Genomic DNA, 110623 nt, shown 5'->3' with positions numbered 1-110623 from the left:
CAAAGAAAAACACATCAACTGTCTTAAAAACAGAAAAAAAAAAAAAAGCTGATCATTCTGAGCAAACCTCATGCTGATTGGAAAGGCATGGAATATTCATTTTCTATCACTAGTGCACAAACACAGATAACACAGCTGGTCACACAGCAACTGATAATCTCATCCTTTTTATAACTGTACTCAATGAAACATGTTAAGACAACAGAAAATGCCCCCCAAAACAAACAAAAAACAAACATTAAGCAGATTTTGAGATTTATTAAAATAAAGTATTAGCAAACGATATGCAAAAACAAAGTTCTTAAGAGTTATGCTTTGAAAAGCACAATATAGTAAAACCTAATACATTTTCATAAGTATCAAAAAGATAACAGAATTGAAGCATGTTGCTAGAATTTCATGTCTACAACATAAACAGAAGCGGAACAAGTATAAGTAAGAAGCGGACCTACAGTGCAGCCATTGGTTTGGTCTTTATCATCTGCATGTGACATAGCTTTTTACAAGAACATGGGCAGTTACATACAAATACCCAGTTTTCATGATTATAATTTTACCCAATTTTAACAAAATGCAACTTTAACCAACCAGGTTAAGAAGAAACCAACCATTTTCTTCAAGAGTCCCTACAATTAAAATACTCTATGAATAAATCAAAGCAACATCATCTCCAATAGTACTAGGAAGGGAATATCAGACTCTAAAAGATGTATTCTTTACTTGGGATTGTCTGGCCTCATTGGGCTTTTGTTATAGCTAAGAAGGCACTATCTATCAATGGGGTAAAACAAGAGCTGCCTCTACATAAAATTTTGAACTTTTTAAAAGCAATCTCTTCAAATAAATCCTTAAAGGACAATGGTTTATGATGATTTTAAGAATTTTAAGAAGTGAATTATCTGAAAGAGAACCACACATACCATTTTCTCTCTGTCATAAACAGTAGAAGTAGCCTGTTCCGAGACTCCATCTTTTCAATAAAACAACTCATCACTTGTTTTACAGCAATTGCTACCAGCAAATATTACAGAATATGCTCCTATTTTTTAAAAACAGTTGATAGGTAAAATCCATTTTACTGGTTTTTGTAAATCATCCAATTTTAGGGTAACATTTCAATTATAATAACTGCATTATAGAAGATGAGTTTCTACTATGAAAAATCCAGTCTTACAAAGGCTTGACAAATACCATTACCTCTTGTAATTAGGACAGGCTAAACCGCAAACCAGTGAATTACAACGAACTGTCCAAGTTTCTGTTCAGCAGGTATGATTCTTTAGAAGAAATGCCTCAAATTCTCTCTCCATGCATGCATCTTCTATAAGAAGAAAACCTCCCCAGATTTCCACCTGTATTAATCAAGAAAATGTTCCTGCTTCGGGGGAAACAGGCATCAAACCTGAGATTACGACCCCAAAAGCCGTGCTACTGAGTACCTGAAGAGATGCCCATAAACTTCTGCCAAGGAGAATCACCAAACCCTTCTAAAATCACCAGGCTATCTACAACCTTAAAGAATTCTTGCTTATGGAGTTGACGGGTATAATGAGGACACAGACTTAGATTCCTACCTGAGAGATTAGGTGAGGATGTAACTAAGAGCACAAAGAAGAGCCCTGAGCCTCCTCAAAGTTAATAGGTCCAAGATCTCAATCGTCACTGGAAGCGGAATTTAAGATTTATCTAAAGACTCTTCCTCTGAGAGTATAAAAAGCCACTTACATATTTTAGTGGGACATGATAATGATCCAAAGTATTGTTTAGCAGGCAACTAGGAAACGTGTAAAGAGATGGCTCTAAACTGGTGTACTAGATGCTCTCTGTAACAGAAGGACAGCACTGACACGGGCACCGCCAAACTTTAGAGTTTCTCTGCTACAGGCCTGATTTCATTTTTGTATAAACTTTCTCTTTCAAAAGAACTCTATTACAGGGGAACCATCTCCCACAGGTACTGGAAGGTCATACCGAAGGTTTTATAATGTGAGCCCCAGTCCTTATCTTGACAATAGATTTCAGATCTGAATTCCTGCTGATCATTTACATCCTAGAAGAATGTCTTATTCTCAAATGCTATGAAAAGTATAAAACAGCTACACCCTCTTTCTGTACTATTAGGCTTAGCTTGTTGAACTACCTAGTAATATTACTGTGGATTTCACCTCAGAAACCCAGCCAACTCTATTATTATGGTTTCTTTATATAACAAGAAAACGTAAAAAAGGATTTATACTGATGTATATATGTGTCATTTAGACTGATACCTTACTTAAATTTTCTCTATAAAGAAAAAGAGTTCAGTTCAGCAGATGAATAACATGTCTACTAGTTTCTATTCCATAACCTAAGACAGGTAATTAGGAAGAGATGTTAGTCAAATGCACCTTTTAAATCTCTTTCCAGTCAATATCTTTTTGTTGCTTTAATGAATTACTGAGATTAATTTTGATACTATTTCTCTTTTTGCATTTATCAAACTAGTTATAATTTTATTATTCCCAGACTCTCTTTTCAGCTGGCATATATTTATTTATATATTGTACATGCTATAAAATGTGATTTTTCTGGTAGTGTTGATGTTTTCATAAATTCGACTATAAACCATCCTGAGGATTAAATAAAAACTTGAACTGTAACTTTCTGAAATGGTTTCTCTCAGGCACCTTTTTCACTGGTAGAATTTTACTTAGTTTTTTAAATCTCACTGGCAATTTTTATTTCCCATCCATTCCTGCGTTGAGAAACCACAGGAATTATAGAATCAGCTGGACTGAAGGAAAAGAGCTGTTTTGGAAATAAAACAGCCTTATAGTTCTCACGAAACTCTTCACAGTTAAAAACTTCAGTACTATCATTCATAAGCCACACCTCCGTAGAGAAAATACAGAAAAAGCCAATCACATAAAATCCCATTAACTCTAAAGGCTGTTACATGAATAAAAAATGATTTTTAATTGACTCCAAAGAAAGTATCAATAAAACAATTCAACAGTTTCCACCAGCTCAAGCCCATTGAAGTTGATTACATGTATCTGCCATTCAACCTGGGTGGTTTTTCTACAAACGTGTTCCAAAGATTGTGCCATGAGCCTGGTAAGTAAAAGAATGATGGAAATAGCTAAGTTCTATCACTAAGCAAATAATCCTCTTTTGTGTGGCTGACACATTTCTGGAAGACTGAGTATGCATATCATGCAAAACTTAGGTTTAAGGCTCAGGTGACTGTCAGAAAGTTTCCTTTTACTTAAGCAAAGGACTGTGAGCATGAAACACATATGGCACTTCATCTGAGAGAAATGAAACCATCCCCTGGCTGCACTTTATAAAAGCAATAAACAATGTTATGGAAAACAAAAGGAATCACATTCTCCTTTCCTCAAAAAAAAAAAAAAAAAAAATGCATTTTTCCCCCCCGCATAAAAGCAGAAAAAGTAGAAAGTCAAACCAAACTAAGAGTTTAAACAGAAGACAGACATGGCTCCACATACTTTCAAAAGGCACCAGAAAATAAGCTTCTTCTCTTAGGTAAATTAGGTTATTTTTCCCCCCAAAATAATGTCTTTCGTTCTTCATGCCACAACTAAGGGTCCATTTGGCTGCTCCACAGAAAAAGAGGTTAAGAGTCCTTTACTCAAAGGCCTTAAGTACAAGTGATTAAATGGATATTTTAGAGTTTTTCACATCTTTCCTCTGAGGACTGCAGAGAGTAGCATCCACATAGGTGCTGGGGAAAAAAAACAAAAAAACAAAAAAACAACAAGGAAAAAGAGCACACATGGTAACTGTTTCCAAATCAGTTAGCTCAATGATCACTGCTGATTCCTTTAAGCATCAGACCAGTGGCCTCATCCTTGGGGCCAAACTGAAGCGGAGAGATGGCTATAGGACACAGGTCCTTGCATGGGGAGACTGGTGCATGTTAAGAACAACGGGATTATATACACAATTTTTAACATTAATACCATCCATAAAACTGCAGGGAATTAAAAAGGCACCTTCAACTGGAGCTACCGAATAACAGTCTTATAATCTAGGCTGAAAATACAACAAAAGCTAGAAAAGAATAACTTCCTACAACTGTAACCTATAAACTGCAGTGTTTAATACAAAAGGGGGTACCGAGGAAGTCAGGATGGGCATCTAAGTCCAACTCACTTGAGTGTGTTTCACAAAAGGTTACACTAAAAACTGTCACCCATCAAAGTGCAAAATAAAAGATTAATGCATGTCAAAACTAGAGTTCTTGCAACATTGGCCAAAAGCAGCAAACACAGCTGAATAAAGCCAGGCATGCACTGTCACTAGCTATAAAGTAGTACTTAAGACAGATTCTGAGTAAATGACATATACTGGAGAGCTGTTGTTTGCAGTAATTTTTTTTTTTTTAAAAGGAAATGTTTTAGAAAAGATATACTGAGTGAAGTCACAACACACTGACAAACATTTAGCTGTATTAAATGTAAATTTTACGATGTCATTTAGAAAACTATCACTTAGCTTTTATTGAACACTACTTGTTAGTAGAGCAGTGCATAGTGTTCCTTCAAATAAAATATATTTTTATAGTTTCTTTTAAGGCCCTACCATATGATTTTATAAAACAGTGAATTACACTTTTTAAAAAAGTTGGTAGGACAAAGAAACTGAAAAAAAAAAAAAAGTACAGCTTCTGGAAAATCAAGACTAGAAGGGAAGACTTTCACTGAACACCATCTTCTACTGTTACTCTTTTCCATCGTGTGACGTGTTACTTTTCCAAAAAAACTGTTGGGAAATAAGGCAACAAGTACATTCCAGTTTAAGATCAACGCCAAACTTTTGAAAAGGGGCACAATACTTACTCTGCATCTTTCACAACACTTTTGAGAGTTAATCACGTGAACATTAATACAAACAAATGTAGATTCTTCACAAAATACAAATGTATTGGTCACAATTATGTAGAAAAAAAATAAGCTGTGATATCTGTTTTCCATGTAAGCTCACAGTATCTGTACTGAAAGTTTCCCTAAAATTAAAACAAGTCCACTAATAATATAATTGAAAAAGAATACTTCTACACTATGAAACAGAAGAAATGGGATTCAGAGGGGAGCCCATCTGAGTGAGGACTTTATCCAGCCACTGAAGAGGCCCATGAAGATGAATCTCAATCCAACACGGGGTGCTGGTAACATCCTGCCGGTGATATTCTGCTCCCCAGCCCTACAAAAATCAACAGACATCACAGCAAACCACTATTTAAACTGTCAACCAGTCTAAACCAATTTAAACATACTAACCAAAAAAATACTTTAACAGTAGAGATGAATAGAATGTTTGAAAGGAAAAAACCATCATAAAACCAATCTTTTTTTTTTTGTCTTTTGTCTTTTTTGTTGTTGTTGTTGCTATTTCTTGGGCCGCTCCCACGGCATATGGAGGTTCCCAGGCTAGGGGTTGAATCGGAGCTGTAGCCACCGGCCTACGCCAGAGCCACAGCAACGTGGGATCCGAGCCGCGTCTGCAACCTACACCACAGCTCACGGCAACGCCGGATCCTTAACCCACTGAGCAAGGGCAGGGACCGAACCCGCAACCTCATGGTTCCCAGTCGGATTCGTGAACCACTGCGGCACGACGGGAACTCCCATAAAACCAATCTTAACATTCACCATAGAATTAAAAGCAACACAATAGCTGCATCCATAATCCCTTAATGGAGCAAGATAGGTCTCAAAATTCTTGTGTTATTATTTTTTTTTTTTACTTTTAGAAAGGTAATACTGATGCAATATCTCATAATTAAACCATTAATATTTCTGCAGTGAGCAATATTCTCTCTTAATGGGATAAACAAAACCCGGATACAGCCTCATGTAAGTTCACATCAGATTTTGTTAAGTTTTTGATTTTCAGGGGTTTTTTTTTGGGGGGGGTATCAGATAAGGCACTGTAAATCTTATCAGTGGATATAAGTGTAATTAAAGTGGCAATCACATATCCTTTTTTTTTTTTCTGGTCTTATTTTTTTTGGGGGGGCTGCACCCACAGCATATGGAGGTTCCAAGGCTAGGAGTCAAATCGGAGCTGTAGCTGCCAGCCTGCACCACAGTCACAGCAACACGGGATCTGAGCTGCGTCTGTAACCTACACCACAGCTCAAGGCAATGCTGGATCCTTAACCCACTGAGCAAGGCCAGGGAGCAAACCTTCGTCCTCATGGATACTAGGCAGATTCGTTTCTGCTGAGCCACAGTGGGAACTCCTATCATTATCATTTTAAGACGGTAAATCACTGGGATGAACTGAGCTGGAACACTTTAGCCTAAAACCCCAAAGAGTGAAACAGAATTTTTTCACTTTTATTTACCAGATTTTTCAAGTTCTCTGCTTCACTGTTTACGGCAGTCCTGGCCCAAGAAAACTGGGCAGCTGTCGTTGGGCTGCAATAGGGGAGTACAAGTCATGTTTCTATAGAAGGGAAGGGAAATGCCTTCGGGGCTACTGACAAACTGCTGCCCAAACTGACCTATAACAAAGCAGCAAGGAAGAACTCGCTGGGCTGTGAGACTGTGGGCCAAAAAGAAAGAACCTATACACAGTGAGTACTAGACAACTGCTCCTCTTTGGCTAAATCCAATTAAGGACCAAGTGGATACAGCATAGGTTGCTTAAATCTATCACTAAAGTTCTAAATTGTGCCCATGAACCATCATTTGGAATGCCAATAAAATCAGGCCAAGAGCAAATAATAAATTTGATAAGTTCTTTGAACTTTTGCAAGTCCTTAATAACAGAGCATAAAACAAGGACAATGATTTTAGTATTGTCAAGAATTCTTTAAGTCAATCTAATGGGATCTAATAATCACTGAAACTGCTAACGCCAAAAGGAACTTAAAAAGCAATTTTAACATTAAATGTTTTCTAGCAATTTAATCTTTAACCGAAATTCTTTATCAACTCAGCCCCTGTTCAGTGTCAAAATCATTATCAACTATTTTATAATGTCTGGATTATAAAATAAAATCTCAGACCAATCACATGGTTTAAATTATAAATTGAAGGATTTCATTTAAAAACCTGTTAAATCAGGTCAAAAGTAATTACTACCTTTCAAAGACTTTTAAGAAATCATAATCTGCAGACATATACTATCATATTTACAGTGACTCGAAGCTACAGATCACAACCTGCTTACCTTGACAAAACTCATTCGAATGGTACACATTTTGGTGAGCTCATACACCGCCTCGAATCCATGATTGACAGACTGGGCCAGAAGCTGAGCAAACTCCTGATTGTTAAAAATTTTGAGGCTGCAGCTGCTGGGAATCTTGCAGACAGTGGTAGGATGGAAGCCGTGATGAAAGTTGCAGTTCCTACTCTGTACAAATATGCTGCTGTCACTGAGGCACTCGGCGTACACCTCTCCACCGACATAGTACAGATGAACACCTTAAAAAGACAGGCATGACAGAAGTCAACTTAAGGAAGCAGTACAATGAAACCAAAGAGACTGTAATAGGTGCAACCAAGAATAACCACTGAACATAACCAGTTTTCAGACAGATGCTACCACTAGGTGGCCTTATATCGCTGAAGATAATCAAGATGTTGATGCCTGCCCACATTTAAAAGGACTCAAATAATTAAGACTTCGGCCTCCGGTCGGTAGCACACTAGGTTACCAGTTCTCAGGGGTTTTTTCCCTTTTCCAACAATCATTTACTGTTTCTATGAGGGGAAACGATGGCAAAAAGATCTCCCTGAAAAACACCTTCTGATGAATCCTTTCAAAGGAATATTGGTGCTATCAACAATCGTAAATAGTTGTTTGGCAAAGAGCTTTGCACTCTTTCTGCTAATGCAAAGGTCAGCTGCAGCTGCATTAAAAAAAGAAAGCTCAGAGTTCCCACCGTGGCGCAGTGGTTAATGAATCCGACTAGGAACCATGAGGTTGCGGGTTCAGTCCCTGCCCTTACTCAGTGGGTTGACGACCCGGCGTTGCCGTGAGCTGTGGTGTAGGTTGCAAACGCGGCTCGGATCATGCGTTGCTGTGGCTCTTGTGTAGGCTGGTGGCTACGGCTCCCATTACACCCCTAGCCTGGGAATCTCCATATGCCGTGAAAGCGGCCCAAGAAATAGCAAAAAAAAAAAAAAAAAAGAAAGCTCTAAGTCACAGACATAATTTCAGACCATAGAAGAGGCTTTAAATGGCGGGTTTATTTTACTTTCCTTTAAAAAGATGTTTTTGACACTTAAATTATATATAAATAATACATGAACATAGCTTTAATATGTAAAAATTAAAATTATATAGCTAAAGCTGAAGTTGTTTCCAACTTTTCACTACTGCAAATAGTACTAAAAAGACCATCACTGTACGCACATACCTCTGCACACATGTGAGTCACAGACTAGCATCGGCTCTGATGCTAAAAACTATGCTTTGCTTCTGAGCAAATAAAAATGACCTGTGGAACAAAGGATCTAGAACTGCATACCAGGGAAAAAGGGAAAAATGATTCTAGAATTGGTGAATTCGCCAAGCAGATTTACTGTATTAAGAAAAATCAATGCATAGAAGAAAGGCATTCTTACCTAAAAAATAATGGCTAGGTGATAATTAAGTCAAAAAACAATGGAAACTTTCTTTCCAACTTATTTTTGGACACAGCATTTTTCTGAATTTCTATAAGAAATTACATCACAATTACAGTTATTCAACTTTTGTCCCTAATTTGGACTAAGACTTTCTCAAGCCAAAAAAACAAAAAGTAGCAAGTAGTAAAAACAAAAGACAGGCAAATGGCTCTACCTGGGATGGGTTCCTTGTGAAAAGTTCCTTGTTTGTTGTGGCAACTGTCTTGTAGCATGAATTATATAAAAAACCTTATTACTGAATTTAAAAGGTGGGAGCAGTGGCAATGAAGGCATTGAAGACTTAAGTCTTTCAAACTGGAGTTTCTACTAGAAACCCTGCTCCTCCAACACAGCAGAAATTCTTATAAGTTGTATCAAGGACTATTCAGCTTTAGCTATATAATTTTAATTTTTAAATATTGAAGCTATATTCATATATTTATATATAATTTAATTGTCAGATATCATAATTTAAAATTTTTAATCTTTCACTGACATTCATATATTCAACAAATATTTTTTATGTATGTACTATGAGTCAGACATCATTCTATGCTACTGAAGATAATGTTGTGAACAAGGCAGATTTCTGTAAAGCTTATATTTCAGTTAAAAAGACAATCAAAAAATAAATATAGAAGTAGTATGATTTCAGATCCTAAGTGTTATGAACAAAAAAATAGCCAGGATAAAGAAAAGAAGTCTGATTGTGTCTTCATTTATTTTCAACATCTGCAACTTGAGGGCAGGACGTTGTGCCTAAAATTTCTCCATATGCCCCAGCACCTTACACTACAAAATGACTCAATTCAACTGAATGCAGGGAAATGTCGAAATCACCTTTTCCAATATGTCGCCTAGTGTTTTCAATTGTCGAATTACGATTAACATTTGACAACAACCCCAAGCAGAATCTACTTTTGTTATTTGAAGGGTCTGTGAATCCATCTACTAACACACTAGTAGAAGACGCATGGAAAGCTTCCCCAACACGATTATTTAATTCATAGTAGACAATTGAACACCAATGTTTGGGCTCTTCATAGGCAACAGGCTGAACATCTGTGAACAAACCAGACAGAAAAAATGTTTAATGATTATGAGATCATAAACTCCAGTTTCTGTGTTTCTCTTTAATCCAACCCAAGCGCTATATGAAAAAGAAAGATTTGGGGCTATTTCACTTAAGTCTCACTGTCTTTCCTGGACCTCAGTCTATATCATAAAAAAAAAAAAAAAAAACCATCAGAAATGCCCTGAATATAACATTTTCTTAAGTCATACATATACAAGGATGGGCAACATCACATTTTATACTGTTTTTCTAGCAGAATCTAATCTGGGTTTAAATTTGAGATGACAAACTTCTGTTTCAACAAACTGAAAGATCCAATTATACCAGTATCTGTTAAATTATTTTAAACAAAAATTTGAACTAAAAAACTAAGTAAGACCCTCAGCAAAATAGGAATAGAATGGAACTTCTTCAACTTGATATAAAAAATGTATAAAAAAATTTATAAAAAATCTAGGGAGTGCCCATCATGGCACAGTGGAAACAAATCTGACTAGGAACCATGAGGTTGAGGGTTCAATCCCTGGCCTCACTCTGTGGGTTAAGGATCTGGCGTTGTCGTGAGTTGTGGTATAGGTCGCAGACTCGGTTCAGATCCTTTGTGGCTGTGGCTGTGGTGTAGGCCGGCAGCTGTAGCTCTGATCTGACACCTAGCCTGGGAACCTCCATATGCTGCAGGTGTGGCCCTAAAAAACAAAAAATAAAAAAATGTAAAAAAATAAAAAACTTACAGTTAACATCATACTTGATGGTGAAAAACTAGAAACTTTCCTGCTAAGATCAGTAACAAGGCAAGGATGTTCTCACCAGTCCTTTTCAATAATATACTGGAAGTCTTAGCTAATGCAATAAGATAAGAAAAGGAAATAAAACACACAGATTGAGAAGGAAGAAATAAACTGTCTTTGTTCACAAATGACATGACTGTCTCTGCAGAAAATCTGAAAGGACTGACAAAAAAACTCCTGGAACTGATAAGCTATTATAGCAAGGTTGTAGAAGGTAATAAGGTTAATATACAAAAGTCAGTCACTTTCCCATACCAGCAATGAACAAGAGGATTTTAAAATTAAAATCTCATTGCCATTTACGTTGGCACTCAAAAAATGAAACACCTAGGTAAAAACCAAACAAAATAGGTATAAGATCTATATGAGGAAACTATAAAACATTAAAGAAAGAAATCAAGGAAGAACTAAGTAAATGAAGATATATGCCATGTTCATGTACAGGAAGCCTCTATAGTCTCAAGATTTCAGTTCTTCCCAGCATGACCTACAGAGTCAAAATCCCAGCAAATCATCTTGTGGATATCAATAAACTGATCCTGAAGTTTATATGGGGAGGCAAAAGACCCAGAATAGCTAACACATTAAAGAACAAAACTGGAAGACTAACGCTATCTAACTGGGGACTCGTTATCAAGCTACAGTAATCAAGCCAGTGTGGTTTGGCTAAAGAGCTGACGAAAAGATCAAAGGAACAGAAATAGAAGCACATAAACATAGTTAACTGATCTTTGACAAAGCATCTCCATTATTTTCAAAAAACAGAGAAAACACAGTCTTTCCAACAAATGGAATAAGAACAACTGACATTCACATGCCAAAAAAAAAAAATCTATTATCATACACCCCTCATGAAAATTACCTCAAAATGGATCACAGACCTATGATACAAAACCATAAAACTCTAGAAGACAACACAGAAGAAAATCTAGATGACTTTGAATATAGTGATGGCTTTAAGATAACACCAAGCACAATTCATGAAAGAAATAATTGATAAGCTAGCCCTCATTAAAATTAAAAACTTCTACTCTGCTAAAGAAACTGTCAAGAGAATAAGTCAAGCCACAGAATGGGAGAATATATTTGCAAAATCCTGATAAAGGACTGTTACGCAGGAGTTCCCACTGTGGCTCAGGAGACCAGTATCCATGAGGATGCAGGTTCAATCCCAGCATGTTAAGAATCCGACGTTGCCATAATCTGTGGTATAGGTGACAGACAGGCTCAGATCTGGCATTGCCATGGCTGTGCATAGGTAGGCAGCTCCAACTCTGATTCCACCCCTACCCTGGGAACTTCCATATGCAATAGATGCAGCCCTAAAAAGAAAAAGAAAAACAACAACAACAAAAGACTGTAACATAAGTATACAAAGAACTCTTAAAACCTAATATCCCAATTAGAAAAACTGGTCAAAGGTGTGAGGAGACATATCACTGAAGAAGCTATAAACATGGCAAATAACCACATATAAAGATGCTCCACATCTTATGTCATCAGGGAAATGCAAATTAAAACAGCAAGGAGATACTACTACACACCCACTAAAATGACCAAAATCCAAAACACTGACAACACCAAATGCTGCTAAGCATGCAGAGCAATAGCAGCTCTCATTCACTGCTGGTAAGAATATAAAATAGTATAGCCACTTTAGGTCAATGTATAAATAAACTACAGTACACCAGATAACAGAATGTTATTTAGCACTAAAAAGAAATGAGTCGTCCAGCCATGAAAAGGTAATGGCAGAGGTGGGGGTAGGGAGACTTAGATGCATATCACTAAGTGAAGAAGCCAATCTGAAAAGGCTACATACTTTAAGACTGCAATTATATGACCGTCTAGAAAAGGCAAAACTATGGAGACAATAAAAAGGTCAGTGGTTGTCAGGGGTTGGGAGATGAACAGGCAGAGCACAGAGGATTTTTAGGGCAGTGAAACTATCCTTTATGATACTATAATGATGGCTACATGTCATTCATTTGTTACAAGCCAAAGAATGTATAACACCAAGAAGCCTAATGTAAACCATGGATTGGGGGTGATAATGCAGTGTCAATGTAGGTTCACTGACTGTAATAAATGTACCGCTCTGATGAGGACTCTGAGAAGTTAGGGAGGCTATACATGTGTGTGCGGAGGGGGCATATACTTTCCACTCAAATTTGCTGTGAACCTAAAGCTGATCTAAAAAAATTAGTGTGAAGAAAGAAAGGAAGGAGGGGGAGAGAAAAAATTATAACTAAGTAACCATTTACACCTTTGGATAAAAGGTGGTATACATTTTAAATGGTAAGTGCTAGAACAGCCCATTGAAATAGGTTAGTACATAATATAAAATACTGGCCAAATTCTTATTAAGGTAAAAATCAACAATTCATAATGGACACAATGGATGAACATGGAAGCTCTTCATGAAGAGCTAGCAGGGTATCTTCCTTGGAGTTGAAACAAGGTAGAGAAGCCATGGACCCTCTTTTTTTTTTTTTTTTTTGTTTTTTCTTCAAGAAAAGCAGAAACAAAAAATGTCCAAGAAAAACACAGGAGTTGTCACAATGCCTACGTAGGCACTGCAAAAGACCTAACTTTTAAAATTCAATTCTGATTATTCAATTGCAAAGAATTCAGATGAGGAGGAACAAAGAAAAACACACCAATGCAGACCTACCTATAGTGAGAAGTCCTAAGAGCTCAGATTTTAAAGAAGTTTATATAAAAGATAGAACAAAGAGGGGCACATAACCAAAGACACACATATAGATGAATAGCAAGAAGTTATAAAAAAAATGCTAAGCCAAAAAAAAGACAATTTTAGTTGGAATAAAAAGAAGAAACAGAGAAGTTTTGTCTCTGCTCAAAGCAAAGGACATATCGTTAACCAGTGAGTCAGGGTATTACAGTTTAACTCTTTTCCTTTTGTTACTCTCTGTCAAAGAAAAAAAAAAAAAAACTCAGAATGTGACTGAAATGAGAAGAAACTTTAGTGAAAAAAGACATCTACAAGGGTAAGAAGATTTGGGTGCCAGGTTCTTCTAAAGGGACTCTGTTTTGGCCAAGACAAATTATATTCCAAGGAATATCTAATATACAATACCACTGAAATTGCACTCTCTGATCACTGGACAATCAGGAGAAAGAACAGGTAAATGATAGATGTGATAAATGTAGTTCATATTTTCAGAAGAAGGATGATAATACCATTTATTGGGTACTACCTATGCTGTATGCCAAGATCATTACAAACTGTCTCATTCAATCAACATACTAACAATTCCTGTGTAATATTATCTCTATTATACAAGTGGAAAAACTTCGGCTTGGCTATTTTTTTAAAGCTACTCTAAGTTGCAAAGCAAATTAAGTAGAGATTTGGGAATTCAAATCCAGAAATTCATGTTCTGAGTTTGCTCTAAATGAAGATCGATTCTATGAATAGTAATCAAATTAGTATGGGAAAATTCCTAGATAAATTCTAGATTTTGAAAAAGCAAAAATATTACTCAAACATTAACAATATTAGTAGCGGGGCCTAAAATTTAACCACTTTTAGGAATGTGCAGCTCCTGGGCAAATAGAGTGGGACATACAGTCATTCCATATTATCACAAACATACACAAAACACACAAAGACCTCATTCTTCTAAGAAATATATACAATGACAGCACCTTGCGTCCTCTAAACTTGTGACAAACTAAGAAGATTAAGGTCTCAAAGTGACTTTAAAACCACAAAGCAGGAAACCATAAAAAAAAAAAAAACACAACCTACAGAATGGGAGAAAATAGTTTCAAATGATGCAACTGACAAGGGCTTAATCTCAAAAATATACAAACAACTTATACAACTCAATAGCAAAAAACCCAACAACCCAATTGAAAATTGGGCAAAAGACCTGAACAGACATTTCTCCCAAGAAGATACATTAGATGGCCAACAGGCACAAGAAAAAAATAATCAACATCACTGATTATGAAAGAAATGCAAATCAAAACTACTATGAGGTACCACCTCACACCAGTCAGAATGGCCATCATTAATAAATCCACAAATAACAAATGCTGGAGAGGGTGTGGAGAAGAGGGAACCCTCTACACTGTTGGTGGGAATGTAAACTGGTACAGCCACTATGGATAACAGTAACTAAATACAGAAATACCATTTGATCCAGCAATCCCAAGCTTGGGCATATACTCGGACAAAACTTTCCTTGAAAAAGACACATGCACCCACATGTTCATTGCAGCACTATTCACAATAACCAAGACATGGAAACAACCTAAATGTCCATTGACATATGAATGGATTAAGAAAATGTGGTATATATACACAATGGAATACTACTCAGCCATAAAAAAGAACAGAATCATGCCATGTGCAGCAACATGCATGGAACGAGAGGCTCTCATATGGAGTGAAGTAAGTCAGAAAGAGAAAGACAAATACCATGTGATATCGCTAATATCTGGAATCTAATATATGGCACAAAGGAACCTTTCCACAGAAAAGAAACTCATGGACCTGGCGAACAGACTTGTGGTTGTTGGGGGGGGAGAAGCGAGTGGAATTGAATGAGAATCTGGGGTTAAAAGATGCAAACAATTGTATTTGGAAAGGATAAACAATGAGATCCTCTCTATAGCTCTGGGAACGATAGTCACTTATGATGGAGCATGATGGAAGATAATGTGAGAAAAAGAATGTATATATGCATGTGTGACTGGGTCACTTTACTGCACAGTAGAAAACTGACAAAATACTGTAAATCAACTATAATGGAAAAAAATAAAAACCATTAAAAAATTTTTTTTTAAATTTAATAGTAAAGTGAGAAAGGCTACAGAAAAAAAAAATAGCGAGATACCACTTCACACCCATTAGGATACTATTCTTTAAGGGGGGAAAAAAAAAGAAATAAAATAACAAGTGTTGGCAAAAATACGGAGAAATTGGAACCCTACTGCACTCCTGGTGAAAAAGTAATGGTGCAACCACCGTGGAAAACAGTTTGGTAGTTCCTCAAAATGCTAAACATAAAATCCAGAAATTCTATTTCCAGGCATGTAATACCAAATGAATTAAAAAACAGAGATTTGGAGTTCCCATCATGGTGCAGTGGAAACAAATCCGGCTAGGAACCATGAGGTTGCAGGTTTGATCCTTGGCCTCGCTCAGCAGGTCAAAGATTCAGCATTGCCATGAGCTATGGTGTAGGTAGAAGATGCGGCTCGGATCTGGCATTGCTGTGGCTGTGGCGTAGGCCGGCGGCTACAGCTCAATTAGACCCCTAGCCTGGGAACCTCCATATGCCATGGGTGCAGCCCTAAAAAGACAAAAAGACACACACAAACACAGACACACACAAACAGAGATTCAAACAGATACCTATACACTGATGTTCACAAGCAGCACTGTTCAGGATTGTCAAAAGCTGTAAACAACCCAAATGTCCATTAAGTGATAAATGGATAAAGCAAATATGTTATAGCCATACAACAGAGTATTTTCAGCCTTAAAAAGGAATGAAATTCTAATACATGCTATGACCTGGATAAATCCTGAAAACATTATGCTAAGTGAAATAAGCCAGACACCAAAGAACAAAAATAAGGTTCCACTTAGACAGAGTAATTAGAATAGTCAAGCTCACAGAGATAGTAAGCAGAATGGTAGTTACCAAGGGGGTAAGGTGAGGGGGAATAGGAAGTTATTATTCAACAAGTAGAGTTCTGTTTGAGATGATGAAAAGTTCTGAAAACAGTGATGACTGCATGATACTGTGGATGTACTTAGTGCTACTGAATTGCACATTTGAACAGCAGAGACCCCAAAACTAACAGAAGTGAAAGTAGAAATAAATGATTCAGTAGCAATAGCTGGGGACTTCAACCTCCCTCTCTCAATAATTGACAGAACTAAAAAGGAAATAAACAAGGATACAGAAGAACTGAACAATACCATTGACCAACTTTCATCTAACTGAAATCCACAGACCCTATGACACCTTACAACATCAAAATACATGGTTTTTTCAAAGGCACATGGAATATTCTCTAAAAGAGTCTACATGTTTTTCCAGGTGTTAGCAAACCTTTTCTGCCCACGAGGTCTACCAACATATAAAAAGGATTATATAGCATGACCAAGTGGGATGCAAATACTTTAGGTTTTATCTCTGTCATATATTCTTTAACAATCCTTTAATAAGCTCAAAACCATTCTTAGGTCACAGGCTATACAACACAGGCATAAAACAAGTTTCAAAATTTAAAAGAACCGAAATCATGCAAAATATGTTCACTGCTCATAATAGAACTAAGTTAGGAATCAATAACAGAAGGAAATTTAGGAAATCTTGAAATATCTGGATATTGATTAACATGCTACTAAATAATCCATGGGCCAAAGAAGAAGCCACAAGGGCAATTTAAAAATATTTTGAACTGGATAAAAATGAAAACAAATACATCAAAACTTATGCGGATTGCGCCTATGTTCAAGAGCATCACTGAAATAAGATTAAGATCTCGCTCTCGCTCTCTTTTTTTGTCAAGGATTTTGGAAGCTCTGCTTTGTATTATGTGATGATAGTAATAAATAAATAATTCCTCTGGTATTAAAAAAAAAAACTTATGCGATGCAATTAAAGGCTTGGTTAGAAGGAAATGAGTAGTTTTGAACACCTATGCTAAAAAAGAAGCAACTGGAATTCCCTCTAAGGCACAGCAGGTTAAGGATCCAGAATTGTCTCCGAAGCAGCTCAAGCTGCTGCTGAGGTGTGGGTTCAATCCCCAGCTTGGTGCAGAGGGTTAAGGATCCGGGGTTACCACAACCATGGCTTGGATTCAATTGGTGGCATGGAAACTTCAGTATGTTGCAAGTGTGGCTAAATAAGCAAGTAAGTAAGTAAATAAATAAATAAATAAAAGAATCAAACAGCTTGAATTAATAACTTAAGTGTCCAGGGAGTTCCTGTTGTAGCTCAGTGGGTTAAGAACCCAACCAGTATCCATGAGGATGTGGGTTTCATAGCTGGCCTCAATCAGTAAGTTAAGGATCTGTTGTTGCCATAAGCTGTGGGGTATGTCATAGACAAGGCTTGGATCCCATGTTGCTGTGGCTGTGGTGTAGGCTGGCAGCTGCAGTTCCAATTCAACCCCTACCCTGGGAAGAAAAGCAAACCGAACCCAAGCAAGAAGAATAAAGGAGATAAAGATTAAAATAGACTTCAATGAAAAAGAGAAAAGCTGTTTCTTTCAAAAGATCAACAAAATTGATAACGTCTTATAGAAACTAAGCGAGAAAAAAAGAATAATAAAAAAAAGAATAATAGCAAAGGAAACCAAAAAGAAAACAAAAAGACAACTTTCAGAATGGGAGAAAATAGTTTCAAATGATGCAACCGACAAGGGCTTAATCTCTAGAATATACAAACAACTTATATAACCCAACAGCAAAAAAGCCAATCAAGCAATGGAAAAATGGGCAAAAGACCTGAATAGACTGTTCTCCAAAGAAGATATATAGATGGCCAGCAAATACATGAAAAAATGCTCAACATCGCTGATTATAAGAGAAATGCAAATCAAAACTACCATGAGATACCACCTCACACCAGTCAGAATGGCCATCATTAATAAATCCACAAATAACAAGTGCTGGAGGGGCTGTGGAGAAAAGGGAACCCTCCTTCACTGCTGGTGGGAATGTAAACTGGTATAGCCACTATGGAGAACAGTTTGGAGATACCTTAGAAATCTATACATAGAACTTCCATATGGGCATATATCCGGACAAAACTCTACTTAAAAGAGACACATGCACCCGCAATGTTCATTGCAGCACTATTCACAATAGCCAGGACGTGGAAACAACCCAAATGGCCATCAACAGATGACTGGATTCGGAAGATGTGGTATATATACACAATGGAATACTACTCAGCCATAAAAAAGAAGGACATAATGCCATTTGCAGCAACATGGATGGAATTAGAGAATCTCATACTGAGTGAAATGAGCCAGAAAGACAAAGACAAATACCATATGATATCACTTATAACTGGAATCTAATATTCAGCACAAATGAACATCTCCACAGAAAAGAAAACCATAGACTTGGAGAAGAGACTTGTGGCTGCCTGATGGGAGGGGGAGAGAGTGGGAGGGATCAGGAGCTTGGGCTTATCAGACACAACTTAGAATAGATTTACAAGGAGATCCTGCTGAATAGCATTGAGAACTTTGTCCAGATACTCATGCTGCAACAGAACAAAGGGTGGGGAAAAAAATGTAATTGTAATGTATACATGTAAGGATAACTTGATCCCCTTGCTGTACAGCGGGAAAATAAAAAAAAATAAAAAATAAAAATAAATAAATAAATAAATTCAGGAGCAAAAAAAAAAAATAATAATAATAAATGAACTACCCAAATTAGGAATCAGTACCTACTCCTACAGTAGAAAGATTTTAAAAAAACAAACCCTTTATATTAACAAATTAGACAATTTAAATGAGATGGACAACCCCCTAGAAAGATATAAATTACCAAAACTGACACAAGAAAAAACAAACTCTGAATAGACCAATATAACAACTAAAGAAACTTGAATTGATAATTTAAAGTCCTCCCACAAATAAAAATCCAGGCCCAAATGATTTCACTGATAAATTCTATCACATATTTAAAAAGGAAATAACACTGACACCTCACAATATCTTCCAAAAATAGGAGGGAACTATTCCCAACTCATTCCATGAGGTTGTAATTACCCGAGAGCAATATCAACAAGGGACATCACAAAAAAAATTACAGATCATTGTTCCTCAAAAATATATAAGCAAAAATACTCAACAAAATATATTCAACTAAACCTAACCTAGCAATCTATAAAAAAGGATTAGGAGTTCCCGTCGTGGTGCAGTGGTTAACGAATCCGACTAGGAACCATGAGGTGGTGGGTTCGATCCCTCGCCTTGCTCAGTGGGTTAAGGATCCGGTGTTGCCGTGAGCTGTGGTGTAAGGTTGCAGATGCAGCTCGGATCCCACGTGGCTGTGGCTCTGGCGTAGGCCGGCGGCTACAGCTCCGATTGGACCCCTATCCTGGGAACCTCCATGTGCCGTGAGAGCGGCCCTATAAAAAGACAAAAAAAAAAGGATTATACACCATGACCCCATGGGATTTCTTTTTTTGCCACACTTGCAACATATAGAAATTCCCAGGCTGGAGATTGAATCCAAGCCATAGTTGTGGCAAAAAAAAAAAAAAAGTAATCCAGTCTTTTACCACTAATTATGATGACAGCTGTTGGTTTTCCACATACGCCCCTTAATAAGAAGAAGAAAGAGAAGTTAAAGACATCCAGGTTGGAGAGGTAAAAATAATACTATTCTTTATTCATCGATGACATGCTTCTATATTCAGAAGACCCTCAGGAATCCATATTTGCACACACACAAAAAAAACCTACTATTAGAACCAACATGTGACTTCGTCAAGGTTGCAGGTTATAAGATTAATATACAAAAATCAATTGTATTTTTTAATTAAAAATGTTTCATCTTTTTTCAGTTTTATTGATATAGGTGACATACAGAACTGTATAAGTTTAAAGTGTAGAGCATAATGATTGATTTTACACACATCATGAAACATTTACCACAATTAAGTTTAATGAACATCCATCATCTCATACAGACACAAAATTAGAGAAACAGAAAAAAATTTTTTCCTTGTGATGAGAAAACCCTTCAGATTTACTCTTAACAACTTCATACATAACATATAGCAGTGTTAATTACAGTTATCATGTTGTATATTATATCCCTAGTACTGGAAATCTGTGTCTTAGGGCTGTCTTCATTCAATCAATTGTATTTCTATCTACTAATGAAGAATAAAAGCATGAAATTAAAAAAAAAATTCCACTCATTTGGCAATAAATTTAAAAAGAACAAAAGTAAAAGACTTACATACTGAAACTGAAGATCTAAAGTAAATGGAGAGGGAGTTCCCATTGTGGCTCAGCCGAAATGAACCCGACTAGAAACCATGAGGATACAGGTTCGACCCCTGGCCTTGCTCAGTGGTTAAGGATCCTGTGTTGCCGTGAGCAGCAGTGTAGATCACAGAAGAGGCCTGGATCTGGCATTGCCGTGGCTGTGGCGCAGGCTGGCAGCTATAGCTCCAATTTGACCCTCAGGGAACTTCCACGTGCCACACCTGAGCCCCTAAAAAGAATAAAATAAATGGAGAGACATTCCATGCCTGTGTACTAGAAGATGATGGCAAATCTCCCCCAAGCCGACTTAAAGCCTCAAGAGGGAGGGGAGGGAGGGGAGACTGGGAGTTTGGGGTTGGTAGCTGCAAACTATTACATTTGGAGTGGATAGGCAATGAAGTCCTGCTGTGTGGCACAGGAAACAAGTGAAGGAACTAGTGACAGAAATCCAGTCACTAGTGATGGAACATGATAGAAGATAATGTAAGAAAAATTATGTATGTATATGCATAACTAGGTCACTGTGCTGTACAGCAGAAAATGAGAGAACACTATAAATCAACTATAATTAAAAAAAAAGAAACCATGGCAAAAAAAAAAAAAGATTCAATGTGGCCTCTATCAAAATCCAAGGAGGGGTTTTTTTTGGGGGGACAGACAAACTGATACTAAAATGATATGGAAATACAAAGAATGCAAAATTACCAAACAATTTTCAAAAAGTACAAAGTTGGAGGACTAACATCTGTCATTTTCAAAGCTCCCTATAAAATTTTAGTAATCAAAACTATGAGGCAAGACAAAAAAAAAAGGGGGAGTTCCTGTTGTGGCTCAGTGGTAATGAATCTGACTAATAGCCATGAGGACACAGGTTCAATCCCTGGCCTCACTTAGTGGGTTAAGGATCCAGTGTTGCCAGGAACTGTGGTGTAGCCTGGCAGCTACAGCTGTGATTTGACCCCTAGCCTGGAAACTTCCACATGCTGCGGGTGTGACCCTAAAAAAAAAAACAAAACCAAAACCAAAAACAAAAATGTGAGGCATAGCTACACGGGTCAATGAATAAAACTGAGAGTCCCCAAAAAAATTCTCCCATTTATAGTAAACTGATTTTTCACAGAGATGCCAAGGCAATTTAATGGAGAAATGGTACTCTTTCAACAGCTAAGCTGATAGAACCCGCTGGATAAAGACTTGCACAAAGATGAGTTTAGACCTTTACTATACAAAAAGCTTAACTCAAAATGAATCTTAGACTTATGAATAAGAGCTAAAGACCTAGGAGAAAACACAGGAGAATAATTTTTATGACCCTGGGGTAGACGAAGATTTCTTAGATGCAACACCAAAGCATGATCCAAAAAAGAAAAGAAAAAAAAACTGTTAAACTGAACTTCATCCAAATTAAAACGTTTGTGTTTCAAAAGACACCATTAAGAAAATGAAAAGACAACACACAGACTCAAAGAAAAAATTTGCAAATCATATTGTGATAAAGGACTGCTATCCAACATACATAAAGAACCCTTACACCTCAATAAGAAAAACACCCAATTTAAAAACTAAGCAAAAGATTATTAAATAAAAATTTCACCAAAAAGATACATGGATGGCTAATAAGTACCAAAAAAAAATGTTCAAAATCATTACTCGTTAGGGAAAATGCAAATTAAAACAAATGAGATATCACTTCACACCCACTAGGATAAATGTATCAAAAGATAAACAGTGTTAGGAGGATGTAAAGAAACTGGAATTCTCATATGGTAGTGGTAAGAATGCAAAATGGTACTGCCACTTTATGGTGATTTGGCAGTCTTTCTTAGTATTTAAATTTTCCCTGTGACTCAGAAAAATAAAAACAAGGTCTACACAAAGACTTATCTGCAAATGTTTATAGGACGAAATCTAGAAAAAATGCAAATGTCCATCAACTGATAAATGGGTAAACGAAATGTGGTCCAGTGAAATACGGTTCCGAAACAAAAAAGGATGAACTACTGACAGATACTGCAACACGGAGGAATCTTAAAGACACTATGCTAAGTGAAAGAAGCCAGGTGCAAAAAGACTACACATTGTTCAGAAAAGGCAAATCTACAGGAAGAGAAAACTGACTAGGTTTCTGGAGCTGAGGGGTAGGAGGAGAAAGACAACAAGCAGGCACAAGGGCTATTCCTAAAGGGTTATGGAAATGTTCTCAAACTAGATCATGGCAATGGTGTAAAACTTTACACATTTACTAAGAATCACCACATCATACACTTAAAATGATAAATTTCATGGTATATAAATTCTACCACAATAAAGTTGTTTTTTAAAAGTGGTTGAGAAGTTAAAAAAACAACAACAAAGTAAATATTGTATTTCTCTTACCTCTGCTAGATATGCTGGGCATAATCTGAGGAATCATATTATTGCTTGTATCCATGGGCTGGGAATTGTCTTGACCCATCTGATCATCTGGTGGCATATAGGCAGGAGGAGGAGTATCAGCTATGAGGAAGAAAACGAGACAAGTCCCACAAGAACAGTTAAAATACTCATCCTGCTCAGAGTTAATCTAAAAGCATCAGAAAATTCTTAAGATTACCAACAGGATTCATTACTGAACATCACAGACACATAAAAATGTAGGACGTTATCTCATGGCAAGGGAAAAGAAGAAACATACCCATTAGCTACCAAAAACCTACTGCAAGTCTACATGTATTTGGTCCAACCCAGGATAGCAAGGTGACTGTTAAAATTCACTAAAACAGAACTCAAGGTCAAGAATTTTGCCTTTATTTGCTTAGAATCACATGCTCAGAGAAACTGCAACTACCGGAAATCCATCTGAAAGCCACATATTATCCTCATTTAGATACCTACATATACATTTTTAAATTATCAAGATCATGACATACTGTCCATTGTTACTTAAACCTGGAAAATAAAACTATGCTCTTTCAAAATTTACCAGCAACATGAACAGCAGCTAATTCTTTTGCAACATCCTAAGCTGGTTGTATTGTCCTATTAAATGGCTAAGTAACTCTCTTAGGAAATTGAATGTTAACTAGAAAATCTTCTGAGTTCCAACATTTGTGGCTGAAAATCTTTACAAGAGCTACAGCTATACTCCTTTGTCTCAGTTAACTATAAATACTGACTATAACTTGTCTTTTCACCTTGGGTTTGTACAAGATGTTTTCTGAGACAAAGCACAGCACTAAATCTAGAACAAAGTATGAAAACTGGTTTTTAGAGCAAGTTAAACAGTTGAAACAACTCCTCTTCAAAAAAGCAAAAATAAAACTTCAACCAATATTTCACTGCATTAGAGAAACCACAAAGTATATATTTACATATGACTCTGCCTACAATAGTAGCCATTCCAATATTTCTTCACAGACCTAAGGATGTATCCACACAGGCATGCCACTGACAAAACTTATCAACTTTAAAAATCTACTTATGATCTTTCTTTAGGCATATCAGTTCGTCAGTTATCTAATTAAATATAACTGGGGGTTTATTTTAACCTAACGACATTTAAAATGATTTAACAAGCAATGCAGCAAAGATAAAAGAGCATAGACTTTAGAATCAGAGAAACCTGGGCCTGAACCCCCACTTATTAATTGTGTGGCCTAAAGCAAGGCCAAACTCTTGGGGGTAATACCAGTTTCATTTTCTATCTGTAAAATTAAAATATCTATCTCAAATGGTTGTTTTCACGATTAAATTTAATGCAGTACTTTTTTTTATCTTGAACTTTTTAAAAGTAATTTTTATTTTTTCCATTATAGTTGGTTTATGGTGTTCTGTCAGTTTGCTACTGTAAAGTGACCCAGTCACACATACATATATACATTCTTTTCCTCACATTATCCTCCATCATGCTCCATCATAAGTGACTAGATACAATTTCCAGTGCTATACAGCAGGATCTCATTGCTTATCCATTCCAAATACAGTAGTTTGCATCTTTTAACCCAGATTCCCTTCAATCCCACTGCCTCCCCCTCCTCCCTGGCAACCACAAGGCTATTTTCCAAGTCCATGAGTTTCTTTTCTGTGGAAAGGTTCCTTTGTGCCATATATTAGATTCCAGATATTAGCGATATCACATGGTATTTCTTTCTGACTGACTTCACTCCGTATGAGAGCCTCTCGTTCCATGCATGTTGCTGCAAATGGCATGATTCTGTTCTTTTGTATGGCTGAGTAGTATTCCATTGTGTATATATAGCACATCTTCTTAATCTATTCATCTCTCGATGCAGAATCTTTTCATTGCAGTATCAGTTATATAAAATGCACTTAATAAATGGTACGTGGTATTATAAGTTATGTGAAAACAGATATGTTAAATACAGCTAATTTCTTTGCTGTTGTTGTTTTGGTCAAATTTAATTTTAATGCCTCAATATATGCATGGATTTAGTCATCTAAATGGTCCAATAAATGGTCAAGTGATACCAAAACCACTTTTCCAGTTTATCTACTTTACTCCATATTCATCAAACAGATAGTTTTCTGTCTTAATGTTTTTGATAAGCTTTTACTACACTCTGCCTTTAAAGTTACCTAAGATTCCTTTCTGTGAAACTGCTCAAGTTAAATAACACGATTTGGCTTCAATCTCTCAAGGTGTAACTTGATGTAGGGGTATATCTATAGTTAGCAGTAAATGTATTTATGTGTTGCCATAATCTTATCCACTCATTTAGCAAATATTTATTGAGGATCTTCTGTATACCAGACACTGATATAGGTATGGGGATGTGCCAATAAAAAAAGATGCTATAAAAATCTGTTTGCATGGAGTTTATCGTCAAGATAGAGAGGTAAAAGACACACCAAGTAAATAAAGACAATATTTGCTATTTGGATTGTAATAAATGCTATAGAGAAAAACCAAGCAATGAGAAAAGGTGGGTTGGGAGGAGGGAGTACAATTATTTTACTTTATTGTCATTTTTAATGACACCCCAAACACCCCAAAAGTGTTTGCTTTTATAAAAAATTCAATTTACTTAAACAAAAAAATAAAAATAGTCCACCCATTTCCCCCACTCCCACCTCTGCCAACCACCAATCTGTTCTCTGTATCTACAAGCTTATTTATTTGTTTATTTATTTTAGATTACATATATGAGAGAGATCATATGGTATTTGTCTTGCTTGGTTGTTTTTTTTTTTTGGTCTTTTTTTGCTATTTCTTGGGCCGCTCCCGCGGCATATAGAGGTTCCCAGGCTAGGGGTCCAATCGGAGCTGTAGCCACCATCCTACACCAGAGCCACAGCAACTCGGGATCCGAGCCGCATCTGCAACCTACACCACAGCTCACGGCAACGCCGGATCCTTTAACCCACTGAGCAAGGGAAGGGACCGAACCCGCAACCTCATGGTTCCTAGTCGGATTCGTTAACCACTGCGCCACGACGGGAACTCCTGTCTTGCTTGGTTTTATTTCACACAGCATAATGCCCTCAAGGTCTATCCGTGTTGTCGCAAATGGCAAGATTTCATTCTTTTTTATGGGTGGATAATATTCCTGTGTGTGCACATATCTTCTTTATACATTCATCTACTGAAGGGCACTTAGGTTGCTTCCAAATTATAGCTACTGTAAATAAGAATGCAGTGAATATGAGGGTGCAGATACCCTTTCGGGTTAGTGTTTTTGTTTTCTTTGGATAAATATCCAGCAATAGACTTGCAGCACATGGTTATTCTATTTTTTTTTTTTTTTTGGTCTTTTGTCTTTTTAGGGCCACACTGGAGGCATATGGAAGTTCCCAGGCTAGGGGTTTAAATGGAGCTGTTGCTGCTGGCCTACACCAAAGCCACAGCAATGCCAGATCTGAGCTGTGTCTGCAACCTACACCACAGCTCATGGCAACACTGGATCCTTAATCCACTGAGCAAGGCAAGGGATCGAATCTGCAACCTCATGGTTCCGGGTTGGATTCATTTCCGCTGCGCCACGACGGGAACTCCTATTTTCAATTTTTTGAGGAAACTTCATACCATTTTCAAAAGTGGCTGTAACGAATCTCCATCCCCATCAATAATGCCTAAGAGTTCTTTTTTCTATACCCTTCTCAATACTTGTTATCTCCATCTTTTTAATGACAGCCATTCTAAGAGGTGCTAAGTGGTATCTCACTGTGGTTTTGACCTGCATGTCCTTGATAAATGATGTACAGCATCTTTTCATGTACCTGTTGGCTAATTGTATGTCTTCTTTGGAAAAGAGTCTATTCAGATATTCCACCCATTTTTAAATAGAACTGTTTTCTTTCTATGCCACTGAGTTGTATGAGTTCATCATCTATTTTGCATATTAGCCCCTTATCAGACACATCATTCACAAATTTTTTTTTCCATTCAGTAGACTGCTTTTTCATTTTGTTGATGATTTACCTTGCCAGCAGAAACTTTTTCTTTTTGGCCGCACCTGCAGCATGTGGAAGTTCCTGGGCCAGGGATCAAACCTACACCAACAGCAGTGACCTGAGCAACAGCAGTGACAACACCAGATCCTTAATCCACGGTCACACAAGAAAACTCCCAAAACTTTTTAGTTTGATGTAGTCTCAGCTGTGTATTTTTGCTCTTGTTGCTTTTGCTTTTAGTGTCAGATTCAAAAAATCATCACCAAGACTCATGTTAAGGAGTTTACCACCTACGTTTTCGTCTAGGAGTTTTACGATTTCAAGTCTTACATTCAATCTTTAACGCGTTTTGAGTTAATTTCTGAGTATGGTGTGAGAGAGTGGTCCAATCTCATCCTTTTGCATGTAGCTGTCCAGTTTTCCCAACACTATTTGTTGAAGAGACTATCGTTTCCTCAATGTGTATTCTTGGCTCCTTTGCTGTAAATCAACTGGCCGTTCTTGCATGAGTTTGGACTCTCTTTTCTGCTCCATTGACCTACGTATCTTGTTTTTATGTCAACGTTATACTCTTTTGATTACTATAGCTTTGTAATACAGTTTGAAATCAGGGAGTATGACGCCTTCAGTTTCATCCTTCTTTCTCAAAACTTGGGCTATTCAGGGTCTTTCATGGTTCCATACAAATTTTAGGACTGTTTAGTTACATTTTGTGAAAAACTATGTCTATGTACATTTTTTTAAACATATGGTACTTGACAAAATAAATAAATCCAAAACTCTTCCGGAAATCAAAAAATTACCAAAGAATAAATAGTCTAATAAAACAGTTAACTATTGGCATAGTAACGATTCACCCAGAGGATAAGCTGTAAAAGAACAATTCTCAGGAATTTTTTTTTTTTTTTTGGTATCAATAAAATAAATTCTTACCTGGGAGCTGAAATGGACTTCCTGGTCCAGAACTTGCTGGGGAGTTGGGATACGTGCTGCTAGCAGGAGAAGGAGGGTAGGGACTATTCGGAGATAAGGGAAAAGGAGTGTTGTTGGGCTGATGGAAAGAATCTGGAAACGTTGCATTTTGTGGCATGTGTGGTTCATTGTGGCTTAAGTTTCTAAACTGAACCAGAAGGCTGTGTTGTGGATTGAATTCATTATGACGAGGCACTAATACTGGAGGTAAGACTGAAAGACAAAAATCAAAAGTCATTTGTCGGCAATGACTAACAAACATCTCATACACCTGAAGGGAAAGATAGAAAGGATTCAGGGAAGATTATAAACCTATTAAAACAATTTACTTTTAGGAAGGGCTGTTTTGTAGAACACTGAATCTGTATTTACATAATAACTAAAACAAAAATTCTTTAAGCATTCAGCCTATACGAAATACTCTGAAAGACACAGCACCCAGAGCAGAGAAGACACCACTCCTGGAGTTCTATAGCAGATCAAGCACATTTAAAAACAACCATAATTACAATATAGGGAAAATAGACAATATTTATAAAAACCATAAATAGGTTCGATCTCTGGCCTGGGAACCTCCACATGCCACAAGTGTGGCCAAAACAAAACTATAAATAGAGTATAACTTTTAAGAATTTTAAATTCCCATGTTGTACACCTGAAACATATAATATTGAACATCAACTATACCTTAAAAAAAAAAGATTAATTATGTCATCATCTCTTTAGATGTTGCTGCTGGTGATCTTGCTTTTTATCTACATGCAACAGGGAATATATTCCAAACCACATGCACAAAAGTATCATCCATCCTTTAGCTGCAAACAGGGCAGCTATTTTCATGACATTACTGCTTCTTTACATATTTGCTCTTTACCATTCAAGGCTGTGCAAGCTTTTAACGAAATAAGATATTCACATGATTTGAAATAAAATAGTGGATTTTTTAATTAATTTATTTATTTTTGCTTTATAGGGCTGCACCTGTGGCACATGGAGTTTCCCAGGCTAGGGGTCAAATGGGAGCTGTAGCTGCCAGCCTACACCACAGCCACAGCCACAGCCACAGCCACACGGGATTGGAGCTGCACCTGTGACCTACACCACAGCTCACGACAATGCCAAATTCTTAACCCACTGAGAGAGGCCAGGGATCGAACCAGAAACCTCATGGTTCCTAGTCGGATTCGTTTCCACTTCGCCACAACGGGAACTCCAAAATAGTGGATTTTTTTAGTTAAAGAAAATAGATAAATAGAGAAATCAAACAAAATACTGTGAAAAAGAGAGTATATGACTGGGCATCAAAGACCTGGGAGGGTTTCACACAGAGGTGCTGGGGTGGAGAGAGTGAAGGAAGGAGATAACAAAGGACATCAGGAGGCCTAAGCTCTGAATGGAAGGGTGTACGTCGGGGGCGGGGGCGGGGGGGGGGGAATATATAAAACTAGAGTAGAGGTGAGGTCAGCTATGCACATGCCCTGAAAGCTTCTGTGTTTCCAACTTTGAACATTTCATTGTTGTTTGCAAGCTCCTTGCATTTTTACCTTCTTCAGTAACATTTTCCCTAATGAAAACAGCAACATTTCCTAGGTAGACGTTTTCCATTCAAAATATTTTTATAAAAACATAACCGTAATGAAAACATATAAAGAAAGCCTAAACATTTTCAGAAGATACTTTTTATTTTTTTTTAAAGAACATACTTTTTAAAAGATTCACTTTGAATAAATGTTTGAATAACATTCATTTTCTGTAAGGACTCGAGTGATCAGGAGTTCCCACTGTGGCCTAGGTGGCTAAATACCCAACTAGTTAGAATCCATGAGGATGCGGGTTTGATCCCTGGCCTTGCTCAGTGGGTTAAGGATCCAGCATTGCTGCAAGTTGTGGCTTGGATCTGGCATTGCTGTGGCTGTAGTGTAGGACGGCAACTGCAGCTCCAATTCAGCCCCTAGCTGGGAACTGCCATAAGCCACGGGTGTAGCCCTAAAAAGACAGATAGACAGACACTCAGACAGACAGACAGACAGACAGGCTGTAGTGTAGGACGGCAACTGCAGCTCCGATTCAGCCCCTAGCTAGGAACTGCCATAAGCCACGGGTGTAGCCCTAAAAAGAGAGACAGACAGACACTCAGACAGGAAGAAAGAATAAAGACTCAAGCCATCAATCACACACCTTTCCCTATAGGAAACTGAAACAAAATTGCTTTCTCTCACCTCTTTCTGTACCAATTCATTTCTTGTACAACATTCCTGGATCTGACAGCGTAATTTCATGTCTGAAAATGTCACTTTGACTCTGACACTAGTCAGCATCAACAAAATCAATCTGTGTTTAAGTTAATGAGGAATACTTCTGCTCCCTGAAGTAGGGATGAACCTGAGAATCAGGCTCTGTGAGTGAGTATTTGCACTGTTTTTGTCTCTTTTCATTTTACAGAACTAGTGCTGAAATTATGCAGTTAACATCTGATTACAAAACTGCTTTGTTCTACTGTGTAGTACTAACTGCTGGCCCCTTAGAGAACGATGGGACAGCTGCCACTGGATAGTACATCATGAGACAGTAAGAATTTCTATGTTTAGCCGGCTAGCAATCTGAAAGCCTTAGTGAAATAACTACTCAGGAATTCAATCCGGTAGGGATTTTACTCTGTGTGAGGCAAAACTAAAATCACTGATTTCTCTCTTACTTGTATATTATTTATATACATCATTTAAAAAGATTATTTTCATTCAAAAATAAGTAATTTTAAAAGATAGACACTATAAGAGGTTATAAATGAAAAGAATAATCTGTAAGCCTCCTCCCTCCCATACTGCTTCCACAGACAACAAATTTAAACTTACTCATTTCTTCTAAAATTCACTTTGTGTACAACTACATAGTAACTTTATATTGCTGTTACTGGTTTCTCAAGACATTATTTGTAGACTTGCTGTTATGACGAATAAAGTATTTTATTAAATCATTCTATCCCACTGCCCTTTCCCATAATAAAATTACATAAAACATTTTGTTTAAAATATTCAATGTTTATATTTTATATATACTATACATACATACAATTCACTACTGAGCCAGGTATACACTATTTTTTCTCAAAAAGTGTTTTTATTAAAGTTAATTATTGCCTTATTCTTCATCTGCTTAATCTCAAGTAGGTATCATTGATTTCCAAAAGTCCAACAGATGTGTCAAATTCCTATCAGTTCAATTTTCCAGATGACACAAATAAACAAATATCTGTTCACTCCATTTTCTCCCCTGGACCCTCAATCCTTTTGCTACAGTCTAGACAGGCTACTTCTTAGGTCTCCTAGAAATCTGAGGTCTCTGGACCACCCTTCTCTTCTCTCCTGTTGGATCCTGTTTCCTGGACTTTATTCTCTACTAGCTTCCTTAGGAAGGATGTAAAGAAGTTAAATTTTGAGTCCTTACCTATATGAAAATATCTTGTCCTATGTCTGTCTGCAGACAGATTCCCAAATAGATACCTTTTTCTCTTTGAATGGGGGGGGGGGGAGTATTGCTTCACTTTCTTCTAGAATCCATAACTACATTGAAAAATCGTATTCTCCTTGCCACTCTTTTGTAGGTGCCCTGTCTTTTCTCTCTGGGAGCTTTCAAAACCTTCTTTTTATCCATGATATACTAAAATGTCATGTGTGAGTCTTTTTCTATCCCTGTTCTGGTTACTCAGTCACTAGGCCCTTTTGATTTTCAGTTCTTGGAATTGTTCTGGTAGTATTTCTTCGATAATTTTCTCTCTGCCATTTTCTCTAATGCTTGACCTGTTTGATAAGACTGGTATATAATTTGAAATATTCTGAGTCAGTTAATGCATAAATTCATCTAATCCTCATGACTAACCTGAGGTAGGTATTATCATCCCCTCTTGACAGATGAGGGAACAAAGCCACCGAAAATTTAAGTAACTTGTCTGTGGTCACACCGATATGACTGGTAAAATCAGGATTCAAATCCAGAAAGTCTGATTCCAGAACATAGTCTTAACCAACAGACAATAGTGCCTATTAGAGTAAACAGTAGACCACCTGGGTTGGCCGTCTATTTTTCTTTTACCATTTTCCAACTATGTTCCTTTTTTAAACCATTTTGTAATAATTTATGGCTCCACTACATACTAGCTACGTAATTGTGCGTAAGGTACCTCCCTCTCAAGTTTGGATTTCCTTATCTGTAAATTTACCGTTAAACATAAAAGAACATTGTAAAATGTTAGTAGTATTTTCTAACCCTGTGAAGCAATAACCTCAAAGGATTAGGCAAGTGTCTGGCCCTTAAATGCTCAATAAATATTCACAGAATCGAAAGTAACAGTACCCATTACTGTTACTATGACTTTATTAATACTGGTACTCTGAAGTGACCCATCCTGTGCCACAGCTGCTTAACTTGCTTAAGCATACCAGACCTAAGTCCCCGGCTTTTGTATAGAATGAATCACAGCTGAGAAAAATAGATGGCAAAAATAAGACATTTCTACTGACTCATTATCAGACAGACCCTGGCTATGGGGGAATTCACTAAATTCCTAGACTTCCTTTCCAACAACCCCTATTAAATATTAAGACTGGGAATTTTTCAGAGTATAGCTTCTCTGTTAAATCCTCACATCTTTCTTTCCCCATCAATTCCTACAGCTACAGCTCTCCTTGGAATCTCTTAAGTAGTTGAGAGTCACCTCAAATACCACCTAGCAGCTCCAGAGCCCTTAAAATGAACTCTCCCTGACAGCACCACAAGTGCTATTATTTTGGGCTTGATCCATATCCAACATTATTTTTATAGAGTTTTTTACCATCCTGGGCTTAAACTATCTTCATATGAAGCCCAGCATGGTCAGCAGACTAAGGTGACTACCATGGCCATTCACCCTAGAGTAATCCCCTCCCTCTGAGTATATTATCTGCAACTTGCTTCTAACTAACAGGACATGGCAAAAGCGACAGGATGTACGTGATAACATTCCATAAGAACATAATGTCCCTTCTCACAAGAAGACCCTTTCTCTCGTACTGGCTTTGAGGAAGTAAGCTGCCATAACAGTAAAGCTGCCTACGGAGAAGGTCATGTGGCAAGCAAATAAGGGCCGGCTCCGGTCAGGAACCCGCCAGAATCAACAGCCTGCAAGGAACTGCATCTCTGAATAGTCACATGAGCTGAGAAGCAGAGGCCTTCTCAGTTCAGACCCAAGCCCTGACCAATACCTAGACTATAGCCTTACAGTAGGACCCAGTAAAGCCATGTCTAGACTCCCGACCTACAGAAACTGTGAGATCGTTAACGTGTGTTAAGCCACTCAGCTTGTGGTACTGTTCCACGGCAAAAAAAAATCTAATGTACCCAGTCAGTATCTCAGCTTATACAATTTCTTCATTACAAAAAAAAAAATGTTTACTGAGCACTCCCTGCTGAGTTCCAGGTCACAGTACTCTTCTAGGCACTGGGGATGCAGTACAGCGTAAGACAGCGGATGGTTCTTCTTACCTCAGTCAAAAAACAAAATAAATACCTGAGGCAAGTAGTGATAAGAGCTTCTGAGCAAGGATGGAATGAAGAGATAAAATGTAACATGAAAAGAGCCCAGGGGTTTCTTCTAAGTAGAAGAAACAGGACAAAAACAAACAAACAAACAAAAACAACTCCTAGATGCAGGAGTATGGCAAGTGTAAGGAGTGGAGGATGTCTGAGGATAGGTCGCGGAGGACCTTGTAGAAATCTGTTCTAAGGGTGACAGAAAGGCTTTAAAGTGTTTTGGGCAGGGACTGACATGACTTGATACATATTTTCTAAAGACCACTCTGCCTGCCAGAACAGAAAACAGAATGGGTGGGGGGGAAAGGAAACAGCAGCAACCAACCAGGAGACTACTTAAGGTGAAAGATGAGGACGGTCTGTACTAGAGTTGCAGTGTTAGAGACGGTGAGAGGCGCTATCATCAAGATATATTCTGAAGGAACGGCAAACAGCATTTGCTCATAGCTCAAAAACCAGAGAGAAAAAGTAACTTCTAGGGAGCAGTTACACGAATGCTAGTGCCATTTACTTCAATAGGGAAAAACTGGAGGAAAAAAGTGACGTGGTGGGAAAAAAAAAAATCCTATTTAGGCATATTAAACATGATATGTTTGTTAGGCATTTGGGGGAAGATGTTAAGTAGGCAACTGGATACAGAAGACTGAAACTCAAAGGAGAAGCTGACTCTGGAGTTCAAAATATAAGCAAGAGCTTATAGACGGTTTTAAGATATGTGGCAGCATGAGAGTACACAGAGGGAAAACAGAGGTCCAGGGACTGAATCTTGTGAAAACAAGAAAATAAGCCAACAAAGAGACTAAGCAAAACAGCCAGCAAGGTAGAACCCGCAGAGTGCAGTGTTTCAGAAGCCAAAATAAAAGTTTTGAGTGGGAGAGAAGGAGAGCAACTCTATCAAATGATGTTGAGAGGGAAAGTATGATGAGGACGGAAATGAATGAGCTTTCCATCTGTAAGAACGTAGTTATTAATGAATCTGACAAGTCAAATGGTACGGAAGAAAGACTAAGTGCAGGGGTGTCAAGAAAGAACTGGCAGAAAGTGATGCGAGGTAATAGAGATGCAGACTCCTACAAAAGGACTAGAGGAAACGGCACAGTAGACCAGAGGGGGGCTATGCGAATGAGGTCGAGACAAAAATTCTTTAACTTTTATTTGAAGTTGGGCAGTATCATGACATGCTCGTATGCTCTCAGAAAAAGTCTAACAGAGAGAGAAAGTACAATGCTGGGCAGAGAGGCAATAATTATAGAAACAAAGTTTGTGAACCTACAAAAAGGAATGGGACATAGTACACACGTGCACCCTGAGCCTTAGGTAAAATAGACAAATGGCAGAGTGTACGTATGACTGACTGCTTACAGTCAACAGTGAATTAGAACAAGCCTCTTGGGAGCCACATATATTAAGCTAAATTCAAAATCCAGTATTCCTCTCAAGATTAAAATCTTTTTTTTTTTTTTTTTTTTTAACGGCTGTACCTGTGGCATATCAAAGTTCCCAGGCAAGGGGTCTAACTGGAGCTGTAGCTGCTGGCCTACACCACAGCCACAGCAACGTCAGATCCGGGACGTGTCTGCAACCTACCCCACAGCTCATGGCAACGCCGGATCCTTAACCCGTGCAGGAAATGAACCTGCATCATGGATATTAGTCAGATTCATTTCTGCTGAGCCATGGTGGGAACGCCTCAAGATTAAAACTTTAAGAAGGAAACATGAGGCTAAAATTACCTTTCAATTACTGAATTCAGTCAAGTGCAAATTATGAGAGAGGTTTTTATGATTCTTCCCAGGGGAGTAAAAACCTACCTGGACTCTCCACTCTCTTATAGTGGTATGGGTTGATACAAACTTCTTTTTGCTTAGATCCAAAAGGAAATTCACAAATATCCAATGGCTTTAGCTCATGATGACTCTGCAAATCAGGCCAGCGCCAAACACGACAATATATAACATGGGGTAAGCCTTTTCTGTGAGAAACCTGCAGGCGTCCGTCTAAAGATCTGGGAATAGTGACACATTTGCTCGGCTGTCCTGGGCTGCTCAAGGCTTTTTCCAGTTCCTCCATGGCACCCTTTTTCTTTTTTAGCTTTTTCACCAAAGCATCGACTGCCTTTTCTGCCCATTTCTCTTCTTCATCACCTTGCTTCCAGCCCAACAACCGCTTTACTGCTGGACTAGTAAAAGAAAACAAGCTGGCCATTGACGTCATTTGATAAAAATCTTCAGAGATCGTCCTGCAACTCAAAGTCAGTGGCTACTGAAGCAACAGATCACCGGTGAAAAGGCATGTACAGGTCCTAAGCAAAAGCGCCAATTAAAAGGGAGGAGTGACATGTATCTTCCTCAGGGCCATAAGCTTCTTTCATTGGTTCAAGTCCTGAAAGAGAAAGGGGGAAAGGATAATATCCTTAATTTAAATGAATTCAATTAACATACATTTAAATCAACATAATTGGAAAAACATGTTATTTTTTTAAATAAGAGCAGAAAAAGATTACAAAGCTAAACAAACAAACAAAAAAAAAAACACCTAAACCTAGAAGGACAATTTTCTCTAAGTCCTGTGACCACTCATTTCCTTCTTCATCACATGAACAAATGATGCAATGTCAACGCCAAATGTAACCAAAAGCAAAACAGGGTGCTCTACTTTCTATGTATTGTCTCCACAAAACTCATTTCCTTCAATCAGAAGCCCCCAAATCTAAAGTTTAACTCTGAAGTACTTTATTGAAATCCATGTTTATGTGCTATGCCAGTTTTGAACATGATATTGTCCTGATTTCAACAAAAGTCTTAAGAGAAATCTAGCTAGGGTCATTATTTTCTTTAAAACACATCGCAGAGTTATAAGGTTTGGGCAGAAGTCATGGTACTATTCAAGCCACATTATCAGATGTAAATTTTATTAAAAGTTTTCATAAGATGCACAAAACCCTCAAATAAATCCTAACACACTTAAATGGGAAGTATCTACTTTTAAAATAAAGAATGATAGATTTAAAGAGAATGAATTCAAAAGTTTAACCCCCAAAAGGATAGTTAATAATTTCATAAACCTATTGCCTTCTCTGATATTTTAAGTACGAAAAGTTAATGAATCTGACCCCCACCTTACACCCTGAAGAAGCTCTTGGCGATGGTGACAAGAGGAAGGCGATACGCACTGGCACTCCACCAGTAAGAGTGAGCTGTCCTGCAACTCAAAGTCAGTGGCTACCACTATTGTCACTACATAGCCAGCTACAAACAATAAGGAGCCAGTGACCTAGGAGGAGTAATGTCTGGAAAAAGGATGTCAGTAACAAAAGATGTCCCAGAAAATCCCTTTTGCCCGGTGAAGTATTCTGGTAAACCATCTCTCAAAAACAAATGACAGGAGTTCCGTCTTGGCTCAGCAGTTAACAAACCTGACTAGGATCCAAGTGGATGTGGGTTCAATCCCTGGCCTCACTCAGTGGGTTAAGGATCCAGCATTGATGTGAGCTGTGCTGTAGGTTGCAGACACAACTCAGATCTAGCATTGCTGTGGCTGTGGCGGAGGCCGGCCGCTATAGCTCCGAGTGGACCCCTAGCCTGTGGACCTCCACATGCTGTGGGTGCAGCCCTAAAAAGCAAAAAAAAAAAAAAAAGACACAACCAAATCCTGATGATAGTGCCTGCCAACTTCCCTGATGTAAATACTCCCATCTGGCTGATTCCAAGACACTAGCATGGCACAGCTCAGTGTAGCCTTGGGAGGAGAGATGCAGATTGGGATCCTGTGAGCTGGCACCTCCAGGACATTACTCACTGTGCCCCCTGGCAGAATACCCTTCTTCTCACCCTCATTTAATCACTGATCTACTATCTGTCCCTTTGGTTTTTGCCTTTCCCCCAAATCACGTAAATAGAATCCTATGTACATTCTAGTTATTCTTCTTGAACATCTATCTCTGCCTTCTCGACGCAGAGACGCCACGGTGCTCTGAACGAGTGTCCCCTTTCCTGCTGCACTGAAAAAAGTGTCGTCTTCTCCTTCTTCTTCTTCTTCTTTTTTTTTTTTTTGTCTTTTTGCCTTTTCTAGGGCCGCTTCCCGCAGAATATGGAGGTTCCCAGGCTAGGGGTCTAATAGGAGCTGTAGCCGCCGGCCTGCGCCAGAGCCACAGCAACGTGGGAGCCGAGCTGCATCTGTGACCTACACCACAGTTCATGGCAATGCTGGATCCTTAACCCACTGAGCGAGGCCAGGGATCAAACCTTCAACCTCATACTTACTAGTCAGATTCGTGTCCACTGTGCCACAACGGGAACTCCAGAGCTGCAAGGATTTATTCACACTGCACGTCAGACCCAAAAAAACCTGTATCATAACCTCTCAGCACCTGTCACTAGTCATGACACAATCTTCAATTAGACTGACTTCTCCTTACCTGCAAGGGCAGACCACACAGCCTGCAAAGAAGAACCTATGTCTATTTCAACTCAATTCAAATTCCCAGCACCCTGCTGCCACTAGAAAGTCAGAGACATGCTCAGAGGCTCAGTAGTGGCTACCCAGACTGTGATGGTGGACCCGTGGGAGGAAGGGAGTGGGAAAGTAAAGATACACTCTTTATGTCCGGATGGATACACCCAACTCTACGCAGGATGTCTTCCCCAACCCCACACGGGATAATTTTCACCGGGTAAACAAAACTGCTGACATTAAACCAAAGAAATATAACAAGAGAATTAAAGCACAATTGTCAGCAACAGGTCATAAAATGTAAAGTGTTATGAGTTAACACATTGTAAGAAAGGGTCACTTCAGATGTAGCTACATTAAAGGTACAGGATAAGAGCCATCTGGGGAGAGGAAGTAAAGGCATGGTTTGGTTGTCTGAGACAAGTGAAATTTCAAAGGAAAAGGGACACAAACGAAAAACTACACGGGTAGACATGAAGAGAGAATTTCCTAGGATAGAGAGGAGATAGGCCTGGCTGACCAGATGTATTCGGAATGTAACAGAGGCTTGACAGAGCAGTGCATGTGTACGAGGGAGAGAGAGAGAGAGAGAGAGAGAGAGAGAGAGAGAGAGAGAGAGAGAGAGAGAGAGAGAGAGAGAGAGAGAGAGAGTAGGAGCAATGGTGTGCTGAAGAAGGGAGAGCCAAAAGGGGAGGAGCTTGAAGACCAGATACCAGATTAGCAGTTAACCACCAGAAAGTGCATCATAAATGTTAACTACTAAGCTAGTATCACTATTATTATTATTAAATACTAACTATAGTATGCAGAAACAAGAGAAACGAGAAAAGATCTTTGTGTATATAACTCCAGAACAAGGGCTAAAAGACCGCATCCTATTCTTTGCAGTTACTCTGGGGAGAGGCAAGGAATGGAAGACAGGCAGCAGAAGGGGTCCTGCACGATCTGTTCTACATGCTTCTGTACTGTTTTAACCTTTTAACAAAGGCCTAACGCTAAGACAAAAATAATGATTATGTAAAACAAATGACAGTGAATAGAATGGAGTGAAGAGTGCTAGGACAAAAAGCAGGTGACACTAACGCAGGCTATTAGGAGTCAGACTGTGGTTACCCTTTGAAGGGAAGGGTCGGCGGACTGACTAGAAGGGAACCTGAGGGTTTCTGCCATCCTGAAGTTCTTAATCTTGTTCTGGGTAATTTTATGAGAGAATCAGCTTGTGAAATTTTGGCCGGGTGAATATTTAAGATGTATACACACAGGTGTTATGATTTCAAAATATTTTCCTGCCATATAAAAAATAGAGTGATCAGCTCCCTTCATCTTCTTCTCCCCATCTTCAGCACCCGTTCTCACAGATAACCCCTCTTGTATTTGTCATTCATGACTTCGCAGAAAAAATACAAATATATATATATATCATTTATACTTATAATCTATATAGAAATATATGTAAGATGTATAATCAATCTTTTTAACATAAATAGTGAAGAAAACCAAGGTATAGAAAAAGGTATAAACAACATATCTTCAAGATTTTTCCCTATCTCTCTAGAAAGAGCTTCCACAGTCTTATTCCAGTGTAAAAGTAATCTTAAAAGTACATCAACTGTGTCACTTCTCTGATCAAAAGTCATACAGCAGCTTCCCATTACACTCGGTATCTAAATTTTTTCACATTACTTTATAGGACCTACATGATACAGCCTTTTGGCTTTTCCTCTAAACTCATTTCTTAGCATTCTCCTAGCTAACTTTTCACTTAACCACACCTGAAGTCTTTCCATTTCTCAAATGCTCCAGTCATTTTTACCTCAAGGCCATTACACCTGATATTCATTCCCTCCTGTGGAAATCTCCTCTCCTTTTACTCTCTCAGTTCACTCAGCTGCTCAAATGTCACTTCCTGAAAAAAGATGGCCCTGACCACTTTAACTAAAATAGCATACATCCTACATCATTCTCTATCCCCTGATTCTGCTCAATTTTCTTTCATGACATTTATAATAATCTGATGTTATACCCATTTTATTTATTAACTACATGTCTCTTCCCCACAGAAATTTATTAGTAGGCAGGTACTAGCCTTGTCTTCCTTAGCCATCATATTCCCCTGAACCTAGAACAGGGCCTATTTATTAAATGAATTTTTTTAAAGGCAATTTATAAAAACATACATACCTTTATAAAAGCAACTGCATACAATTTTAAACAAAAAAAAATGTTATGTATGGATATGCAGAGATACAGTATACAGTAAGAGAATAAAAGTATGCAAGAAAATGATGCATGACAACCTCAGGGTACTGACTACTGATTACCTCTGGTGAAAAAAGGAAAGAAGGTAGAAGAAATAATGGAAAAGTCTTAGCTGTGTTCCGTTTAAAACTACATTGGAAGAAAATTTGAAAAATCATGAGATATACTATTTTCTCTACTTTTCTATGTGTTTCAGAACTCAAAACATTCACTATTTTTCATTTTTCACGTATTATAATGAAAACAGAAGAGAATCCGATTCTGTCCTTTACTAGGTATGTGACCAGGTATCATTCTTCCTTCTATAAAACAGAGATGATGGTTCCTACATCATTAAAACGTTGAAGTAATAAATAATGTGTGTCTAAAGACTGAAAACATAATACAGTTTTATAAACTGAAATGTGCCATTCACACATGAATTTCTAGCACTGGTAAAGGGGAAGGCACAAACTTTGCACTCACTGCTTTAAATAAAGAATGATTAAAAACTTCAAACATGTTTAATGACATTCCTTCTAAAAATGTTTTATGACTTTCCAAACTGCATAAATGGTATGTGCAAGTAATCCAAGTACTTGTTATCTAAGTTCCAACTCATAAAGTTAAAAAAGGGAGCAAAAGTGATCGTAAAAATTCACTAGGAAGTAAAAGACCTGATCAGGCACTTCACAAAAGATATCAAAATAGCCATGAGATGGTAAAATGGGCTTGACATCATTAGTTATCAAAGAAATTTTTAAAAACAGTGAAATATTATTACAATCTCCCAGGATAGCCAGACTTTAAAGAGAGAGAGAGAGAGAACAGATGTTTGTGACAATCACAACTGGTACTCTTACGTACTCTTGCGAGCAAGAATATAAATTAACCCAGTCACCGTGGAAAATTGTTGGACAACATCTACTAATGCTAAACATAGACCCCTATATGACCAGGCCATTTCATTCCTAGGTGTATATCCAAGAGAACAAGAGAAACAAGTACTCCGTCAACCAAAAGGCAAGCACATGTTCACAGCAACTTTATTTGTAACAGTCAGTCCCAAACTGGAAATAACCCAAATATCCATCAATAATAGAGTAAATAAATCACAGTAATAAATTCATACAACGGAACACTTTACAGCAATGAAACAGAACAAACACTTGTAAAACATGAATGAATCTCATTGATATAATAGTGAAGAAGTCAGATACAAAAGATTACAAATAATATCATTCCATCTATAGGATATACAAAAATAGGCAAAATTAACCTCTGGCACCAGAGGCAAGGATCCTACTAAGAGGGGACAAGACAAAGCCTTCTAAAGAGCTAGGAAACTTCTATATCTCCATCTGGGTGATGGTGGCATACATGTATTCATATGTAAAAGTTCACTGAGCTATCCACATTAGATTTGTCCACTTTAGGATATACTTCAATTTTTAAAATCTTTTAAAAACTGATGATTGTAGGGATCACTTACAATTAGTTCTTGTTCACTAGCCTCTCCCTCACTACAAGAGCTTCTAAACTATGAGTGAAACGTACAATTTGCAAAAACTGTACCATTTCATAAAGTTTACGAAAATGACAGCTAATGATGCAAGGTCTGAATTTAATTTTACCCTTCCACCCATAAACAAATAAGTTAGTCTGGTACTGCCTCATGGATACTGACAAAGAACATGAGACTCCTGGGTCAGAGACAAAGGACTTTATTAATCATGGCACAGTAAGTGACATAAGCATCAGATGTACAGTTCCCTTTGCCTGTGAGACCCACAGGAATAATGCATTAGGGACTAGATAGATGGTATTCCTGTAGTGGGTCTGCATTGATGATGAACACTGAGTATGGGAATTAACCACTTTTATAGTAATCAGTAAGCAAGCCTATTCTCTGTAGAGAAATAGTAACTTGACTATCAAAGGATTAACAGAGGTCCTTGGGAAAATCAATATGTACATTTTTATGAATATTTTCACACAAAAAATCCTCTTCATACTAGCAGTACAAATGTCAAATATGAAGGATGTCATATCATGCTACTAAGTTATTTTGTGAGAAAAATTAAGCCTACCAACTACACTCAATTCAGTCTTTGCTCACTGTAAGATTTAATGCATATTCACAAGTATAACCCGATGTTTTTCCAAAATTTTAATTTTTCAAGATGAAGTCCCAATCAGACATTTTATTCACAATTTGGTATGAAATACTGGTCTGCATTTTAAGTGGTTTCATTTTAAATGGGCTTTTTCCTGAACCAATTATCACTGGTTCACAAAAAACTAAACACAGCATGAGTTTTTCTTAATGACTTATTATTATGAACCTCTGTATTGTGTCTGCTAGAAATCCTCTACAGCAAGTGTAGATAATGGGCTGCATTGCTACTGACAGAAAAAAAACTGAAGTGAATGAGTGAGCTTAAAAAAGTTACCTATAAAAGGAGGCTTTTGGACATTTAACTTTCTTGAAAGTATATTGCTATTTCAAGAATTTGAACAGCTTTCTTTTTGCAAAAACAATTGCTAAAGAGGATGATAATATTCCCACAAGAATAATACCACTAACATTTATTGAACATTCACTATGGTAAGCACTATCAAGAATCTATAAACCCAAAATCATTAAAATCTCAAAACATTTGTCACATAAGGCAAATTCCGTAATTGTCATTCAGCAGATAAGAAAATAAGTGAAAGGAAATTAGATGTAACTTTTTTATTTATATAAACAGGAAGAAATAAAGCTGGGAATGGAAGGCTGGCAGCCCAGCTCCAAAACCCACCCTCCTAGCCACTGCACACACTACCTCCTAAAAATAAAGCCTCCTGGGAAGGAGTTTTCTTCCCTTAAAGATCTTCCCTCTTATCTTCCATACCTCTCTGACTTCTCCAATATATTCAAACCACTATATGCTATCAAAAAAGAACACACTGCTTCAGAGACCAAGGGTAATCCAGTCAATGTGTTCATTTTTAAACTGATTTTTATACCACTTAACACATCTCATCAACTTCTGTATCTAACTCACTCTTCTCTCAGTTAAGTTCAGTCAGTCCGTAGGTCTGACAGCAGTAGTATTTGCTACTATTGCATAAAATTTACATTTATTATGGAAGCCTTACTTCAAAGACTTTTAAATTATCCTTACGACGTTTTTGCCACACTCATCACAACAACACAATTATCTCAGAAATGATGAAACAATGCACCAGTTTTTAAAAAACATTTTTTCTAAATATGAAATTTCTAATTATAAAATACTCTTACCCATAACTACTTCATTAATATTTGGACTATTAATTCCTAATATTTTTTTCTCTACATATATATAGTCTCCCCAACCTCTGGCCATGATTGAGGGCATAACACAACACTACGTGGTATTCTGCACTTTCCATTTAACACCAGAAGAATACGCCCAACGGGGGAACTCCCGTTGTGGCTCAGCAGATTCAGGTTCGATTCCTGGTTCTGCTCAGAGCGTTAAGGATCCAGCATTGCCATGAGCTGCAGGGTAGGTTGCAGACGCAGCTCGGCTTCTGGTATTGCTGTGGCTGTGGCAAAGGCTAGCAGGTGAAGCTCCAATTCAACCCCTAGCGTGGGAACTTCTGTATGCCACAGGTGAGGCCCTAAAAAGCAAAAAAAAAGAAAGAAAGAAAGAGAATATTCCCAAAGGTATTTCACACATCCACTTTCTTAATATTTAACATGTAGATTTCTCAATGAGACTGTTATACTAAGACTGAAACCATTTTATGGTACCCATGTGTAGATCAATTTTCTCCTGTTCTCTTTTCTGTATAATGTATCATACTTAGAGTAACACACTGTCCACAAATTGAAGTAAAAGTATCAGAGTGCCTGGGATAGATAGAGCAATAGATTTATTTTAGTATCCTCACATAAGTCCTTTTACTATCCTCACATAAATCCTCCATTATGAAAGAGTTTTTCATCATGTATACAAAAAAAGAGCAAATAACTTTATGATTTGCTTATATTAGCATATGCAATACGAGCCCCAAGTGAACTTGAAATACTTTGAAAATTAGAATGTGATTAGGTTTTCTAGCAACCAAAAGGATTCATTTTAAACCTGTTATTGAAAAGCTGGATCGATCTTGCACATGCACTTCACCTTTTCACTAAAGAACATTAACTTAGAAACACTAGGAACAGCCCTGCTCAATTCAGTCAGCTGATGATGTCCACCATCATCTACTATACTCTCTATATTATCCCTAAACTTACCCTAGGAATCGAGAAAAGTCCAAAAAGGCGCTATTCAGTAACTTCAGTCTCTAGAGGTTACAGACTGCTGGCAGTTAGATTTGGTCCTCTGTACTCCCTTTCTATGATGCTTTCAGGATCTACAAGGCACAAATATACACAACTAGTGCTAAACTTAATCTCAGACTTACACTCTTATTTATACAACACATATTTACCAAGAGAACCTAAAAAGGCTCACTAAACTAGATTCTAAAGGGTTAAAAGATAAATCAAATCCATGCCTTAACTTTAAAGAATTACAAACTAATAAATAACTAAGATGTGCCCATTCCCATCTGTAGTACACCATGAAGAATGGCAAATGCCCTATAGTGGACAGGATGCTAAAAGAAATTCAGGGAACGGCCCTTTGGGGAAGGGAGCGGAGGGAAACAAACAACATGAAGTAGCTGTATCTTAGGCATAAAAGCTCTTCTGAGCAAAGACACAAAATCAGAGTTTTTAACTACCAGAATGGGGAAATACAACAGTTCAGCTTGCTAGAACACAGGTGGTAGAACAAGAAACCTGGCTAGAAATAGACAATAAGGCTAATCTACACAGGATATTAATATTTGTATCATAACACACAAAATCACCAGATGTTAGTCTAATGACTAGAGTTCAAATTCTGGGTCTGGGTCTAACACTTATACCTAAATCTCCACTTTTCCTGTTTTGTATAATCAGTTCTGAGAATTAAATGAGATAAACACTTAAGTCAATGCCTTACACAGTACATACATAGTTTGTAAAGGGAAACTAAAATTAATATTGTAATAATCATGAAATTTTTTTATATCAGGCTGAGGATTTTAAATATATAGCTGGGCTACTTTATTTCATCAAATACATAAAACCATGTACTTTCGAAGTACTATTATTTTATGAACCTTGAAGGAAGAAATAACTGCAAATTAAACTATCACACCATGCTTTCTCATCACTTAGATTTTTTTCTTCATAATATCATCCTTCTGCCATCAAGACTATAGGTCTGAAGAATGTTCCAGTACAACTCCAGAATTTTGTTCAAGCTACTGACACCCATCCTGCCAAATTTTGAAACTAGTGCTTGATCTTCCCATAGAGTGTAAATCAAAGAGTTGACAGTAACAAAAAACAGCACAGGCAGAGTTTGTGCACATGCAAATGACAACAACATCAAAACTGCCACCTGGCCAAAACCAATATTCAGATGCCATCAGCTTTAGGACACATCCAATTTCAGAGATGTTATGAAGTGTGTGTGGGGGGGAGCACATCTTAGAAGAAATAAGGCGGCTTTTTCTTTCCTCCTCTCCCAAAGTCCTTTCTGATGTTCTCTATCACATCCCACCAGCATCTACTATTCTTCTCTCTTGTTCTCATTCCTTCAACTCTTCTCCTTTCTTGCCTCCCCTTTCTCCATTCCTTACAGCTTCTCCCACATTCCTCACTGCTGATTTTGGAGAAGCCTGGCTACTACCTAGTGATGTATAAATCACCGAATGAACTTTTCTTCTAGCTCCCAAAGTATGTATTTGTATCTTTGGTATTTTCTTGTGCTCTAGGGCTTGCTTATCTCTGAATTTTCTTCTGAGTAGAGGAGAGGATGCCATTTGACAGCCCAGATATGTGAGACAATGTCCTACATGAAAATCTGGCTTCTATGCAAATTCTATTTGTGTCTCTGTCATCCTCCTCCTGGACCACCTAACACATTAAAGTTATCCTAAAGCATACCATTGGGAATAAGACATTTATCATTCTTTAAAGATTATATGTTTAGTTCCTAAGAAAACCAAAATATCAGTAGACTTCAAGGAACTTAAATCATGGAGTTATTTTCTTTTACAATAATTCTCCACAAGAAGTTCCTTTAAAACAGTTATTATTTATAAATGTTAGAGCCATATTTCAAGAGCATAATAACGGATAGAGGACAAATTGTTTTTCTTTTTTGCTCTTAATGAAGTCAAACTAAACCAACCATTTTGAATGCTAAATATCAAACTGAGCCTTTTCCTGTAAACCCAAGTCTTACAACGATGCATAGTGGGCTAACAAAGTCATTAATACTATAACAACAAAACCCACAAACTAAACTGAACAATGTCCAAGATATCTTTCAGGGAATGTCTATCTCTAGCCTAAAAAAACCTAGAGAATCCCACAAAACTAACGTCCCATCAGGAACTACACAGGATAATCTAAGGTAAGTCAATCCTCATCAATACCTCAGTCTGAGTGAATATGATGAAATCAAGTGATCACTTTCAAACTTCTATCTATTTAGGGGAACTATAAACAGAACAGAAAGGAAGAGGAGTTATGACACTATAACTGGAAGACAGGGGAGGAAAAAGGAAAAAAGATTACATGCTTGTGAATAAGATTGCTGAGAAAGATTCAGCTGTACTGCAAACAACTAGTGAAGACAAAAAGTGGAGGGCTTATAACTTGGAGTTCCCGTCGTAGCTCAGCAGTAATGAACCTGACTAGTATCCATAACGAATCGGGTTCAATCCCTGGCCTCGCTTAGTAGATAAAGGATCCAGCGCTGCCATGAGCTGTGGTATAGGTCACAGACACAGCTCGGATCCTGCGTTGCTTGTGGCTGTGGTGTAGGCCAGCAGCTGCAGCTCCCATTCAATTCCTAGCCTGGGACCCTCCAAATGGTTTTTCGCCTTTTTTAATTATTTTTATTTTTTTCATTAAAGCACAGTTGATTTACAAGTTGTGCCAATTTCTGTTTGACAGCAAAGTGATTCAGTCACACACAAATATACATTATTTTTTATATTCTTTTCCATCATGGTCTATCCCAGGAGACTGGATACAATTCCCTAAGCTATAGAGTAGGACCTTACTGCTTATCCATTCAAAATGTAATAGTTTGCATCTACTAACCACAAACTCCCAGTCCATCCCTTTCCCTCCCCCATCCCCCTTGGCAACCACAACTCTGTCCTCTCTGTGAGTTTGTTTCTGTTTTATAGATAGGTTCAAGAGTTGAATTTGATTTCGTCAAATTTATTGGGTACCTAATAAGCCAAGAATATTCTGTGCTGGGAACTGAGGCTTAAAAGACACCTGTAATCTCAAAGATCTTAAAAGGTAATGGCGAAAAAAAAACAAAGAGAAGTTGCTATGAAGAGCTTCCCATGCTGTTTATTTAACACATCACTAAGTTTTACTCTAGATATCCGTATGCCAGCAAACAGAAATGCGGTGGTAACATAGAGTGAAAAATACATACAGCAAGCACAGAAGGCCAGTAACTGAGCAGAAGGAATGCATGCTACTTCTTACATCACAACTTGGAGGAACTTAAGAAAATAACTACAAACACATTATCTGCTATTAAGCTTGTTTTTTTACAGTTTACCTCTGGCTTATGAAGACCTAACTAGATGACTCTTTCATTGATGAGTTTTGTCATTTCAGACAGCTAGAAAGAAAACAGGGATTTAATCTTACTGCATCACATACCTCTATTTTGCAACACTTAACATACCTATGTTTTTACCTTTACCTGTCCAACCTGGCAAGAATATAAATGAGAGGAGCCCTATCTGTTTTCGCTCACCACTATAAACCCAGTGATACATGTGCTCAACAAATATTTGTCTAATGAATGAAACAGAACATGAATACAAAGCTTTTGAAAGGACGTTAGCCACTGGGGTGGGGTGGGGCTCAGGGCACTTTTTATTTTCTGCTTCATACAATTCTGTACTTCTTAAAATAAACATGGATTTCCAGAGTCCCCTGGTGGTGCAGCAGGTTAAGGACCCAGCCTTGTCATTGCTGTGGCTTGGGTTGCTGCTGTGGCATGAGTTCAAAGCCTGACGCAGGAACTTCTGCATGCCACGGGTACAGCCAAAAACAAACAAAAAATCACATGGATTTCTTATATGCTTAGAGAAAAAAAGATTTTAAAATCAAAGTGCAGAGGTACCTCAACTATACTAAAATTCTTACTAAAGAGAGGATTTATAAGAGTCATTCTTGTTTCAAAATTCTCTTGAATATATTTAGGGTAATGCAAATTTAAGAAAAAGCAACTGAAAACTAGGGGCAAATACTTTCTGCCAACAAATACTATTAAAAATTCATTTTTCAAAAGCATTTATCTTCCTGTACTGGAATACCTTTTGTACCTTCCTGTACATGAATATCACTCACGGCCTCACCACTTTCCTCAAACTCCACCACTGATTTTCAGCTCTCTCATCACTGAAGGCTTCAGCTTTAGCTAGCATCCCAGAGAACTTCCCTGATCACCCCAGAACTCTGTATAAAGAAGGCTTTTCCCAAACTCCAATCCAATACTACATTCATTTCCTTCCCTGTACTATCAAGGAGTTGGGACTATAAAAGTGAATAAAGGGAACCAAAATCCTGATCCTCATGTATCTTTCCAGTGCAGAGAGACGGACAAAATACAGTAAACAACTGACACGGTATAGTCAGCCAGGAGAAAAATGCTATGGAGAAAAAAAGCAGAGGATGGTGGATAGGAGGGCTGTAACTTGAAAGAGAGTGGCTGGGCTGACCCTCCAAGCAAAGGCACCAACTGAATCAATACTTTAAGGAACTAAGAGTGAGCCAGGCAGACATCTAGGGGGAAACCATTCAGGCAAAGGCAACGGGCAATGTGAAGATCCCGAGGTGGAAGCATGTCTGGAGCACTCGAGGAAGTGCCAGACCATAAAGCCTGAGAATAAGTGAACAAGAAGGGCAAAACAAGGAATGAGGTCAAACAGGCAAGAGAGCCAGACTGGGCACGGTCGGTGGATATGATAAGGGCTCTGTTTATGGAAGTGAAATGTGGAGCCATCTGAGAGCTCTGAGTGGAGACATGACATTTTCAGACGTACATTATTAAAAAAATATATCTCTTACTGATGTGTTGAGAATAACGGGGGTTGGGGGACAGGGGGCAAGGGTAAAAAGCAAGGAGACCGTTTCAGAGTTGCAGTAATTTAGGTAAGGGATGATGATGGCTTAGACCACAGTGACAGCAGTGGGATGGTGTGAAATAGACAGTTTCATATGTTTTGGAAGACAACAAGTTTCTAATGGAAGAGATATGGGGAGTGTGCCTGGGCTACTGGAAGAATGGGATTTGTCATCAAGGCTGAAGCTGAAGGCTAAAGTAAGGGATAATCAGAAGTTACATTTTGTACACATTAACTAGAAATAAAAAGTTAAACTTCACCAGGCTTTCATTCAAATGAATTTATATTACTGTCAAGAAACCAAAAGTCTTGTTCTTACTTCAAGCTACTTGAGTAGGACCTCCTGGCCAATTCTCAAATACACACACACACACACACACACACACACACACACACACACACACCTCCCTCAACAGTCTTTCCCCCAACAGACCTACACTAAATAATACACTGCTCATGCTCAGGCTTCTGAGGTAAATTCTTAGAAATAGCTCCTTCACTTTCTGCTCAAATATCTCTCTAATCACTTCAATGCAAAATAAAAGGGAAAAAAAAATCCAAAAATTTCACCCAAACTTGTTAGCCAAAAGGAAATCTGAGCATATCAACCTAGGCAAATAAGTGTGCATATGGGTCACAACTCACAATCATCAACCAAACCTACACAAAAGAATTCCAGATGGGGACTTTAAAGAAACAAATTCCTCATAACCATCCCACAAAATTCAGATTCATTAGGCTTCAGAGTAGGGACCTACCTCATACACTTTCAGTAAGAGTCCTGGATCAGGTTTGAGAACCAAGACCCTTGGAATCATCTCCAATGGAAGAAAGTCATTTGCCTATATACATCCAAGGATAACTTTTTTTTTCTTTTTTTTGCGATTGGTGGGGGTAAAGCTTTTTCTTTTTTTGGGGGGGGGTGGTAAAGCTTTAAGAATGTCTTACCCCTGTGGTTCTAACATCAATAGCCACCAAGAATCCACAAAAATAGACAGCAGACCTACCACTACTGTCAAACCAATCCTAGATCTAGGTGTACAATTTCTATAAACCAAGCAGAGAAGAGAAAGAAACCAAGACCAAGTTTGCCACAAAGCTCTCCTAGATTCACAAATCCTACTCTTTACGGCAACATCTACAAAGAAGAGGAAGTACAATCACATGGGCACCAAAATTATTTTCCTAGAGAAATACTTAAAACACCACCTTTCCCAATGGTGGCTCCCAGTTTCCAAAGACATCCAAAGTTCTCACAGTGGATTTCAAAGACATTCAGGAGCTGAACTCATGATCCCTGACCCTTCTCACAGCAGAATACTCTTGTCTAGTTTCTGTGCCCACACAAGTCTCTACTTTTTTATCTCCCACATCCAGACTTTTGTTTCCCAGTTTTTTAATCACTCTTTAAATTTCACCTGCTCCTCTAAGTCCTCTAATTAAGCAGAGGCTGATCTAGATGTATCACTCACCCCCACAGAGCCTGCAAGATTTCCGACACTGCTACCAGATGTGTCTGCGTACACTTGTACAGGCGTGTAGATACAGGAATAGACACAGAGCTGGCCAATCTTTATAGTGCTTTCCTTTAAATTATAAAATCGTCAAGGGCAGATACCAAATCATTACTTTACAAAACGTGTCTCTGAAGCACAATATGCTAACTCGTGTACACAGTATATATTCCAAGGTGTTATGGAGGTGTTCTCCAGATACCTTATGTGCACCCAGAGGTCAAGTCACCTGCCTAGAAGGAAAGGGAACATACATGCTCTGGTACCTTTTCAGCTCTAGTCATCATTTATTTAATTTACACTTGCAACTCCAAAGAGTGGAAATGGCCAGTGAGTTAAGTGGCTACTCATGGAAGTGGGCAGAAAGATGTGATTAAAAGGAAAGAAAAATTTCTGCAGGGGCCCCCTTCTCCTAGGAACACAGAAACCAGAATAACTAGATTTCAAGTTATACAGGCTACCAGATAGGATGCTAAGCAGATCCTAACACATCTTGAAAACAGAAGTGAACAAAACAAAACTTGCCTTGAAACTACCAGACATATTCTGAGATCATAGTTAAATTTGAAAAGTGTAAGACTGTTCGCAGGACTCAGCTACTATGCTCAGAGAAAGGTGGAAAGGTGACACTAATTTTTCTTTTTTTATTATTACTTCCAGTAATAACAAAACAACATACACGAAAACCAAAAAGAAAAATCCAGTTAAAATCTCATAACAGATAAAGCCATTTCCAAATTTCCAGAGTATACCAGTCTATAAATTATACATATAATTTACGAAGACTATTGTACCAAAGAGTTCAAGAACAAACTCTGTTTACAAAATGCACTTCTGGCTTCCCAAAGTGAATTACAATAATAGTATTATTGCACACACAAAACTACTAAATTCTTTCTTCTAAAATATTGTCATAGCCAAGTTAGGAATACTGTAAAAGCAAGAAGAAAAGTCACTGAAACCATCTCTCTACCAGAAAGGAGCTAAAAATCTCCACGTCTAGCTACACAAAACAAACGAACAAATCAAAACTGCACAGCCCAGAACTAGTTGATTATTTATGAAAAACCAAGTAACTCTGTAATTCCCCCATCTTTTCAAAACTGTGGAACAATAAAAGCTGTCAGAAGATGAGACTGAAAAACCAGCTGCTCCTAACAACAACCTAGATTTTAATCATTCCTCAAAAAGAATTTTATATCTTAACCTTTGAACTAGTAAACATACTTCTCAGATTCAGACTGCTGGGTAATGGCAATGAACTAAATAACCCAGCCCTAAGAATTTCAATTACCTTTATTTGATTAACTATGGCAGTAGAAAAACAAGGTATGAAAAGACATGGAAAGGCTTTGTAGGGTCATTCATCATCTTCTGCGGTGGGGAAAGCTCCTATCTCTGTGCAGCCTTCTTCAGTCCAATCCTCCCAAATAATCTTTTCTCCAAAATATTCAGACTAGTAGAGCTTTCATCCCTCAGGCTACTTGTAAGAGTTCCTTTTGTAAGACCTTCCCTTACAAAACTAAATCTCCAATGTCTTTGACTTTATTAGCATACTGGCAAACCCTTAAGATATAAAACACCCAAAATGTCTGAAGAAACAAAACTATTTTGGCTTCTTCTTTTTCTTTTTTTATGGCCTCACCTGCACCGTAAGGAAGTTTCTGGCGAGGGGTCGAATCGGAGCTGCAGCTGGGGCCTAAGCCACAGCCATGGCAATGCCAGATCCTTAACCCACTGAGCAAGGCCAGGAATGGTACCCGCATCCTCACAGAGATAATGCCGGGTCCTTAACAATGGGAACTCCTATTTGGCTTCTTTGTGGTTAATATGAAGCATGAAAAAGAGAAAGAAGGAACACTGACCCTCTGGAAGTAAAGAGAACAGGGAAGACTGATAAACCAGAGCAATAAAGGCAGCTGTATCCTAAAGTGTACTCAAGTCAGCCATGAAACTCACCCAAATGTGTGGCCCACTGCCTAAACCAACATATACATCTGGTAATAATAAACACTGATAAGTCATAAACAAAAAGGGCTTTCTTAATTCAAAGACCCTACAAACTACTGGTAATAATAAAATTTACATACAACAACAATCAGTATGTACAAAATCGATTATTTAAGACAGTATCTCAACTTAAGTTACTAAGAAATTAAAAATGATTTGGTATTATTTTACTGCCTAGTCTTCAAAACACTAAGACCCCAATATCTTTGATTTGACCAAGTTACAAATCTGTTTTCAGAACTGAGAGAAAACATACTGCCTCTGTTTAACACAAAGGACAAAAAAGATCATCACTGCAAATCATAATGTTTGGGTTCATGATGAAAACAGGAAACAGACAGGCTGCCCAGGTATAATTATGGTTATAGCCTAATGTGCCTTCAGGTTCAGCCAAGAATTAAAACCCAGGGAAGAGGGTAAGCAGAATTGACTTGCCTCTACCTTGCTACAGAAGGCAACTTTTAATAATACTTCCAGCAACATGTTACATAACCAGTAAACAACAATCTGATTCAGACCTCATTAGTAACAACATTCTGCCACTGCCTCTCACTGAAATTAATAACTCACTTTGCCAGAGGGGAAAGAAATGCAACACGTATCAATCTACCCATTTTTGTGGCGCCTACCACAATGAACCAGACAAGCAGATAACCACATCTGCACAGAACCTACAAAAATATTCTTTTCTTTTCCAGATCCCTGTTCTTTTCTTCATTTTAAATAGACATCATATGGATGCATTTAAAATCTAAGAGGAAAGTCAGTTGGGAAGGTTCATCTAACTTTTATTGCCTATTTCAGCTGTGATCTCAAAGGAATGGAAGCATAAATGACGAATGGATTTTATTAACAAAAATAACTGGCTGAAGTTTATGCGATAAAAGCAGCTATGTGCAAAGCAAAGGCATACTGACTGAGAAAGCAGCAGTGCAGAGAAGGAAGAAGGGAGGACGCTACGGAGACAATCATTTAAAAAAAAAAATCTAAAGGTAATATATACATACAACCTTTATGAAGGTTACACTTTGTTAACTTGTTTCTTAAGAATTGTTCTGTATTCTTGTAATCTCAGATTCACCTTAAAGGGAAAAAACTTAACCAAAATAGCAGTAAAAGAAGGGACATAAAATGTGTTCAGATCTATAAATAATTCCTTATTTACTTAACCTGGAACACAATGATTTCATTAAAATATATGGATCAAAAAATGTGAAACTGTCACACTATGTAGAGAGATCCTCTCCCCCACAACACTGGCATGTAGGAGCCATGTGAAACTGCTTGGAAGGTTACTAACCTCTGGGGATGAAGTTTTTTAACCTTTCAGCTTGCATATTGGAAACTAATTCACTCTGGGCAAGTTGGGTACTCTAATTGAAGGATATTTAACTACTCCAGTTTAAAAAAAAAAAAAAAAAGAATAGAAAAAAGAGTTTAAAAAACAGCAACTCAAGAACCCCTTCCTCTCAACTTCTATGAGGCCAAGGCTCCTACGACAACCTCCTACCTATCCAGTCTTTGTTGCTGGAAAAGAACACTTCTGGTGGTGCTAGGCAACAGGCATGATGTGACAAACCTAAGGAGACTTCAAAACTTTTTCCACAGAAAGATAAGGTAAACAAGATACACTTAGTACCACACCCACAAAAACGCACAGGCAGCCAGGAATGCTCCCCCCAACTCCCCCCACCCCACCCTCCGACCTCCAGCTGGTCAGGAAACAATGTCTCTACAATCAAGATAGAGATCTGGCCCAGGGTGTTCAGGCATTCCTCACCTCTAGGCTGGCCTACAGCTCCACTCTCCAATGCCATCCAAACCAGAACTGGAACATTTTGTTAGGAAGCGGGCAATCGTCCAAAATACCCGACTATCCTCGCCCCAGTTCTTTTTGCAACCAAAATCTGTTTGGGCTACTGAGCATGCTCCGACTTAAGACAGGCGCCACATGGGAGTTTTCAAAGCTTAGGCTCCAAACTCCACGTAATAACAGCAGCTGAAAGGGGAAGAGAGCAAAGAGGGGGAGGGAGGGGGAGGGGAGCCGACCCGACCGTGAATCTGAGTCCTGACACTCGACTGGAGGACCCCGGCAGGGGTGGAAGAGGCTGTAGGCAAACAGTCACTGTCTGTCGCTTGCCTTGCAGCAGCTGATAGGAAGTAGAAGAAATCTCTGCCAGGATGAAAACTGGCATGGCAAGTGGCTCAAACCAGGTCGAAGCACCAGCTGGGTGCAGCGGCAGGTCACAAATAACCAGGGTGTAATTCCCACCGATAAGCGTGGATCCTTAAGATAAGGGCTGAAACACAAAGCGACGGCGGCAAGGATTGATTCATCGAGCCGCCGGGCTGCTTGGCAGGGTGGCCGACCCGGCTACTCGGCCGAACTCGGCCATCCTCCCAGGGGTGTGTTTGAGGGTGGCGCTTAGAAGAGGGAGAACAAACCGCTCCTCCGGACCGAGGCGAGGCCGGGGAGCGCCGCGAAGCGTCCCGAACGCCTCCCGCCTCAGTTCGGGCGGTAACGGCGGCGTCGGGACAAGGGCCAGCCTCTGCCCCGCCTCGGGACGGCCCCGGCCGCAGGCCAGGCCTCCGCAGCCGGCCGAGCCGCACCATGGGCGCCCGCCTGGACCCGGGCAGGCCGGGGCTCGGCCTACCTCCCGCCCCGCAGGCCCAGCTGGTTTCCGCTCCGCCCGCGGCCGCACGCCCCCGCCTCGGCCCGAGTCCGGCCGCTAGGGCAGAGCCGCGTCCCCGCACAGCCTGCAGCCCCCGGTCCCGCTCGCCCGCCCGTCCCAGGGCCCCACATTCACTCACGGGCCGGCGGCGCGCGCTCTCCCGGCGCCGTCGCCGCGCTTTCCCTCAGCGCAACTTTATTAGCAGCTCGGCCGCGGGACACGCGCACGGCGCCCGCTCGCCCAGGACCCGGATGAAGGAGGGAAGGAGCCGGGGAGGACGCCGCGGGCTCGGCGCATGCGCGCAAGCGGCCGGGTGACCGCTGCGGGACAGAGGGAAGGGCTGTCTCGCTCCGGCGGCTGAGGAAGCCTCCGCGCTTGGCTCGGCGCCCGCGATCTCCGGCTTCCGATCTGCGGCTCTGGTGGAGGCTTCCCGTGTCCACGGCCAGGCCCAGGAGTGGCAGTCGGCTAGTTCCCACCACCGCTAGTAGTCTCCATTAACCAAGTCAGCCCACGTTGTAATAAAATAAAATAATTGTCCTTGACATGGGCGGTTGAAGATTTTCTCAGTCACATATAAAGTGTAAATAAAAACATCTTCAGATGCTCCTTAGCTCCGCTTAATGATTTGCAATACAAATATAAATCTGAGGGCAGAGAGTCCTCTTTCTGCGGAGAGAGTAAGTTCAAAACAAGCTGCTTGGATACAGCTTCTTACTGGATGCGGCCTGAAAACCCCTCCCACGTGGAAATCTTGGCGCCTCTACCATCCTCCACCCCTTTTGCAGTGCCAGACCTTGGAGTTCCCCGAACTAGGGCTGTCCACGTACTGACACCCCAGCAGTGCAAGAGAGGCCGTCCTGGACAGCTGGGAACACCGAGGGGCGCAGAGGGCGTCCACAGACTGATAGAGCTCCACTCCATCTCCCCAAACAAGAGCCTAATTCTCTTTTCTTAGATACTGAGGCTCTTCTCAAAGCTCCCTCCCTCCCCCATCCTCCAAAGGGTCAGCATGTCCCAGAAAACGAGAGTGGTACCTTCTAAGGCACCCACTTTGGAGACGACGAAAGAAGAAAACTTTTCAGCAATTTTGTTTTTATTTGAAAACTTCCATACGGGTTTTCCATATTCCGCTATGGGTTAACTCAAATCAATCTAAGTCAAAATCAAAATTGGAGTCATTTTCAAATCCTCCCTCTCATTCCCTAAACCAAACCGTCGCGAAATCTTATTAATACTACCTTCCAAATATATCCCAAATCGGACCATTTCCTGTAGCCTCTTTGGCCACCACTGTGGCCTGCCCCAAGGTCATCTCACCTGAAACAAGTGGGAAGCAGCTGTCTTGCTCCAGGCTTCAGTGGTTGGTTTCAACAGTGAAGAGATATAGTCAATGGAAAAGTCCCTACATTCAAGGCAGTCATCTCAGACGTGGACAGAGGCCTCTAAGGGAGTGGGAAACCAGAGAGGCTCTGCTCTGTTCAAAGGGGGCAGCTGCTATTTCACCCCAGCTAACAATCACCATGGGGAAATGTGAGAATAAGAACCCAGGGTTGGCAGATCTTCTGATTTTTCAAAAACAGCTGGAAATCTGGACTTTAATGCAAAAAAATCTCAGTTTTATATGTTTAGCAACTTTTTTCATTCTTTCTCTCTTTGTCTCTCTCTGTCTTAGACATTCAGGAGGCCAACACTGTACAAGCCAAGTAAAACAAATCCATGGTCCCAATTTAGCCTGCTGGCCATTAGTTTGCAATCTCAGGTCCACGTCTTAAAACTCTTTACTACATCATAAACTTTGTGAAAGTAAAATCTGTGTACCTTAACTCTTTGTCACACTCACTGATTATTTGTTGTTAATTCAGAACTTCCCAGCCCTTGGAAGGCACATATTTCTGGAGCCTGCCAGGGTTTACAGCTCCCAGAAGTGCCCACAACCCTGCCTTGGAGGATGCATTTTTTTTTCCCCCCGAAACTGCTGTTTGCAGAGAGCTGTGCAGAGAACATTATAAGACATACTTTGGTTTAAATATTTTCTATGCTACAGCTATTCCTCACTTCCAACAGCCAGCAAAGTCCTTCCCAAAGCAAACTGTCTGCTGTCTCGCAGTCACTACACATGTATAACAATTTGTGATTACAGGATTCCTTTTGACAATCCCATGTTAATCTCAAAGCCAATAGTTTTGTTTCCAGAACTACTGATCAGATCAACTAGAGACTCCAGTGTCTCCAAGTTGCTGTGTGGGCTCAGCTTAGGTCTTAAATTGGAAGAGATGATAGCATAGAAGACAGGAAGGGAAACTCCTCCCAAAGGACCAAGATGTTACCCAGACCTCAAAGGGTATAAAAAAATCAGACAGATCATTAAAGATCTATAGAGTCAAACAGATTATCTAACAGCAAATGACTATGCCTGTCAGAGCCATAAGAATGGAATAAGGAAGTCTCTGCTTGGGGCAATCAGATGGGATCTAAAAACAAATGTAGAACAGGACAATCTGAACATGTAGATATAGTCAGTAGGGCATCCAAATAAACTGCTTTTTCAGTTGAACATTTATGGACCAGAAAGACCAAACAGAAGCAGCATTAAAAGTCAAACATATTACTTCTAGAGAATACTGTTTCTGGACAATTTAGGCCAGTGATTCTCAAACAGAGGTCACCGTGGGCTCCAGGAAACATTTGACAATCTTTGAAAACAATCTTGGTTGTCAAATCTAGGAGGGTGGTGCTCCTGACATCTGCTGGGTCAAAGCCAAGGATGCTGCTAAACATTCTATGATACACAGGAGAGCCTCCTTCTACCAAGGATTATCTGGTCCAAAATACCAACAGTGATGGGGTTCAGAAACCCTGATTTGCGCTCCAAACAGTTCCCCTATAGCCAAGTGAATGTTTAAGGGTAAAATGAGCCCTGTCTTTAAATTTTTCCAACAACTCTGTTAATTATTCATTTGAAGTAAAGACCCAGCCTAAGTATTTGGTCAATGACCTACTTCCACCTTGAATTTTGCAGATTCAGTAAGGAGGTAATTTTCAGGAAATGTGGGAGCGTCTATGGAACAAAAAGACCTGGAAAGACTAACTCAGTCTTTCCCTATTTTTTTAACTTTTTACTTTTTTTTTTTTGTCTTTTTAGCTATTTCTTGGGCCGCTCCCTCAGCATATGGAGGTTCCCAGGCTAGGGGTCCAATCGGAGCTGCAGCCACCGGCCTACGCCAGAGCCACAGCAACGCAGGATCCAAGCCGCGTCTGCAACCTACACCACAGCTCACGGCAACGCCGGATCGTTAACCCACTGAGCAAGGGCAGGGACCGAACCCGCAACCTCATGGTTCCTAGTGGGATTCATTAACCACTGCGCCACGATGGGAACTCCCAACTTTTTACTTTTAAATATAGGGTAATTGAGGCAAATTGGGTTTGGTTCCTACATATTTAATATGTATCTCAATTCTACCCTTTGCTGTAGAGGAATTGACAGCAGAGTCTTCTTCTGTATTCTGCTGTGGAAGAATCTTCTGTATCAGAAGAGTCTCCCTAAATGACTGGTGCACACCCAGCAGACCTGGAAGAGTGGGGTGATGTTCAGAGGAGTCACTGAGCATAGAAGGATCAATGGATGACATCATGGAGATCCAGAAAGGGTCCTAGTAGATCTCTCACCCCAGAGATCTCTCACTTCTGCACACGCTCATGGCAAGTGGATATCAGAGAAAGATGTGTCTGAGTTTGCGTGACTCCTCCAGATAGTGTCCAGGAAGCAATACACCTGCCCTTCCAGATTCTGAAAAGTCTACATCCTTCAGTTGACAAACTAGCCCCACCTCCAATCTTTAATACTGGAGACAGTGCAGGATGCAGAGAAAAGTTCTCAGAAGAGTGAAGTCCCAGAGAAATGGTGTGCAAAGACATCCGCCACAATCCCACAGAGAGGAAAAAAAATCACCATGCTAACAATTTCCAAAAGAAATTTCACATTAGTTTTTAACAGCATGAATCCAGGTTCTATCCCAACTGGAGAATACACTGAAGTGACTTTGAAATTTGAAAGGATTTTTTTTTCCAGTAAAATGTGAGTGTTTGGGTGTGAAGTGATCCCTTAATAATACAGAGACTTTTCTTTTCACAGAACTTAAGCATCTTGAAGTATTGAAAAAAAGGAAAAGTAAAATATAAGAATAACAGCAGCCTCCACTGGAAGCACAAGAATCTCGCTGCCAGACACTCCTTGAAGCTTAGGGATGCATATCAGAGACTCCATGAGTCCCGTGGAATAAATATGCACATTTCAGTATATATACCTCTGTACAAATTTTCTGCAGAAAATCTGTAGCTTTCATCAGAGTCTCAAAAGGTTTCCCAACCTCCAAACGTTTGCAGATGCCTAAAGCAGTGGTTACTTTACATGTGATATAAATTTAATGTGTCTATTTTAAGTTATCTATTTTTTCTCTTCTCTTTTCTGAGCAACATAATTGGGAGATTCCTCTCTGGGGAAGGCTGCTTGTTGTCGAGAGGAGGAACCCAGCGTGCCAGTCTCCAGCCATCTGCTACATTAAAGGAGGCCTCCTATGGCTGGAATCCAAAACACAAAATTAAAAGGGTTGCGTGCACCCAGAGTCATAAAACAAAGAGGCTTTCTAAAGCGAGTCTTGGAGGGAACGGTCATTTCTTCCTGACTAAAACAGCATCTGTTCCTCCTGATGGCAAACACCCTCCGAGTTAACTCAACTGACCTCCCTGGTTCTACATTCTCAGTTTTCATCCTCAGACCCAGAGTCTCAGATGAGCCAAACCACGTGTGTGCACCGCTGCAAATCCGGAGCAGCAGGTGAAAATCTGGAAGTGTTATGGAACTGGGGAAAGGGGAAAGAGACAGAAACTTCTTGTTCTCCAAGGTGTCCTTTAACTGGATAAAATCTTGGTCCTGAGAACGCCGAAGCTAGATTTCCTGGTGTGAACAGAGACTGTCTTGCTTATGACATGTGTGACCTTTGCACGACTTCTCAGCCAGTCTGTGTCTTGGTCTTCTCATCTGTAAAATATGGATAACAGTCGTTTCAACTTAATTATTGATTTGGAGTCAATGAATAGATGCTTGTGAGGCACTTAGAACATTGCCTGGCACGTAGTTAAGTGATATTGATTTGTTTTAAAAATACACATTTTCTCCAGCAACCTGTAAAATATTCTTAGCAGATTTGCTTGTTTTTTAAAATATGTGTTCATTTACCAGACTCTCTTCTCTTCTTGCTTTAATAGGTCATCTCACTCACTTTCAGCCCTCTGATACTATCTATATTAACAATTCCCAATTTTTTGTTTCCATCTTGGACTTGGCTAATGAACTCCAGGCCCTTAATCTACCCTCTTAACATCTCCGCTGGACTGCAGTAGTTGTGGATTTTATCTGCCGGCCCTACTCTCCAATCTCCTTTCTCCTGCTTCCTTTGTGGTACCATTTTCTTTCTGTTTCAACTGCAGGACCAGATGCCTGACCTCAGAGATGGGGTTATTGTAGTTTCCCACCAGCCAGGCCGCTGTGATTGGTTCACAGATGGGCATATGACTCAGCAAAGTAACACCTATCACCTCTCACGTTGATGTATGGATGTTGAGAGAGAAAAGCCTTCCTTCTTACTGCCATCCTTGCTAAGCTAAGGATGACTCAGGGGCTACCAAGGGCTATCTTGCCACCATGTAGAGGGAATCTACTTCATTTTCATGAAGCCAAAAGAGAGAAGCAGAGCTGCGGTAGAGAGGAGAAGACAAAGCCCTGGCAATATCCCTTGATCTGGCCGTGCCTGAAGTTCTAAAGACATTCTTTAGATTTTCCAATCACATTAGCCTATACATTCTGCTTTGGTTTAAGCTGGTTCTATGTCTACCGCTTGTAACATCTGCCCTTGGCAGTCTGACTGGATTTAGCAGGTGCACATGTGAACTCCTGATGTTGGTCATTCTTCCTCCCCAACCTGGTCCTTCTCCAATCTTCACCATATCAATGAATAGCAGCTCCATCCACAGAGATGCTCGTACTTGGCAGTCATCTGTGATAGACTAGATAATTGTTCTAAATCTTCACCCCCTCCCTGTGGAAGGAGTACGCACTGTACACCCTTGGCCATGTGACTTTGTGGTAACCACTCCCAGAAAAAGTGGAGTATACTTCTTTGCCCCTTGGATGTCATCTTTGGCCATGTTGACTTTGGCAAGTAGACAGGATGTGAACATAAATCCGTAGATGTGCTTGGTGATTTGGTTTGGTCTTTTATGCTTTTGCCATCTGCCATTAGAAGAATAGACAACCCCTCCTCCCAGGTAGCCACCGGCCTGAGGAGGATGAAAATATACATAGAGCAGAGCAGACCCCAACCTATAGCTTGGAGCCTAGCTTGACAGACCTACAGCCAGAGCTCAGTTACCCAAGCTGATTCTCAGACTCATAAGTGGGAAAAATAATATTTGCTGTGGTAGGCAATTGAGATTCTGGGGTTGTTTGATATCCTTCAACAGTCAACTAAAACACTTTGCCCATTCCTATTTCTCACTCTCATTTATTTATTCATGTGCTAACTCCCTCTGTCAATAATGTGACAGATATTTACTGAATGACTATTATGTACCAAGCATAGTTTGGAGCCCCAGGGAAAAGATATTAAATAAGATGGACAGAAATTCCAGCTCCTGTGGAATTAATTTGATCACTTTTAAAAATATGGAAAGGGGAGTTCCCATCGTGGCACAGTGGTTAACGAATCCGACTAGGAACCATGAGGTTGTGGGTTCGGTCCCTGCCCTTGCTCAGTGGGTTAACGATCCGGCGTTGCCATGAGCTGTGGTGTAGGTTGCAGACGTGGCTCGGATCCTGCATTGCTGTGGCTCTGGCGTAGGCCGGCAGCTACAGCTCCGATTCGACCCCTAGCCTGGGAACCTCCATATGCCGCAGGAGCGGCCCAAGAAATAGCAAAAAAAAAAAGACAAAAAAAATATGGAAAGGAAAATTTAGTATATCATGTGATCATGAGCACTTGGTAGGAAAAAAAAAAAAAAACCCTGGATGGGAATTGGGGGAGAGGGTCAAGGGATGAGGAGAAGCAATGGCTGCTGTTTGGATGCAGAGTCAGGGTGAAATCAGGTTGTCCTTCCACTTCCCATCCCCCATCAAGTCTGATCAGTTCTACCTTCAAGCCCATACCTTAAATCTATCTACTTCTCTCCACATCTACTGGCCCCAGCTGTCAGATCCACGGCCTGGTCACTATCATCTGCTTCCACCCAGCCTTGCTCCAATCTCTGATCACGCAACAGATAGAATATGTTGCAAATCTAAGTGAGGTTACAGTAACTCTTCAAGCAAAGCTCAGCAACGTCCTTCCATTGCAATTTGGATAAAACCCAGGCCCCCCACCATGCTCCACCCTGAGTGATACGGTCCCTGCCACTGCCAATGCTCCCGCATGTCCCTTGCCCACAGTGGCCTCCTTTCTGTTCTCCATATGCCACAAGCCGTTTCCCACCTTAGGGCTGTGTTCCTGTGGTTCCCTCTGCTTGTTCCCACCCTCCACCTTGGTCACCTCCAAAATGCCTTGCCCATCACTTCACACTTGTCTCACTCCTCCTCATCAACCTGAGTCTCAGCTTAAAGGTCGCTTCCTTACAAAAGCTTCCTCTGCCACGCTCCTCCACTGGCCTCGCCACCCCGCACACACTGCATTTCCAAAGCATCCAGCTCCTTCCCCCATGAGACGCTCTTCTTACATGTCAGGACTTGATCAAAGTTGATGTTCCCCCATGGAATTAAGCTCCTCTTCACAACTGAATCCTTAACATTTAGATCAGGGCCTGGAGGGCTGCAGGCCCTCTATAAAGAGTCGTTGGGATTTTCTGCTTTAGTTTTTGGTTGGGTTTGCTCTTCATTTTACACCTAACTTTAAAAAATTTCCTAACCAAATTTTAATATGTAATAGGACCTCACTCCCTTATCTCCCAAGCAAAAAAATCAGCCCTTCCACTTAGCATTCATTCGTTCCCTTATTCAATCAATTTAAATATTTACATAGTACCTACTATGTCCCAGGCACAGGGCCAAGTACTGGGAATACAAAGGGGAGTGGTATTTTCTCTGCTCTGGTGAATCTCACAGTCTCCAGGGGGGATATTTTGTTGTCTTCTATTTTCAAGATCCTTGAACGCTTGATGGAAAAATCAGAAACCAGAAAATCAAAATCCATCCTTTCAAAGCTGAAAGGCCAAATATTTACAGTGGAGGAAATGTTTCCTACCTTTGAGGATCTCTTGTTTTGTTTTAAAAAAACAAAAACAAAAACAAAAAAAAAAAACAAGCTCCTGCAAATCATAGCCCATTCAATCAGGAAACGGTAAGACAAAGATCTTTTTCTGAAATGAAGTTTTTAGCACTAAAGGGTTAAACTATTCAGTTTGATCATTTGAAAGACTATTAGAGGCATAGTTGCATTCCTCTAAACTACATCTCCTGAAATGTTTTATTGCTAAGTATGGATTTTTTTTTTTTTTTTTGGCTGCCCCATAGCATATGGAGTTCCCAGGTGAGGGATAAGAGTCTAGCTGTAGTTGTGACCTAAGCCACAGTTGTAGCAATGCTGGATGCTTAAGCCACTATGCAGGGCCTGGGATCAAATCTGTGTCCCAGTGTTCCCGAGACCCTGCCAATCCTGTGGTGCTACAGCAGGATCTCTAGTACAGTTTTTTTTTTTTAAATAGCTTTCTAGATTTTACTAAAATATTGCATGCTTATTAGAAAATGTTAAATTACAGAGGAAAGGTAAAAAAAAAAAGTAAAAGTTACTTGAAATCACACAAACAGAAACAATCAAAGTTAATAGGTTGATGGAGCATTTCTTCATGTGAATAGTAATAGCTAATGTTGATCAAACACCTACTTTATGCTAAATACAGAGTGATATAATTTATAAATTTCATTAAAAATGAAATATACCAGAGTTGCCATCGTGCCTCAATGGTTAACAAATCTGACAAGCATCCGTGAGTTTGCGGGTTCAATCCCTGGCCTTCCTCAGTGGGTTGAGGATCCGGTGTTGCCATGAGCCGTGGTGTAGATCACAGATGTAGCTCAGATTCCACGTTGCTGTGGCTGTGGCGTAGGCTGGCAGCTGTATCTCCAATCTGAGCCCTAGCCTTGGAATCTCCTTGTGCCATGCGTGTGGCCATAAAAAAGCAAAAAAATATAGATATGTATATATATATGTATGTATGTGTATATATATATATATATATCACAGAACATTTATCACAGAAAATATACAGTGTAGTTACTATTACTCTCATCATCATCCTACTTTTTCTAAATGAAGAAACTAAGCTACGAGTCATTGAGGAACAAGCTGTTGTGAATGCGTATAGTTCTACAGCCTGCTTGGGCTTCCCACTCCTGGAAATGTTTCTAACTTCGCCTTGGAGGGTGTCCTTTTTCAGGAACTAAGGCTTGCAAAATCCTTTGCTAATCACTGACAGGGATAACAATTTGGTTGAAATATTTGGTACCTAGGCCCCCTTCCTCCCTCTGCACATTTTGTAAAATCTTGCATTCTCTGCTTCCCACAACCCTGTCCCTTCTAACTTCTGTACCACCAGCCTCTCCCATCACTAAGCTGGTCTCTTTGCAGTCCTGCTCCTCCCATGGCGTTGCCATCAACACACCTGTGCTTTCACAGGAAACTGCAGGAAACGGCCCCTCCCTTGGCCTGTCCTATCTTTCCTTCCCAGGCCAACTTAAGTGCCTCCTCCCTGGTCCCCCCCTGATCTTTATGTATTCTTGGCACCGAGTGAGAGGTGCCTGAGGAGGACAGATGCAACACGGAGGTGGTGGGAGGGGCTTCACACCCACTTTATAGTTAAGGATAAGGAGACTCAGAGAAGCGAAGTCGATTCCTAAGTTGATACAGGCTGTAAGCAGCAGGACTAGAATTCAAAACCAGGTAAGTCTGATGCCCAAACTCCCGCTCGAACCCCTATGCACACTGCCTGCTGTCTTGACTCACTCTCAGCGAGAAAGTCGAAACTCTTGCTTCCCAGCAAACTGTTCTTGCGAATCCTATGATCGTAATCAGGGAACACATTACTCTGTGAACTGGGCAGGAGAACCATCTCCGTTACTCTATCAAAGAATGAATGAATAAGTGAATGAGTGAATAATTAAATGTGTTGATGGATACCATTGCAATTTCTAAACCGAATGGGTGTGATCTGGCGATGGTAAAGTCACCCAGAGCAAGTAGGCCATAAAACTGTGTTTATTCTAACAGTCAGGTAAGGGCCCTGAGCAAGCTCCAAAGGCCCTGAGTGAATGGAGTTACTGTTCCAACATGTTTATCTTGAAGTGTAGTGAAACCTATTAATTCTATTTGTATAATGACTAATGCCTCTGTGGATGTATCATTTACAATATGGCGGCATTACTAATGTGCCACATTAAAGGTGATTTGACCTGATGAATCAAATCAGTTAAGCTCCTCTAAGTCAGCTCTGGCTACCCGAGAGTCAGGTGGTATAATGCTCCCATTGCAGAGAGGCTCTGTGCTGAGTAGTCCAGGGGTTGATCTCATCTGTGTTGCTCCCACAAACCTGTTTTGGTAAGAGCGCTATCGCACTATGTGCCAAAAACCAGGGTTGAAACATTTTTAAAAACGAGAAAAGTCAACAACATGGCCTGCCTTGACTATGTCATCGATGGAGCAGGGGGGTGGTGGGGGCCGGGGTTGGGGTGGAGGGTTGCCAGGCTGTTCTCCCAAAATCGAGATATCTGAGCTCCAGTGTGGTCCTGGGTCTGATGTGTCTGGGTTCTGAGCAAAAACCATCTGGGAGTGCTTCTGGTTTTAAGGACCAGAGGTAAGAAGTCTATTTGTCATATAGGTTAAAGTATTTATTGTATTTGCTAATGACTGCTGGGTGAATGTATATTACATGCTAGGCACTGTAATGGCAAGGAAATGGCCCCATATAGTCCTCTATTATGAAAAATAAAGGCCATTCAGAGATAAAACCATCAGTAGAAGAGAACAGTTGGTTCTCTCCTTGGCTCTCCCTCCCATCTCTTCCTTCAGTCAGTTGTCTATTCTGATCTCTGCCTTCATGATAAAAAACCTCTTTTCTGACTCATTCATTCACTCAACAAACATTTGTGGAGGGCCTGCTTTATGCTAGGCCTGGGGCCGCATGCTGAGAAGGCCTTAGAGCGCAAAACCAGGCAGGGCCCCTGCTCACATGCAACGCAATCAAGCCAGGAAAACAAACATAAATGGCTTCCTCTCTAGTCCGCCCAGCCAACATGGACTCAAAACACCCCTTACTTCTTCTGATCAGCACTGCCTAAGCAGAACTTTTAAACTGCAAACTTATTTTCCTCCCGCTACGCGTCTCATCATCACATGGCTGGAATTCATTTCTGAGGTCTCTAACCAACCTCAGGGACACAGATACACTCACACCTTGCTTGTTTGTTTCGTCTTGGCAACACTGACAAAACCACAAGCAAATCAGACCAACAAGAGGCACCAGATACCCAGGCATCCTTGTCTTCGCTGATTCCTGAAAGGCTTAGTACCTGGGATGCTGGTGATCACTACTGACTCTAACAGGCTATGCCTTCACCTGGCTGTGGGGTCACCTTAAGGACCCCAACATTTCTGGAACTACTAGGATACTGTGATCGATTTCAGTAGCAGGTTAGCGTGCCCTAACCATGTGAGCATACTGGGGAAAAAAGATGCTAGACACAGTGATTTGTGCTGAGTGGGTCCTAGCTGCTGCCTCTAGAGACTCCTAATAGGCTTAAGGAGGAAACGGAGGGGTCTTTTTTTTTTTTTTTTTTTTTTTCCATGCTCAGCCCTCATTGAAGACAAACACACAGACAGAAACCGATGCCACATTTTCACCCTTGGCTTGTTCTTACTCCTTGAAATTGAAAGGAGGGATGGACGTGAGTGACCAATGGTAAAGGAAGTGCAGCCAAGGCCGTCGGGCAGTGCAGTGTCACAAAGGATATGGTTTCCTCAGCCATAAAGTCACTCTGGTCCCAGGGCTACTGAGGCTGGGTTGTCCACAGGCCTCTAGAACAATCGCTCAGGGCACGGCTGGGGATTTCGCCAGCCCGAGAATGAGACCTCCTCTGTTTTCAGTTTTTCAGAATCCCTGGTAATGAGACTTCTCAAGAGAAACTCTCCACCACCAAAAATGAATTCTACTGGGTAGAATTTCATGCCAGTCCTCTTCAAAAAGTATGGGCTTCTCTCGTGCCCAGCTCATTTGCAACGTGGGACATCAGACCGCAGCTAGGCAACTGTCGCCAGGGCTATAAGGCTGCTTCCACTCAAGCCACACGGCACAAGTCACAACAACTTCTCCAGGAATGAAGTGACTTGAGCCACTTTCCCCAAGGTTGCCATGGGCATGCAGAGCCCCCTGGGCCCTTGGACTCCCCCAGTGCCAGCCCAGCACACAAAGTGAGGGCCAGGGATCTGCTCAGTACGGACAGCTACCTCCACACAAGGCATTCATTGATCCATTTATCCATCCAAGCACTCATCACACTTTCACTGAGAGCCTATCCTGCCACAGGCTTTGTGACAGATGCCAGACACAGTGAGCAAAACCAGACCAGTTCCTGCCCACACAGATTGTATGCCCTCCTAGGAGAGACAGGTAATAATCAAATAACCAGGCTACACAAAAAAGGAACACGGGCCCATAAGCCCATAGACCCACGGGACAGACAAGGCTGCCCTGAAAAAGGGGTGCTGGAGCTGAGATATAAAGGACAAATAGGGGGTAATTAAGTGGGGTCAAGTGTGGGTGGGGATGAGTGTGGGGCGAGCCTTCCAGGCCGAGGAGGGAACCATGTGTGTGAAGACCCCAAAGATGGGAGGGGTGTGGGGGTGACAGTGAGAAACAGAGACCAGCGATGGACAGAGAGAGCCAGGGGGCTGGGCTTGGGGAAGTGAGCAGCACAAGCCAGGGCTCTGCAGGCCATGGCTTGTGGTTGGCATTATCCTAATGTGACCGCATGTCAGAGCTGGGCCTCAGTCGCCTCCCTGGTGGCCTCAGAGGAGAGACAGGGACAATGGAGGGAAGGAGACAGGAAGAGAGTGTTCCTCATGAGACAAGCTCTCCATCAACATTTCAGGACTGTGACTTCTGTCTCACCTGTGACTTCCACCCCAGGGCAGCCCAGGAGCACTTGGCCACACCAGATCCACCCTGGCTGGTAATCCTGGGACGTCGTACCACCTTCCTATTGGGCTGTGGGCCTGTAAGGGGACAGACCAGGATCTCACCCATCTGCACACCTGCTGTTGGGAAGGGCAGGAGTGAGATGGAACATCAGAGGAGCTGGTATGTCTGGGGCAAAGAGGCCCCACGAACGACGAAGCCTCACAAACTGCTGCCACCCTTCCAGGAGGGGGGACAGTGGGGACTCCTCCATGACTCCCAGATGACAAGACATCCAAGAGTAGACCCATCTCTTGGCACCTGTGTGTGTGTGTTTGTGTGTGTGTGTAGGGGGGTCCTCTCCTCTCAAGCAACCTAGGAAGGCCCGTCGTCTGGCTGGTCGGTCAGGAGTCACCAGACTGGTTCAGGGCTGTAGAGTGAATTTGGTGGACGTCTCTCGGGTAAAGGCATTGGAAAGAGTGCTTTGCTGCCTTGTGGACAGGGAGGAAAATTCTTGCCGCAGTGGAAATGACAGGAGAGAGGAAGGTCCCCTCCATGATGGCCCTGTCCCCAAAAAGAAAAGTAATCCTTTCTTCCCCCTTTCCCTGTAGCCAGGACCTGGGGACCGGAGGCAGGATGAGGCCAGGTCTCCCCCGCCCTCTCTGGCCTGGGGAGGGGACTCGGGTGGTGTCCGCCCGCCATTGGCACACAGCTTACCTGGAGGTCTGGGCTCTCCCCTCCCTTCGTGGGGTCGAGTCCTTGCTGGGGGAAGAGCTCTGGGCACTTTACACAGGGACGTCTTTCCGGCAAGAGGACCCTTCACCTGTTCAAAGGGTGTGTGATCTCCCAGAGGCTAAGAACTCTTCTCCTTAAAAAAGGGAGTCTTTATATTTTATTTTCTCTTCCAGAATCCCTGATAACTGTGGTCTCCTTTGGGTCCAATCATCTCAGTGGCCCACCGAGGAGAGCCTGCGTCCCCTGAATCCGTGAATGAAGGTGACAACCGAGGAAGCTTCCTGTGGGGCTGGAGGCTGGTCTCCCTGGGAGCTATTGCTCCTTTGAAGCAGAATTCCCAGAGAGGCGCCTTCTACCCCAGGCCGGGCCCTCTGCCGGTGCTGCTCTTCAGGCCAAACAGCTTGGAGATTCCAGTGCCAGGACAGCCTCCTCAGACACCCACAGCTCCTCTGCATGCCCAGGCGGCCCTCTGCCTCTGATGGGAAGATGGAGAGAGAGAGGGGCAAGTCAGGATGGAAGTGGGGCCTCAGGGGTCTTGACAGAGTCCTTCCCGGTGCTTGAGGCCTGGGGGACTGTCAAGCTTGGCCTGAGGCAAAGGAAGTGAAATGGTGGCATGAAGCATCCTCTGGAGGAGAACCTGTGAGGGGAGGGAGGCCTGGGATGCCTGAGGGAGGGGGGGGGGCTGGGCAGCTCAGAGGAGGCGGGAGGTCCGGTGGGGCTAGGAAGGGGGAAGGCAGGGTCAAGCAGGGGGAAGGCGTGGGCTCCCTCTGTGAGGGGGAGGGGAAGGCTGGCAGAGAGCGAATCCCCGAGGCTTTGAGTGGGGAACTCTTCAGGTGTAAGAGGGAGAGGGTCTGGGAGGCTGAGTCCATGGCAAAGGCCTGCGTTTCCTGAGGAAGGAAGAAGGCCCAGGAGTCCGGACGTGGAGCACGCGGCCTTGAACCAGACACCAGACGGTCTGGCATTTCGGATTCCTGTCCTGTTAAAAGGACAGAAGATTAAAATTAGACCACCAGGGGTGTGTATATATACATATATATATATATATAATTTTTTTAACCATATTCACTTCAAATCTTCATCTTAATTGCTCATTTCTTTTTTCTTTCTTTTTTTTTTTTTTCCAAGTATATTGAAGTAGAGTTGATTTGCAATGTTGTGTTCTCCCTGTTTTTTCCTTAGCAGGCCCTTGAAGTGTCCCCTCATAGTTTCTCTTTCAGAGGACTGAACAGTTAGTCAGAAGAGGCCTCTAGCCTAGGAGGAATCCTTTCGTCTCGAATCCTTTAGTTCACCGTCCACTGTTCCCAATAAGATATTCAGAGGCTGTGCGTGGGGTGGGGGGGGGCATAGTGGTGCTGGCGGTTGTGTGTGTCTCCATAAGGAGCAGTTCTTTGCCCGCTCTCACCCCGTCCACTTCTCTCCATCGTCCCTGCTGCCCTGCTGGCTCACAGCTCTGTTTTCTCTGTCCAGAGGGTCTACCAAGGGGTTCCCTCCCTGAGCCTCTCGCCCTGTCCACTCTGTCCTCTCAGATCGCAGCATCATGTCCTTCCTTCCTGACCCCCAGACTCCAGGGGTTCCTTCGTTCTAGGTTCCCATACAACTGGATTCATCTTCCAGAGCACGTATGAGCCTTTGCTATTATATCTTCAGGATGCTGATTGAAGGTCATGCCTCTCGTTCGTCCAGAAGCTCCATGCAGTCAGACACACCTGTTGATGCCCCCCTGGACACTCCCACTGGGCCATAGCAGGTGTCCCCCCTCCCCTGGGACTCATGGCCACTAATGGGAGGGAAATAAAGGCTCTGGAAATTCACAGAAGGGCCCAAGGCCTTTTTCTGTGGGGTAACTTTTAAAATATTTCAGAGTAGTTCACATGATCCCTACCCCATTCCTCATGACAACATCAATAAGCAACTGATGAGAGTTCTGGCCTTTCCCTCTAAAATATCATTAAAACGGTGGAAGCTCTCAAGGGAGGCAGACTTAAGGGGACCAAAGACGTCCCCCCTCACACCAGCTTTTCAACAGGTCCAGGTGATGTTGCAGAATCAAGAGAGACATGTGCTCTGTTCCTCAAGCTCAGGCAGTGGTGGTCCTGGAGTTTTGATGGTGCCTGGTTGGGGAGGTGGCCCCCTTAGCGCGAAAACCACCAGATCATGAGAAGCCACGAGCAGAGCCTTCTCAGCCACCCGGTTCCCAGGACTGACGGTCCCCGGAGAACGAGCAGAGGTTTCCAGTCCGGTTCACCCGGAACCAAAGTGTGAAGAATTAGAGGGTCATAAGGGGAAACACAGAAGCTTTTCTGGGGTCTCTGGGAGGAAGGGAAGAAGGGAAGAGCTGCCGTGCAGAGTCCCCAGCCAGCGAGATGGGTCAGGTCATAAGGAAGCCCTTCCTTCCCAGCTGGCTGAGACCCAGATCTGCTCCCCAGGGGGAGCCGGCTCTTCCCATGGCCTCCCTGCATGCCAGCTCCACAGGAAGAAAAAGCAGGGGGTTGTCCCTGCCTCTAGGCCACACCCACTGCTCCTCTGCCCTGAAGCTGGCTGGCATTTGCTGCCCTCAGTGGGGGAACGGATCCTGGAGCTGCCTGCACTCCAGGTCCTGCAAAGCTCAATCACCGTCCACCAAAGATCCCACAGAAGAGTTCAAATCAAACCTTCTCTCTGGTCCTTGAAACTGCACTCCAGCCTAGCTGAATGCCCCAAGGTGGGCGTGGAGGCTCAGCCCCTTAGATTTATTTACCCTCAGGTTTGCTGATGTACATTTCCTTAACCATCTTTAGCGGGTTTTTTAAAAATTCAAAATGAATGTGTCTTCATCTCGGAGAAGTCAAGCAATACATAATAAAGTACAAATGTCCTCTGCAAAGAAGTTCATTGCAGAACAGAGAGTGACTCACAGACTGAAAATCTTACGGTTTCCAAGTCAGACAGGATGGGGGGGTTGGGCGATGCACTGAGGGTTTGGGATGGAAATGCCTTAAAATTTGTTTGTGATGATTGTTGTACACCTATAAATGAAATAAAAGTCATTAAGTCCTTTTAAAAAAGTACGAATCTCCTGCATTCTCCTCACCTCCCCCATCAAATTTACAAGCACCAGACCTTGTCTCTAGGCATATACGAACAGAAGGGATTCCACTCTGTTTAATATTTTGCAATTTATTTTTTCTACTTAGTATGTATTGGAAACTTATAGCTCGTCTATATCCTAAATCCCCTCAATGCTTCAAAGGGCTCCCATAAATGGATTTTGCATGGTCTCCCTCGCTCTCTCCTGCGATTCCAAACATGGTGTAGTGAGCATCCTCGCTTCTTTGCCCCTGGGGATGGGCACTGGGCTGTTTCCGATTCCTTTCCTTTCCTGGCCTGCCGCCGTCAGCAGGTTTATGCCTCTGCCTCTGTGCATGCGTGCGCTTGTTTCTCGACGAGACGGACTTCTTGACTGAAAGGCTGGGCGAAAGGGTAGGTGCATCTTTAGTTTTGAAAGACTGCCATATTGTGCTCTCAGAAGGCGGTGTGAGTTTTCAGTTCTCCTGGCAGGGTGTGAATTATTCCGTTGTGCTTTAAAGTCCTCCTTGACTTTATCGAAGGAGGTACCAAGACACAGCTACACAGACCCCATTCCGGCACTTGCCATGGGATGTATGCTCAGCACAGTATGGGCAACATTACTGGGCACCTGCGAGAGAGTCCCACCTGAGGCTGCACACGAGTAATGAGAAGGCCTAAGGAAACTTCTAAGAAACCCTGACAGACAGATATAGGCATCTGGACAGATAGACACTGGGGGAGACCCCTGTCCTCTCTCTTATCCAAAGAGTTACTTTATTTATTTATTTATTTATATTATTATTATTTTTTTGTCTTTTTGCTATTTCTAGGGCCGCTCCCGCGGCATATGGAGGTTCCCAGGCTAGGGGCTGAATTGGAGCTGCAGACACTGGCCTACACCAGAGCCACAGCAACGCGGGATCCAAGCCACGTCTGCAACCTACACCACAGCTCACAGCAACGCCGGATCGTTAACCCACTGAGCAAGCGCAGGGACCGAACCCGCAACCTCATGGTTCCTAGTCGGATTCGTTAACCACTGCGCCACGACGGGAACTCCTACCTTTTTTTTTTTTTTTTTTGAACTAGATGTTCTGTATTCCCTCTCCAAGATAGATATACACACACACACACACACACACACACACACACACACAATCATTTTCACCAGTTTCCTCTGCCCTGGGCTCCATCAATTATCTAGATAAACGATCCAAGTCTCACGGAAGATTCCCTTACACCCCTGCCTGGCTCAGCAGGTGGACAAGTGTGTGGCAAGCCTGCAATGCCGTGTGACTGTCAGGTTCTGGAAAGAAATGACATCTTGATTTGTTACATCTTAGCTGACTTGTGAACCATTATGACTTTAAGATCCTCCACTGCTCTGTCTACTCAGGCTACCCCTCTTTGTACGATGCAGTTCTGCTGTGGCAACATTGGGCATTTGAGCCACATCACCAGAAATGATTAGAAAAAGAAGTGACAGCGTTCCCATCGTGGCTCAGTGGTTAATGAACCTGACTAGTAACCATGAGGACACGGGTTCAATCCCTGACCTTGCTCAGCGGGTTAAGGATCTGGTGTTGCCGTGAGCTGTGGTGTAGGTTGCAGACACGGCTTGGATCCCGAGTGGCTGTGGCCATAGTGTAGGCCAGCAGCTAGAGCTCTGATTTGACCCCTGGCCTGGGAACCTCCATATGCCCCTATGCCACAGATGCAGCCCTAAAACGACAAGAGATGAGAAAAGAGAGAGAGAGAGAGAGAGAGAGAGAGAGAGACAAGAAAAAAAAAAGAGAGAGAGAGAGAGAAAAGAAAAAAAAAAAAAAAGAAATGAGGTATAAGCCCAAACTGGGCCTGTAGCCATAAGCTTGGATTAGTTACTGTCAGACAAGGCAGCCTTGAAAATAGCAACTCATCACACACAATAGTTAACACGGATTCAGTAACCACTGCAAATGCACTTAACATGTTTTAGATTTTATGCATATACAACTTAATTTAACTCTCTCAGCAATCTTATGTGGTATGAATTATTTCCTGAGTCTGATCTGAGTGAAGCAGGCAGTCTCATTCCTCAGCTCGCCCTGCCAAGTCCTCTTATTTTATCAATCATTCCAAGTTCCAAACACATCATCTCCTTTGACGTCCAAAAAAAAGCAATGCCAGGAGTCTGCGTGGTGGACAGGTATGAACGGGCTTGTCTGACAGGTGGGGAAGCTGAGGTCCAGAGATGTACCCGAAGAAATCCATGAAGCAAGTCCTTTGGGGTTGTTCACATGACACCCCAGTTGAGTGTCTGTTTTTAGATCCCAGGTATTTCCTCAAAGTACAGGGTTTTCTCAGGACGTGAGGCCCTGGGCGGTCATCCCTGGTGGCCCCCTGCCAGGTGACAGGATCTGTACACAAGCCTGGTCCTTGCCAGCCTGCTAGTCCTCGGGCAATTATTTTCAGAAGCCACTGACATCTCTGTTGGCTAGAAAGCCTGGTTCTCACCCGCTGCCCAGGAACTGAACTGCTCATTGGTCCATGGGTTTATGAGTGTCAGCTGCTTTTTCTCATTACCACCTTCAATTAACTCATTGTTCTGGGCCCAAAGCTAACAGGCACCCCTTGGGATTCATTTACATTAATGTGGGGGCCCCGGTTTCTTTCTCTCTCTTTTTTTTTTTTAGAAGAACGTTTCAGGTTTTGTGACACAAACGATTAGAAATATCAGTGTTAGAGCCTCTGGCTGTGGGCCCAGGACACAAGGGACACATGGGTCCCATAGAGCCACTGTCAGAATGTGGAGCCCTGGCCACCGAGACAAGGTGAGCCCATCCTTCAGACGCCAGATCTGTGCTCCTGGTTGGAGGCAGCTGAGGCTGCAGGACAAAGGTGCAGGCGAGTGAGCAGACGGAGTGCGATGGGGCTGGCTGAAGAAGCCCCCGCCGTCCTGGGAGGACCCACAGCCTGAGAGCTGCATTTCCAGTCCTCCGTTATGGAAGGAAGAGGTCAGGAAGAGAACTAAAATGCATGAAACCTCTGCTGAGGGTGACTGCCCTCATGTCACATAATCCCTGTGTGAATGTGTCCAATAAGAACTAAACAAAGAAGGTACGTATATGTATGACTGGATCACTGCGCTGTACAGCAGAAATTGATGCAAGAGTGCAAATCAACTACGATAAAAACCAATTTTTAAGACAAAAAGAAAAAAAGAACTATATTTCACTTTTATGGGTGAGGAAACCAAGCCACAGAGAGGACAGTCCTGAGCAGAGACACACATGCCGGGGATGGAAGGATGCAGACAGACCTCAGGCAGCACAAATGCCCGCGGGAAAGCCAAGTCGAGGCACAGGACTGGGTGCCACTGAGGGAACGTTCCTAAAAGTCCCATTTGAAAGGCTCCCTGGGAAGACTCACTTGCTTATCACGGATTTCTTTGGGAGACACTTTCTCCTTATGGCCTGGAGGTAGCCCAAGGGTGCTGACTTGAAAACCAGAGTCTTTTCTGGGTGTATTTCTTCTTAGGTTTAAACAAACAAACATAAGGCTTCTGCTCACCTCCCCCCACCCCCTGCAATCAAGGTGTTTATGGGATGGCTGGTGGACGTGGGCGCAGATGAAAACTCCCATCACAGCTTCTGCTGATGATATGTGACAGGAGTTTGCAGATGGAGGCGACCCCTGAGAAGGAGACCCAGACGACCGCCGCCCCCCCTCCCACCGCCCCGGAGCAGGAGGCAGAGGGAGGAGGCCGGCCAGGCCCAGACTCTTGACTGTCACTCTGCTTTACTAGAGTGGGGCCATCTAAGCAGAGCCTAGACTGGGCTTTTGAGCTGCCATCAACCCCAGGACCCAGGGCAAGCCCTTCCTCACCAGGCAGAACCTCAGGTTCTCCACCTGCAAAAGGAAGGAAGTGGCTGAGCTGTTCCCTAAGGTCTTGTCTCTCCCAGCGCCTAAGTCCTCTGCTTTGCGTCAAAGACCTGGGACTGTCGTTACCCCAGAAGCTGAGACAATTGCCTCCCCTATTATTTTTTCACACCCAAACACTTTGATGGTAAACAGAATTTGTCCTGATTCTCCTTTGTGTGTTATTTTCAGTTGCAAATTCATTTAATTACCTCCGTCTTTGATCAAGGCCACCGGGTCTTCACTGGATCTGAATTTAGTGATGGACCAAATGAATCCAAGAAGAGACAGACTAGCTCTTACCCCACTCCCCCCCCCCCCCCCCGACATCCAGCAGCCCTCACTCCCTGAGGAGGGTATAGAAAGTTTGCAGGACTTTGCAGGCTACCTTTTGTTTCTCCTCAGGAGGGTGTTCACGTGTCTGAGCCAAAGGAGATGGGGCGTGAAGAAGCTGAAAGATCCAACCGGGAGGAAAGGCCGGAAGTTTACAGGGAAGATGGCTAAGCCTTGCCAGTGGGGTGAAAAAGTCAGACATCTGGTTGCTGGTTGTGTTTCCTGCTGAAATTCAGGGCAAAAGGTCCCCTACGCTTGGGTCTGGGCAAGAGGAGAAGAAAGGGCGGAGGAGGGAGATGGGAGACAGAAATCCTGCAGCTGGGGGAGGGGACCGGGGGGGGGGGGCACAAACAACTGCTCTTATATTCTTTGGGCTCAACTCTTCTCCCAAGAGTGGGATGGAGATTTGGCAAAACATTCAAAGCGCCCCAGTTTCGGGGGAGTGAGCAGGATCCGAGAGGCCCTTGCAGGTCTGCCCTTGGCTCAGCTCCATGTCCGCAGGAGGAGCCACACAGCTCTGATCCAAAGTCCTGCCAGATAACAGATGCTGGGAGTTAACCTGGGGTTCTTCATTAACAGTGCAAATTAGGGAGAAGGAAAATAAACAGATACTCGGACGCTCTGTCCGTGCCTCCGACTGCAATAACCCCTTATATCCTAAGAGCGCTTTGCCCTTTTCCAAAGGACAACGTCCGACATTTGATTCCCATCTTCCCATCCGGGTGAGGGATGAGGGGTCTGGCCGGGGATATGAATCCCCATTCACAGAACAAGAAACAGCCTCAGGAAAGAGAATAATTCGGTCGTGATTAGGCTGCTGGGGCGCAGACTGGTCCTGTCCTCTGAAATCGTATGTCCTCAGGGACTGTGAAGAAGCCTGAGCCCCACGGGTGGGCACAGGGCCCTTTCTGTCCCATGTACTGTTTCTGGGTCACAAGGTGCAGAAGCAATGCGCTGAAAAGGAGAACTCCGGAAGCATCTGGTAGCGATGCTGGTCCAATGCCTATTTGTCTCACAAGCAACAAACCCGATTGAAAATTCAGTTTTCCCTGAAATGAACGGCAATTGATACTCCTTCATTTAGTTAACAATGGATCAATCACTCCCAGCCCATGATTTTCAACTTTCTAGGCCATTGAACATTTTCATAATGTGCTATCAGGGGAGATCATTTTTATGTTTGAACCTTCAAATAAAAGCAATGTGTCAGCCTGCCCTCCTTCCCTTCTTTCAAACATCGTGTGACACGTATATTTTTGAGCTGCGTGCCTGGGGATACGGCAGTGAACCAAACCGGCATGAACTTGACTTCATGATGAAGATGGACAATTCCCGAATGAACACATTGGAAAACATAAGGTACTCCTTGTAAGTGCCTAGAAGAAAAGCACTGCGTAGAGAACAATGAATACGAGGACCTGTGTTCAAGAGGAGGAGAAAGACCAGGGAGCCGGGAGGCAGAGCACAGCCAGCAAAGGTCTGCAGACAGGCCAGGGTGTCGGAGGTCTGGGAGCTCAAGAAAACCAGTGCAGCCTGAGCTCCCGGGAGACCCTGAAGGAGAAGCACATTGGGCAACACAGCCTGGAGGATGCTTCCACTGTGCCGTTCAGTTTCGTCATCTATAAAGTTGGAGAGTGATACCAGCATCACCGGATGTTTGGAGAGAACAGTCAGCTTCCAGCCCAGAACAGTGGACATCCTAACCTGAGGTCCACAAACGTGTGTCACACACCAGATTGGCTTCACTGTGACGTCGCACTGGTCTTCATCAGCAGGGACTGGAGCAGTTTGCTGTGGGTTTCTCCTACCATTGACGTATTAAACGATCATAAACTTGACAGGTGGCCCCACCGAAGGACATTGCCGAGCGCTGGTCCCGGTTCACCTTCCAACTGGCTGTTGGTGAGAGTTCCTGGGCGAATGGTGGGGGTCTCGCTTACGTAAGAGAAGAGGTTTGACTTTGCATGGAGGAAAAAAAGCACTCCCTTTGCTCATGTCACTCCCTGCCACTATGTTTGGGAGACATTTCGAAAACTTCAGGAATGACTTAAGTAGGCACAAAGTGTTTTATCACCTGTAAAGCTGCATTTCTCAACCCTCGGCCTTCTGGATCCCTTTCCTCTTTCCCACGGCTTTCAGGATCACAGACTCTTGGGTAGTTGGTATCACAAATGTATGGATACTTTCTTGTGTTCTAAGAATTATGCTTTATGGGCACTCCCGTTGTGGCTCAGCAGATTGTGAACCTGAGTCCTATCCATGAGGATACAGATCCCATCTCTGGCCTCGCCCAGTGGGTTAAGGATCCTGCGTTGCCATGCGCTGTGGTGTGGGTCACAGGCATGGCTTGGATCCCACCCTTCTGTGGCTGTGGTGTAGGCTGGCAGCTACGGTTCCTATTCAACCCCTAGCCCAAGAAACTTCCATATGCTCCGAGTATGGCCCTAAAAAGCAAAAAAAGAAAAAAAAAATTGCTTTACATTATGTGCTATAGTTTACAAAGCCCTTTGATGAAACTTTCTGAAGGCCTGATAACCCTGGCCGTCTCATTCACTGCTGTGTCCGCAGCACCTAGAGATTCGCCTGGCCTGTAGGAGCAACCACTAACTAGGAGTCTGATGAATTAATGAATGAATCACAGTTTATAGATGGGGCAACTGAGGCTTAGCAAGGTTCAGTGGCTTTTCCACATTCATGCAGGTGTTAAATAGTAGGCCCAGAACTAGAAACCAGATCTTTAAATTTCTCATTTAGGACTATTCCTGGGATACGACCCCTCTTTTATTTTTTGAATTTATTTTTTTACTTTTTGGTCTTTTTAGGGCTGCATGCACAGTGTATGGAGGTTCCCAGGCTAGGGGTCAAATCAGAGCTGTAGCTGCCAGCCTACACCACAGCCACAGCAACAGGGGACTCAAGCCGCATCTGCGACTACACCACAGTTCACGGCAATGCCAGATCCTCAACCCGCTGTGCGAGGCCAGGGATCCAACCTGCATCCTCTCGCATGCTAGTCAGATTCATTTCTGCTGAGCCACGACGGGAACTCCACGACCCCTCTTTTTAATGGGATAATCATAAACTCAGAAATATATGAACTGTATTACATATCCAAAATAGCTGAAATGGCTATTCTAACCCACTCGTATAATCAATTTAATTTTTTTGCTGTCTAAACAAAAAGGATTAAAAACTATAACGAATGTGGGAAGGAGCAGGAGTGGGAAAGTCAGACACTCACATCGAGAAGCAGAAAGGCCGAGAACCAGGCCTGGAACTTGGAAGGACTGGCTGACTGGGACCAGTTAGTATAGAGGCAAACTTGTGCCCACTCTATTATAACTGGAGACGAGAGCAGCTGCTCCATCTCAACATTTGATGGCGCTTCTAAGAAAACGCAAAATCACAAAGGACACGCCACAAACTCTAGGAGCGTTTACCTGGAGAACAGGAGCAGAGCCGGCAGATTTCCAATTTTGACTTTATAGACTCCTGCCTTGTTTATATTTGTATAGTGAAGCATATTAAGCACCAAAAAAGCCCAAGAAAATCAAAAGCACTGTCATTCCTATGGTCTATTGAATAAGCCTGGAAAGTAATACACTGCAGTTTAGCATGTTTCCATAAAATGTAATTAAGGTACAATGAAAATAGGAAGGGATCATTTTCACTGGCAGGTCAGGTTGCCGCTGTGAAATAATAATGCTTAACATGTACTGAAGGCCCACGACACATCAGGCTCCATCCTAAGTTCTCTGCCTACTTATCTCATGAACCTCTCATTACAACCCAACGAAGCCGTCCCTTTTATCATCCCAAATGCATGAGAGGGCCGAGCGCAATAGTTTAAGAAAGTGGCACCAGGCAAGTTACAGAACTCAGACTCAAGCCCAGACCTAACAGCAAAGCTTGCTTTCTTAATGCCCTGAGCTGTATTGGTTGTGTCTGTGTCTGTGTGTGTGTGTGTGTAAGAGGGAGACACACAGAGAATCCTGTATTGAAGGGGTTGTGATAGATTAGAGGTTCACAGCAGTGTCCTTATTGTACAAAATAGCGCACCTTCAACAATTCTTTCCCTGCTCCCTGCTGGTTACAGACCAGCAGGTTAATTAGAAAACCTTCTCTCTTTTCCATTTGCCCACTCCCAGAAAGCCCTAGCCTCAGTTCCCCCCCACTCCCAGAAACTCCCAGCTACTCCTTGTGAACAGGGAGATAACCCTATTTTCACTTGATTTAAATTTAATCACTCGAATGTGTCCTGAATCCTTAAAACATGTCGCTTATCCCTCTGTTTGGCATTTACAAAACAGCATTTGAAAGTGGCAGGATATTTTCCTTTGGATCCAAAAGGGGATTTGGACGTTTGGGTCACGAATTCCTCAGTGGCCCCAGCTTTGCTTTGTATCTTTGTGGTGGAATGTGGCATCTTGAAACATGGAGGTGGTGGTCCCAGGGAAAAGGTTTGCTCACTAAACAAAGGAGAAAACATGGGTGAATTGTGAGTCTTTTTAATTAAAGGAACTTGCTTTATATGTTTAAGATGTTAACCTTGCTTTGCTGGTGGAGCCTTAGAGGACAGGGTTTGTGGTGCTGCCTGAGGCTCAGAAAATGAAAGATCCAGTCCCTTCCTGGAGGGAGAGAGCTTTGCTTCCATTTGATCAGTCTGGATGGAAAAAAGTTCCAAAAAGATGCCTACAGCTTGCACACCAGGAGCAGCAGCTTCGAGTGGGTGGAAGCAGGTACCGGGTCCATGATCTAGGACTGGGCGCTACAGCAGCTTCCTCCTTTATAAAACAAGCACATTGGAAGACTCTGCATCATAAGGTGACGGAGAGGATTAAACATAACAAAACATGTAAACAGCACTTAAATATTGCCTAGCACGAGGCAAATTCCCAAGATAAGCTTTATTATTATCGTCTCGGTGAGGTGCCAGCTATTGGCTAAATAAATCACACAATATGGTTGAGATAAATGCCAGGAACTGTGAAGGGCAATGAAAAAGTCCAGTGGGAGACCATCACCCTGCCTAGGTGGTCAGACAAAACTCGTTGGAGGAAGCAAATGTAAAACTGAAACCTCAAGGCCAAGACGACTCCTTCACCTGGGAGAAAGTCAGTGCTAATTAAATCGTGCTTTTCAAAAACCACCTTACATCACAGGTGCCTTGAGTGCTTAAGGATTACAGCTTTAAACAAAAACTGCAAACATAAGAAACAGACTTTTCTGTCAGTCCTGTTTTGTGTTCGGGTATTTTCAGCAATGAAGTTAAACATGCTTCCGATATATATCACATACCTGGGTCCTTAATGATTTCATCTATAAGCTTCGCCCAGATTTCTTATGAGGGCGTGTCTGTATTTTTATGTATCTTTAAAAGTTATTTTTATATCAATTTTCACCGCAGTTTTGCAATGCTCTGTAAATGCTCTGTAAACTTAAAACAATGTATCTACCCAAACACATTGCTATCGTGATCCGTATATTTGCTGTTGTTGATGTTTGACAGTTTGGAGAGTTCGTGCCCTTCCTCGCTTCAGATATTTTCTTCTTTTACGGTTTGTTTCTGGGTTCGCATCCTTATAGTTTAAAATATCTCTGCAATGTTTCCATTATGTTTTATTGGTTCTACACCCATTTATTTTTGTTTCTTGCTTAGAACAGCCTATGCTTCTTGGACTCCGTCTCTATTATTTATCCTCCGAGTGCATCATTTCCTTTCTCATAATCTTTATTGCTTTTGCCACATCCTCTGCTCTTTGTAAAGACGGCTGCAGTTTGTCCTCCATGTCAATGATTTAATTTTCTGGGCATTTCGTTTTTTATGGCCTCCAACTCAGATGATTTTAATCGTACCGTTAATATAGTAGTTTCCTTGCCCTTCTATTCCTTTTTATCTCATTTTTTTTTTCCTTATGGTTTTCTACTTCGGTTTCATAGAAACTTTGTTTATTGAAGATGCCAAAGAGTTTTCTAAAATCTTCTTCTGGGTTTGGCTGCAAGTCATTTTTATTGCTAGTCTCCCTCTGAATGTTTCAGTTGTTTTTTTCTCTTTCTGTGATTCTTGCTGAGGGTCTTCAGGGTCCCCCGTCAGGCTCCCCTTCCTCACTTCTGCACAAAGAGAAAATGAACCACAGAAGCAGATGAATGGGTAGCTCGGCCGGCTCCACTTGGGCTCAGTTCAGCCGTAGAGTCGGTGGCTGTAATAGCTCATGATCAAATTCCCAATGTCCAGTAGGAACAACTATCATGATTTTCAGCAGAACTTTTTTTTTTCCCAGAAAAGATCTTACTTGGAACTCCAGTGTCAAAAATCCATAAAATCATAAAAGCTTGATTTAACTGAGGGCGAAAGGCTCAGAATAGCACTTCTGCCACCTGTCTCTTGTCCAAATGCAGCTTTTCTCCTACTTCCCCGTGCCTGGCTCTCTGAGGGGTTGAACTGATGGAATAAATGAGAAATGCACATCCTCATCATGCGCTGCTATGAAGATTTCTTCTCTCTCTCTTGTTGTGTTGACACCTTGGGATGCCAGCTTTAAAACCCCCCATGCCATCTCCTTCTCTCTTGCCCGGTCCCAACGTCCCCGCCCTCCTGTGTTTAGCAGGCTTTGGATAGATGGGGAGCATGTGGTACTGTGGGCCTGGGAGGGCAGTCCTCGGAGCTCCTGGCCTTCGGAAAGGCCTACCTGCCATCACGGCTGTTGCCAAACTCCTACAGGGTAGAATATGGAGGTTGCTAAGGATTCCTTCTGCCTTCTTTCTAGGAAGCAGGGATGCTCTGTTTCATGGATGAGACAAGATGAGTCATCATTTTCCCTCGCCGTCCCACTCTCTGAGCCCTGGATGTGCTAAGACTTCTCCCCAAATTCACCTTACAGGTGATTCTTCAGGCGACGTAAGATGGGAATTTTCTGTGCCTTCCTAAAGACTTTGGTGGGCTACTGGGGCTCAGGTCTTCTATGAGGCTGCTCCCTTGTATTTAAAGCCCCAAGTTCTAGGAATCATGTCATAATTCATCAGGGGATCGTGGAGACCATAGGACTGAAGGGTCCTGGGCAGTCTGTGGAAGTGGTCTTATATGGAGACTTCAATTTCTCTTTTGCATTTAAAAGTTTCATCCTTTAACTTGCTGACTTCTTTTCATGTATGAGCTATTCAATAATGTAGCATTATGATCATTTATATGGAGCGTATAAGCTCAGACGTTTTTACCCACAGAGGAAGTGTGATCAAAACAGCACGGGGGGAGTTCCCGTCGTGGCGCAGTGGTTAACGAATCCGACTAGGAACCATGAGGTTGCGGGTTCGGTCCCTGCGCTTGCTCAGTGGGTTAACGATCCGGCGTTGCCGTGAGCTGTGGTGTAGGTTGCAGACGCGGCTCGGATCCCGCGTTGCTGTGGCTCTGGCGTAGGCCGGTGGCTACAGCTCCGATTTGACCCCTAGCCTGGGAACCTCCATATGCCGCGGGAGCGGCCCAAGAAATAGCAACAACAACAACAACAACAACAACAAAAAACCAGCACGGGGGAACGAAAGCATGGAGGCCCCTGGTCTGTAAGATACTCTGGCACCTCTGGCCATGGGAGGTTAAAGGGCTCCCCCCGCCAAGGGCTTCCCCCCCGCCGTCCCCCACCCCCATCTCTTCTCCATCACACCCTAGAGGCCTGGGCCCCAGGAGAAGAGGCCACCTGGGCAGCAAGCCTCCCCCCCCATCCCCAGACTCCCCAGCCCAGCTCCCTTGCCACCCGGGGCGCAGACACAGGTGTGAGGGTCCCCCTTTCTTCCCCACTTGCTACAACCATGACCTTGCTTTAGGATATTTTGTTCTGTTCCAGAGCCCGACAAAGTCAGCCTTTAGCTAATGAGCACCACATTACTGAGAATGTAAAAGACCCCATTGTTTGCCCCGCTTTATGGAGGAGCGTGGCTTCCTGAGGTAAATTAATTTGCGGAAAGAGTCATAATAACCAATGGCTTTACAATGAGCGACGCTCTAGGCCCGTCTTGCCCAGGGTGGGGCGCAGGGAAAATATGACCCAGTATATTTTTCTTTAGCTTTGGTCTTTTATGGGAAAAAGTACGTCTCACCGTTTTAAGGTTTTCAAGCTGTGAACGCTGAATGGCTCTCAAATGCTCCCCTATGTTCTTCCTCATCTTCTTTGAATATCTTTGGAAGGGACACAAGGGTTGGGGCAGTGGACAAAGGCGACAGGCACATGAGGCTGGTTAAATATAGCTCTTTGCTCTGGGAGGGCAGATACTTCAGAGGAAATCACAGAAGCATCTGGCAGTGAACAAGAGGCAAGGATTTCAAAGAGTAGGAAGCCACTAAAGAGGGAGACAGAAAACCAGCCGTGTGTGTGTCTGTTGTCTGTTTGTGTGGATACGGGTAAAAATTCAAATGGCAGAGAAGGGAATAGGTGATCTCGGTTCCAAAACAGTCAGAAACCCAGATATATATATATATATATATGCACGCACACACACACACACAAATGTTCATGTATAATCTATCTTCAAATCAGGTCTTTCATAAAAGGGGGGGGAATTCTTCTTTAAGGTGTTCAAACTATTTAAACAGTTTTCACAACTGTTGAAAAGGTACCCTGGATTCTCCTTGTCTCATCTTCTTTGATTATTTTTGTTGTGTTTGTTTCTTCCTTTTTGGCCGCACCCATGGCATGGAGAAGTTCCTGGGCCAGGGAGCAAACCTGCTCAGCAAGAGGGACAATGTCAGATCCTTAACTGGCTGAGCCACCAGGGAGCTCCTTCTCTGATTACTTTGGGAAGAGAAGCCATTTTTTTTTGGTGAAACGCAATTGAGGGAAGAGAACAGCTAAAAATGTAAAACACAGGACAATGAAATTCTGGCACATAGTAGACACTGAATCAGTATTTACTGAAATATCTATTTGCAAAATAAAACCACAATGCTCTTTTACAATCTGATTTTTTTTTTCTCAATGGTATATTTCGGGCATCTTTCCATATCAGTTCCTGGAAGTTGGCAGCTTTGTTGTTAATTCCTTCAATGTGTTACACTGTAGGGATGCCCTGTAATTTTTTGAACTAATTGATGGACCTGTCAGTGTTTCCTCTTAGTTTTCTATCAAAATCAAAGCTGTAACAAACATCCTTCTGCACACAAGTGGGAGCCCTTCAGTAATAAAGTAAACTACGAGTGTGGAGTTCCCACTGTGGCTCAGCAGGCTAAGAACCGAACTAATGTCCCTGAGGATGTGGGTTCAATCCCTGGCCTCGCTCAGTGGGTTAAGGATCCAGCATTGCCGCAAGCTGTAGCGTAGGTCACAGATGTGGCTCAGATCCCAAGTGGCTGTGGCTGTGGGATAGGCCAGCAGCTGCAGCTCTGATTTGACGCCTAGCCTGGGAACGTCCATACGCTACAGGCACGGCCCTAAAAACAAACAAAACAAACAAACAAAAAAACTAGGAGTGAAAGCACTGGGTCAAAGGGCATACAGAGGGTGGGATTTCAGGATAAAGCCCTAATAATTCTTTAGTGAGTCTGAGAAGTGGGAAAGGGATCAGGACTCCTCAGCCCTATCCCTTCATTCCAGGAACTCTTGAACCCATTCCCAACAGGGTTTCACCAACTGTTGTGTAGACCCTAAGAAAAGTATTCAAGAGCAAGTAGGTTTTTGGTAGGTGATCTCAGGAGATGTACGTAGAGGAATGGGTAAGTGAGACCGGCAATCAAGGGCATGTTATCAAACCATTGCCTACTGTGGGCAGGTGGGGTTGAATCCTGCTGGGAAAGACTGTAGAATACACCCCAGAGAAACCCCAACTATGGTACATGGGGGCTGGTGTACTTATCCCTTCTGGCCATGCTCTCTATTGGTTGAGAACTCGATCAAGTGGTATTAGGTGGTATTGCAACCTGTCCTAGGTACAGGTCACGTGCATCCCTGCAGCTGGCAGAGCACTGCAGATGCTCCTAGTCATCAGATGCCATGTAGAGATGAGTGCCAAGAGGGTAAGGCAGGGCCATGATAGCATCTGCCTCACCGTCTCTGAGAAAGCGTCACAATTCCCAAACAGAACTAAAAACTCCTGCCCAGTGAAAGAAATCAGAGACTTCAGCTGATGTTTGCTAGGATGGACACATGTCCCTACTCGGCTGCTGGCATCTAAAACTGCTTTCTTTGCAGGGAGACTCCTTTGTGCTTTAGTTCCTGGAGGGAGACCCAGCCCCCTTTCTACCATGAAAGCCCCAGTGGGGAATGTTTACCCTCTGCCTGCTGTGTTTGAGACTAATGAGTGGCACAAAGGTTCAGGGACCGACCATCAATAAGAATTCACAGTGGCAGTAGCTGGGTGAAGAATCTAGCAGCATGCTGAGTCTTCAGGAGAACAGAACTGACCGGGTGTAGTAACCAGACTGTCCCCAGCCACCCCACCTCCACCAGTTTCTACCTGTTTTCAAAGCCTGCTTTTCTAACGTGTCCATCAATTCTCAGAGCTCCCCAGCAGCTTTCCAATAACAGCACGCACAGAGTTTATGTTGTTAGCAATAAAGAAGCATAACTACCCTCTGGAATCATTTCTCCCCCCCCCATCTTCTCACATCTATCCATGCAAACAAATAATGATTTTGAACATTAGACACCAGGCTAGTGGGTAAGGGTTTTAGACAACAAGAGGATTCTCCATCAACAACAGCCTGGCTAAAGCCCAATGGCTGATTGCTGTAGCCACAGGCAGGCGAAAAAAAAAAGATAATGGGGGAATTTCTAACTGCTCTAGTGTGGTCCCCTTCTTATTAGATGTCGTCTTCCCTAAAGACAGGAGCCACCCCATCACCAACCTCGGCATAAGCAGAGCTTTCTAGACACTCCAGAGAAAGAAAATCAGTGTCCCACAAAGGAACAAAAATCAGGCCTGCACCAGAATTTTCCTCAATAATAACTTTACAGCAGAAACCAGTGGAGTAAAAGTGTCAGGGTTTTGAGCAAAGAATGTTCACAGTCATTTGAAGAAGAGAAGTCAAGTCCCCAACAGATACTGAAGGACCTATGGAAGCAGTTCTAATGGAGGAAGGACAAGAAATCGCTAACACTGAAAACTCTAAAGATGATATAACCTGAAAACAGCAAAAACATTTAAAAAATTAACCAAGGGACCGCAAAAGGACACCAATTACTGCTGAGAATCGAATTTGTGTTCCAGAAAATCAAATGAGAAAAGCAGCGCACATACCCAGAGAAAAACAAAAAGAAAAACAAAATCCCCTTAAATGCGAATCATGGGTATAAGATAAGATTCATAAAGGGAGATCTGGTATGCAAACAATAGGAGATCCTTAAGGCAAAGCTATAGAAGAAGAAAAATGATAAATAATGAAAGAAAATGCTCAGCTATAGAAAAAATTTGTGTTTTCAAGACTAAAGGATTCAACTTTCAGGTTGCACACACACACACAAAAGCACAGCCTGATCATGCCTAGTGAAGCTTCTCAGATTTGAGGTTAAAGAGAAAATCCAACATGTTTCTAGGCACAGATAAAGCTTACTTACAAGGGAAAATGAACCAGGTTGGTCTTACACATCTCACCTCAATAATGCAAAGCAGAAGACAACTCCATTTCGAAAGAAAAGCACTACATTCCAAATTTCTGCAACTTCTCTTTCATGCATAAAGACTATTTTTCTGGATACACAGGGACTGAGAAAGTACATTCTCTCCTTTCTGGGAGAAAGGACTAAGGATAGTACTTTAGGTTAAATTTAAATCAGAAAATAAAGCTTGCAAACTATGGAAAGATGAAAAGTACAGAAAACATTTGGGAAAAAGAGCCTTAGAAGCTTTGTGGTTGAACCTAAAATCAAATGACAAGAATGTGGCTGAGCTTTTACTATTAGTGTTAAATGTTAAGAAAGATGGGAAGGAGTAAAGGCTTGTGATTAAGGTTACACGGAAGAATGTCAACAAGAGTTTCATTTGGGACATCCCTGATTGGAGAAATAGCTTTAAGCTGCTCTGGAAAAGGTGAAGAGTTAACAACACTGGAGTTAAATTCTCCTACCAAATGACTACCAAAAAAAAAAAAAAGAGGAAAATGAAGCCAATAAAATGTGTGTATGTTGCCATGTAAGTGTGTAAGTATGACTGATAGCATATACAGCAAAATATTGACAATTGATGGCAGGTTTACTCGTAACATTTAATTTACAAAAATAATGAATCAAATTCTACATGTGGAGGTGAGACTAGGGATCTGTTTGGATCTGCCCATCCCCCTTTGGGGGATGACACCTCTCTAGCTCCAGGTTCCTACTGCCTAATCCACATGATGGGGTATGATTGGTCCTGGGCAATCAGACAGCTCTGTCCAGCAGGTGGTTCAGGGATGGTACAAGATCCACGAGTATGTAGCTTTTTTTTTTTTTTTTTTTAAACTGCTGTACCTGTGTTCTGTGAACGTTCCCAGGCTAGGGGTCGAATCAGACCTGCAGCTGTAGTCTACACCACTGCCATGGCAACACCGGATTTGAGCCGCATCTGTGAACTATGCCACAGCTTGGGGCAATGCCGGATCCTTGACCCACTGAGAGAGGTCAGGGATTGAGCCAACATCCTCACAGATAATATGTTGGGTCCTGAACCTGCTGAGCCACAATGGGAACTCCTTGAACATATGGCTTTTTGACTCTGAATGCACAGAACAATCTTGCTCTTTTTCCTGAAGTGGCATAAAGTTGCCTGTTTTTGAATGAAGCCACGTCAGAGTAAATCAGTAGAGAGAGAAGGAAAGTGAGAACCGAGGGAACAAAGAAGACCAAAATGGACAGACAGTGACAAGTTTGAACCTCTCCACCCATCAGTTTACTCCTTAGACTCCCCAACCATTTGAGTCCAAACATTTCTTTTCTTTTTTTTTTTTTTTAACTTAAGCTAATTTGAGTTGTTTTCTGCCACTATTAACCAAGAATCCCCGGGCAATGTCCCAGCCCCTAAAAGTACAGCACACGTTGGTTCACGTGACCTGTCTGGGTTGACTTTAATCCAGAATGCTTTCCGTTGCCAGAATGATGGGATTTTAACCCAAGGTAATTTCTTTTATGAAAGCAACTGTCATCCTCACTGTCCTCATGAAACATTCCAGGTGGAGCAGGTCCTCCTCTCAGCAAGGGGTGTTGTTTCGGGATGGTTCCACCATCTTCCTCGGGCCCTAAATCCTTATCTGCACTTCCTCAGTAGAGACTCTCATTCATTGAAAATCTGCCCCCAGTCTCACTGTTCCGCCTCATCCCCTCTCACTTTCCTCCCCTGCTCACTAAACTCCAGATATGATGGGGTTTTGTTCATCTGTTTCTACCATGACCTTGAAAGTGCCAGACCCCGGGACCTTCACCCATGCTGCTTCCCCTGCCTGGAGAAATGTTCTTTCTTCTGAGGTTCTCTCCTTCCTTCATGGGGTTGCCTCTTCATATGTCAGCTTGACTATTACTCATAATATTCCTTCTTCCTACTTCCAGAACAATCTCTTCTAAGATCTGACATCGACCTTCATGTCACGCTTTACTTTCACTGCATTTAGCACAAAAGAGAAATATACAGTTAGCTGTACTTCTGTAATCATGTGTCTAAGATCTTTCCCTTCCCTAGATGACAAGCCCCCTGGGGGCAGTGGCAGGGCCTGTGTTATTCGTGGCTCCATCCCCAGTGTCCAGAACAGTGCCTGACCCACGGCTGGCCTCCCCTAGGTGGCTGGTGAATGGATGAATGCAGGCTAGTGACCAGCCATTAATACGTTGGACAGTTCCTGGAACACAGTCAGAAGGAGGCCTGCTTTCAGGAACAGGGCATCTCTTATACGGCTTGCCAATGAGATGCTGCATAGATTAATAGCCTTTGCACTGACTCCAGCCCAACAATTAAAAAAAGAATCAGGAAGGGGAGCTTCCAGGAACACCCTGGAGTCTGGAGAGTAAATGGATGGCATAGACCTGGGGAAAGTTCCATATCCCATTTGTCTCTTGCAGACACTGGCCAGGATGCACTTGCAGCCTCTCTGGAGAGAGTGTTTCAGAGCCACTGTTCACTCAGATTAACTGGGAAACGCCTGGCACAAATTTGTTTTCGCAATATGAGAAGGTACCATCAAATCCTGAGGATGTATACGGACAAATGTAAGAGCCAAGTTAGAGGAACGGCCTAATGAAGGTGTTAGAGTCTGAGATCAGAGGGAAGGAGTGGTTTTAACATGAGGATCATGGTTTTCCATTTTATAGGCATTTTACAAGCTATTTCTCAAATAGAGAGTAATGCCAGGGCAAGGGCTTTGGAGTCAGCAAGGCCAGGGTTTGAATCGAGTCCTGGTACTTGCCAGCTATACGACCCAGAGCAAGTTACTTAACCTTCCGGGCTTTAGGGTTTTGGTTTTTTTTCTTTTTTCTTTCCAGAAGGAGGATACTATCAGAACCTATGGCATAGGGTTTCAGTGTATGAGTGGGCATTAAAATGTCCTAACTAATGCGAAGCACTCAGCATAATGCCTGGCACCCAATGAGCACTCAGTACTGGCGAGCTATTGTCATCTCATGGTCATTGCTGTTCTTGTACAAGTAGGTAAAGTGTCTAGAATGGTGGGTGTCTGGCTTATAGCAAATAGCAATTGACCACGGTTATTCTTTTAGGTCCAGCAAAGGGGATATTCAGATATTTAAGCACCCTGGCACCAGCCAATCAGAGGGAGGCTAACCATTGACTTTTGGGTGGCTGCGTTTGTGGAAGGCAAGAGGTAGACTCCCATGGGTCAGAGGGGTTGGGGGAGGGCAGGGGTTGCCAGGATGGCAGGAGGGTCATTTTAGGGGATATGAGCAGTGCCTAGTCACCAACCAGTTCAGAAATGTTCCTGGAATTCCCACAGTGGTGCAATGAGATCAGCAATGTCTCTGCAGTGCCAGGACGTAAAGTCAATCCCCAGCCTGGCACAGTGGGTGAAGGGATCTGGCATTGCCACAGGGGTGGCATAGGTTGCAGCTGTGGCTCGGATCTGATCCCTGGCTGGGGAGCTCCATATGCCTTGGGCCGACAAACCAGCCCACTGCCAGCCCTGGAGCCGGGATTGTGTAAGGTCCTGTGGGGGATCTCAACTGGGGGGGCACTGCTGATTCTCACCTTGTTAGCAAAACACCTCTGAATGCTCACTCACAGGCCAGCGTCACTGTCCAGCCTCTGGCTCCTTCTCTGGACCCTCCTCTGTTCACTACCCGCACGGGAACCATCAGCTCCGTCCAAGCCCAGGCACCTGTAGCCTCAGCAACACCTCCACCGTGGCCCCTCAGCAGAAACTGGCTCTCCTTGGAAAGCCTTCCCAGGCCTCAAAGCCTTCCCACCCCCAGCTGACTGTCACCGGGGAAGTGGCAGGCCTCTATTTTGAGCAGAGGGACACGCCACACCTCCCTGGGCCAGGACACCTCTTCCCTTGCCAAAAAACCCACACTCCCAGTATGCTTAGCCGCAACCTTGCAGTCCTGGTCCGCAGAAGCTGTCAGGACTTTTCAAGGTGCCTAAAGCCTCTGAGCCTCCAAAAACTAAATCTTATTTTCTCTTTCTTCCCCACGGTTGGCTATATATAGCTCCACGCACAATGGCTAACCTTGGAGGGCTGAGGGCTTGGATAGGCTTGGTCTATTGTCTTAACACCCGCCCACGTGCAGCCAGAAGCCCCAGCTGCCCAGGCAGGAACTGCCTGCAGGGAGGGGTCCACAAGGACAGACAGGGAACCAGGCCAGCCATTTGGGCCCCGCAGGTCCTGCCGCTTCTCTGCTGTGCAGTTTTGGAGATTTGACTTGAGACCTCTCAGTCTCAGCTTTCTAAACCATCAAAGTATTATAAATTGTCTGTGAGGGTCCAAAATAAAATATTACCATATATACTTGTCAAGAATCTACATCAAGGCTGGGGTATGGTGGTTATTAACAAATACTTGCTATTGGTTAGGTTACCTGGTGACTTTTTTATTTTATTTTATTTGCTTTTTAGGGCCACACCTGCAGAATATGGAAGTTCCCAGGCTAGGGACTGAATCAGAGCAACCACTGCCAGCCTACGCCACAGCCTATGCCACACAGGATCCAAGCCACGTCTGCAAACTACACCGCAGCTCAAGGCAACGCTGGATCCCTGACCCACTGAGTGAGGCCAGGGATCGAAACCCACATCCTCATGGATACTAGTCGGATTCATTTCTGCTGAGTCACAAAATGAGAACAATGTCTTTCATCTATCTGTCCCTCACACAGTACACTCACTCACACACACTTAGGAAAGGCTACACACTCATCTTTCTCATGTTTCACTCATATCTATTGATGGCCTATCACAAAGCTCATCATGACATATACATTTTTGGATTGTTTGTTCTAGTTCTGTGAAAAAATGTCATGGGTAATTTGATAGGGATCGCATTCAATCTGCAGATTGCTCTTGGGTAGTATGGCCATTTTTATGATGTTAATTTTTCCAATCCATGAACATGGAATATCTTTCCATTTCTTTGAATCCTCTTAATTTCCTCAGAATATGTCTTTCACCTCTTTGGTCAGGTTTATTTCCAAGTATGTAATTTTTGGGTGTGATTTTAAAAGGTATTGTATTTTTGTATTCTTTTTCTAATATTTCATTGTTAGTATACAGAAATGCAACTGATTTCTAAATGTTTATCTTACATCCTGCTACTTTGCCGAATTTGTTAATCAGTTCAAGTAGTTTTGGGGTTGAGTCCTTAGGGTTTTCTATGTATAGTATCATGTCATCTGCATACAGTGACAGTTTTATTCCTTTTGTTTCTCTGTTTGCTGTGGCTAGAACTTCCAATACTATGTTGAATAGCAGCGGTGAGAGTGGGCATCCTTGTCTTGTTCCAGATTCGAGTGAGAAGGCTTTCAGCTTTTCTACACTGAGTATTATATTAGCTGTGGGTTTGTCGTAAATGGCTTTGGTTATGTTCAGGAATGTTCCCTGTATCCCCACTTTGGTAAGAGTTTTTATCACGAAGGGATGTTGGACTTTGTCAATTGCTTTTTCTGCATCTATTGAGATGATCATGTAGTTGTCAACGTTTCTATTGTTAATGTGGTGTATGACTTTGACTGATTTGTGCCTGTTGAACCATCCTTACAAACCTAGGCTGAATCCCACTTGGTCGTGGTGTATGATCTTTTTGATATGTTGTTGGATTCGGCTGGCTAAAATTTTGTTGAGAATTTTTGCGTCTATATTCATCAAAGATATTGGCCATAGTTTTCTCTTTTGGTAGTATCTTTGTCTGGTTTTGGAATTAGGGTGATGGTGGCATCATAGAATGTCTTTGGGAGTGTTTCTTCTTCCTCAAACTTTTGAAAAAGTTTAAGGAAGTTGGGTATAAGTTCCTCTTTGTATGTTTGGTAGAAAACCTCAACAAATTTAAAAGACATAAATTATTTCAAGTATCTTCTCTGACCACAGTGGCATGAAACTAGAAATCAATCACAGGAAAAGAAATGAGAAACAACTAACTACATGGAGACTAAACAACATGCTACTAAAAAACCGATGGGTCAAAAGGAGTCAAAAAGTAAATTTAAAAATACCTTGAGACAAATGGTAATGAAGACACCACCATTCAAAATCTGTGGGATGCCACAAGAGCAGTGCTTGGAGGGAAATTCATAGTCATTCATGCCTCCCTCAAAAAAAGAGGATGAATTGCAAATTGACAGCTTAACTCACCACCTAAATGAATTAGAAAAAGAACAAACAAAACCTAAAGTCAGCAGAAGGAAAGAAATCATAAAGATCAGAGAGGAAATTAATAAAATAGATTCGAAAAACAATAGAAAAAAAAACCAACAAAACCAAGAGCTGCTTTTTTGAAAAGGTAAACAAAATTGACAAACCTCTGGCCAGACTCATCAAGAAGAGGAGAGAAAAACCAAAATAAACAAAATAAGTGAAAAAGGAGAAACTGCAACGAATACTGCAGAAATACAAAAAAACATGAGAATACTATGAACAATTACATGCCAACAAATTCGACCATGTAGAAGAAGTGGACAACTTTCTAGAGACAGCCTGCGAAAACTGAATCAAGAAGACGTAGATCAACTGAACAGACTTATCACTAGAAATGAAATTGAATATGTAATAAAAAACACTCCCTACAAACTAAAGTCCAGGACCAGTTGCCTTCACAGGTAAAGAGGAACTTATACCCGTCCTTCTTAAAATTTTGCAAAAGGTTGAAGAAGAAGGAACACTTCCAGAGACATTCTATGATGCCACCATCACCCTAATTCCAAAACCAGACAAATATACTACCAAAGAAAAAATTATAGGTTAATATCTTTGATGAATATAGACGCAAAAATTCTCAACAAAATTTTAGCCAGCCGAATCCAACAACATATCAAAAAGATCATACACCATGACCAAGTGGGATTCAGCCTAGGTTTGTAAGGATGGTTCAACAGGCACAAATCAGTCAAAGTCATACACCACATTAACAATAGAAACGTTGACAACTACATGATCATCTCAATAGATGCAGAAAAAGCAATTGACAAAGTCCAACATCCCTTCGTGATAAAAACTCTTACCAAAGTGGGGATACAGGGAACATTCCTGAACATAACCAAAGCCATTTACGACAAACCCACAGCTAATATAATACTCAGTGTAGAAAAGCTGAAAGCCTTCTCACTCGAATCTGGAACAAGACAAGGATGCCCACTCTCACCGCTGCTATTCAACATAGTATTGGAAGTTCTAGCCACAGCAAACAGAGAAACAAAAGGAATAAAACTGTCACTGTATGCAGATGACATGATACTATACATAGAAAACCCTAAGGACTCAACCCCAAAACTACTTGAACTGATTAACAAATTCGGCAAAGTAGCAGGATGTAAGATTAACATTTAGAAATCAGTTGCATTTCTGTATACTAACAATGAAATATTAGAAAAGGAATACAGAAATACAATACCTTTTAAAATTACACCTCAAAAAATCAAATACCTCGGAATACACCTGACCAAGGAGGTAAAGGACTCATATGCCGAGAACTATAAAACATTAATCAAGGAAATTAAAGAAGATGTTAAGAAATGGAAAAGATATTCCATGTTCATGGATTGGAAAAATTAATATTGTAAAAATGTCCATACTACCCAAGGCAATCTGCAGATTGAATGCAATCCCTATCAAATTACCCACAACATTTTTCACAGAACTAGAACAAACAGTCCAAAAACTTATATGGACCCATAAAAGACCCAGAATTGCCAAAGCAATTCTGAGGAACAAAAACCAAGCAGGAGGCATAACTCTCCCAGACTTCAAGCAATATTACAAAGCCACAGTCATCAAAACAGTGTGGTACTGGTATCAAACAGACAGAGAGACCAATGGAACAGAATAGAGAATCCGGAAATAAACCCTGACACCTATGGTCAATTAATCTTTGACAAAGGAGGCAAGAACATAAAATGGGAAAAATAAAGTCTTTTCAGCAAGAATTGCTGGGAAACCTGGACAGCTGCATGTGAAGCAATCAAACTAGAACACACCCTCACACCATGCACAAAAATAAACTCAAAATGGCTGAAAGACTTAAATATAAGACAAGACACCATCAAACTCCTGGAAGAGAACATAGGCAAAACATTCTATGACATCAACCTCATGAATATTTTCTCAGGTCATTCTCCCAAGGCAACAGAAATAAGAGCAAAAATAAACCAATGGGACCTAATCAAACTGACGAGCTTTTGCACAGCAAAGGAAACCAAAAAGAAAACAAAAAGACAACTTACAGAATGGGAGAGAATAGTTTCAAATGATGCAACTGACAAAGGATCAATCTCTAGAATATACAAGCAACTTATACAACTCAACAGCAAAAAAGCCAATAACCCAATGGAAAAATGGGCAAAAGACCTGAATAGACTGTCCTCCAAGAAAGATATACAGATGGCCAGCAAACACATGAAAAAATGCTCAACATCACTGATTATTAGAGAAATGCAAATCAGAACTACCATGAGATACCACCTCACACCAGTCAGAATGGCCATCACTAATAAGTCTACAAATAACAACTGCTGGAGGGGGTGTGGAGAAAAGAGAGCCCTCCTGCACTGTTGGTGGGAATGTAAGCTGGTACAGCCACTATAGAGAACAGTATGGAGGTACCTTAGAAATCTCTACATAGAACTACCATATGATCCAGCAATCCCACTCTTGGGCATATATCCGGACAGAACTTTCCTTAAAAAAACACATGCACTCGCATGTTCATTGCAGCACTATTCACAGTAGCCAAGACATGGAAAAAACCCAAATGTCCATTGACAGATGACTGGATTAGGAAGATGTGGTATATATACACAATGGAATACTACTCAGCCATAAAAAGAATGACATAATGCCATTTGCGGCAACATGGATGGAACTAGCGACTCTCATACTGAGTGAAATAAGTCAGAAAGAGAAAGACAAAAACCATATGATATACTTATCACTGGAATCTAATATACAGCACAAATGAACATTTCCAGAGAAAAGAAAATCATGGACTCGGAGAATAGACTTGTGGCTGCCTGGGGCGGCGGGGAGTGGGAAGGATCAGGAGCTTGGGGTTAAAAGATGCAAATTATTGCTCTTAGAATGGATTTACAATGAGATCCTGCTGTGTAGCATTGAGAACTATGTCTAGATACTTACATCGCGACCCAACAATAGGAGGAAAAAGTATGTATACATGTACGTGTAACTTGGTCCCCATTCTATACAGTGGAAAAAAATATTTAAAAATAATTAAAATATAAATAAAAAATAAATTTGTTGAGGTTAGTTTTGTGCCCCAGAATGTGGTCAGTCCTTGAGAATATTCCATGTGCACTTAAGAATGTATATTCTGATTTTTTTGGATGTAATGTCCTGAAAGTGTCAGTTAAGTCTAACTTTTCTATTGGGTCATTTAGGATCTCTGTTGCTTTATTGATTTTCTATCTAGAGGATCTGTCCATTGATGTGATTGGGGTGTTCAAGTCTCTATTACTGCATTCCCATCAATTTCTCCTTTTATGTCTGTTAGTATCTGTTGTATGTATCTGGGTGGTCCTATATTAGGGACATATATATTGATGATTGTAATATCCTCTTTTTGAATGGCTTCTTTTATTATTAAAAAGTGTCCTTGTCTTTCTTTATGACCTTCTTTGTAATGTCTATTCTGCCTGATATGAGTATTGCAACTCCTGCTTTTCTGTCTTATCTATTGGCATGAAATATGTTTCCCTATCCCCTCACTTTCAATCTACGTGTGTCCTTTGCCCTAAGGTGAGTCTTTTGTAGACATCAGATTGTAGGCTTTTGCTTTTTTATCCAATCTGCCACTCTGTGTCTTTTGATTGGGGCATTCAGTCCATTGACTTTAAAGGTAATTATTGATAAATATGTATTTATTACCACTTTAAACCTTGTTTTCCAGTTGAATCTATGTTCCTCCTTTGTTCCCTGCTCTTTTTGGTTGGATGATTTCCATTTATTTTATGCTTGTGTAATTTTCAGTTTTTGTGAATGTAATGTTTGGTTTTGATTTGTGGTTGCCTTTTAAGTATGGTAATGCCTTTCCATATTTCCTTGCTATAGCCTGATAGTCATATAGGCTCAAACACATTATTTTTTTTTTAAGTTAGATTTTCTTACTTTCCTTCCCCACATTCTGTGATTTTGAAGTCCTTTTTTAACATCTTCATGTTTGTCCTTTTGCTGTTCCTTGTGTTTACTATGAGTTTTAAGTAGATTCTCCCCACCCCCCCGCTTTTAGATCTGTATACTGGCTTATTTAAGTGATTGCTTTCCAATTGTGATTTCTTCCACCCTATTTCTTCCTACTTTTATTTAGAAAAGCCCTTTCAGCATTTCTTTTATAATGGGTTTAGTATTGCTGTACTTTTTTGCTTTTGCTTATTGAAGAAATTCTTTATTTCCCCTTCTATTTTAAATGATATTCTTGCTGGGAAGAGTGTTCTAGGCTGCAAATTTTTCCCTTTTAGAACTTTGAATATATCTTGCCACTCTCCTCTGACCTGAAGTGTTTCTGTACAGAAATCAGCTGATAGCCTTATGGGAGTTCTCTTATAATTAACACTTTATGTTTCTCTTTCTGCCTTTAGAATCCTCTCTTTAACTTTTGCCATTTTTATTATAATACGTCTTGGTGTGGGCCTGCTGGGTTCAACTTGTTTGGGACCCTCTATGCTTCCTGTATCTTGATATCTGTTTTCTTTAGATTTGGAAAGTTTTCAGACATAATTTCTTTAAATATATTTTCACTCCCCTTTTCTTTTTCTTCTCCTTCTGAAAATCCTATTACACGTAGATTGGCCCGCTTTATATTATCCCACAGATCTCTTATAATGCTTTCAATTTTTTTCTTTTGGTTTTCTGTCTGCTGTCCTGATTCAGTGATTTCCATTATTTTATCTTCTAAGTCACTAATTTGTGCCTCTGCATTATTCATTCTGCTCTTTAGCGCCTTTAGCTCAGTTTGAGTCTCTGCAAATGAGTTTTCTAATTTTTCTTGGTTCCTCCTTAGATTTTCTAGTTCCTCTCTAAAGTAATCTGCATTACTATTTATAACAACTCTTAATTCCTTCATATTCACCCTTAATATCTTCAGAATTTTCACTTTTTTTTTGTCTTTTTGCCATTTCTTGGGCTGCTCCCACGGCATATGGAGATTCCCAGGCTAGGGGTCTAATAGGAGCTGTAGCTGCCAGCCTACGCCAGAGCCACAGCAACGCGGGATCCAAGCCGCGTCTGCAACACCAGATCGTTAACCCACTGAGCAAGGGCAGGGATCGAACCTGCAACCTCATGGTTCCTAGTCGGATTCGTTAACCACTGCGCCACGATGGGAACTCCACTATCTCTCTTTTGAACGCAGTGTCTATTAGACTGCAGAGGTCTGTTTCATTGTTTGCTGCTGCAGGTGAATTTTCATTTTCTTTTAATGGTTCCTGAGCTTCTTCATCTTGCTTATATTTTTCTTTTTCTGTGAGTTTTGGGAAACCAACTACTATAGCCTTGGAGGGTTATTTCTATGCAAGAGCACCCCTTTGTACTTTGGGGGGGGGTTACTATTTATTTTGAGTGTGGGAGTTTGGGTATTTGCTCTCTCTTCGGTGTGAGCAGGCTGTTATCCCCAGGGTACTGCGTGTGTCTCCAGGGAGAAGGAAGCAATGGGTAGGGCTAGTAGTCAGTGCCTGGTTGCTGTGCTCTTGACAGTAGCAAGGACCTGAAGGAAGGCAGCATAGGCTACTCCTAGTTGCAGGATACTAAGGGTTTTTTTTAATCAATAATAGATAATGGGGGAGTTCCTACTGTGGCTCAGTGATCAACGAATCCAACTAGGAACCATGAGGTTGTGGGTTTGATCCCTGGCCTCACTCAGTGGGTTAGGGATCCGGTGTTGCTGTGAGCTGTGGTATAGGTTGCAGACATGGCTCAGATCCAGTGTTGCTGTGGCTTGGTGTAGGCCATCGGCTACAGCTCCAATTAGGCGCCTAGCCTGGGAACCTCCATATGCTACGGATATGGCCGTAGAAAAGACAAAACAAACAAACAAACAAAAATAGATATTGGATTTCTAAATACCTTTCCTGCATCTACTACTATGATTTCCTATGTGTGTACATGTTTGTATGCACATATGTGTTCAAATACTTACATATTTTTATATTTCGTTAATATAGTGAACTCTATATTGGTTAACCAACTATATGGAGGCTAAACCAATCTATTTCTGAGGTAAAACTCTATTCAGCCCAGATGTACTAGCCCCTTTGCAGAGTATGAGATTCTATTATTAGAATTTACTCCATAGTTTATTATATTCTTTATAAAATCTAAAAATGTTTTGTTTAGAATTTTTATATCTATGTTCATAGGGGATGTCAGTCTGTTTTCCTGTAATGAGTTTTTCTGGTGTGGTGTGAGAGTACATTTAGCAACATAAAAATGAACCGGCTTCCCCTTGGGTGTGGTCTATTCTTGGGAGGATATCCTGAGAAAAAAAGGCCCACGTAAACCCTGGAAAAGCAGCAGGGCCATTCTAACAGGTGGTCTGGGTATTCCAGTTACCTGGTGGTATGATCTAGAAGAGTCCTAGTTATGCCTTTTCCCTTGGCTCCTCAACAATTCCTTATTGCATCATGGGGTACACTGCAGGCAGGGCTCTTTAAAGCCCTAGGCCTAGGCCAGGGGTCCCATTTTGCCAGGGCTGAGGCACACCACCCCCACCAAGGCTTGTGGAATGCTGCTGGGCCATCATGTGGAATCTTTGCCCACTTTGAACCTAACCCCTCGCCCTCCCAGAAACCATCGTCTGTCAATCATGGTAGTCAAGACACCCTCTACTGAAATTTCGACATCTCCTTACTACCACATCCTTCCCAACAGCATCTGGACATACACAAGGCTCTTATCTCAAAGACCAGCCAAAAAAATACAACTCTCATTGATCCTCAAGGCCCTTACCACCCTGCTCCCTCTCTCCTGTCCTAGCCCAATTTCCAGAAAGAAATGAACACCCTCCTCCTGTCCCCATAGCCTGTTCCCTTCTCAACCTACATCACCCTCATCACCCCTACCAAGGTCACCAGTCAACTCCTGGTTGCCAGCCACTCGGGAGCCCTTCTCTGCGTGACTCTTCAGAGCCTTTGGCACTGTTGGCTGCCTCTCCATCTGGATTCCTCTTCTGTCGGTTAACAGCTCAGTCCTCCTCCTGCCTCTCTGGCTTGTGCTTCTTCCACAGACTCCGACATGCTGGCATGAGATCGCTTCTCTCTTCTCTTCCTCAGACTGATCCCCTAATTCCAGCCAACTCATCCTATCCCCATCAGGAGCCACACATACTGGCTCAGATTGTGCACTGCCCAGCTCCAGAGAGCACCACTCACAGTGCAGGCGTGTGAAGGGCAATGCCCAGAGGTCAGTTATGCATAAGCTGGCCATATGGATGCGCTGCTTGTCCATATGCCAGTCATACACCTGGCAGGCTGCAGAACAAGAGTCTATGACATCTCTTGACGGTGAGGCTTTTCAAGGCTGAATTCACTCCTTAATCAGGTTCGAAGGGTCCGGCACACAGTGGATGATTTTGAGGGTGCGCTAAACAGATGAGCCCACCCCCCAGTCCCAGCCCGTGTGGATCCCAGGGTCGATCTCTCCACGGAGAAAGGCCACCATGCTGGAAATGCCGGGCTGTGCTTCCTTTAGACGCTGTGTCCTTGTGGACAAGAGGAAATGTCTGTTTGCTAAACTTCCTCTTACCAGACACTCCCATTCTCTGAATGGATGCTAGCTGTGCATGCTTCTGCGTCTCTGAGCCCGAGTTTGCTCATCCAGAAAATAGGGTCTACTTTACAGACCAAGGAGAGGATGACTGAGGGAAAGGTGTCAGAACCACCCCTGCCTTCTACCCGCTTCTCTCTCTCTCCTGCACAGCACACAAGATAAGAGCTCTGGCTAAAGCTTACCCCAAGAGAAATGTTTCTCATTGATCACAAGGGGCATCTAGAAGAGAAAGGGAGCCAGAACTTGGCAAGCGGATTCTGCCTTACCCCTGCTAGCTCTCAGTGTCCATTCTATTCCTGCTTGTTCGTATTCTTCAGTTATTCATCCATGCATTCATTTAACACATGGTGAATGCTCGCTCCTGCCAGGGGCTGTGGCAGGCACTGGGAGACACTAGGATCATGTGTAAGACAGATGTGGTCCCTGTCGTCGAGACATTGTACCCTGCCATGCTTGGACATGTCTGGGTTGATTTAGGTGTGAACTTGCTAATGCGGCAATAACACAGGCTGTTTTGACACAGAGTAAGGGGGGGAGTGGTGGAGAGTAGAGTACCCCTTTAGACAGAGGGGCTTGAAGCGCCCTTTGAAGAGGTGGCATACGAGTTAAGTATTAAAGACGAACGTTTAGGCTGTGGGGAATCTCCAAGCACAAGCGAAGGAGCTAGAAAGGGGATGTGTGAGGAGCCAGAGAAGGCCATGTGGTTGCTGCAAAACAAGGGAAGGAGAGAGCAAGCCCTATGATCCAGGCAGGCAGGCAGGCGCCGAGCATCCAGCAAGCGAGGTCTGGGCTAGATTCTAAGAAAGAGGAGGCCTTTCGGGGTTCTAAGCGGGCACGGGGATGCTCGTCTTTAGGATTTACCAAGAGGCAAGATTTCTTCCTGTCCAGGGGCATCTGCCCACCAGGGGGAGCGCCTGGAACACACCCGCAGCATCCGTCCGCCCCTTTCTGCCGCCAGTTCTCCTTCCTAAACCTGGCTCTAGGCGCCACAGCCAGGGCTTGCTCACATTGAAGGGCTGGGACTGGAGAGGAGAGAAATGACCACTGGCAACTGCTCTGGGAAATGCTTACTGGGCCAACCATGTGCCCGGCCTGAGTGACTCACCTAATTACAGCCTAACTTCGCCGGCCTCCATGAGGTCCACGCTATTCCTAAGCCCATTTTTGGATGGCAACTGGGCAATTACCATTTTAAATGCATCTGTTACTCAGCCCAGCAATTCCACTTCTGGGAATTTACCCTCAAGAAATATGTGTCGGTTCATGAAGGGGCTTATGCAAAAGAAGTTCCCTGGAACAGTATCTGTAAACTGATGAAAAAAAACCAAACAACTTCAATGTCCAGACTGACGAGGAAGATGGCAAAATAAATCATGGTTCACGTACCCTTGGGGGGGTTCTGACCAATATGAAGAGCTCTTCAGAGCATGTGGAAGGACCATCTCCAGACACACAGCGCAAATCTCCCACAAAGCGGGTGTAGCACAGTCCCAGCTTATCAAGCAAAACGGAGCCATAATCCAAACAAAGCTATATATCTTCCTTTACCGCTGTCTGTAAATACAGGAAGAGGACTAGGAGAAACCAGAGCAAACTTTTAAAAAACCGGCTGTAACCTCCGGGGAGGGTTAGATGAGTAGTTGGGATTAAGTCAAATATGGCTTTCATTACCTGTATTCAGGTTTTCATTTTTCATGTGTTTCTTGGTTTCATACAGCATGAATATACACAGCAATGCAAAGTGTCAGCTTGGGGTCACACAGCTAGGAAGTGAGGGGAGCTGGGATTCAGCCCAGGTCGGGAGCAGCACAGGGTCTAGTAGAAATGGGGTTCCACACTCACTCATTCACTCACCACATGTTTATTCAGGGTCTACCGTGGACCAGGCACTGGGCAAGAGAAACAGGAAAGAGCAAACTGCAAGTTCTCTTGTCTAGTGGCGCTTACTAATTATTTGCAGCCTAGTAAAACACAGACTCTGCAGATAACTCTCCCCTCTTTCCGAGGGAGTCCAAACTTTGGTTCTGTCCTTGAATAATTCTGTTACCCTTTTGGCATTCCCAGCATGTCAGTTACTTAACTCTGAGCCTCAGTTTATTCACCTGCAAAATGGGCCAACATTACCAACCCCACAGATTTGTTCTGGCCATGCAATGAGGCAAACGCTTCCTCCAGAGCTTGGTGCCCGGTGTGTGCTCGATAAACTGGTACCTTGTTCATCTTGAGGTCGCAGCCCCTGGGTTAGCAATTTATGGGGAAGGTCTTCCTCTAGCTTCTGAACCCTCCAAAAGGAAAGAAGGTTGCACTAAGGATGGGGTAGGGAGAAGGAGAAATGATGCCGGCTCCTTTATCCTAGACAGGGATTTTTCACCTGAGCTGGGAAGCTGTCAACACCTGGGCTTTCTCCAGGACTTCCAAAGCCTGATTCCCGCTCCTCTTCCATGCAAAAAGCACTTGCTGCCTGCAGAGTCTGTGTCCCCAGGGCACAGCTCAAAGCCTAACATGGAGATAAGAAGACCAGGTCTCTGCCCTGGGCTACTTTATGGAGGGCCCAGGCTCTCCCGACCTGCTCAGAACACCTTGAGGGATTTTGAGAAGAGAACCTCTCAGCGGCCTTCCCTGATCCAGGGCCACGATCTGCTCTCCGGGCCCTCTGTTCTCCTGCCAGGGATTCTTGTCCCTTTCCGGGGTTCCTCTAGGAGACGCAGTTGCGGGGGCGCAGAGCCTCCATGATGCCTCAGGTGACCTCTCAGCACCGAGTGGAGAAGCAAAGGACAGACTGCGACACCAGAGGTTTGGGGGCGTGGAGTAGATGCAGCCTGGCCCCTCCATGTCACCATAATCCTATTTTTTTTGTGTGTTTGTTTGCTTTTTTTTTTAAAGCTGCATGTGCAGTATGTGGAGGTTCCCAGGCTAGGGGTCAAATCGGAGCTACAGCTGCCGGCCTACACCACAGCCACAGCAACTCAGGATCTGAGCTATGTCTTCGACCTACACCACAGTTCACAGCAACACCAGATCCTTAACCCACTGAGCAAGGCCAGGGATCGAACCTACCTCTTCATGGATACTAATCAGGTTCATGACCGCTGCGCCCCAACAGGAACTCCATTGTAATCCGTTAGAGGCTGGGTCTCTACTGCCATCCAGGGTGGCTTTAGCTCAAGCGCTTGCTCCATCCCCTTGGACTTCTAATTCCTCTACTGGGGTTCGAGGCCCACAGGTACTTTCTGACCCTTTTATTGAATGAATTAAAATTTCATCTCTTCAAAAACTTTAAATATGTCCTTTAATCACTCTTCAGTTTGCTCAATAACTTAATTCATCGGTTGGTAACATAAATCAGGGTAGATTTGATGGCCGGACAGAACATATAGAACAGGTCGCTCCTGGGTCCCCCGTCACCCTGGTCCTAGATGACCAACTAACCAGCCTCCACTGAGCCCTGGGATCCATGGCGGCTAAAAAATAGCGTGTGAAGCAAGATTCACGGTCAAGGTCAGAGCCCCGGGACTTTTAGGCCTCCGTGTGGAATCTGGGTATCATTCCACATAAAAGAACAGCTCCCCAACTTAAACACGATCACTGCCACTTGCTTCATCTACGACTTTTGTGTGTGTCCACTGCCCTCAACGGACCGCAAAGCAAGACCTCCAGTTTCTTGCACCTCAGCTGCTCGGGGTTTTTCTTTCAGGTCCCGAAAGATGCTCCCTTGCAGCCCCGGCAGTTTTACCCCCGAGGACCAGTCCACCGCGCGCCTCCCCTCCATCCCATCCAAAGATCTCTGCCCCTGTCCCCCCGCCCCCGACTTCCTTCTCGCTCTCGCAGCACCTCCAGACACCGTGTGTGACCTGGTTTAATGCGGGGACCTTCGACCTACATAGTGTCCTCCGCATCTAGCACTTTGTAGGCCAGACTGAGCGCACACACCTGCACAAGTATTTTTCAGGTTAAATGCCCAGAAGTGGAGGTGCTACTCTCAGGGCTTTAGAGGAACGCAGTGGATGTGCCCTCTGCAAAGGCCTGCGAAGGCTGGGCTGGTATGGGGAGGGGCCTTGGTTCTCTGGGGAGGAAATCCCAGCGGCCCCAGGGAGGAGGAGACAGGGCACAGCGGGGAGGGGGTCAGGGCCACAGAGAGGGTCTCCTGGAGGGGCTCTCAGGCTACTATGCCGACTATCCTCTTGGCCCTAGAAGGTGGGGACCACTGACCAACTGGCTTTGCCTTCCACCTGCCGTGGCTCGGGAAAGGCCACAGGTGCCTTTGATCAGGCCACGCTGTCTCCTGCTTTCCAGCCTTTCCAGTCTTTTGCTTTCCAGCCTTTTCCAGTCCCCCTCCTCCCAGCACACAGCTCAGCCCACAGCCTCAGCTCAGGTGCCTGGGGCCCTGTTGTCACAGAGAGAGAGCACCTCTCTTCACCCCTCAACCCAGGCAGAGAGAGTCCCTAAGACCTAGTGCCTTCAGGTGTTGGGCCACCAAGGCTTGTGTGGTCCCCTCGTGCGCCTGAAGCTGGTGATAGCAGAGGAAGCCTTTGGAGGCTGGCCTATCCCTTCTGTTTCCCACTTGATCAGCTGCAGGATCCTGAAAGGGGACTGGGGGCCTGGACACCCCACAAGCGTACATCTCCATCTGCAGGGAAAACAGTCTAGCGAAGAAAGAGAAGCTTCCAGAAAGAGAGCTTCCACCCACCCACCCACCCCAGGACCTTGAACCTTGCAAAGGACAGAAACTGAGTGAGAAGGGACCTGTGGTGCTAGACCCAGCTTGGAGGGTGAGTTATTAGCAGGCATGGGGGGCTGGGGGTGGGGTGGGTGGGGAGAGGCGGGAAGTAAACTGGACATTAGTCAATCCCTATTTCCTAATTTTACCTAGAGAACACAAATTACTTAACTAAAGCAAAACAAGTGACAAATGCTTCCTGCTACGGTTCAGAGGACTTCCCTCGCTGGTCATCACCAGAGGATCTTGCTAAAACCTCACATTCCTGGGCTGCAACGAGGGCTGAATCAGGATCACGGACTGGTGCCCTGGAGTCTGCATTTTTAAAGAACTCTAGAGGAACTATTTCATGTCTCCCCCCCAACTGATGGCCCTGTCTTATCTTGCATAAAATGAGTTCATGCAAACCCATGAGTACTTCCTCGCCTTCCCATCACCAAAGCCATGTCTCCCTCTCCTTCCTGGCACCAGGATTTGGCATACAACAGGCATCCAGCATGTATTTATCCAAAGCATGAATGACTGTTCAGAGGGATAATCCCCCCCCCACCCCCGCAACCCCATTCTTTCAGGGACGTGCTAACTTTCCCCATTTCCTTAGGCCAGGAAAGTCCCATTGCTTTCCAGAGGCAGATGTTTAGGCTCCAGAAGCTGAGGCATTAAATTCAGGAAAAACTCAAACAAACTCTGTCTTACATCTCCCCAGCAACTACTGGTGAACCCATCAATAGACATCTTCAGAGAGTGCAGATTTCATTAAAATCATCAAGTCAATGGCTTCCCTTTAGAATGCTGGTTTTTGGGTTTGTTTGTTTTTTTTTTCAGATTTACATAAAGATATCAACACAGCTGGAAACTGGGGGATTTGTGCTGGGTTCCAGATGTGGCTGGCAGGACCTGAACCTGCTTCCTGCTAACCTGACCTGGCCCCCTGGGGAAACAAAGCTTTGCCTTTGGAGCCCCAAGCAGAGACCCCTTCTCCAGCGGCCCTGAGCTGCTCTCCCAGCCAACATCTGCAGCAGCAGTTCTAAAACTCTGCCCCAGCATCAAAATCACCTGAGAGGCTTGTTAAACTTGCTGGCTCCATCCCCTGCGTTTCTAACCCAGCAAGTCTGAGGTGGGCCCCCCCCCCCCCAGTGTCATTTCTGACAAGTTCACAGGTGATGCTGCTGAGACTGCGGTTCCCAGGATGACTCTTTAAGAAACTGTGGTCTATGGCAGTTCTTCCAAATCACCTGCGACGTTTGCTGCTCTAAGTGGAGCTCCTGGACCAGTGATATTCGTGTCACCTGGAAACTTGTTGGAAATGCAGAATCTGAGGTGGCATCTTAGAACAATTAAATCAGAATGGTCCTTTTCACAAGTGTGAGAAGCACTGACCTCAGGTGTGGGGTAAATAGGCTAATTCCTGGTCTTCTCCAGGCCCAGCTAAAAGGGACTCTCACGGGGGAGGGCCTAGAAATCTGCACTGGTGACAAGGTCCCCAAGGGGTTCTGAGGCAGGGCAGTGGGTGTGGAGAACCACCGCTCTGCGCATCAAACTCACCAGGGCAGGTCTGGAAACTACGGAGGCTCCTAGTCCCTTCAAACCAATTACAATCAGCATCTCTGACACTGAGGTCTCACCTTTGGAATTTACAAAACCCCTCAGGATTCTGCCACGCAGTGAGGTTGAGAACCCCTGCTCTTGGGTCCTTGCTGAATATTCCGGTTTTCCTTAGCTCCCCAAGGCATGGTTAGAAGAGTCTAGAGTCAGAGTCGGGATGGAATCCTGCCTTAGCCCTTACCAATGCCTCCTTGAGACAATTACACAACCTCGCTGAGCCTCAGTTTCCCACTTTGTAAACTAAAGCGAAGATAAGAAAGTGCGTGCTACCATTCCCATTATTACGGCCGGCACCAGAGGGTGGGCTTGGAGGAGCTCCGGGAGGGACCCTTTGTGATCCAAGACCCCTCTTCCCCGCCAGCTCGGCAGCTACCCTTGGCTGCTCTAACACACTTGCAGACGGTTAAGTGTGTTCAAATGCAAAGGTGAGCCCTTGCTCCCGGAAGGCCCCCGTGAACACCCACAGGCCCAGGTGATGGGCACCATCATGTGACTGTCAAGTGCAGTCCCACTAAGTGTGAGCATCCTCGGGGTGACAGCCAGCCCCCTGGGGGCGATGCCTGAGAACACGGGAGGAGGGGAAGGGGCCAGCCCTTGGCAGGTCCGTAGCCCCAGTTCTCGGCAGGTCTTCTGGGGGGCCTGGGATGGTTTTAGAGTCAGAGGATCACCCTGCTTCCAGAAAAAGGGCCTTGGCCTGCCCAGAGGGGCCTCCCAGGGCCTGGCCCTGAATCCTAACCCCAGAGACCCCATTTCGGCCCAGGATGCCAGCTTTCCAAGAAGCAAGGGCAATTCAGAGACCTCCACAAAAATGAAACCAAATTCACAGGATTCTCCCCAAATGTGGTTTTTCCCATGTGGAACATACAATCAGAATGTTGACAAAAGGGCTTTTCTTCCTAACCGTTCAGTGGTTTGCAGGCCTAGGTTAGTTTCCATTGCTGTGTAACATGTTCCCACACACTTGGTGGCTTAAAACCCCACCAGCGCTGGCCCAATTGTAGGTGAATTCTGGGTGGACCTGCCGGAGTTCTCTGCTGAGGGTCCCCCAGGCTGAAAAGCCAGTGTCGGTGGGCTCTTACCTGGAAGCTCTGGACGGAAGTCGGTGTCCCTGTCCATTTACGAGGGGGCTGTTGAAGGTCTGAGGGCCCCGTTTCCCTGCTGGCTGTTTCCCTTCTCCCTCGGCGCCCTCCAGCCTCAAACAAGCACCTCTGCACGGGGCGCTCCTCACACGTCAAATCTTCCGATGTCCGCTTCCACCACCAGCTGCAGAAACTCCCCTTTTAACTGAGGGCCTGTGATTAGATCGGACCCACCTGGATAATCTCCCTTTTGCCATCAAGCGAGTAACACTGAGGGCCGGAGGTCATGTAGGGTGTCTTAAAATTTGGCCTGCCGCAATGCCTGCTTTCTCGGATTTTGAATTTATTCGTAATTCACTGAGCACAATAAAGGAGGGTCACGCTATGGGCTGTAGGCTCACATTTTCCTCAAAAACAATATCTGGGGAGTTCCCGTCGTGGCGCAGTGGTTAACGAATCCGACTAGGAACCATGAGGTTGCGGGTTCGGTCCCTGCCCTTGCTCAGTGGGTTAACGATCTGGTGTTGCAGACGCGGCTTGGATCCCGCGTTGCTGTGGCTCTGGCGTGGGCCGGTGGCTACAGCTCCGATTCAACCCCTAGCCTGGGAACCTCCATATGCCGCGGGATCGGCCCAAGAAATAGCAACAACAACAACAAGACAAAAAGACAATAAATAAATAAATAAATTAATTAAAAAAAAAACAATATCTGGAAGCAAAGTTCCCATAATGTGACAAAGACTGTCACCGGTTGTTAGATTTGTAAGTCAGCCTGATTTTTCTTGCTGCGTCTCTCTATTTTCTAAACCTTTTGCAAGGAGAAAGTGTTAATTTTGCAGGAGGGAAGTCACCTTCAAAGGCAAGGCAATCTGACGCTGTTAGATGTTCAAAGATACCAAATTAACACCAATTTAAGTGGTGTGACGCAGGCGCAGGCACAGGTACGTGGATCAAAGGAAGAGAAAACTGTGGCTGAGACACAGCTGACATGAATAATCAAATGTATTGTCAAGATGGCAAAACGTTATAATGGGCAAGGAAGTAACTGTCGACTTCCTAGGGA

At 42.4% G+C, this 110623-nt stretch overlaps 1 protein-coding gene across 3 annotated transcripts; it reads right to left on the bottom strand.

The window, feature by feature from the left end:
• Nucleotides 1-243: 243 nt before the first annotated feature.
• SMAD5 (SMAD family member 5) lies at nucleotides 244-56171 on the bottom strand. 3 transcript variants are annotated; one of them, XM_047778687.1, is made up of 7 exons: nucleotides 55694-56171; nucleotides 35240-35810; nucleotides 27825-28076; nucleotides 22878-22997; nucleotides 9471-9692; nucleotides 7186-7442; nucleotides 244-5208 (listed from the first exon to the last, which is right to left on the bottom strand). In XM_047778687.1, the coding sequence occupies exons 2-7, from the start codon at nucleotides 35640-35642 to the stop codon at nucleotides 5065-5067; spliced, it is 1398 nt and encodes a 465-aa protein (XP_047634643.1). In that variant the 5' UTR covers nucleotides 35643-35810; nucleotides 55694-56171; the 3' UTR covers nucleotides 244-5064. The 3 variants fall into 3 exon arrangements, with proteins under 3 accessions (XP_047634643.1, XP_047634645.1, XP_047634644.1); XM_047778689.1 differs by having other exon boundaries at nucleotides 244-4767; XM_047778688.1 differs by lacking the exon at nucleotides 55694-56171 and adding an exon at nucleotides 54663-55596.
• Between the last annotated feature and the right edge of the window lie 54452 nt (nucleotides 56172-110623).

Source organism: Phacochoerus africanus, chromosome 4 (assembly GCF_016906955.1).
Source record: "Phacochoerus africanus isolate WHEZ1 chromosome 4, ROS_Pafr_v1, whole genome shotgun sequence".
NCBI classification, from domain to species: domain Eukaryota; kingdom Metazoa; phylum Chordata; class Mammalia; order Artiodactyla; family Suidae; genus Phacochoerus; species Phacochoerus africanus.
This window is presented reverse-complemented; position numbering and strand designations above follow the sequence as displayed.

Bases quoted from the DNA above. Each gene is read 5' to 3' on its own strand.
- SMAD5 (XM_047778687.1), bottom strand. From the start codon at position 35,642: ATGACGTCAATGGCCAGCTTGTTTTCTTTTACTAGTCCAGCAGTAAAG. The intron at 22,998-27,824 runs GTAAGAATTTAT...TCTTCCTCATAG, and splicing joins AAGTCCATTTCAGCTCCCAG to CTGATACTCCTCCTCCTGCC. The intron at 7,443-9,470 runs GTGATTTCGACA...TGTCTTTTTAAG, and splicing joins TAGGCGACATATTGGAAAAG to GTGTTCATCTGTACTATGTC.